Source organism: Anguilla anguilla, chromosome 19 (assembly GCF_013347855.1).
Source record: "Anguilla anguilla isolate fAngAng1 chromosome 19, fAngAng1.pri, whole genome shotgun sequence".
NCBI lineage: Eukaryota > Metazoa > Chordata > Actinopteri > Anguilliformes > Anguillidae > Anguilla > Anguilla anguilla.
Window position 1 is genome coordinate 4960793 of NC_049219.1, and position 123346 is coordinate 5084138.

The window sequence follows — 123346 nt, forward strand, 5'->3', positions numbered from 1 at the left end:
TCAATGGCTTTGTTAAATCAGATGATTGTGTCCTTCACAGATGCAGAAGCCCCTGGAAAAAGTACAAAATAGGGCAACTAAATTATTTTCCAGGAATGAAATGTACAAATTTGGAGATAAAGCTTAATATACGAAAACTATTCAGGCTTCGCAAAATGCAGTTTCAGTGTATAAAAAAATAAATGAATTGAAAAGCATCAGCAGCTTTCCAAAACATTTGTTAAACAAAAATATTAATTCCTTTTTTGTAAGTTAACCTGATGATAGATGTATACCATGGTCCTCCGCTGTGCCTTTAACATGTTATCAGCTTAGATGTAAATGTACATGTAGTTTTTCCTGTATTTTAAAATGGAAATAAAAGAATTATGGTCTCAATTTGAATCCCATTATCAAACAGAGTCACACATACAAAATAAAAGTTTTAATCCCATAGCTCAGATGGAACAAGCTTTGGCTGATTGTACAATTGGACAAATCATGAGACATGGCTTCAAAGTTTGTTCCCTGGCAATTTGTTGCAAAAAATTCAATAGAACGACAAATTCCAATTTGGTTTTATTGTTAACAACAAAAGAGGATTCTTTATGGTTCTGGGAAGCCCAAAGCCCCCTCCTACTCAGTATTAATATCTGTGCAACCCACAGACCATGCAGATACTTTATCAGTAATGAAGGAAGAATCTGTACCAACCATGCCACCTTCTAACACTGCACCACTTTCACCAACTCCACCACCTTCTAAACCTCACCAAGTGCACCACCTTCTCAATGACACTACCTGCTTAACCACACCACCTTCAGCAAGTACACCACCTTCTCAAACTGTACCATCTTCACCAACCACACCACTTTCACAACCACAAACAGGTTTTAAAGAAGGCGTTTGTATATTCGAGGAGAGCTGGTGGGTGGCGACCAGCAGGGGGCGATATGGTGCAGTGGAATTAAACAGGTATCCTACGGGAGGGAGTTTGTACATGCTGGTGGTAACTGAGGGTGGTGTGGCAGCACCGTACTAGATTTCACCGTACTTTCGGCATTTAGCAATCATGCAAAGTCCTTGTTATCTGAATTGGGAAAGAATGGTCGATGTCAAGACCAACAGACACCTTAGACCTTGAGATCATTTATATTTATACTCTCATTCTTATCCAGTTATACTGTTGGCTTAAGCCTTTCTTTGTAGAGACGTGCAGTCCGGGTGATTACACTGAAATTCCCTGCACAACTTAAGCTTCTCAGCTTCAAGAACCAGTCTGCCTTGGTACACATTTGAATACTTGCACATTTCAATCCTAAAAGATCAGAGAAGCTCTGAGCGTAACAATATGAACAAATGAAAAGAAAAGTGTTTGATTAGAAATTTGTTTTATTTCTTCAAGTGAAAAATTTATCTCATTCCCCAACCCACTCCAAGGCCTGTGACAGGACACAGAAAGGACTTTTGCTCACATCAAATCTCCATCAGAACTACAGTTCCGTGCAGTAGCAAGAAGAAATCCAAACTTCTCACACTTCTGTCAAAATTAGACATTTTTTTAAATGATCAATTAGTCACCTCTAATCAATGGAGAAAGTTTCCAGGGAAGGAAGGTTGTAGGTCATGGCACGGTAATGAGAGTTGATCCTTTAGCTTTCTTCCCTGACTGATGCTCTGAAATACACCGTTGAATCAACTGTGTATAATTGTAGTTCTAACCATTCCCCTTCCCCTTGAACGACTACAAGACTCTCCCAGAAAGCACCGCAGGGCATCTCAGGATGACACACACTGCTTTGGTAAGTATTTCGAGCCTACATATGAGACTTCATTTCAGACAAAATATGTTCACTTCTCAGCTAGTCAACAAGGGATCCTTGAAGGGTAGAATCATCAAGTGGCTTTTGATAATTAACTCTCTCTCTCTGTCCTCTCGCAGAAGCGTAAAGGTCTTTCCTTAGCGTCTAGCTTTTTGTCATCGATCGTCAGGGCAAGAGACCACAAGGCAGATGGAACGTCAGTGAGTCTGGCGGCTAACCCGGGAGAGGCCTTCGCCAAGCTCCGCACTTTGTTTCACAATCGGTCAGTCAAAAGAGTCACAAGATCATTTTTTTCAGGATGGGGGGGGGGGGGGGGGGCGAGGAGGCGTTTTTAGAAAAAGGGAAGGTGGAGGGACCTTCACTGCACGTCCCAGATCTCGCAGAGCAGGGGGGTGAACTTGTGGTCGCTGGTGCGCCAGGAGAGCAGCATCTCGGCGTGGTGGTGGTTGAGCGTGCGCAGCTCGGTCAGCCGGCCCAGGAGGCGGGCGAAGTGCTGCGGCTCGCGCGGGTGCCGCAGCCTGCAGAACTTCCGCAGGACCTCCAGCACCGCCTCCTGGAGCCGCTCCACTGCCGCCTGGTCCCGCACGTACGCCCGATCTGCACGGGGGGGGGGGGGGGGGGAGAGACACACGTTTAGGGTTTAGGCCCGGGGGGCCGCCAACTTCACGCTCGTGGGACGTGGAACATTTGAGAGAGTGCACGCGTCATTGTTTCTCAATAACATTTTGAATGCCTGGGCAGTAGGGGGTTGGCTGATTATCATACGATTATATTTGTGGTGCTCGGTAACAACATAACAAATTTGGTTTACTTCCCAGGGTGCTTTAGGTATAAGTACAGAATTGAAAATATACATTTGCTCGACAAAAACATTTCTAAATAAAAGGGCTGCTGGGAATCGAACACCAGAAGGGCCGCAGAATCCTTTATAGCACTTGCACACTTTTTTGTCAGCTGAATGTTTGATGTCCGTTTACAAACACACACTGGCCAGTTCACTTTTCGTTTTACTATAAATGGCAGTGGAGTAAGACCAAAGTAAAGCTTAAGGACCAGAGTGCGTGTGGTTCATCAACAGATGGGACATTTACCGTGTCGTGACTATTTTCATTTTCAAAAACCCATGTTTTTTGGGTGGAATGCTGGTTTAAACAGGATAGCTCTCAGCTCTGGCACCCATGAGAAACATAACAGTGGTAGGGTTACCAGATGCCTGATTTTATGGAACTGGAATATACAGTTTTCAAATTATTTGTACTGGTTGGGTTTGTGGTCATTTGTAATGAATTTTCGTGCCAACCAGCCCCCAGTCCATGATCTGTCCTGTTAGCTACACCCGTCTTCCGCATCCTCCTTCCCTAATGAGCTTCCAGCTGCAAATGTGGACCACTTCTGACAAGTTCTGAATCTGGCAACCCTAATCACTGGGACGAATTCCAGTGGTCCTGCAAACGACTGGATCTCATGAACACCACAACCACAGAACTTCTCTGTGTTACTACCAGCCTCTGAGGGGGAGGCGGGACTTCATTGCTCTGCTTCGCTGTGTTGTAATTCTCTACTGTGATTTCCAATGCAGGCTCCCTGAGGACTGAATCAGGCAGTAGGAGCCTTGGTTATGACTCAGTCATGCAGAAGATGGTGTGAAATCCCGAAACAGATCGGTCCTGGTGCCGCGTACACCTGTTTTTTTTAAGAGAAAGGGGTGGGGCTACCTGGTGACAGGATCGTGATGGCGGTCAGCAAGGCGTGCTCCTCTTGCATCATCTGCAGCTCTCCAATGCTCTTGTAGAAGTTAAACATGGGAGTGATGTACTCCTCCGATATTCCTGAAACACAAACGCAGTACCCAGATTTTCAATGCAACACAGTCGCAGAATCAATGATCGATCAGTCATTTGCCCATCCTTCTGGCGCATTCGCTCCCTAGTGCTCAGCCTTTGCTAGGTAACAGTTAATGTACAGCTGCTCCTTCAGGTCATGTGTGTCAAAATCCCCGAAAAACTTGTTTTAATTTCATCCTCTTTACAGAATCCAGGTCTCAGCCCAAATTCAAATTAACTATTAAATATTAAATATAGCTCAAAGTTATTTGTAGCTCAGGGGGTTTTGCCTGAACTGAAACTGATGCATAGCTCAAGGGAATGCTGTTGAGTATAGGAATATTAATCATCTCTGCGGCACGATTGACCGTACCGCTCTTCCGTATTCTGTCTTCCAGAACGTCCGTGTGCCCATGGGGCCGCTTCCTGGTGAACACCTGTGCCGATCGTAGGAACATGGCTTCCACCGCCGAGCCTTTCAGCAGCGCTATCTGGTCCTCGTGGTCCAAGGCCTGGAATCCTACATGCAGTTGGTGGTAGATAAGCCAGTTAATTAGTTAGCTAGAAAGCTAGCTAGAAACATATGTGCTATTCCCCCCCCCCACACCCCCTTCACAGCTTCCGCATTGGATTTGGGAGAGCATGCCCTGTTAGGACATGCCTGGAATGTTCTTGGTGAACTCCACCAGAACCTGCACGTGGCTGGTGGCCATCTCCGTCAGTAAGAGGAAATTTTCTTCTTCGCTGAACTTCTCTTGAAGCTGGAAAAAAAAAAAAAAAACAAGGTAAAAATCGCATTTTCTCCAATCACCGCAGCTGGGATTTCATACCGTGACAAACAGAAGACAACTCACAAGTTGTTTGGCCATGTCTTGGGGAATGCGATGCTTGTTGTAAGCATCTAAAATGTAGTTCAAGAGGGTGAGCTGGTCTTGACTGAATTCAACTTTTTCCTGAAACAAAAGAAACAATTTATGAAACCAGTGGCTAAACATCGTGAAAATTTTCAACCATGTCATTTATGATTATGATTATGATGATGATGATGATTATTATTATTATCAATCCATCCATCTATACCCGCTTATTTCTGGGCAGGGTCGCAGGGGGTGCTGGAGCCTATCCCAGCATGCATTTGGCGAGAGGCAGGAACACACCCTGGATCAGTCGCCAATCTATCGCAGGGCACACATACCATTCACTAACACTTTCAATTCATGCACTCATACCTAAGGGCAATTTAGAGTCTCGGAGGACCCGAAGGAAATCCACGCGGACACGGACACAGCAAACTCCACACAGAAAGGCCCAGGTCGGGAGCCTGCTTGCTGTGAGGCAACAGCACTACCCACTGCACCACAGTGCCACCCCAGTGTATTGTGATAATAATGCAATGCTAGTATAAAGAGGTCTGTTTTTAGATGTTTCTTAAAAATGGAGAGAGTCGGTGCCTTATGGATGGGGGAAGGAGTGAGCTCCAGAGTTTGGGAGCTGTACAGGAGAAAGCCTGCACACCATGGTAAATGGACTGCATTTATATAGCGCTTTTATCCAAAGCGCTTTACAATTGATGCCTCTCATTCGCCAGAGCAGTTAGAGGTTAGGGGTTAGGTGTCTTGCTCAAGGACACTTCGACATGCCCAGGGCGGGGTTTGAACCGGCAACCCTCCGACTGCCAGACAATCGGTCTTACCTCCTGAGCTATATCGCCCCTATATCACCAAGAGTGGAATGGCGGGTGGGTGGGGGGGGAGTTGTTAAAAAGCTGAACCATGGGGGGTTAGCAGAAGGGTTTCGAATTATATCCGCTATTTTACTGGCAGCCAACGCAGTGTGTACAGAATTGGAGAGATGTGATCGTATGATTTCGCGTGGCTCAGAATCCTTGCTGCTGCATTTTGGATTCATTGGAGTTTGCTGATCGATCTGACTGGAATGCCAGTGAGAACAGCGTTTCGGTAACCCAGCTGGGATGGACGGAAGTAATGGATCAGAATACTGGAGTAAAAGAGAAGGCTGAGTTTTGATGTCATGGAAATGGAAGGAGGAAGATCTGGTGATGTTAGCACCCAATGTAGCGCAGTTCCCCCCCAGTTTGGAATGGCCAATAGTCTGTCAGAGTTGAGGAGCATTTAAACTAGTAGTTCCGTTATATTTCGCAGCACTTTGCTGTTTGTTCAACTGCATTCAAGTTTGGAACTACCAACTTCTTTTGGGCCTACAATATTTTTTTCCAAACCTTTTATATTAAATACCACCTTTTCCCTCTAATCCTGATTGGTGACAAGCACTCTGCCCCACTATAATTGGCAATGGCAAACTGCCAGTTGCCACACATTTCTGCTTCTCCCCATTTGCAAAAAGAAGGTGCATAATGTCTGGGGGAACACGATGATGAGAATTTTTTACAAAGTAGTCTGAACTACAATTTTTGAGTAATTGTAGTATCACAAGTTACATTTCTCTTTAGTGTATCGACTTGCAGTTCCATTGCTTCCAGTGTAAAGTAATTGGTAGTTTGTACAGCTATGGTTCCAGAGTAGGTTCCCCAACACTGTCATTGCCATGCTATGTACTTTGCTGCCGATTCAGGAGAGTACAGACACCCAAAGTTCTCCTCTGTTAAAATGAGGAGCTTAGATGGCCTGCTTTCATCCATTATGCATTATTGTGTCCTTTTGTTTGAACACATTTGTTAATGACCTTTATGAGGTGAGTTTTGAAGGTGACAGAAAGGGAGGAGGTACCTTTTTGAGGTGAGTGGTGGAGATGACAGAAAGGGAGGTACCTTTTTGAGGTGAGTGGTGGAGGTGACAGAAAGGGAGGAGATACCTTTATGAGGTGATTGGTGGAGATGACAGAAAGGGAGATACCTTTTGAGGTGATTGGTGGAGATGACAGAAAGGGAGGAGGTACCTTTATGAGGTGATTGGTGGAGATGACAGAAAGGGAGGAGGTACCTTTGTGAGGTGATTGGTGGAGGTGACAGAAAGGGAGGTACCTTTGTGTGGTGAGTGGTGGAGGTGACAGAAAGGGAGGTAACTTTTTGAGGTGAGAGGTGGAGGTGACAGAAAGGGAGGTACCTTTGTGAGGTGAGTGGTGGAGATGACAGAAAGGGAGGTACCTTTGTGAGGTGAGTGGTGGAGGTGACAGAAAGGGAGGTAACTTTTGAGGTGAGAGGTGGAGGTGACAGAAAGGGAGGTACTTTTGTGAGGTGAGTGGTGGAGATGACAGAAAGGGAGGTACCTTTATGAGGTGATTGGTGGAGGTGACAGAAAGGGAGGAGGTACCTTTGTGAGGTGATTGGTGGAGGTGACAGAAAGGGAGGTACCTTTGTGTGGTGAGTGGTGGAGGTGACAGAAAGGGAGGTACCTTTTTGAGGTGAGAGGTGGAGGTGACAGAAAGGGAGGTACCTTTGTGAGGTGAGTGGTGGAGATGACAGAAAGGGAGGTACCTTTATGAGGTGATTGGTGGAGGTGACAGAAAGGGAGGAGGTACCTTTGTGAGGTGATTGGTGGAGGTGACAGAAAGGGAGGAGGTACCTTTGTGAGGTGAGTGGTGGAGGTGACCTGTTTAGCATCCCCTCCATCAGCCCCTTCTGCTTCCTCATCCACGGACTCTTCTGGAAATGCTTTGGTGTTCTTCCGAAGCCGCTTGGACTTGCACTGGATCTCCGTCAACAGACCTGCAGGTACGATTTTCACTTATGAGCCAAGGTGTGTGTTGAAGAAAATTCTAGAACAATTCATCCCACACTGTGGGTTGGAACACCACATCATACCAAAACACTGAAAAACAACATTCATAATTGAAAACAGCTTTCAAATGATATCCCACAAATTTTAATAGTTTGTAATAAATTCACAGATTTAGACTACACATGCTGTAAATCTGTACTTGCAGTCAACCAAATTTCACTGAAATTGGGCCAGCAATTTAAAGCATATTTATGCTTTACAAAAAACAAAGGTGGAAAACCTAAGCACTATAGACTTGACAGTCACACGAATGCCTGTGAGGAGAGGGAGCCAGTGACACTGGTTGCGTCTCAGGTGAAAGCGGAATTGTCTGAATGAAGTCGCCTTAGCAGGCATCATTTTATGCTTACTTCAGAATGAGACGTGCCTCCATGCCTTCCTGCCCTGATGTACTGCTTTTCAACGCTGCATTTTTGTCATTTGAAACGCAGCCATTGATTAAGAGACAATTAAGCTGGAGCGTTATGATCAGTAAAACGATGCAGTTTCAACTTTGACTGCTGAATGACTCACTACAGCAAGTTTGAAATCTCACGAAAGTCATCTCAGTCATTTAAAGTGAATTTTTGAATACTCTAATGTCTGGAAGTCTGCAGCACCAGTTTGTGTTTTAATGAGCTGCAGCACTGGAGTCTTCATGTCGTTGTCAGCGGGAATACCGAGTTTGGCAATATTGCATCACCCCATTTCAGATTTACAAGCACTGTGGTGAAAAGCCACACCCACAGCACTGTTGCAGGATTCCGCCCCGCTCCTCTGGCAGAAGCTGAGCGAGCAGGCCCCTGTGGACTGGTCCCCGTGTACCATGGACACGTCCTACTGTCATCAAACACACAAGCCAGTGGCCACCTTGGGCACTTCTCCTGTGAAACTGCCCAAGCTACCCAGACATGCCAACTTGTACACTTGCTGAAGAGAAGCAGCTGTGGGCTTGTTTTGTACGTGCCTGGGAAGGCTCTATTGATGCTGAATCCTCACTCACTTTGGTCGTTATAGATCCCCAATCCTCACTCACTTTGGTCATTATAGATCCCTGGCCCTCGTTCACTTTGGTCATTATAGATCCCCGGCCTTTGCTCACTTTGGTCGTTATAGATCCCCAATCCTCACTCACTTTGGTCATTATAGATCCCTGGCCCTCGTTCACTTTGGTCATTATAGATCCCCGGCCTTTGCTCACTTTGGTCGTTATAGATCCCCAATCCTCACTCACTTTGGTCATTATAGATCCCTGGCCCTCGTTCACTTTGGTCATTATAGATCCCCGGCCTTTGCTCACTTTGGTCGTTATAGATCCCCAATCCTCACTCACTTTGGTCATTATAGATCCCCGGCCCAAGCTCACTTTGGTGATTATAGATCCCCGGCCTTTGCTCACTTTGGTCATTATAGATCCCTGGACTTTGCTCACTTTGGTCATTATAGATCCCTGGCCCTCGCTCACTTTGGTCATTATAGATCCACAATCCCCACTTACTTTGGTCATTATAGATCCCTGGCCCAAGCTCACTTTGGTCATTATAGATCCCTGGCCCAAGCTCACTTTGGTCATTATAGATCCCTGGACTTTGCTCACTTTGGTCATTATAGATCCCTGGCCCTCGCTCACTTTGGTCATTATAGATCCCCGGCCCAAGCTCACTTTGGTCATTATAGATCCCTGGCCCAAGCTCACTTTGGTCATTATAGATCCCCAGCCTTTGCTCACTTTGGTCATTATAGATCCCTGGACTTTGCTCACTTTGGTCATTATAGATCCCTGGCCCAAGCTCACTTTGGTCATTATAGATCCCTGGCCCAAGCTCACTTTGGTCATTATAGATCCCTGGCCTTTGCTCACTTTGGTCATTATAGATCCCTGGCCTTTGCTCACTTTGGTCATTATAGATCCCTGGCCTTTTCTCACTTTGGTCATTATAGATCCCTGGCCTTTGCTCACTTTGGTCATTATAGATCCCTGGCCCAAGCTCACTTTGGTCATTATAGATCCCCAATCCTCACTCACTTTGGTCATTATAGATCCCCAATCCTCACTCACTTTGGTCATTATAGATCCCTGGCCCTCGTTCACTTTGGTCATTATAGATCCCCGGCCTTTGCTCACTTTGGTCATTATAGTTCCCCAATCCTCACTCACTTTGGTCATTATAGATCCCTGGCCTTTGCTCACTTTGGTCATTATAGATCCCCAATCCTCACTCACTTTGGTCATTATAGATCCCTGGCCCAAGCTCACTTTGGTGATTATAGATCCCTGGACTTTGCTCACTTTGGTCATTATAGATCCTGAGATGTTAACTGCTGTGCCCTGGTCTACATTACACAAAAACTGGCCCTCTGCATCTCCCACTTCTGATGCACAACCCCTTACATTCGCAGCCACAAACTCGGATTGACTGGGACCGTACAGAGAACTCGGTTCTCAGACCTGACCGAGCTGGGCGAATAAACAGGAGTGTTTACACCGACAGCACGAGGACGCTGGAGCGTCGCCACGCCAGGATGCGATCAGACGGTGACGCGGCACCACGCCAGGGCGCGATCACACAGTGACGCGGCACCACGCCAGGGCGCGATCAGACGGTGACGCGGCACCACGCCAGGGCGCGATCAGACGGTGACGCGGCGGCCCAGCGGCGGGACGGCCTCCACTCCCAGCGCCGGCTTTTCCCCGCTGCCTACCGCGCACCCTGTTACTCATTGACGCGCACACACGCAGACAGCACAGAGTAACCGGGGCTGTGAAGATCCACCTCTTCCCCAGCATTCCTGTATCGGTTTCTGCCCAAAATAATCGACATCACCATTTACACTTCGGGAAGGTCAACCCTACCCTACAGAGGTGCGAGCGTACCTGATAACCGCATTGGCACGGGTCTTACACCCATGTGACCTTGAGCTATCCTTGTGTTTGGCCAGTTGCGACGAACCTGTGAACCAGTGATGTGTCCGACGTGAAGGCCTCCACAGTGCAAAATACAGCACTGTGACGTGTCAGCTCTTCAGTGCCAGACCAGACGTGCGTAAACCAGCGGTGTGTGCACACGCAGACTGGCCCCGTTCCATGTGTATACAGGCAGACTGGCCCAGTCCCAGTCTGGCACCAGCGAGAGGGGACCATCGGAGCCCGCGACTGCCCTGTTTTAGTAACGCCACAGGTAACCAGGAAGTGAGATAGCCTTCTTCCTGTAGTCACGGCGGGGAACGAATGAGGTCACGGCAGGAGTAGAAGCATTGCAGAAAAGAGAAGAACTCTAGACCGCAAGCTTCCCAGCCCCCAGACCGGTAGATATGTGAGCTGGTGCTCTGATGTTGGAAAGGCTGCAGTAAAATCACAGACTGATGCCATTGTGACACTGTGGAACATTTACACCTTGGAATTTTAAACAGTTAATACTGAGTTGATGACTATCACTTAAAGCCCCCCCCCCCCCCCCAAAGAAAAACCAAAAAAAAAAACAAATCCACTACCCCAATCCCAAGTCCCTAGTCTCCATAAACAATGCAATAATATATATAACATTGTTATATATATAACACAATAACATATAAACCACTCAGGGCTGTGTAGTGGTGTGAAGGTACATTCGGAATAGATGGTGTGATGCTATTCTGAGGCCGAATATTCCATTTGAATACCATTGAATGGACTCGCTTATTAATTTGGAATGTGCATAAATTTGCAAAGGCCACTCTCACCAGAAACATTCATCATGCTGTCTCTCCCTGCATATTTATGGAAAATTATTCAACACCCCGTTGACCAATTACAATAGAGTTTTCAACTATACACCTATTTTTATAGACTAAACCAGCTGGCTGACTCACCAACTTAAATTTGTGTTTTGGCTCCCTTCCTTTGATGGCAAAACATTGTAAATTGTCTATAATATATGTGTTATTCTTAAACCTTAATTTACTCTTTGTTGCAACATTCTGATAGAATACTCACACTCTGCCAGCATTCTGATTGGATACTCACACTCTACCAGCATTCTGATTGGATACTCACTCTCTGCCAGCATTCTGATTGGATACTGACACTCTACCAGCGTTCTGATTGGATACTCACACTCTGCCAGCGTTCTGATTGGATAAACACACTCTGCCAGCATTCTGATTGGATACTCACTCTCTGCCAGCATTCTGATTGGATACTGACACTCTACCAGCATTCTGATTGGATATTCACACTCTGCCAGCGTTCTGATTGGATAAACACACTCTGCCAGCATTCTGATTGGATACTCACACTCTACCAGCATTCTGATTGGATACTCACACTCTGCCAGCATGCCCATTTCCTTGCACTTCCTGAGCCTGCACTCCTGGCACTTCCTGCGCATGTACATGTCCATCTCACAGCCCCCGCCGCTCTTGCACTTGTACACGGCGTTCTTCGTGATGCTCCTCCTGAAAAAGCCTGAGAGGGGAGGAGCCAGCAGCAACATCTTTACGAAGGAAAGACTCATATGCGCTCCAACTCAGAAACACAGACATTTCCAGACCGGGTGCTAACTGTTATTAAATGGACTCACTTTATATTGAGGGATGATTATCTAATTGCTGAAGGTGTTGAACCTAACTATTTGTGAGGAAAAGAAGAGTTCAAAGACAAAGAAAATGGCAACAAGCCAAACTGGATTTGTGTTAAAATCCGTTTAAAGGAAAATTCAGTATGAAGTGAAATACGTCACTGTGACTAAAATGGACAACAGAGACACTTCCAGAACAGTGCAAGAAAACTGCAAGGAAATATGCTGCACAAATAGTCTCGTTTATTTTTCACACATAGCTTAAGTTGCTGAGGCATTCTTTTCATTGTGTCATAGCAACCGCAGTACAATTAAGAAAACAAGGCAAAAAAACAAACGCACAAAAACATTGTTTTAAACATTTTATTAATTACATTTAATATTATTTAATATTTAAATAAACTGCTCTTGCTGAATTGATGTCCTAATAGTTGTGTACATATTTCATACTCACCGTCCAGGATGTATTCTCGGACAGAAATGGGAAGCTTGCTGATATTTTAATTTGATTTCGGCAGGTCTTTGCTTCAAGGTCAGCTCACCGAAAAACCTCAAGTCATGTGACCGTGGACCCAGCCCTTTTCAGTTTTACGAGATTGTTATCTTCCCTCCTAACGTGCCGCACATATTGCTTTGTGACTGATTCATAGCCTTTGTTCCAAGTTTCTTCTCATTCCTTGTATTGTGCACACTTAAGTGCTATTTTTAATGGTTTATGAACTTGGCTTTTGCCCTACTCTACTGGTTGAACTATGACCTTTTGTATTTTAGGTCTGCCATCACCAACAACTAGTTCATTGTCATGATACACTGTATACTGTATGTGATAAACCCAGGAATTTAAACTGTACTTGGATTAAATATTTATATCGCCTTTTTGGAAGTAGTATGCTGAGGTTTAGATGGTACCTGTTTCTTTTTTATGCTGTAATGTAAGGTTTACTGGTCTGAATGACACTCGGGTCCAGCAAATAAAGAATAGAATAAAATAAATAGAAATGAAGTGAAGAAGATAACTGCTTCAAATATATTTTTACAGATGAAAATGTCTCAGAGAAACAATAACAAAAGAAAGGGCACAGATAAACGTTTTAAGAGTACTAAACTTCTTTAACCGGAGTAAGAGTACTAAACTTCTTTGTTAACCACAGAAAGAGTACTAAACTTCTTCTTTAACCACAGTAAGAGTACTAAACTTCTTCTTTAACCACAGTAAGAGTACTAAACCTCTTCTTTAACCAGAGTAAGAGTACTAAACTTCTTCGTTAACCACAGTAAGAGTACTGAACCTCTTCTTTAACCACAGTAAGAGTACTAAACTTCTTCGTTAACCACAGTAAGAGTACTAAACTTCTTTGTTAACCACAGTCAGAGTACTAAACTTTTTCTTTTACCAGAGTAAGAGTACTAAACTTCTTCTTTTACCAGAGTAAGAGTACTAAACTACTTCTTTAACCACAGTAAGAGTACTAAACTTCTTTAACCAGAGTAAGAGTACTAAACTTCTTCTTTTACCAGAGTAAGAGTACTAAACTTCTTCTTTTACCAGAGTAAGAGTACTAAACTTCTTCTTTAACCACAGTAAGAGTACTAAACCTCTTCTTTAACCACAGTAAGAGTACTTAACTTCTTCTTTTACCAGAGTAAGAGTACTAAACTTCTTCGTTAACCACAGTAAGAGTACTAAACTTCTTCTTTAACCACAGTAAGAGTACTAAACTTCTTCTTTAACCACAGTGTTTCCATAATTTGTGCCAGTGCTGTAGCTGCACGCTAGCAGATTCCCAGAGAAAGGGGCGGATGTCTGGCTACTGGGCAGCTCGTTCAGTTAAGGCCCAATACGTGGTGCATGGATAAGCCTCATACCCTGGATATCAGGACCTGCTGAATGTGGCTGTGTTAGCTTTATCGGGTGACGTGCAATTGCCGAATGTGTTTCACAGGTTATGAGATGGGTCGGTTAGGGTTTCTCTTTCACTGCTGTCTAATAACCCTGGCTGGTTGGCTATCCACGGACCGCCTGAGAAAGCTGCATAAGACAGGTCTTCCTCCGATTTCACTCTACACCACTCTACACTGCGGTGTGAAAAGAAGCATCTGGCGCCAGCACGTGTTTAAGATGTCTGCACTTTCCCGAGTCCTCAGTGGGATTCGCAGCACAGAATGCAGCTGCAGCTGCAGACGAAAGGCCATTCCGAATAGATGTGGAAATAGGAGTGGAGATGCTTAAACACATGTTTGGCCGTCATTTGTGCAAAAATAAATGAAGTGGAATTATTCAAATAATTAAATAAATAGACAAAGTATAAATAAATAAATACATAAATAAAATATAAACGTGAGATAAATAGACGAATAAAATGTAAATGAAAACAAAATAAATACATAAATAAGTAAATATCTGAGTACCTTTGCAGCCCTCGCAGGTCAGAGCGTTGTAGTGGTAGCCCGAGGCCTTGTCTCCGCACACCACGCACAGCTCGTCCCCTTTCACCCTGCCGGGATGGGAGCCCTGCCTGGGCCTCTTGCTCACGGGTGCCGGGGCGGCCTGGAGGTCCGTGTCGTAGCCGCTCTCTGTGGGTGCTTTTCTCAGTTCATACGGCCCAGGGGCGGAGTACCAGTCCTCGCTGCATGCTGGGTAATAGCTCTGACCGGACAGGAAGGCCGGAGGGGCCATGGGTGCCTCCATGGGGGAGTACTGCATTGTGGGATAGCTGGCGAAGGGCAGGTCCTCCTGGTCCTGCAGCAGTGGGCTACTCTGATCAGCCAGCAAATCTGTCACAGACAGAAAGATAATAAATGAGGCGGGGGGGGGGTGGACAGAATGGCCTTGGTAAGAGTCCAGACAAGCGCTGGGGAAGGGCTCAGGAAGTGGGGGAAACAGCCTGCTTGTGTGTGAAAGCGAGCCTATCCGTGCTACTTCCTCTCTCTCTCGTGCGTTTCTGTGGAATTACATGCATAATACTCAAGTCCTCGCTCCATAAAATTCTTTTTGAAAATCAGAGACAGGTCATGAATGGCTATCTGTGTCTTTTGGCAACAATCAGCCAACCAGTTAATGTAACTGATTTAACTGCAAAGTTATTCTAGTTTGAATTACAATAGCGTTCATCATTCTGCATATAATCTTTCCTATGGTTGATATGGGTGTTTGATAATTTTTTTCATGAAATAAATGAAGTAATAATTTTAAATGTCTTTACTCAGGTTCCCCTTGTCTAATATTGCAGTTTGTCAAAAGATCTGATCCCGTCCAGTGAGACAAATATGCAACAACAGAGGCACTGTAACCACTGCTCTAAGGATGCCTTCACCATCAGGTCAGGTTCAGGTTCTGGTTCAGGTTCAGGTTACTTCATTTGTACCCGTAGGTAAATTTGGTTTGCAGTAGACGAGGCATCCATCTTGACACACAATTTAGAAACAGCACAGACAGTAGACAATCATAATAAAAGTACTCAAGGTTCCAATCATCACTACATCCACTGAAACTAAAAGATAAAATAAATTGAATAAATAGATAAATAAATAAATAAGATGCAAACTCTCACTGCCTGTCGCTGCGTGCGCATGCACCCTCTCCTGTGATGACAGTAGCCTCAGGAGTACCTTACTGTATTCTGGATTACAGAAAAGGGTGATTACTGTAATATTTCATCAGCTATGAAGAACTTGCACAAAAACCTGTTGTAAACCTGCAGCAACATGCTCCATTCAGCACCAACAGCAAAGTGCTATTATAATAATTCAGTAAAATTGCTGTTAAAATTAGCATAAGTGAATCACACTGAATTTAGTTACTGAAGATATATTATATTGATAATAATTTTTATTATAATGTGTGTTATTATGACAAACGCTGCAGTTATTTTTGTACATGGCCGTTTAATGCGATTAATTCAGAGTAACTGACATCTAGTGTTCCATGTTCCAAGGGGAACTCCAGCTCAAAATCCTTATTTAATGTGTTGGTCCCCACCTTACGACTAATTTCATCCATCTCAGCTTTCATGTGTGACAAATTATATTTTGACCCAAAATAAATAAAATTTTCAACACTTCACGCCAAACGATGATCTCACCCAGTTATGACACCTCACATTTCCCCAAATTACAAATTGGATTCATAAAATTTAGCGAAGCCTGGAGTTCAGGTGAAATAAAAGAGGTCACTTTTTTAACAAAGTCCTGAACATCGTAATTCTGACTTATACACAGAAAACAACAAACACCATTTCCCAGCGTACTCCAAGTCAGAAGACACCCCTGTTCTGTTCACCTACAGATATGACAAGGATGAGCTATGTCAAATTGTCTTTTGCAGATGCAGATCAAAGACTTGGTTTGACACCTGAAATACAGGTTATATCAATTACTCAGAAAGATACCTTGCCAAATTAAGGTGTTTGGATGTAATTCCTTTTAACGTGCATATATTCAAATATAGGCATCATCAATAACTATTACCAATGAAAATCATGGTAAAACAGTCTCACCCATTTATGTAATTCCTTATGCAATCAGAGTAAAAGAAAGAGTGCATGGTCTTTGTCACTTTCTGTGGTTCGAGTACATTTCCCTGCACCCATAAAGTGGTCCTGACCGAAGAGCCTTTGATCAAATTGTGTTCAAGAGAGAACAAAGTGAACGTGGGCAATTTAGCCCGTAGCAGAAGCTGTCAATCTGAGAAAGGCCACTCGCTCAACCTTGAATGAAAGTGTCTACTCAACATTCCTGTCAAATAAAGTCTAATAATTAACCACGGGTTCCTGCCAGCTACGCCACGACAAAGAACACATTTCGAATCGAAGATTTTCCTTCAAACCTCAAGGATCATAAACCGCGTGCCATTAGGCTATTATCTCAAACGGAGACGAAAACAGAACCGACCGGTTTCAGGTGAAGGTTCTGCAGTGAGCATCCGAAGAGAAACGCTCACGGTTTTAGCCACCCACTGGCTGAAAGCTGCGACCAGCTTTTTTTTTTTGAAGCTTGAAGGCGTGAAGCTGCGTAGAGGTGCTCACAGGCGTTCCTCACCGACAAAAGGTGAAGCAAAACGAAACCCGTCATCTGAAATACAAAGCTCCTCTCTGCGGACGGTCTCGAGTTTCAGCGGTGACGGCGGACCGAAACCTCGGCAGACACGAAGCAGAGGTGAGGCGAACCCGAACGCCGGGTGCGTGACTGACCTCCTGACGAGCGCTCCTGTACCACGGTCATCTCAGCCCCCCCCCGCTCGCCGGTAGATCACTCACTCCATCTGGAGCTCCTTTAAGCCGCCGAGATTTCCATTGCACATTCTCTTCGCTAACGTGGAGGAAGCTCACCTGTTACCTGGCTTACCTACTGACTTTCTCTGGAGCGCCTCGGCACCAAACCCAGCTGAGCCAAGAAGACCAAAGGTTGCTTCAATTACTTATTAACTTATATATCGCCACTTTCTTTGCTACTGGTGGCGCTTCGTATACGAACGGTTTCTGCGCTGTCAATGGTGGTTTGCATATGATCGGTTTCTGTACTACTGATGGTGCTTGTATATGACCGGTTTCTGTACTACTTGATAGTCCCAGGACTGGTGGTTTCTACACCACGGCGGGTACTATCCGCTCTGGGGGGACATGGAGGCCCAATGCACAAGATCTTTCATGTTAGCCTATCTACCCTTTTGGCCACTATCTGTATATCATATCAGTAAACAATAAAGATTACGATGTAAAAATGACCACAGGAAGGAAAAGAACATGCTAATGATGTTAAAATCTGTCTCTTTTTAACGCATCAGACTCGGTCACTGCATGGAGCTCCATCATAGGGACTCCTGCCCATCAGCCTCAGTCACTGCATGGAGCTCCATCAAAGGGACTCCTGCTCTACCAGACTCAGTCACTGCATGGAGCTCCATCATAGGGACTCCTGCCCCATCAGACTCAGTCACTGCATGGAGCTCCATCATAGGGACTCCTGCCCCATCAGACTCAGTCACTGCATGGAGCTCCATCATAAGGACTCCTGCCCCATCAGACTCAGTCACTGCATGGAGCTCCATCAAAGGGACTCCTGCCCCATCAGAGTCAGTCACTGTATGGAGCTCCATCATAGGGACTCCTGCCCCATCAGACTCACTCACTGCATGGAGCTCCATCATAGGGACTCCTGTCCTATTAGCCTCAGTCACTGCATGGATCTCCATCATAGGGACTCCTGCCCATCAGACTCAGTCACTGCATGGAGCTCCATCATAGGGACTCCTGCCCATCAGCCTCAGTCACTGCATGGAGCTCCATCAAAGGGACTCCTGCTCTACCAGACTCAGTCACTGCATGGAGCTCCATCATAGGGACTCCTGCCCCATCGGACTCAGTCACTGTTGATAATGAAGGCTTGTGTGGAAGTGTTTGATAATGAAGGCTTGTGAGGAAGTGTTTGATAATGAACGCTTGTGTGGAAGTGTTTTTGATAATGAAGGCCTGTGAGGAAGTGTTTGATAATGAAGGCTTGTGTGGAAGTGTTTGATAATGAAGGCCTATTCACCCGCCCGCCCCCACAGAACCTTACCAAAGTACGAGCTCTCGGACAAAGGGAAGCCATCGCTGTCGGGGATCTGCAGCTGTCCCGCCACGCCCACGTCGGGAACGATCCACTCGTTCATTCAGTCTCCTCCAATCAGGAACAGCGCAGAGGAAGAGACCTGCAGGCAAGGGCCGAGAACATGTCTTACAATCCAAACCCACCGCATGCCACAAACATATATTCCCATGTACTCAAATATACTGTAAAAACATTTAATAACACACTTAAATTTGAACATGTGTCATATATTCCTCATTGTGCTACTATATGTCAATATAAATGTATGACATTGAGACTAAAATAGTAATAGTTGGTATATTATGCCAAATATTTCCACTTATTGTTTAATACATTTCTCAGTACAAATGTACATTTCAAGTGACATTTTCTTTTGTAAGTAAGCCAGTGCTCTCTCTCTCTTTCTCTCTCTCTCTCTCCAGCTTACAGCGTGTGTGCTATATTTCTTTCTTTTGAGTGATGAAAGTCCTTAATGCACGAGCCTGCTCTCTTTGTGTGTACAAGTATTCTTCATCCCTACAAACTCATGTGAAATTGTAAACGTGCCCACACTGCCCCAATAACAAAACGGTTAATCTGAAAGATCAAAGTAATGCAAAGACAACCCAGAGAACTGTCAGACGTTTTCCTCCAAAGCATCTTTGGCACTCTTCAATGTAGTACAATTGGCAAGGAGCAGGACTTGTAACCATAAGGTCACAGGTTCAATTCCTGGGTAGGACACTGCTGTTGTAGCCTTGAGCTTAACCTGCACTGCTTCAATATATCCTGCAGTATAAACGGATGCAATAAATGCTAAAATGTTGTAAAATGTTGTATAGGTCACTTTGGCATTTAGCACCCACCAAATGCCTGTGATGTAATGCAGATGTACTTTATTTTCCTCCAAAGCATTTTTGGCACTCTTCAGTGTAGTACAATGGGTTAATGTCACAGGACTCTTTGGGAGAAGGAATGGAGAGAAGAAGCGGAATCTCATAATGAGTTCTTTAGATTATGAGAAATAATGTTGTTTTAAGATGCTCTCTCAAGATAAATTAATGAGATTTCTCTCCATATTTTGACTTTCCCTCATAATTATAATTCATTAAATTAAGTCAATATCATAATCTAATATATCATAATTATTTAAAAACTGCAAGAAATGTCATTACGACATAGAGTGTTCAGTCTGCTGGAAAATTCCTTTATTACCCCTAATGTATAGGACTAATTAATAAAAATACTTAATTGATATTGAGGATACAAAATGTGGCACTGGATGACCATATTTATTGTATCAGACGTAGTTTCTCAACCCTGGAAATTTTGTAATGTACTGCAATAGTTATACGCAGGTAACACACAGCTAAAGCATTAGTTTGTGTTGTGTTGATTTTAGTTTTTAACAGTTTAACTTATGGGAGCTGGGTGGGTTGTCAGGTTAAGGCACTGGATGCATATTATGGTCTGGGCTCGCAGTGTCAGTGCCTGGCTGGCTAAAAGCTGTTAGATCTACTTCCAGAACACACCTGTTTCTCAGACGTGGGGGGCAGTCAGTGGTCAGTCAGCGAAAAATGCAACTACACCCTCTGGTTCCCCCAGCCTCTGTTCAGCCCAGGTCCGATCTCTCCTGGCCCTGTGTGAATGCCCATCCCATGACGTGGGGAACGTGACATGTGTATATCCACTCTGGGAGAACAGGTTCTGCTTTCTTTCGACTGGAGGGAATACGCACATCGCAAAGTCCCTGCTGTTCAATTGACTCTTAACAAAGTTAAATCAACTCTAACAGTGTTAAATAGACCATCAGGATTGAATCAACTTTAACAGCACTTATATCAGCCCATAGGTATATGTGAACAGGCCACAGTCATCAACAACATGTTTAGGGTTCAACAGCAGACTGTGGGGTCCAGCCTTATGAGATACCAGACCATGGGGCCCATCCACACACTGGAGCAGCATCTTAACAGATACCAGACCATGGGGCCCAATCACACACTAGGACAGCATCTTAACAGATACCAGTCCATGGGGCCCATCCACACACTGGAAAAGAGCTTTAACAGATATCAGACCATGGGGCCCATCCACACACTGGAGCAGAGCCTTAACACATACAAGACCATGGGACCCATTCTCACACTGGAACAGAGCCTTAACAGATACCAGTCCATGGGGCCCATCCACACACTGGAACAGCATTTTAACAGATACCCGTCCATGGGGCCCATCCACACACTGGGACAGCATTTTAACAGATACCAGTCCATGGGGCCTATCCACACACTGGAGCAGAGCCTTAACAGATACCAGACTGTGGGGCCTATCCACACACTGGAACAGAGCCTTAACAGATACCAGACCATGGGACCCATTCTCACACTGGAACAGAGCCTTAACAGATACCAGTCCATGGGGCCCATCCACACATTGGAATGGTGCTTTAGCAGGATGAGCCACCCAGCAGCCCCTCCACTGCATTAACCCTTTAAATTGCTGGTTCTCAACAAGTGACATGCTAAGTTGACATCCCTCAAGAGTTAACCCCAGTGGTGATTTCTTGGTGATTCAATCAATCTTGAGAAGCCTTTTGTCCTGTCAGCCACTTTGATTGGCTGAGCAGGTCAGATTTTTTATTGAATATGCTCTAGATTTGTCCTACTTAATTTTGGAGATGTAGGTGGTGCAGGGAGCCAAAGTCAGTTTCATTGCCTCCCTGAAAAACCATTTGGTATTAATAGACAGTCAAAATAAGAGATCTGTTTGTTGTGGCAAACTCTACACCCCTAAGTGAAACTTTAGAAATATAGTTTATGTGGTTTCAACTGCATTTTTAGGACCGATCATAATTCACGCACAAAACCCACGGAGAGCATTCAATAGACACAGGCTGCTATAATTTTACATCCAAGAGATGCAATGTGAAACATAATGAACAATTTGCAGTGTATTAACTTCATCTCACACATCTCACAGCGTGATAAGGAAGGAATGCGGTCGTAATGGCTAAGGCTGCAGTCGAGCGCTGAGGCAGACTGTGGCACGGTGGTTAGACAGCTGGACTCTGGACCCGGGGCTGAGAGTCACACTCATAGGCAAGATACTGTAGCACCGTCCCACGGTCAGGCAGCAAACAGTCCTTCCGTGATAAGAGCCCCGTTCTTCCCTACCACTTGTCAGGCATCACAATAAAACAAATATGACCGCGCAGCAGGGCTTCGCATCCGTCGGCGACCCCAGGCCGCGACAAGGGCTTCACCTGGCCAATTCACCAAGCTGAAAAGTGCCGTGCATTTATATTCGGAGGCCTGCAAGGGACCCCCGTTTGAAAATCCGCACTCAAAAATCAAAACTCGGGAATCGAATCGCTGAGTCGAACCATTGGAAAGACCCTGCCGCGGGCAAAAATTCACTAAAGAGCAACCTGACGCGAAATATGAGATGACCTCCCGATTAGACGTAGAACCACGATCAAAATGGCGGCGGCTTGTGCAAGAGGAGCGAACGAACGAAGAGGCGAGAGCCCTGCGCTACACACGAAACACGCGCAAGCGGAGTCCTGATTCACGCACACGCGTTTGAGGTAGCCCTCAAACGTGAGCACGGGCGGTCAGATCTGTCCCGCTACCTGTTCTTGCTGCGCTCCCCTGCTCCCCCCGCTCCTCGGGTGAAGCTGGAAGTTCGTCCGCCGTTTCGAAGCTGGAAGTTCGTCCGCCGTTTCGTCCGCTCTCTGCTCCGCTGCGTCCCGCGGCCGCCGCTCGCCCCCGGAGTCCCGGCTCGTTTCGGGCAGGGCTGCCGCCGGAGCTTCTGGGTTGAGGGGTTGGGGGGGGGGGGGGGGGGGGGGGGGGGGGAGGTGGGGGGGTTGTGAGGGGATGTTACTGATTAAGCCGCCCCGTTCCTCTCCCCGGAGAGCACCAAGGCCGGACACAGCTCTCACATCCCAAATTGGGAAACTAACATCTACTCCCCCCGCACGCCCCCCCCCCCCCCCCCCCCCCCCCGTCACCGCCCACCCCTCTCGTCCTCCCAAACCCCCAAACTCTCCAGAGAGACCAGGAAAGTCTCCGAGCAAGTCAAAGGCGTGAGATCCCGTTCCGATCTCCCCTCCGTTTAAATACGGCGGGTCTCTGTTCTGAGGGCAGTGGAACCGCCTGACCGGGTTTGAACGCGGGGGAGCGAGGTCACAAAAGCAGACGGGCGAACTCGGGAGGACACCCGCGCCCCAACTGCTGAAGAGATAAGAGAGCAGAAGGAAAGGCGGTCCGTTTTCAAAATGGTGGATTTAGTAACCGGTTTTATTTTTGAAGGCATTGGAGACTTTAATACAAGGGGATTTGCCACCAAATAAGCAGATTCGTTTGGGTATATAAGGGTACACATTAGAATCCATAATGATTAATAACATGCTTACTTCACAGTATTTAGTGTAACAATAGATGGGAGTTTGAGCTATATCACTGGGTTCTGTGTTACTCACTCATCAAAATCCATCACAACTTGTTACAACTGATAACCTTCTTATAGTACAAAACATAATCATGCACTGTATTTGCACTAAAATATTTGTCACATGGTTAGGAATGCTGACAGTATTCTCACGTGACACTTAACGCATTTTTGCTTCAGGTTTAGCTGTATATCGGTGGGTCAGATGTATACTGAACATATCTAGTAAGACTGTGTTCCAAAAACTAAATGCCAAATCAGAAAAAATAAAATAAAAAACCGGTCACCATAACATGTGAATGCTCAAGTTTCAAATGAATTTTGTTATTTCAGTACAGTCATAATTTTAGTAAAATCTGCATAATTAGTAAAACATTCTAATATTTTTCAATATGTGCGAAGGCTCAAGAGGGAAGGTACTTATGGTCTCGAAACCTCCAGACCTCTAATGGTTTCTGCACATTTTTAACGTCACCACTGAAATTAATTATATTAAGATACATTTTAAAAGTTATTTAATTCACAAGGGCTGTTATTCCTGTTAAGGCTTTGTTCTAGTGCTTGGCCGGGTTCTGTGGCCTGGCATGGCCTCCAGACTGTGCCAGTGCCTACTGTAGAGCACTGTCCCATAGGGAGATGCATGATAGCACTGCCCAGGATTGGCTGGGTTTCAGGCTGAGAGCCTCTCGCTATGCCCCAGCGACCCCTGCTGGTCAGTCGGGTGCCCGCAAGCCGACCTGCGCATGAAGTGCCTTCCTCACACTCGTGTCTGTGCAGGCCGGACCTGAAGACTGCAGCGGGACCAGAAACGGTGACAGATGCCATGCACCTTGGAGGAGAGTTTATTCTTTTCTGCAGAGCTCGATAGCAGAGCTTGAGATGGTGAGCGCTGACAAATACAATTCAAGGTTTTCAAATTAGAGTGAAAAGGGGAGAATTTGCACAGAAATTTTTGAATTTGTGAATTGAATTTTGCTTCATTCCTTGAACTGAACTGAGATGGAACTTGACATAACAACACTGTTTGCTTTGCAAAATCACAACATTCAGGTCAAACTGAAAATGAAGCTGATGGAGATTGTACAGAAAACCTAACCTGCATTGGCACTCAGTGAGAAAACAGGGTGTATCATCATACAAGCCCAAACCAGCACTACCCTTCCCAACCCTACCCTAACCTCCAACCTTCACTCAGTTGTCCAACTTTCTCTTATAAACGTTTCCTAATTCTGGAAGAGGAATGCAATTTTGAGCTGATTTCAGAATTGCAAAGCGACTACCTCAAAGTTCCCGAGTGTCTTGCTATGACACTCGGGAATCTCCAGTCAGAAACCTTCTGAAGAAGGGAAGAGTTACTGGTGAGGCAGTGTGACTGATCATGCTTGTTAAAGTCCCCATGATGATGACATGAGGGGTCTTGGCTAAAACTCCCAACCTGGCTCTCTTAATCTAGCTGTCTAATTGTCTCCTGATTGGATACATGAAGGTCCTCTCATGAAGGAGAGAGCACTAGCTGAATGCTAATGCCACTGGTATATATTGTTTTCACTGTACCACTCTGGATTGCTTGACAATTGTGTTCTGAGTATTCAATAATTGTATTATTGTAACTGTAATTGTATGTAACTGTAATTGTATGACGTTTTAAGGAGACAGACAGTAGACAGGTAGGTAGGCAGGCAGATTATATGAATATATTAAAATAATATTTTTTTCTTTGCAAGAGAAGTGTGAATTAAGTGAGGTTTCCCATGTAGTTTGACAGGGGTTTAAAAACAGTTGGTTTATCATTGACCATGTGTTGCTCCATGTCCGGCACAGCTCCCAGAGCAACCCTTCTGAGTCAACACACATCGTCCTGAGATAAACAGGACCTTTGCCACACGCTGCTCCTACTGTTACACACAGTTATCATAGCCACTCTTACACACAGTTCTACTAGCCACTCTTACACACAGTTCTACTAGCCACTGTTACACACAGTTCTTGTAGGAGAATTTTGAGACTCCCCATGAGTGTGATGACACAACATCAATGTTGATCAGACTGTTTCCTCCAAACTCTCAATGCTTCATGATAAAAATTATATACACTCATATATCACATGTATAACTATATACTAATATAATCAATATGTAATCCAATAACTCTATATCAGTAGTTGCAGCAAAGCTTATGTTAACGCAAGAAACCACAGTATCCACTGTAGAAAAAAGGCAAACGCAGAAGGCTTAAGAAAAATCATACTTACTCACTAAGCAGAAAAACCTAATCAAATAATAATTCCAGCAGATAACACTAACCAAAAACTAATCATATATTACTAAAAATATAATCCAAAAAACTAACAAAACGTTATTACCCAATAGAAATATGCTAGAAAACTTAGAAAACTAATACTTTACAGTGACCCCTGTGTAACCTGAATAAAAAGATAAAGTACAGGAGGCTATAACTCTGTGAACTTGTATGTGTAATGGAAAAATACAGAAAGCAATGACGTGTATGCATAGTGAAAAAGTACAGAGTAAGGGAAAATTGGAAAAATACAGACAGCAATGACGTGGTGTATGCGTAGTGGGAAAGTACAAAGTAAGGGAAGATTGGGGTACCTGTCCACTGATGAAGATTAATTAAGAACATCAATAGATTAATTAAGAACATCAATAGAACCAAAAATCAGTTTTGGGGCACCTGTCCACTATGATAAGATTAATTATTGATACATTAAGAACATCATAAGGACCGAAAATCATTTTTGTGCCAAAAAAGTCAAGTTGACCCACGAACAGGAAAGTGAAACTCCTTACTGTGCCAGAAAAGACCAGATGGCTGATATTTCTAGAAATGTGTTAAAGGGGGGTTGTGGGCACAATTTGTGTATAAAATGTATGCAAAACTGACAATCGAGGTTCAATTCCCCTGAATTGATCCGGCTTTGTGCACCTGTGCAATAAAGTCTAAACTTTCTGAAGAGCTTGCTGCTGTTGTGTCATTTCCCTCCTGAAATTGTTTTCTACAGATTGGCGATTGGCGTGGAACTCTGTCGTTTCCTAGACACGACATTCTCATGGCCACTCTTACACACTGTTCTGCTAGCCACTCTGACACAGTTATCATAGCCACTGTTACACACAGTGATCATAGCCACTCTTACACACAGTTCTACTAGCCACTGTTCTCATAGCCACAGTTACACACAGTGATCATAGCCACTCTTACACACAGTTCTCATAGCCACGGTTACACACAGTGATCATAGCCACTCTTACACACAGTTCTCATAGCCACTGTTACACACAGTGATCATAGCCACTCTTACACACAGTTCTCATAGCCACTCTTCTCATAGCCACAGTTACACACAGTGATCATAGCCACTCTTACACACAGTCCTCATAGCCACTCTTACACACAGTGATCATAGCCACTCTTACACACAGTTCTACTAGCCACTGTTCTCATAGCCACAGTTACACACAGTGATCATAGCCACTCTTACACACAGTTCTCATAGCCACTGTTACACACAGTGATCATAGCCACTCTTACACACTGTTCTGCTAGCCACTCTGACACAGTTATCATAGCCACTGTTACACACAGTGATCATAGCCACTGTTACACACTGTTCTTATAGCCACTGTTACACACAGTGATCATAGCCACTCTGACACAGTTATCATAGCCACTGTTACACACAGTGATCATAGCCACTGTTACACACTGTTCTTATAGCCACTGTTACACACTGTTCTCATAGCCACTCTTACACACAGTTCTCATAGCCACTGTTACACACAGTGATCATAGCCACTCTTACACACTGTTCTGCTAGCCATTCTGACACAGTTATCATAGCCACTCTTACACACAGTTCTCATAGCCACTGTTACACACAGTGATCATAGCCACTCTTACACACAGTTCTCATAGCCACTGTTACACACAGTGATCATAGCCACTCTTACACACTGTTCTGCTAGCCATTCTGACACAGTTATCATAGCCACTCTTACACACAGTTCTCATAGCCACTGTTACACACAGTGATCATAGCCACTCTTACACACAGTTCTACTAGCCACTGTTCTCATAGCCACTCTTACACACAGTGATTATAGCCACTCTTACACACAGTTCTACTAGCCACTCTGACACACTGTTCTCATAGCCACTGTTACACACTGTACTGTTCTCATAGCCACTGTTACACACAGTGATCATAGCCACTCTTACACACAGTGATCATAGCCACTCTTACACACAGTTCTACTAGCCACTGTTCTCATAGCCACGGTTACACACAGTGATCATAGCTACTCTTACACACAGTTCTCATAGCCACTGTTACACACAGTGATCATAGCCACTCTTACACACAGTTCTACTAGCCACTCTGACACACTGTTCTCATAGCCACTGTTACACACTGTACTGTTCTCATAGCCACTGTTACACACAGTTCTCATAGCCACTGTTACACACAGTTCTCATAGCCACGCGCTGGGCCCCCATTGTGTGGAACAGCTCACCAGGTTGTGTAGTACACACAGAGACCCTCCAGATGTTTGAGTTCATGATGCACTGATGGGTGCTTTCTAGTCTGTAAGTAAATTATGAGCCAGGATGAGCAGAATGGCCTGTTCTCCTCATTATATATTTTTATGTTCTTGTGTTCTAGATGGGCTGAATGGCCTGTAGTCCTCATTACACATTCTTATGTACTTGTGTAGAAGGGCATATGTACTATTGTCAGTATGTATTATGTTCCTACAATCAGTATGCTTCTTTACCATCAACACACAGACCACGACTCCTAATCAGAGTCAGGACTTTGCCTTCCCAATTAGGTAAATATAAGATCAACAATCTTTTAATTTAGCAACTGAAAAGCATATGTTTTGCACTGAACTGCATTCTTATTATTAAATTGCAGGCATTGATACAGTAAAAAAAACTTCCCAAAAAAAAAAAAAAATTGTCTGGAAGTCCAGGAGAAAGGGAGAAGGGAGGATTCCCAGAGAGGTGTGGAGATTACTATATACATGCACAGAGGCCACCTGCATGTAGGCTACAGAATGAAAGTTCTAGAAACCCAATTATCAGTTGCTTACGGTGCGTTCACGCAGCAAGCAACTCGTCAGCCGAGTCACTGGAAGTCCATTCATTCTCTATGTAGCGGAGCAATACGAGCAACTGGGCAACCCATAAGTCTGAGTATAATAGCATCAGATTGATACGCTTTCAATAAATAAACTAATTTATTTTCTCTTTGCCGTTTGCATTACGGGTTCCAAGAATATACTACCCACTTGATTGCTAACTGTTTCACTTATATTTAATATTACAAGATGAACCTCAAAGAAAGGTTTCAAGGTTAAAAAAAAAGGTGATGAATTACTATAAGCAGAGCCTTGTGTATTCGCTTTATAAAATACCAACAGTGCCCAATCATGTGCCATGCAGAGCTGAGAGCATTGCAGGTTTTCATTGCAACCAATCACCATGCTGATTTCACTAATTAGTTCCCACCTCTCTGGTGGAAGGCATGTTAAGTAGCGAAATCAGCAGGTTCAGTGATTGGTTGGAATGAAAACCGCAGTTCTCTCGGTCCTCCATTGCACATGATTGGGAACCACTGCTATAGCCTACACATAATATCAGTCATGTGCAGCTACCAGGCAACTGTAGCCTAATTTAAACGTGGAGTTGGCATGTTAACAAGCGATAGCCTATGCTCATTATCGGACCCTAGCAATAAACGCTTTATTCAAAATAAAAAAAATATTTGCTTTAGAGGACACACATACTGCTAACTATATGGAATACGGATCTGTGTCCGAATCAGATTATCATTGTCGTTTCACTGCATAAAAGATTAGTTTTTTCTGAAACCTAGGTAGTAAACAAGCTGTGCATTGGAATGCATAGGCTAAAGGTAATTAATAAAGTTATGGTAGTTGTAGAAGTCCATAACTCTGTGCACTGAATGCATTTTTCACTAAAAACAAAGGGTTGCAATTACTGGTCGTGAAATTAAAAATACATTTTCAAACCCATCTACATTTCAAGGCGGAAATGCCCTAAGATGGTTAATGTAGTACCATTCATGTTATGGCAGCACGACGACTGCTTGGAGTATGATGTTTAGCTGTAGGCTTCATCGCACAATGTAAACTGTACTTTGTATGCCCATGAAAGTCTTAAGAAAAACTTAAATGCATTATAACTGTCAGAAAACCGATATATTTCTCACAAAAGGCCAAAAGTTTACATACACCTAGACTAAAAATATTCAAACTCAGTTTTTCACAACTGCACATTTCATGTTACCATACGTTTCTTTCGACAATTCAATTAGGGCATCTACTTTGCTCACATCAGAAGTAATTTTAAAACAATCGATTAGATCAGCTTTAATTCACTGTATCAGAATTCCAGTGGGTCAAAATTTTACATGCACCAAGTTGAGTGTTTTTTTAAACAGTCTGGAAGATTTCAGAAATTGATGTAATGACTTTTTAGAAGCTTCTGATTGGCCAATTGTCATAATTACGAGTTAATTGGGAGTTAATTGGCAACTGTGGCTGTATTTGAAGGCCTACATTTAGAGCCACTGCCATTTTGCCCTTGATACAATGGGAAAATCCAAGCAACTCAGCCAAGACCTCAGGGAAAAAAATTGTGGACCTCCACAAGTCCGGTTCCTCCTTAGTAGCAATTTGGTACAACTGAGAGTAACACGAGCATCTGTACAAACAATTGTATGCAAATATAAAAATCCCATAGAAAGAATCCCATAGATCCCATAGAAATGTGCGGGCTGAACTGAAAAAGTGTGTCCGAGCAAGGTGGCCCACAAACCTGAGTTACACCAGTTCTGTCGGGAGGAATGGGCAAAAATTCCAGCAAAGTATTGTGAGAAGCTTGTGGAAGGCTACCCCAAGCATTTGATTCAATTTAAGCAATTAAAAGGCAATGCCACCAAATACTAACAAAGTGTATGTAAACTTTTGACCCACTGAATATCTGATGTAGTACATAAAAGCTGAAATAAATCTGTCTCTTAGCTATTATTTCGAAATGACCTCATATGGAAATAATGTAAGTACCCTAACTGACTTAACACAGGAAATGTATGTTAACATGAAATGTGTGGGGTTGTGAAAAATTGAGTTTGAATGTCTTCAGGTGTATGTAAACGTTTGGCCTCAACTGTAGTTCTGTAGAATTTGTGTTTCATGGAGAATAGGACGTGAAAGCTGGAACATTTCCACAACGTGGTGGACAGTTGAATATTGTTATAATGTTGCCCCATCCATATACAAGAAAACATTACATAGTGTAGAGTACAAAAAAACATACAAGAGTTCATGATTACACATTTAGGTACTGTACTACATTGTGTGACAATGTTTTTGCATTATTTTTAAATCTGATATCAGTGTTTCATCTTTAACCTTCATAAGGGGCAAATTTATAGGTTCTATAATGGACAAAAAGCTTTTTTCTTTCATTTTATTGAGGTTTTTGGATCCCTAGATATCTTAGACCCTATACTGGTAAAAGATGGTAATTCCCATTTAAGAATTATCCAAAAGTGAGTTTCATTAGTCAAAACGGTACTGAAATATAGGATCATGTTATGAGCTCCAGCAATGCAAAATGTAGATATTTAGAATAGATTTGGAGACACTGAGGGACACCAGAGAACACTGCTTAATTTTTGCTTTGTAGATCTTTAGTAGTTCTGCGTATCACCCTCAGATTTGAACTACTTTTTTGCGCAAGAACATTGTCAGCAAGGTGAGGATTAATTGTAATATATTTAATTTTCCAAACCCAGCAGTTTTAACTGTTAGCACCCTCGTTTGATGTCCGGCACTCTGAATACCGAACACCAACCAAGTGTATCAACCGTTAAAACACCTCACTTGCTTTATTATTATCAAATACATGAATTGTCAATCAAATCGCCGAATTCGTTGATAGGAGGGGCAAACAGTTTGGATCAACCTTTATCAAAATGTACGACTCACAACCAGATGAAAACTAAGAAATTTATTAAGTTACAAATATTCACGTCTAATCTAAAGACGAGGTTCATCTACCTTAATACAATTAGCACAGGTTACAGACATGGACAGTCACACAAGAAATGAATGAGAGAAGATACCAAACCACAGCTTTTGTCCCAAAGTAATCCAAAAGACAAAAAACAAAAGACAGCAGAATATTCCAAAGGAACTAGAGATGAGATGTAGAATCCTAGACCAAGATGGAAGACTCTTGTTACAAGACTTCTTCCTTCCCTCAAAAACTAACTGGAAACTAAAAGAAAGCTGCATATTTTAACTAGTGGAAAAGAGGAGAGGGCAGGGGCATGGACACCCCTCTGACACACACACACTCACATGCAGGCACACACACACACTCACGCGTCGCAGATACACACATTCACACCTCAGACAGTAACCCTCAGTTCCTGCCATGTCTTATCTCCAGGCTATGCTGGCCGAGCACTTTGAAGCTTCCTATGGCTAAGAAATGGTGAATTACATATCTGTGGAGTTTTACGTACCTGCTTTATATATGTGATTTCTTAGCATTTCATTTCAAACTAAAAGAGAACAACTAAAAGTATAAATGATGTAAGTTAGTATTACAAATGGTACAGGTGTCATGCTTCATTTAAGCCATTTTCTCTATGATGCTCACATGAAGTTATAAAGCCGCAAATAGGCCATAAATACACATAAAAACTACATAAATGGGGGAAGGTGCCAGATTTAGCATCTGCATGAAGGGGTTAATTTAGCATGTGTTCTTATGCAGATTGATTTACAATAATAGCATACTGTACATCCGCTAGAAGGGCCCTGAGCTACAGGAGCACATAGGGCAGTAGAGGGGCCCCGGGCTACAGGGGCAGATGGGGCACTAGAGGGACCTGGGCTACAGGGGCAGATGGGGCACTAGAGGGGCCCCGAGCTACAGGAGCAGATAGGGCACTAGAGGGGATTGGGCTACAGGGGCAGATAGGGCACTAGAGGGGATTGGGCTACAGCAGCAGATAGGGCACTAGAGGGGCCCCGGGCTACAGGAGCAGATAGGGCAGTAGAGGGGCCCCGGGCTACAGGAGCAGATAGGGCAGTAGAGGGGCCCCGGGCTACAGGGGCAGATAGGGCAGTAGAGGGGCCTGGGCTACAGGAGCAGATAGGGCAGTAGAGGGGCCCCGGGCTACAGGGGCAGATAGGGCAGTAGAGGGGCCTGGGCTACAGGGGCAGATAGGGCAGTAGAGGGGCCTGGGCTACAGGGGCAGATAGGGCACTAGAGGGGCCCCGGGCTACAGGAGCAGATGGGGCACTAGAGGGGCCCCAGAGCTACAGGGGCAGATAGGGCAGTAGAGGGGCCCCGGGCTACAGGAGCAGATAGGGCACTAGGGGGGCCCCGGGCTACAGGAGCAGATAGGGCAGTAGAGGGGCCCCGGGCTACAGGAGCAGATAGGGCAGTAGAGGTGCCCAGAGCTACAGGAGCAGATAGGGCAGTAGAGGGGCCTGGGCTACAGGGGCAGATAGGGCAGTTGAGGGGCCCTGGGCTACAGGAGCAGATAGGGCACTAGAGGGGCCTGGGCTACAGGGGCAGATAGGGCACTAGAAGGGCCTGGGCTACAGGGGCAGATAGGGCACTAGAGGGGCCTGGGCTACAGGGGCAGATAGGGCACTAGAGGGGCCCCGAGCTACAGGGGCAGATAGGGCAGTAGAGGGGCCTGGGCTACAGGGGCAGATAGGGCAGTAGAGGGGCCCCGGGCTACAGGAGCAGATAGGGTGCTAGGGGGGCCCCGGGCTCTTCAGGGGCCTCTCCACTTTCACTGTGTGGAGATCACACTCCAACATCTCTCTGATCCACTCGTCGTCCAGCGCGCCCTCGATGAACTCATCCAACGTGATGACGGCTGAATGGAAGATGGAAACACACAAAAATCAACTTCCTATGTGTGCATATGCATACATACAGTGTAGTACATAAGTATGTAGACAGTGATACAATTGCTTTGGTTCTCCAGTACCTTGGATAAGAAATAAAATGAGGAATGTTCATTTATGTGCAGACAGTCAACTGTATTTTGAGCCCATTTACATCCATACTGGGTGAACTTTGTAGGAATTACAGCCATTTTTATACATAGTCCCGCATTTTGGGGCACCAAAAGTAACTGGACAATCGGCTGCTTTGCTGTGTCCTTGCCAGCTGTGTGTCATTGCATCATTAGTTCATGCACAAGCTGACAAAAGGTCCAGAGTTGATTCTAGGTGCGGCGTTTACATTTGGAGTCTGTTGCTGCCGTCTCTCTACTTGAGGACCAAAGAAGTGTTAATGCCACCGAAGCAGGCCACCATGAGGCTGAGAAATCAGGATAAATCAATCAGAGACATACCCAATGTTGGGTGTGTCAAAATCAACAGTTTTATGCATTGTTAGAAAGCAAGAACACTGGTGATCTTAGAAATAGCAAGCAGCCTGGTAGACCATGGAAGACCACTGCAGTGGATGAATGAAGAATACTTAAAATTGTGAAGAACAACCCCTTGGCAACTGACAAACTAATCAAGAACACTCTTCTGAATGTAAAGAGTAAAATAAAGAGAAGACTTCACCCACATAATCTCAGAGGGTTCAATATGCAAACCATTGGTAAGCCTGAAGAACAGAATGTTCAAGTTTGACCTTGCTACTAAACATGTTAAAAAACAAAACATGTTCTGGAACAAAATCTTATGGACAAATGAAACTCCTGTACCAAAGTTATGGAACAATATAAGTCTGCTCAGATCCGACTACATGCCTCAAAACTCATTGGATGGTGTTTCACCTTGCAGCAGGACAATGACCCTAAATGCACTGCTAAAGCAACTGTGGAGTTTTTCAGGGGCAAAAAAGTGGAATGCTCTTCCCTGGCAAAGTCAATCATCTGACCTGAACTCAAGTGAACATGCATTTCACTTGCTGAAGACAAGACTGCAAGCAAACCACCCCTAAAAAACAGTAGCTGAAGATGGCTGCTGTACAGGCCTGGCAGAGCATTAGCAGGGAAGATACCCAACATCTGGTTATGTCTATGGGTCACAGACTTCAGGTGGTCATTGAATGCAAATGATTTTCAACTAAGTACTCAACATGGCCACTTTATTTGAGATTATGTTAATTTGTCCAATTACTTTTGATCCCCTAAAACTGGGAAACTGTATTAAAATGGCATCAATTCCTACAATAATATGGATGTAAATATCCTAAAATTAAACCTGACAGTCTGCATTTTATTCTCATATTCATTGTTTAAATTAAAATCAAATGTGCCGGAATACAGACCCAAAACATCAAAAATTGTGTCACTGTTCAAATACTTGAGATTGCAGAATTACAGTATATATGTAATTTCACAATAGACAATCCTCAGCTATTTTTAAATCGGTCTACTTTTATTAGCTTGGTAGGTTGTCAATAAAAAGCCAATATGTTAACTTCTGTGAGGTTGCTAGGACCTATCCAAGCATCCATCACCCTAATTTAGCAGACAATCTTACGTAGACCATAAAATTAATCGTGCTAAAAGCATTTGAAAGTGAATCCCTGGCTGTGCCGCCAGTGTCCTATGTTCATACCATTTTTGTCTTTGTCCAGGCGGACGAATATCCTGTTCGTGCATTCCTCCGCTGTGAGGGGGTTGGGCTGGGTGATGGAGGCCGCCACGCTCATCTTGTACACCGCCTGCATCAAATCACACCGCAGTTACTCACCAGGAGCCACCATTTTGCGGCGAACAAGATTAGGGCTGCTAAGAGCCGCACGCTACGTGCTCGTTTTACGCCATAGTTAGCGTGCGGTTTTGAGCACGGCCTAAGCGCACTCTGTCGCCACTGGTGCCACGTTGCTCAGGACCAGGTGGGCAGCAGGTTTTCACTCTTAAGCTGCTTTCACATCATCAAAATGCTCAACACGGCGTCAAACAAGTACACTCCTATAGAGGGAGCATCGATGCCTGCCTTAGCAGCAACGGCAAGCCTAGCGTAGCACACAGCTCAAAGGAATGCCAAGTTACGGTCCTCAAATCATTTGAACTTTGACCTGGTCTGAAGCTGACCTTTCGTAGTGCATCCAGCCGCACCATACTTTCGTAGGAAGCAGGAAGAACATTTTGCGATTAACCCAAGACTTTTAGTTTCACTGAGCAAGTTCACAATTCAGCCTTTTACCGTGGACAAGCTACTACTATCACCGTTAGTTACAGTTTTCTGAACCAGCGGTTTTCCAACATAGATGACATAGATGACCACGTTTCAACAGGCATGCCATTGGTTCCCCGGCCCAACGGAACAGCGGATATTTCATAAGGGGGGGGGGGGGGTGTCAGGGTGTCGGGGACGCTACCTGCATGATCTCCAGCATCTCCGCCCGAGTAATGGTGCCGTCTTTATCTTTGTCGTACAGCTTGAAGGACCACCGCAGCTTTTCCATCGGGGAGCCCTCCACCAGCATGCTGATGGCCGTCACGTACTCCCGGAAGTCCACCACCCCGTCCTGAGAAGAGAGCGGAGGTCCCTGAGCCGCGTCCGCCTCGCTCGCCAGCCGCCAAAAACACACGTCGTGTTTCCGTGCGTGCGCGTCATATGCAAGGTGCGTCAGTCAGATCTTTTTTTTTTTGCACATTTTATACGTGCAAAGCAGCCTACATCTCAGCCCGTGACCTAGCACACAGATTGGTGGCTTGATTCCTGGTACGGCATTGTCAGCGGTACCGCTGGGCTCAGGCAGTTTTCTAAATCTCGTCAGTGAATATCCAACTGTATAAATTGTGTTTTAATAATGTAAGATGTGTGAGTTGCTTTGGGTAAGAATGTGTGCTAAATACCTAAATGTTATGTACCCAATACTGTAGCAGGTTTTTGGTATACACCTCCTCTCCTCCACCGCCACCTCCTTTCCTCCACTACCACCTCCCCTTCTCCACTGCCACCTCCTTTCCTCCACTGCCATCTTCTTTCGTCTGCTACCACCTCCTTTCCTCCACTGCCATCTTTCGTCTGCTACCACCTTCTTTCCTCCACTACCATCTTCTCTCCTCTGCTATCACCTCCTTTCCTTCACTACCATCTTCTCTCCTCTGCTATCACCTCCTTTCCTCCACTACCATCTTCTCTCCTCTGCTATCACCTCCTTTCCTCCACTACCATCTTCTCTCCTCTGCTATCACCTCCTTTCCTCCACTACCATCTTCTTTCCTCCACTACCACCTCCTCTCCTCCACTACCATCTTCTCTCCTCTGCTATCACCTCCTTTCCTCCACTACATCTTCTGTCCTCCACTACCACCTCCTCTTCTCCACTGCCACCTCCTTTCCTCAGTTAGGTAATTGCCTATAGTTCTGTGCACCAGAACTCACTCACAGTTTAGACCACAGTAAAACACTTCAAGTAGGGGAAAAAATAGTTATGAGCTCACAGTTCATCACTAAATGCATCAAAAAAAAGGCTGTTTGCACATAAGATTAGGTCAGCCTTACACCTGAAAGCATCATTTGGGTGCAACTTCGTAATGACACCTCCCCTCTTGGCTCACCTACCCACCCCGTTGTTGTCCAGGGTCCGAAATATCTGCTCGGCGTACTCAGCGGACTCCGTGCCCACCGTCCCGTCGCAGAAGTGCCTGCGGAACTCGTGGAGCGTGATCTGTCCGCTCGGACACTCGTTTATGAACTTCCTGCCGGGAGAGGAGACAGGACAGGCGCCGCCTTCAGGATTCTCAAGTTTCGAGTTTTGCATCTTTACATTGACAAATCATTGACAAAATGATCTTTAAACATCCAAGTTAATATCCTGTGATATAGTTAATTCATTGATAATTACACAAAAAAAAAACTGAAAAATATTCAGTTAAAAGTTGGAAAATTCACTTTGTGTTAACTTGTTGTTAATACTTTGTATCTTCGTATATTATTGACTTTTTGAAGTAAAACAAATCTCTTGCTGATAACAGAGACCTAAAACGGCCATATTCAGAATGAGGATATGTATAGATTTGTACAAAAGATGAGGGGAAAATTGCTATTCTCATCTCTTTATATTACATGAGACTGTGAGGTGTTTGGCAGGTGGGTTTGGAACAGTGGTAATGAGAGGACATACTGTAACATACGGCTGGATATGTACATTAATGATCCATTATTAGCACTCAGCTTGTTAGCAGGTGAGACTGGAACAGTGGTAATGGGAGGACATACTGTAGCATATGGCTGGATATGTACTTCAATGATCCATTATTAACACTCAGCCTGTCAACACAACCGCCAACCTCAGAGTCGCAATTATGTTATACTGCCATCACATGGCTGTCATTTATATCCGTACTCAAAACCACTCAGTCAGAGGCAGGCATACACACTGTACAGGTCACCAATCCATCGCAGGGGACACACATCATTCACTCACACAGTCATACCCCAAGAACAATTTAGACCTTCCAATTAGACTAATCTGTGTGTGTTTGGACTGCGGGAGGAAAGCAGATTACCCAGAGGAAAACCAAGCATACACAGGAGATGTGTCCCAATATTCTCCTCTCCTTCACTACCACCTCCTCTCCACCACTACCACCTCCTTTCCTCCACTACCATCTCCTCTCCTCCACTACCATCTTCTCTCCTCTGCTATCACCTCCTTTCCTCCACTACCATCTTCTCTCCTCTGCTATCACCTCCTCTCCTCCACTACCATCTTCTCTCCTCTGCTATCACCTCCTTTCCTCCACTACCATCTTCTCTCCTCTGCTATCACCTCCTCTCCTGCACTGACACCTCCTTTCCTCGGCTAACATCTCCTCTCCTTTGTGCCCCAGAAACCGAAACTTTGTGTCTTCCCTTGCTCCTGTGTCCCAGTATTGGTGGATAAGAGGGAAGCCCGAGGAAAGGAGGAGAGGAGTGAAAAGTAATGGGATGTGTCCGGGGGGAACATGCAAACCACAGAAAGGTCCTTGGTCAGGACCTTACATGGTACCATCTTGCTGTGAAGCAATAGCACCATTCACTGAACCACAGCACTGCCCTGGCTACTATCTACTGTTAAAGACATTGAAAGAACATACATAGAAAAGAAATGAATCTTCCTGTCTGCTCTAAACAAATAAAAAACTAAAAAGGGTTAAATCCATCTTCTTCTTTTTTCCTGGCTATAAATGTAATAGGAATAGTATTTACAACTAGGTCAGATATCAAGGGCGATTAAATTAAGATAATCAATTAGCAACCTGTAAATCCTGAGCTTAGGCTTTGTCTAATCCTTACAATGCCGAGCAGCTAAACATTTTACAGAAACAATTCAAGGTGAGTACCCAAGAGGATAAGGGTAGTGCTCCCTCCGGGAATAAACCGCTCAGCTACGAGCTGCATGAGCGGTGGCCTAACCATTATGCTACACTGCCACCTGCTGGACGTGGAGCCGCCTGAGAAACTAACGGCTCACAGTTGCAAGTGGCAATGCCTTTGTCCAGCGTAGAGGGCGAATATTGGGGATGGCTGATAGTGCCATCTAGAGTGGAGGGATACATGCACATACTGTTCTAGATGATGGTTCTAAAATCCTGGTTATGGCCAATAAGCTGTTTAAATGCACAAATGAATTATGAAAACCACAGATATTCTTGTTAAATGATCTTCAGTGCATCAAAAATTAGACCATGCATGACATTTCCTGCTAAAGTTTTGTTGGGAGATATGCTCACTTTTTCATGATATTGCGTTGTTTTCTGCTTAGTTTTTATGAACAGTCATTCTTACATTCATCTTCTCAGAAACATTTTTAAAGACAAAGCTGTAATGGTTCTCTATTTTCTCCAAAAACAGCAGTATATATATGGCTTTTATAACTGAGAGACAAAAAATGGGCTTTGCAGTCACTCAAAAATGAAATGTTTTGGGTTTACCATTACATAAACCTACCAAGTGACTTCTGACTCAAAATGCCATGTACAACAGAACCTACAGACATATATTCATTTTGAGGTCAAAATTCTGCTGTATAGCTCAAAGGAGCCTTTAAATATACATGCACACACACATACACATATACATACGTACACAAGCACGTACACATTTTACTGGTTCATTTTCATCGTGCTCTATAGTAGTATTACATGGTTATAATGATGAACAAAATGAAAAAAAGAATTTTACCTAAACCACTCATAAAGCTCCATGACGTAGGTACCCCCGCTCCTGCAGGGCAAGATTGCAGCTTGCCCCATCTTCCAGTCCATCGAATTCACCCCTTTCGCCCATTCGGCGCACAAACCAACACTATATACCAGATCCCAGGTTTATCGCGGCTAATACCACCCATCCGTAGCGCACCACATTTGAGGGATTGGGTATTAGGAGATTTAATTTGCTGGAGGGGGCCCAGGGTGTGAACCAAATGTAATTACCCAAAAGCGCTAGAGAGAGTGAAGCAGGAAAATGAAGCCTAGCACTTGTCCTTATTTTGGCCGGTAGAAACAGAAACTAGGGCGCAGTGAATCAGTCGTCCAGTTCGCCATTTTGTTTCGGAACTCCGAACAGGCTGAAAATGGTATGTGTCAGACGCAGACTGGACCCTGCATGTGATGGATGTATTGCAGCTCGACCCCTTGGTCAGCTGCAGTTGTTGTTGAAAGCTCTTTCAGTGTCCACGTGGTCTGCAACCATGACCCCTCTGGTTTCACGAGATGGTCCACAATTCCATCCATCCATCATCTGTGCACGGGGTATCGGGGCACGGTCGCGAGGTTCGGGTGAATGGCAGGCATATCTATCAAGGCCGTCAATCTATCGCAGGGTACACACACCATTCACACACCACACGCTCATACCTATGGGATCCAGTTAGCCTACCTGCATGTTTCTGGACTGCGGGAGGAAACCGGAGTACCCAGCGGAAACCCACACAGACACAGGGAGAACATGCGAGAAAGGCTCAGGCCGGATTCGAACATTGACCTTCTTGCTGTGAGGCGACAGTACTACCCACTGCACCACTGTGCCGCTTTCCAGTTCAACTAATTAAAAATGATACCTGTATCTTCTTACCGCAAAACATGGCTATTAAATAAAGAACTGAAATTAAATGGGTGTAGGACCATAGTACATGTGTCTCCTGGGAAAATTCGGTGAAATGTTATCATTAAGCCATTGGATGGAGGTTGGCATGATCATGATTTTGAGGAGCTGAATATAATAGCCTCAGTCCCCCAGAAAACATCGATATCATCTTACAGATTGCTGGACAATTACACTGCTGTCTGCAACATCTAAAATGGACAAGGTGGAATGGAAATAAGCACTGCTCTGACCTTAACTGTATGTGGTAAAATATGTGGAAGTTGATCGCAAAGAACATGAAACCCACCCTGAACAGTATCTGTGGGTTCATTCCAATGGCTTATTTTTACTCCTTGGGTTCCATCCAATCACTTATTTTATCCGCACTCGTCTCCTCGGTCCTCGCATGGCCTGGAAATCGATCAAAGTCAACCATCTTTAAGGACATTCCAGTCTGTTAAATACTCCTTGGAGCAGCGTGGAGCAAGGAGGCTCCTGCAGGACGCTTTAGCCAGGATACCCAAGTGCAGCCTTGGTGCAAGTCTTTTTTCAGAATGCGAGACGTACTGTACAAGTGACCCAGCCTCACACATCTGCCATGATTTTATAGTCACTGTTAAGAAGTGATATAGGCTGCCATGTGTCTAATATATTATAATCTTTTCCAGGCTTTGGAATCAGAGTTATCAAACTGTGAGTCATCATGGGATTTCTCTGTTTTAACCACCTTGCTCCTGGCTCCTACAAAGACCGTTTAATGGATGGCAATGTCCTTGAAGATGACGGATCTTGATCGATTTCCAGTTCACATGAAGACAGAGGATACATGAGGCTCATTCTGGTCACTTATTTTCACTCCTTGCATCTCTTCCTTGTGTGCTTTCCTCACTCCTTAGCTCCACCTAAGGACACAAAGAAAAGTTAGGAGAACGGAAGAAACAAGGCAACATATACAGTGCCTTCAGAAAGTATTCAGACCCCTTCACTTTTTCCACATTTTGTTACATTACAGCCTTATTATAAAATGGATTAAACTAATTTTTATTCTCATCAATCTACACACAATACCCCATAATGACAAAGCGAAAACAGGTTCAGGTTTTGCACATTTATTTAAAAAAAAAAAAAACTGAGCTTGATTTTAGAAAGCTTAAGGTTTGGCCTATGTGTTTTTCCTTCTTCTAATTCCTCAACCTCATAATGGGTTCCTTGACTTTCATTGGCACAAGTCTGATTCCTATGTTGACAAGCCCCAGTAACAGACTCCAAAGGCAATCAAAAGCCTAGACTCAAAATGTAGATGCTGAAAGCTCTCTTATACTTGCACTAAGGAAGCAAGTGAACACCTGACTCATCAGAAGCACCTGTGAACCTGTGAATCTATTTGTCCCAAAAATTATGGTGCCCTGAAATGGGGGGGGGGGGGGGGGTGCATGTATAAAAAGTGCTATGTGGTAAAACCAAAATGCATAGAAATACCCTTTAATAAAAGCCAAGAATCTGCACTCTAACCACATGTGAATCTTTAAAATTACAAATATAAAATTGAGGAGTCCAGAGCCGAATCAAGGAAAAATATGTCTTTGTCCCAAAGAATATGGAGCTCACTGACTATATAGCATTTGCTTTATTTGACTGATCAGACTGGCAATAAACCTGGTGCGCAGATGCCAAATTAAGGTTTACTTGTTTTTGTCATTGTTGGGCAAATATTATTTTGGAAATATTTCTTTCAACGGTCAAGGAAAATAGTTATGAAGAAAAACACATTTTCAGCGTCCAAAAATGCCAAGTTACTCACACATACAAAGCGCCAAAGCGCTCACCCTCCACCACCCCAGTATCACCTGTTGTTTGGATCTGCTTCTAGATACTGGGGGGCTTTCTGCAATTCCTCCTGTTTAGTACGGGAGATGTATAGTACTCCCAGTTAGATAGGATAGCACATGCCAGTGCGTGCACTAATACCTGAAGCAGATCCATTCAGCGCCAAACCAAAAAAATGTATTTACATATTCATGTAAATATTTTAATGCGTGAGTTGTCCTGAATGAATAGTATGTTTCTTCGTATAAATGTGTGTTTTTAAATGCGAATATATGCTGCTAGGGAAATGAAGTAGTGTATGTGTGCATGCATGTAGCCTATGTATGGCCACCTTCTTTCTTTTTGGTCACCTGGCAAACAATTCCCGCTGGAATACGGTCCTAAAACCATACTATTCATTCTTTTTTATAAAAATAAAGCCTTACACCCAAAAATTAGCCTACTTTTGGAACAGATTTTTACATGGGGAAAAGTAACTGGCCACCTACCCAACATCTCTTCCTAAATTATGGGGTTTATTATGGAGTTGTAATATGAAGCCGTTAATTTAGTCATAAGCGATGGCACAAAGACATTTTTGAAATGACACACCAGAAACGCTAATTCCAAGTTTATTTGCGACATAGTTTTGCATACAAACTTCAAATGACGGATTGAACTGCCCACACGAAATCTTTTTCTATATGTTTAATAATGGATACCATTGCCTAAAGATGGTCAACAACAGCAGTTGCTTGGTAATTCGATTTTCGTTCAGCCTACATTTATGCCGGAAATGCACGAAATGTAGGCTATATGATTGTACTATAATTATAAAAGGCCAATTAAACGAATATGTAGTCTGGCTATAATCCCAGTGGAAGCACACAATCTGAAAAGTTGAAACCGCGTGATGGCGTTTTACTACTGCACTTTCCCAAAGAGTATTCCCATCTTTCCAAAGCAATCCTGTAGGAAGCGAGGGCGGGATGTGTTGGCGGTGACGTCTCCGGTCCTTTTGAGCCCACTACCGACATGGCGTAAGAGGAAAAAAGCGAGTGAGGACGGCGTTTGTGAAAACGGAGTTATCGAAAGGAAAACCGAGAGGAGACGCTTGAAACCTTTGGATTTATGTAGTCTACGAGAAGTGTTTTGTCGGCAAGTTCTGTTAAGTTTGGTAAGTGCATTATTTTGCAGATATGAGTGCTCAGTTAACTATCAACTAGCCAACTCCTCGTTCATCACTTTTTCAGACTTCGCTTGTTTGACTTAGCCTATAAATAGCTGAAAGTTCTCCGCAACTGGATTGACGCCGTATAGACTTAGAAAACTTTTTTAACCTGCTGCTAAACTAGCTATCCGATAACTCTATAGCCCAAGGGCAGTCGAACATGGGTGGAGCAGTCTTCCTCTCGGAAATAGCTCGCAAAATATATAATTATCCTCGGCTAATAGAGAAGTTAGCAAGCAAGCCACGGCACTAGCAGCTAGCTCATTTGAGTTATAGCTAGCCTGCTCATTTGTGTCGGCCTTGCATACTCTAGTGGAGGTTTCCCCTTGCTTTCACAGTTTTAGCAACTGATTCCTAAACGAATACGCGTATGGGCTACGAACTTATCGAAATCAGGACTTCTGTGAGGAAGCTGTCCTAAGCTCTTTACGTTGCTAGTTTTTCTCTTATCAAGCCGGTGTAACGTTAGTTGAGTAAAAACTACAGGCTAATGAACTTGTGGGATACAACCGACATTATAACTTTTAACTTGAAGCTTCAGACTTGTCGGGAATGCTCGACTTCGCTTGGATATCTTACAGCAAAGCCTACAGCAAATGTCTGTTTTTCGTAGCAAAATCGCCGTCTACGTTGCAGGATTGTCCAAGTTATGCTAGAGAGAGACAAAGCGTGCGTGTTTTAAAGATCCATCCATGTGCCGACGGGGAATGAAATATGGCGCAATTGCCTAATTAAACTTTGTTTCCAACTTTTCTTTGGGCGAACATGTAGAGATGGTGCTTAGATTAATCGATTAGCCTTTAACTGCGCTGTTGAACTGCGCAGGGATGTCCAAACGTCTAGCCCACTTCCTCACTGTAAACATCTGCAATTGACCCAGTGGAGGTCTGGCTATGTGTTCAACAAAGTTATAATACGTTTATACGATATAGGCTAGGCTACTAGCTTAATAGCCAATAACTGGAGTTGTAATAATGCAAAAATAGTGTCATGCAAAATTCTGTACATGTTGGTTATTGGACCTGGTCGTTACGTCTTAGTTAGGTAATGTGATTTTACGTATTGGGCCAAGGGAGATTTTTTTTCGCTTGGGATCTTACTGTGCGAACTGGATTCGATTTATAGGTTTGTTCCTTTAGCTCATGAGAAAATAACGACGGTTAGGTTAGGCGATTTTGTATAGCCTACGTATAGGCTTACGATTAGGTTGACACTGCCCCGTGCGCTTTTTGTGGTTGTGGGGCAAGCAAGAATAGCGAAAGGCACCCATGGCGAAGAAACATCCGTGTCGCCCTGTCATAAAGGTGGAAAAGCCGTCATTATGAAAACATTGACGTCGGAAAAAGCGTTGAGTTTAATCCTTTAATGTTTACGATCACAAATGATTAGAATGCACATTATAATGCTGGTGTTACAATCACTCGTTGTAATTGAAAGCAGTGGAGTTCTAGAAAACTGACTTGGAACTTTGTAAAAGTGTTCCAAAAAACCTACTATTCAAACTCTTCAGAGGGTTTAAAAAAAACCAACGACGAAGAATGCTTAAAACTGTAGCCTTAAATTATAGTAAATTGGCAGGTAATGCTCCAGCAGCCATATATTTCAAGCGAAGAGGCCGACGGAGTCAGATGTCTATGCAGTCTATTTTTGGTTGGTAATTTACAGGTTATTTAGGCTATTGTGTACACAATCTTGAATGTCGCGTGACCTCGGGATTGACTTGGAGGTTGTTCTGTGGTTAGGTTTAGTCTAGGCCTATTGTGTGTTGTAGGCTATTATGTTAAATGTGTTAATATGACTGTACATTTAGCCGGATGTTCATGACTAAGAGCCGTCCACTTCTTAACTCATCATAGCATTCTCGGTGGGCAGCTTTTCCTGTTCTGTTAGCAAGCGGTAACTTGTCTTTGAGACATAGGTCTCATTTTCGAGGGAGTTAAGTGGCAACCGTCTTGCGTCCAACGAACTGCTGCATTTGTATAACCCTTCTCAAGTAAAATTACTAATAGAATAGCCAATTTAAATAATATATTTCTATTTAAAACGACTGCCTCTTATTAGTGAAAACTGGACACGTTTCATTGGTGTGATGAAAATATTTTGAAAAATCTATGTTCCCCACAGGGATCTATACGGGAAATCCCAGAGTTCGTTGTGTCCCTGTCGTTCAGTGGATGCCCCCAGGAAGTGCTGTGTGTTTTGATATTTTTTCTTAGTGTTAACCTTTTAATTTGGTTCGCAGACGGCTTGCATAAACAAGCACATTCTTAAAGTAATCATTCAGGAAATTATATATATATATAGCACAATTTGTTGTCGGAAATTATGATTGATTTCAATTGTCATGATTGCTTTAACAAAATATTTTTCTATTTCCGTTATAATCTGCTACTTTTCTGCCAAACTGATTCTGCGTATGTTTGGATAACTTTGTGTAATCCCAGTATATTGTTTCAAGAGCCCGTAAAGCTTAATTAAAGCCATCGAAAACAAATCCGTGAGTGTTGCTGCCATGTTCTGCTGTATATGGGTGCAAAATTCCACCGAACCTAAACCGAATGTGGTAATGGATTAATTTCTTCTTTTACCTGTAAGAAAGTCATTTATAAGCACCTTTTTGTAAACCAGTTGCAGTGACTGTACTTATGAGCAATTGGCTAATATATGTATTTGTTCCCAGAGTGGAGTGAAGGAAAATATGTCCAACGGACCCCCCCCCCCCCCCCAAAAAAAAAAAGAGGGGATAATTTGAGATGAATCCCCCTGTCTGCTGAGAATGTGGCTGAAGCCCCTGTCTCCTGTGTTTTAGTGGCCCGGTCCTCTCTCTGACACGCACAGCCAGTCATAGCTCTGTGACTGGGTGTCCCGCCGTTTGCTACAGCCAAGGTTCCCAGGCACCGAGCCCCCATCGACCCCCCCCCCCGGGCGCCCCCGGCCGGAACCCAAGTGCGTTCGTTCCGCTAGTCCAGCTCCGCTCTGGTTCCCACAGCTGGGTCCATCAGATACCTGGAGCTACCGCTGGCGCTACCCCAAGAGCCGTCTGGGAACTACAGAGTTTTCGCCATGTTTACAGCAGGGGTGTCAAACTCCAGTCCTGCAGGGTGCAGTGTCTGCTGGGATTTGTGGTTTCCTTTCAATCAGCGGTCACCGTAGGCGGTGTGTGGGCTCTTTAGCTCGTCAGTGACTCGAATCGCTTGTGCTGAAACGCATCAAAACACAGTGGACACCGCTGCTCCCCAGGACCGGAGTCTGAGGCCCGTGGTTTACACAGCTTCTCAGATTTTCTGCGTAAACTCCATCTTGGCTCCATGCTGATGTCAAGCAGGCTAAAGGAATCCTGGTCAGGCTCTTGGGAGAGATTGGGATGTATGGACAAAAGAGTGAATCCCCAATTCAGGCAGTGCTGGTGCTACATTTCCCAAATATCTTTCCACTCCACCAACATATTATGGAGTCGTTCACATTCAGAGGAGAATTCGTAATTCATGATTATCTGAAGGAGACAGTAGTTACTTGCTTTCATAAATGTGACTTTTTAAAAATAATGTTGTAATGCTGAAATCGTTTTGCAGTGTGTGGAAGATGGAGCTTATTGCAAGGCATTGATTCTTTCTTACACAGACATTTTATGATCCCTACGTGACTGTTTCTTTCCTCTCCAACTTGGAGTGCGTAGTTGTTGCGGTTGGGTCCGTCCCGGCCTGGAAATTTGGGTGGGTGCTGAGCATCATGTGCTCAGTTGCTTGCAGCTCCACTGTCCCAACGCTTTACCTGAACACAACACACGGGCGTCCCAAGGTGGCCGCATCTTAGTCTTTTTAGATTTTTTATTTATTTTTTTGGACATGTTTACGGCTAAACGCCTTGGGAGTGAGAGCTTCCGCCAGCTGGTGAGATTTTGAACGCGGCTAGAACACGGTCTTCCTGACACAGAAGCAGCTGTGAAAGTCTGTTCTGTGGGGGAAAAAAACCCAAAAAAACCATGTTATATTTGTAAGGCCGATTAGCAGTAGTCTCTCCAGAATTTTGCAGAGTTTTTTTTTTTTTAAATGCTTGTTTTTTTGCAACCCCTTTTCGAAGAAATTGTGATGAGATTTGTGGTGTTTTCTATGAGTCTTTTGTAAAATGGCAGAATCCATAAAAATTGCGAGTCAAAGGAAGAATAATATTTTGAGAAATGAAATCACTTTAGCAGAGTCCTCTTTAATTAGTTCTAATTCCTTTCCTCCCCCTTCCCTTCCGTCCCCTCTTCCGTTCCCCATTTCCTCCCTTTTGCTTTCGCGTTACGCACACCTCACTCTGAGCAAACGGTATTTTTTCCACCAGCACGCGTGTGAGCGACGCTGCCGTTGGGTAATGAGAGAGCGCTGCGTTCCCGTGGATCTCTGGAATTCCCCCGCATGCCCCCCCCCCCCCCGTGCCTCTTCCCCCGCATGCCCCCCCCACGCCTTCATGCTCTCCGCCATCGCCCGGAGAGAGAACCCCGCGCTGATGTCACAGATCCTTCCTCCCAGCATTCCTGTCGAGGTGCTCGTTCCCCCCCAGCATTCCTGTCGGTGCGCTGTGTGACCTTTCGGCCAATGGCACGCGGCCGGAGGGGAACACAGGGATCCCCTTGTTCCTCGGTCTGCTGCAGTACCGGCCCTGGCCTGTGGGGGGCGTAAGCCCGACCCACCCCATAATAAAGATGCATTATGATAATTAGGGCCCCTAATGGTGGTCGCGGGGCGCTAAGCAGCGGCTAATGTCGTTGATTGGGGCGGGCCCGACTGCACCGAGATGCTGGACATTCATAATGAAGTTAATTACAGTAGTTTGCGACTCATTCAGACTATGCTAATTAATATTTCATTAAAATCATAGTGCCACACCCACACTACTATGCACTCTTTTGTTTTTGGCGATATCTCTGAGCATGTCGTTTTTTAAAATTTTTTTTATCAGTTTTAGTTTTATGTAGGCTAAATAAGTATTTACTGAATTATATCTAACTTCTCTGTGGATATTTACCCATCGTTGTTCATTTAGGCTTTATTTACATTTTTGAATTTCAGAAAGTAATACGTTGGCTTGAAGTTGACCTGCTCTTAAGCTGAAATGGCAGCACGTCTTTCAAAATGGGGCGGGGGAGGGGGGGGAATAAATGTGGTTTGCAGAAGTTATCCGGTCTGTTCTGTCCTGCCTCGTGTCAAATGGAGCGTAATGCAGCAAGCACAAAAGATGACGAGTCAAAAAAAAACATCTCCGCATCCACGTAGAACGATAAACTGCCATTTGCGCGCGTGTCATTTTAAGAGCCTGGAGTTCGGGAAAGCAAAACAAACGGTTTAATGCTCGTGTGCGGCTTGCGGGAGCGTTAAAAAAAGGTCTCCGCGGCACCATGTGGAATTTTTCCCGGACCAGAAACAGCTGGTTTCTCTGCCAAAGGAATATTCCCCAAACAAAGCGTACAGCCCGAGTTTTCCAAATAGGCTTTCCACAGGCGGAGGTTCATTTGACCCAGATTTGTGTAACCTTGCGCGTGTGGCTTTTGCTGAATGGATCAGAGCTCAGTTTGGACCGTGTTCATTTCTGTCAAGCCGAGGTGGTTGGAATAATATCTTAAGAATTTCTTCAGTTTTCCGTAAATTAACCATATTCGTACCAAAGATGCATCATGACTATTCACCTCTGGTAGCAAGTCTTAGCATTTTTGTCTAAGCTACATGTAGGCCTATAGGTTTGCTGAAGCAACATTGAAACCTGTGTAGACTGAAGACTGTGTCATTAGGGTTTGAAACCTGTGTAGACGGTTGGTAGGCTGTGTTATTAGGGTTTAAAACCTGTGCAGATGGTCGGTAGGCTGTGTTATTAGGGTTTGAAACCTGTGCAGATGGTCAGTAGGCTGTGTTATTAGGGTTTAAAACCTGTGTAGATGGTCAGTAGGCTGTGTTATTAGGGTTTGAAACCTGTGTAGATGGTCAGTAGGCTGTGTTATTAGGGTTTGAAAACCTGTGTAGATGGTCAGTACTCTGTGTTATTAGGGTTTGAAAACCTGTGTAGATGGTCAATAGGCTGTGTTATTAGGGTTTGAAAACTTGTGTAGATGGTTAATAGGCTGTGTTATTAGGGTTTGAAACCTGTGCAGATGGTCAGTAGGCTGTGTTATTAGGGTTTGAAAACCTGTGTAGATGGTCAATAGGCTGTGTTATTAGGATTTGAAACCTGTGCAGACGGCCGGTAGGCTGTGTTATTAGGGTTTGAAACCTGTGTAGACTGAATGCTGTGTCATTAGAGTTTGAAACCTGTGTAGATGGTCAGTAGGCTGTGTTATTAGGGTTTGGAACCTGTGTAGATGGTCAGTCGGCTGTGTTATTAGAGTTTGAAAACTTGTGTAGATGGTCAGTAGGCTGTGTTATTAGGGTTTGGAACCTGTGTAGATGGTCAGTCGGCTGTGTTATTAGAGTTTGAAAACTTGTGTAGATGGTCAGTAGGCTGTGTTATTAGGGTTTGGAACCTGTGTAGATGGTCAGTAGGCTGTGTTATTAGGGTTTGAAAACCTGTGTAGATGGTCAATACGCTGTGTTATTAGGGTTTGAAACCTGTGCAGATGGTCAGTAGGCTGTGTTATTAGGGTTTGAAACCTGTGTAGACTGAATGCTGTGTCATTAGGGTTTGAAACCTGTGTAGACTGAAGGCTGTGTTGTTAGGGTTTGAAACCTGTGTAGACGGTCAGTTGGCTGTGTCACCAGGGTTTCAGTGAGTTTGGACACATTGTGTGTCACTATGGTTTTGTCATTAACAGCCTGACAGCCTTCAAACAAACTTTCCTTTATCCATTTATTTTGAGTCGTGAAGACTGACACTTGACTCGCCTGTTTCTTTATTCAAGCACAGTTGCTTACTGACACTTGACCGTGATTTATAGGCTATTCGTTTAAATTTCTCGTTACTGTGTGCAATCGTAACGTTACAAACGCATTCCCAACTCAGCGAGGCAACCTTGGACCGTGTGTCCAGGAAGCAAAGCGATGATTTGTCTGTAGCCGACCTGTTTAACATTACATTACAGGCATTTGGCAGACGCTCTTATCCAGAGCGACGTACAACAAAGTGTATAACCATAACCAGGAACAAGTATGACGAAACCCCTAGAGAGAAGAAGTTTAACATTCAAATCTGTTTTTGTGTTCTTGACATTGTAAAATGGACCGCATTTAGGCGGAACGTCAGTTTGCTGTATGTATGCTCTCGTGTAGAGCGAAATTTACTTGGCAGCTCTGAATAAGACCAATAATGATCTGTGGATTTTCTGTGAACAGGACCTTTGTTTGTCATCAGCGAAAGCGTGTGAACAGCTGGCGGACAGTTTAATTAAGAAACGGGCTCGGCGTTTGCTCGTCCGGCCTGGACGACGCTCATAATTAAATCCTAGCGCCTGTCGCTCTCTAGGTGTTTTTTGTCCTTCTGATAACCCTTATCCCGGCCCTATTATTGCGTGGGGCAGACGCGCCTCACTACGATGGTGACCTAACCTTCATTTCCGGCACAACTTTGGTCCTTTTGTGAAGCTTGTCCGTGTCCAGGTGCGTGTGAGTGTGCCTTTGAGTGCGGAGTGTCCGTGTGCAGGTGCGTGTGTGTGTGTGCGCATGAATGTGTGTGTGTTTGAGTGCGTGTGAGTGTGCGTTTGAGTGCAGATTGTGTGTGTCTCTGTGCGTGTGAGTGCGGAGTGTGCTGAGTGTGCGTGTGTGTATGAGTGCGTGTGCGTGTGCATATGAGTGCGTGCGTGTGAGTGCTGAGTGTGCGTTTGTGTATGAGTGCGTGTGAGTGTGCGTGTGTGTATGAGTGCGTGTGCATGTGTGTATGAGTGCGTGTGAGTGCAGAGTGTGCGTATTTCTAATGGCTGTAGCCAGGCAGGCTCCTGAGAGGGAGGCGGAAGGGGAGAGGAGAGTGTGACTGCAGGGTTTTCTGGGCACTGTACCAAGCACCTCTTTGTAATGGTCCTCCAGCTCTATTAAAACAAAAAGCCCCCAGTGTTCACGCTAGTGACCCTCTCACTCGGCCAGAAGTCGAGGTAAATGGCTCTATTCTTCCGGCGCCGTGTTCCCTGGTTTGAGTCTGCGCACGCCCCCCCAAGGGGTCCCCGGAAATGCTCTGCATTACTCAGACCCCCCCCCCCCCCCCTCCCCAGGACAGTGGGGTGCTCTTCTCCGCCAGTGGGAGTCTCGTCGTCCATAACCTCGATATACTCGCAGCATCGCGCGAGTCGCCTGTCCGCATTGATATGTGTATTAACGACCTTTCTCTTTGAGCGGGAGTGTCACGGTTTCCCGTTTTTTTTCGGCTGAGTTTGCGAGGAAGTAGCGAAATGAGGTCACGGCCGCCACATCGCAACTGATTTTTTTTTTCTTTCCTTTTTTTTTTTTTTTTTTTTTTTTTTTTTATTCCACACATATCTGCGCACGACTGCGAAAGTTCCTCTAAGAACGGACGCTTTGTTAGCGAAACGGGTCGTTTTCTCGGGTCACATGACCGCGAAAACGCCACGGGGAAACGAGCGCCCTGCTCTAGACGCCGGGGCCTACAAATATTCACGGCCGCCGCGGCAAACCTCCGTCGGCAACGAACCGACCGCTAAGAGAACTCTCTCTTTTAAGCCTTTTGGCCGTGAGGGGGGGTGAGGAGAGAAGCGAACGTTAACGCGTCGTTTGCATTCGTACGGGTGGAAACAAGGTCTCCCCTGTGTCCCTTGTACGGCACGCCGTTCCCCCGATTAGTTATCGCCTTGGCTGCCGTAGGCGCCTCCTGTCTGAGAAAGGGAGCTTTTACATTACATTACAGGCATTTAGCAGACGCTCTTATCCAGAGCGACTTACACAACTTTTACATAGCATTTTTACATCGTATCCATTTATACAGCTGGATATATACTGAAGAAATGCAGGTTAAGTACCTTGCTCAAGGGTACAACGGCAGTGTCCTTACCCGGGAATCGAACCTGCGACCTTTCGGCTACAAGCCCAGTTCCTTACCCACTGTGCTACACGCCGTCTGCTGCGTTGGGCGCTCGGTGTTCTTTGCACACGACTGACCAGGGTCCTGCAGTGCGAACGGCCTACCGCTCGCGCTAAAGAATAAATAAAATAAAGAAATAAATAAAAGAATAAACGGTTTTAATAAGCAATACCGGTTGCGATGGCAGTTCAGCCAGCCTGTAGTAAAATCGTCAGTGATCCGTCTGTCCTGCATAGATTTCTCTATCCGTGAATTTTTTTTCCCACATTTATTGCTTTAATGCACAATACAAATCCTGTTGTAATGATTGTTTCTGATATAGGACAACTCATTAATTGGTAGGCCTATTTTGCACACGTACTCAGGCATTTTTATCAATACCGTTCTCCATTAAACACCCAGATACAAAATAAGCTTGAAACCTTTCGCATGTAACTAGTATTTACCCTGTGCTAGAGAGCTTCCAAAGTTAAGGCAAAGGTAACTTCCTTTTCCTTTCTGAGACACTACTGCCAGTCCCTGAGGTGTGTAAGGATTACATTCCTAGGACCACTGTGTAACGCAGCATTACAATCAGAAATGAATGTTTAACTACAGAACTTTTTGTTCTCAAGAATTTACAGGCCTCACTCACCTATACTGCAGCTACAATGCATTTTTTACAGACCACAACAAACACGGTTGAAGTAATACCTGCTAGATGTTTATCAAGGGGCAAAGGGGGGAAAAACAATGCATAAGTACATTACATTACATTACAGGCATTTGGCAGACGCTCTTATCCAGAGCGATGTACAACAAAGTGTAATAACCATAACCAGGAACAAGTATGACGAAACCCCTAGAGAGAATAACCGGTCCAAGTACAGGGAACAACCGCATAGTTCAACTTGGACCCTGATGGTTAAACTGATTAACACTAACAACGAGAACGGCAACAACGCAATCTATGGAAAAATAAAAATAAATTAAAATACAAGTAGTCGTTAAGACAGGCGCATCAACTAAGTCACCTATGAAACAGCTGCCTAGTTACAACCCTAAGTTTAGTCATTTACAGGGGGGAAGGGAGGGATGGGGAGAGGTGCAGCCTGAAGAGGTGGGTCTTCAGTCGTCGTTTGAAAGCATAGTTAAGTGCTCAACAATAGTATAGTGGTAGAGACGTGTCGGGACACAACAGCAGCATTATTTACGTGAAAATAGGACCGATCGTCATGAATTCTGAAAAGCAGGAGAGAAGTGGAGCATAAATGACTGATTAATAGAATGAGATGTACACTACATGGCCAAAAGTAGGCTATGTGGACACCTGGCATCCAACATGTCATCCAAAATTATGGGCAATAATACAGAGTTGGTCCACCCTCGCTTGCATTTGACCATCCAGTTGATCCCAAAGGTGTTGGATGTGGTTGAGGTCAGGACTCTGCTGGCCAGTCTAGTTCTTCCACGTTGTTCTCGACAAAACTATTTATACAGGGACCTCGCTGTGTGCCCGGGGGCGTTGTCATGCTGAAACAAGAACGGGCCTTCCTCCAGACTGTTGGGGAAGCACAGAATCGTCTGGAATGTGATTGTACGCTCTAGCATTAAGATTTGCATGTACTGGAACTAAGGGGGCCTAGCCCAAACCAACCCCAGACCAAGGAGCGTCCAGATACTTTTGGTCATATAGTGTATTTTAGTCAGCGGTGAATACACCGGGACTTGGCGTGAACCCGTGACTCCATAATAACCCCGTTTGGGGGTTGCTTTGAGCGTCTCCACGTCCCCACTCATCTTCTGTAACCACGGCTGCCTTATGGTGAACTTAACTTAGGCCCACTTGCCAATTAGTTTTTCAATTTTTCTTAGTGCATTTTAGTGAAGATTTACTTACGTCATCGGTGTTATGTAGGTCAAGTATTAACCTTTAAATGATTGATTTAAAAAAAATAATAATTGCTTGTCACAATATGTCTGTGTCGTAAAAGACAAAAGACCTGTGGGCTGTGTATGAGATGGTGCATTTAATCTATGGCCCTGACTAATTAATGCAAATGATGTGCTAATGACTTTAGCAAAATAACTTGTTGTATATTGGATGTACTGTGTGCAGAACATGTTGTATATTGGATGTACTGTGTGCGGAACATGTTGTAGCTATATTGGGTGGATTGTGTGCGGAACATGTTGTATATTGGGTGGATTGTGTGTGGAACATGTTGTATGTTCGATTGACTCTGATTGACGGGAGTTTAATTATAATTATTAAAATGTAGCGTGGCCATACACACCCCCTCCCCCCGTATATTCTCCAGTTACGCAGAAGTGGAGCATGCTGCAGTGTACTGTGCATGTGTGGACTTGGACAGAAGCGTATGATTTACACATAGCCTACATTTCAGTAGCTGAAAGTGGCAGTGATTTGTGCATATTTGTAAGCACTGCAGTGCCGCCAAATTTGTTTTTGTTTTTTTTTTTTTACACCGCCAAATATGCACTGTGTGTGGGGAGCTGTGGCTGAGGAAGCTGGGCCCTGCTGATTATAGTCTGGAAAGCCTGGTTATGTGTGGAATGGCAGTCTGCAGGGCCCCCCCTAGCCTGAGCAACCCCCCGCCCTCCCCTCCTCACTGCCCTTATTCACTGCTAGTCTGTGCCCCCCCCCCCCCCCCCCCCGACCCTCACTGTCCTTATTCACTGCTAGTCTGTGCCCCCCCCCACCCTCACTGTCCTTATTCACTGCTAGTCTGTGCCCCCCCCCCCCCACCCTCACTGTCCTTATTCACTGCTAGCCTGAGCATCCCCCCCCCCCTACTCGTCTCCTCCAGCACTGCAGGCTTCCTGCTCTCGAACCCTGCATTTTTACAAGTCTTATCAAGGCTTTGTTGTTAATCTAGTAGATGTGGGTGAACGAACTGTTTTCAAGGCCATTTTAGCACAAAGAATGGCTTGCCATTAGATAAAAAATTATTTAACTTAGGGTGTCACTTGGAAGCACAGACGCAGGCTCTTCTTGTGTATGTTTGAGGATAAACATGACCCCACTCTAAATGGTTTGTTATGATGAAATGTGGCTTGCAGACAAATCACACAAAAGGCTGAACTCCTGGCTCTTTCTGGAGCTTCCTCAGCAGCTTTGTGCTGAAGTCCCAGGCTGGGCCTCGCCTCCTCCTGGGCCTCGCCTCCTTCTTTAACCCTCACCTCCTTCTGGGCCTCGCCTCCTTCTTTAACCCTCGCCTCCTCCTGGGCCTCGCCTCCTTCTTGAACCCTCTCTTTCTCCTGGGCCTCGCCTCCTTCTGGACCTCGCCTCTGTCTTTAACCCTCGCCTCCTCCTAGGCCTCACCTCCTTCTTTAACCCTCACCTCCTCCTGGGCCTTGCCTCCTTCTTTAACCCTCGCCTCCTCCTGGGCCTCGCCTCCTAAAAACATTAGGCAGGATCACTTGAAGGGAGAAACAAAATTGGAATGAGCTCAGTTTGAAAAATTGATCTGTTGGGCTGAATGACCTGTTGTCGTCTTTATGCTTTGTTATGTTATGCGTTACATAACAAAGCATAGGACGGAGTGTAGCACAGTGGGTAAGGAACTAGACTTGTAACCGAAAGGTCGCAGGTTCGATTCCCGGGTAGGACACTGCCGTTGTACCATTGCTTCAGTATATATCCAGCTGTATAAATGGACACAATGTAAAATGCTATGTAAAAAAGTTGTGTAAGTCGCTCTGGATAAGAGCGTCTGTTAAATGCCTGTAATGTAATGTAATGTTATGTTATAAAGCTAACAATAGCCCGAAGGTATGTCAATACAGCGATGAAAAAAAACATTGCTCACTGAATAGTACAATAAACAGGGGATGTCTGTGGCATTATACCATGTCATATATCAATAACTGTGACTGAATATGGAATAAATATATAAAATAAAGTATAAAATATATAAAAGATGCCCTTTCATGGTTCAGTGGTCACTTATTGTCTTTAACAATGCCTTTGAGAAATAAACTTGCGAATAGAAAGCAGGAGTAGGTATTTGCAATGGGCATTTTATAACTGTGTAACTCCTTTCAGTTTATTCTGATTTGATTTGTTTTTTATTTCAACGTGTGAGAGCTCCGCGTAATTGCCTTAGTGGCTGCTTCAGCACTGCGTTGTGCATTCAACTGTCACATTACGCAGTGATCTACAAGCACTCATTGACACGTAGTCGGTTTTGCCTACTCATCGGCATGGCAATAGCAAATTTCCTGTGGAGGGGGCCGGAGACGAACGGAGGCCTTCTTGTCTGTTTTTTGACAGTAGGCTCTGCCATTGCAAGATTACAGGCATTTTTTAAGCAGACGCTCTTATCCAGAGCGACTTACATTGTATCCAATTATACAGCTGGATAGGGCTATATACTGGAGCAGTGCATGTTAAGCACCTTGCTCAAGGGTACAACGGCAGTGTCCTACCGGGGAATCGAACCTGCGAACTTTAGGTTACAAGACCAACTCCTTAGCCATTATACTACACTGCCGTCCATGTGGCTTTTAAAATGTATTTCTAACCATACCTCATTTACCTACATTAGCCCATGAGTGTTCAGCTTGAGCAGGTTATTGCAAAGGAATGCATTTTTGGCATTGTTTTGTGTAGCGCCTACAGGCCGAAGCAAATTTAGCGGAGTAGACACGGTCTGTGGGCGGCAAAATCCAGCTCCCATCCCGACAGCCGCCAATCATCATCAATATCTGATACTCACGTAATTCCTCCCAGGCCTACTGCTCATGCGTGGTTCTGACACGAAAGACAAACACTACGTCAGTTTTGTAAAACAAATGTAATTGACCTTTTTTTTTTTTGTACTTTTTCTTAAAGCTTTCTGTATCTTTCTCAGCTTTTAGGACGGTGCAGAGCTGTCACACGGTACACCGCCCGCTGTCTGCTAAAGTCCCTCTGTCTTGCCGATGTCGTGTTTTTGAGCGAGCTCTTCTTGTGATCCCAGGGTTCCCCTCTGCCGGCTTCGAAGATGATGTCAGACGCCAGCGACATGCTGGCGGCCGCCCTGGAGCAAATGGACGGGATCATCGCAGGTAACGGGGCTCCGTCCGCGTCTGCAGGTGCTAACAGCCCCTCCCAGGTTTCTCAGGGGGGAAAACAGCTAGCCTAAATCCAGACATGCTAGCCATTTAATAAATGGCTATCATTGGCTTGTTGGGATGTCTATCATGCGAATGGGCTTTTGGCCTTTTTTGTATGCTGTTATGGTTGGGTTATAGGGTTAGTCAAATGGACCCTGGGCAGGGTTCCGCTTCTGTGCATAAGGTTTGGGTTACAGGGTTGGGTAGACTGACCTGGGCCTCGTTCGGTTTCTCTGCATGAGGGCTGGAGTTGGGTTATAGGATTGGGTGCTCGGACCCTGGGCCTGATTCTGTTTCTCTGCATAATGGCTTAGGTTGGGTTATAGAGTTGGGTAGTCTGACCTGGGCCTGATTTTGTTTCTCTGCATAATGGCTTGGGTTGGGTTATAGAGTTGGGTAGTCTGACCTGGGCCTGGTTCTGTCTCTATGCATAAGGGATTGTGTTGGGTTATTGGGTTGGGTATTGTTACGGCCGGCTCGAAGGACCACAACAAACAAAGTCAAATGCACCAAAAACAGACAGAAACTGATCTAAAAACATAAACCCAGACATTTATCAGAATAAATAACAAACTAATCACAAACTAAACAAAGGAAAACCCACAAAGTTCAAACAAAACGATCTTCACAAAAACTACAAACTCAAAACCACAAATCAAGCCACAAACCACACACACTGACCCTCGGCCTGATTCTGATTCTGTGCAATGAGGGCTGGAGTTGGGTTATAGGGTTGGGTAGACTGACCTGGGCCTGTTTCTGATTCACTGCATAATGGCTGTGGTTTGGTTCTAGAGTTGGGTAGACTGACCTGGGCCTGGTTCTATCTCTGTGCATCAGGGCTGGGCATGGTTTATAAGGTTGGGTAGTCTGATGCTGGGTCAGCTGTGGTTGGCAGGAAGCACTCTGTGTCTTTTTTTTTTGCCTCAGGCCCCAGCTCTTGTGTTGATAGTCTGAGTCTGGCTTGGTTTTTAAGGGTTTGTTCTGAAGAGAAAGGTTCCTGTTGGATGTGGGGCATGCTCAATGCATTGCTCTGCTTTTCAACAAAATGTGTCTTGCTTCAGGCTCCCATAGTTCACTACACGTTCTTTGATGTCTGTGATGTGTCGGTTAAAAGGGAATTGTAGTGCAATGCCAGATAGGATGACCTGTTCTGCTTTGCGGGACAGAGTTATAAAGACATTACACATAAAGCTTATGAACATTAATAATTAAGCTATGTCTGGTACATATTCACCACCACGATGTTTGTAAGAAACAGTATGCACATTTAATAAAGCAGTTCGATATTTTCCTTCAAACGCTTGATTGTTTGTAGTTCTTTCTCATTCTTAAAAACGCTTCTGTCTTTTCTTAAACTCTGAAATTAGCAACTTACAAAATGTGCACTCTGAGGAATGAGTGTGTGCAGAGACTGGGTTGTGTTTAAAATAAGTCCTATTCTTTTTGCGTTGGGTAATTATAGAGCTGACCTTTTGAGCAGAGACAAGACTATCGGATCCCGTGATATATATTCTCAGTCTGGTCCTCTTTTACCACGTGACCTCGGCGGTGGCCTTGCAGTCTCTGCTCGGCACGGAACAAGTCTGCCTCGGGAAAGGCGCCGTCAGTCCCAGCTTTGACAGACGGGTCATTATTTTAAACGGCTGATCATTTTACCGAGGCTATATCCTTTTCGTCGCTTTTAAACGGACCTTTTCCGATGACGTCCAAGCCTGCGGGTTCCTTCAGAATCTCGTGGACTGCGTAATTAGTACACGCACTTTAGCCTTTCGTAATCGAACGCGATTCGCGGCCGACGCAGACGGCGTCGGGTTCGGCGTTGCCGGCGACGGCCATTTTGTCCGCCCGTGCCTCTCGCGCCGCCTCCCTTCAGAGCCGCAGCAGACGTCCTTTAAAGTGTGCGGTTTTACTGGGGAGCGCGGACTGAAAGGGCGGACATTTTGGCTCAAAGTTAGAGCGCGGAGAAACGAGCCTTTCGGCTCACCTGCGTTTGGCTCTCGCCCGCAAAACCAAATGGGGCGGAGACTGGACCTGAGCGCCCCGTGGGCCTCTGCGACAGGACCTGCAGAGCTGGACCGCGCCCTGCGGCCGCACGGACTCCCTGACCCGAGAATTCACCTTCAGATCATTTCCATCCTTAGTCTGCGGAGAGAACTCCTGAAAACCCTGTAGTAGTTAATAGATAGATGACCTTTATATGCACAGGGCAGTCCTATTGAGACCAGGGTCTCTCTCACAAGGTTACCCTGATTACGGCATTGCGCAGTTACGTAAATATGCAGTAAAGCAGTTCCAAATATGGACAATAGTACAGTTTAACAGAACACAGGTTATTCAGTTGAAACGTGCAAGATAAGGATAAAATGTGTTTGATAAGGGTTCTAAATTGCCCCGGAGAAACCAGAGCGGAGAGCTGAATATGTTTTTGCTGCTCATTCCATGCATTTGGTGCAGAGAAACTAAAAAAAGTCCTTTCCTTATATGAATCCCTCATATGAATCCCTTAAATGAATCCCTTATAGGAATCCCTTATATGAATCCCTCAAAAAACCAAATCTGCCCTTTGTCTGCTTTTGCTGAGCCTTATTAGATTATCTGTGGTGTGATTATTAGGGAACTGTGCTTGTAATTCATAGGTTGTGTATTTGATTCCTCGAGGTACTTAGCTGGAATTATCCGGCTGTGTAAATGGATTGTGTTTGAGTAAACGTAAGCTGGGTGAGTAGCTCTGGATAAGAGCATTTCCTAATGCTGGCGTGTAATCTAATGCCGGTTCAGGATCCGAGTGTTTCCTCGTGTGCATTTGACCGGCCGACATTTTGGCTCAAACGTGTGCTTGGCCCGCTGCCCGCAGGCTCCAAGGCGCTGGAGTACTCCAACGGGCTGTTCGACTGCCAGTCCCCCACGTCGCCGTTCATGGGCGGCCTGCGCGCGCTGCACCTGGTGGAGGACCTGCGGGGGGCGCTGGAGCTGATGGACCCGGAGGAGCGGGACACGCTGCGCTGCCAGATCCCGGACTCGACCGCCGAGAGCCTGAGCGAGTGGCTGCAGGGACACCTGGTACGCCCCACACCGCCGCGTACACCCCCTACTGCACTACACTACCCTTACACCCTGTACAGTACACCCCCTACTGCACTACACTACCCTTACACCCTGTACAGTACACCCCCTACTGCACTACACTACCCTTACACCCTGTACAGTACACCCCCTACTGCACTGCGCTACCCTTACACCCTGTACAGTACACCCCCTACTGCACTGTGCCATCTTACACCCTGTACAGTACACCCCCTACTGCACTGTGCTACCCTTACACCCTGTACAGTACACCCCCTACTGCACTGCGCTACCCTTACACCCTGTACAGTACACCCCCTACTGCACTACACTACCCTTACACCCTGTACAGTACACCCCCTACTGCACTACACTACCCTTACACCCTGTACAGTACACCCTCTACTGCACTGTGCCATCTTACACCCTGTACAGTACACCCCCTACTGCACTGTGGTACCCTTACACCCTGTACAGTACACCCTCTACTGCACTGCACTACCCTTACACCCTGTACAGTACACCCCCTACTGCACTGTGCCATCTTACACCCTGCTCAGTTGACCTCCTACACACTGAGCTTACTCACACCCTGCTCAGTAGACCTCCTACACACTGAGCTTACTCACAATGAGCAGTACACTCCCTACACACTGAGCTTACTCACAATGAACAGTACAGCCTCTACTACTGTGCATTATGTCACTCATTGCATTACATTACATTACAGGCATTTAGCAGACGCTCTTATCCAGAGTGACTTACACAACATTTTACATAGCATTTTCATTGCATACATTTACAGTTGAAGCCAAAAGTTTACATACACCTGGGCTAAAGACATTCAAACTCAATTTTTCACAACTCTACACGTTACCATACATTTCCTGTGGTAAGTCAATTAGGGTACCTACTTTATTTCTATAAGAGGCCATTTCAAAATAATAGTTAAGAGACGATTTATTTAAGCTTTTATGTACTATATCAGATTTTCAGTGGATCAAAAGTTTACATACACTTTGTTAGTATATGGTGGCATTGCCTTTTAATTTCTTAAATTGAATTAAAACGCTTGGGGTAGCCTTCCAGAAGCTTCTCACAATACTTTGCCGGAATTTTTGCCCATCCCTCCTGACGGAACTGGTGTGACTCAGGTTTGTAGGCCTCCTTGCTCGGACACACTTTTTCAGTTCAGTCCGCACATTTTCTATGAGGTTCAGGTCAGGGCTTTGTGATGGCCACTCCAACACTTTCACTTTGTTGTCTTTATTAAGCCATTTTGTTACAGCTTTGATGGTGTGCTTAGGATCATTATCCTGCTGACAAGGTCATAGTGTGATTTACGGTAACAAGACAAGCGTGAGGTTATAAATGTGGTGTAAAAAGCAAGGCTTTACTCTACCTGGCTCAAAAAATGTGCCTTGAAGTGATACGCCATTATTCATTTTTATTTGTAATACTTAAAAATAATATTTCTAATGCACTGTTTGTGTGTGCTTTCGAACCTGAGCTCATGGCGTTTCGACAGGTGAAATGCGCCCTTTTCGGTCGAGCCGGTACGTCCCTACGCGCGAAGACGGAACGTAGCACAGTGGGTAGGGAACTGGGCTCGTAACCGAAAGGTTGCAGGTTCGATTCCCGGGTAAGGACACTGCCGTTGTACCCTTGAGCAAAGGTACTTAACCGAAATTGCTTCAGTATATATCCAGCTGTATAAATGGATACAATGTAAAATGCTATGTAAAAAAGTTGTGTAAGTCGCTCTGGATAAGAGCGTCTGCTAAATGCCTGTAATGTAATGTAATGTAATGTACACGCGGCAGCGGCTCGGTTTCAAGAGTAGAGTCGGGTTTTTCTCCCCTTCGGCAGCCCGCAGCCCCATTTCTCCTTCGTGCGTTTGACGTTCAGTCGCTCTTTCGGGAGGGAAAAGCCTTTCCTCCTTTGTGTTCCCCCCGCTGAGGGCTCGAGGGCCCCGACGTGCATTTTAATAGCAGACTTAAGAGCGGAGGAGAAGACGTCTGAAGACGAGCGTTTTTCTGTCGAGAGGAAAGACGGAAAGTGCCCCCCCGAAGCGCAGAAGGACCTTTCCGGAAAGTTCAGCCCACTCTCGCTCGCAGGAAGAGAAAAGGCTCCCCGCCGCTTTGCACATAAGCCATTTTGCAACATTTCGGACATTGGGATTTGGTATTCATTTTAGTTCAGCACATTTTAGCTACAATGACGCATTTTTTTTTTTTTTTTTATCGTGGAAAATGTTTGGTCTTGCAGTGCTTTAAGACATGATAAAGTATTGTCGATTTGTACTTGCTACTGGAAAAGAAAATTCTCAGTTTGGAATGATTTTCAGAAATGAACTTCACTTCTTTTCATGCTTCATGAAAAGAGTAAGACCATTGAAAATTCGCAGGAAACGCAAATGGTAGCCTCACGTCTGTTGAAGACACTCTTGACTATTCTTGTTTTCCAAAGCATGCCGTTTTTATCCCAAGTACCCCTAATAAGATACGAAGTGCCCTATATCGACCTGTCCTGTGGGCACAGAGTGCCCTATATAGACCAGCCCTGTGGGCACAGAGTGCCCTATATCGACCTGTCCTGTGGGCACAGAGTGCCCTATATAGACCAGCCCTGTGGGCACAGAGTGCCCTATATCGACCTGCCCTGTGGGCACAGAGTGCCCTATATAGACCAGCCCTGTGGGCACAGAGTGCCCTATATAGACCAGCCCTGTGGGCACAGAGTGCCCTATATCGACCTGTCCTGTGGGCACAGAGTGCCCTATATAGACCAGCCCTGTGGGCACAGAGTGCCCTATATCGACCTGTCCTGTGGGCACAGAGTGCCCTATATAGACCAGCCCTGTGGGCACAGAGTGCCCTATATCGACCTGCCCTGTGGGCACAGAGTGCTCTATATAGACCAGCCCTGTGGGCACAGAGTGCTCTATATAGACCAGCCCTGTGGGCACAGAGTGCTCTATATAGACCAGCCCTGTGGGCACAGAGTGCTCTATATAGACCAGCCCTGTGGGCACAGAGTGCTCTATATAGACCAGCCCTGTGGGCACAGAGTGCTCTATATAGACCAGCCCTGGAAATTTGTTTTATGCCTCGTGCTCTTTTGGAAAGTCATCGTTTTTTTTTCCTCTTGAAATTGTGATTTCAGACGAACGGACACATCTCCATGGGCGGGGACATATACCAGGAGAGACTGTCACGACTGGAGAGCGACAAGGAGTCGCTGGTTTTGCAGGTCTGTGCCACGTTCATCAGCTGAACGGGGGTTTTTACTCTAGTTTGTTTCTTCCTTTGCTTGTGGGCCTCTTGTGTAATGCTGTGGCTCCTGAAACCACTGCCCAAGGCCCACTGAGCTGAAACACGTGACTAAAGTCACAATCTCAATCTCAATTAAATGATCCACTGACACCTTTCCCCAACATCCAGCTAAGCTGCAGTGCAGTGTTTTCTTTTCACACTAATGCATGTAAATCCTCATCATGTAGTATGGCTGTATGGCACAAAGCTATACACTACAGTGACTGCATTACACAGTTGTGAAGAAATTGAGTTTGTTTAGTTTATAAAATAACGATAATCTGTGTATGTAGTAGGAGTACATGGGGAAGTGTGAGCACCTTACCTTTGCTGAGGAACCTACAGGTGCTCCTCCACAGACCCCAGCGGTTGCCGGACCTCAATTTGGGAGCCTGTGGCAGTAACGGGACGCTCTTGTCTCGGTACCCGTCCTGTAGGTGAGCGTGCTGACGGACCAGGTGGAGGCGCAGGGGGAAAAGATCCGGGACCTGGATCTGTGCCTTGAGGAACACCGTGAGAAGCTGAACGCAACAGAGGACATGCTGCAGCAGGTAGGCCTGCCCAGGGTACTGCTGGTGCAGTCATGTTGGCGGTAAGACTGTCATGTTTTCAATGCATCCCAAAGCAAAGGGGCCCCAACAAGACCTAGTGTATCCATACCAAAATGTCAGTTTGACCTTTTTTACATTTAGTTTTGTATTGTTGCTCTAGGGTCAAACCCCCCAAAGTATTTTTAGGTTTTACGGTAATGCTTTGTGTCAAAACCAGGGGAATCCTTTTTTTTCAACCCGTCAAAGATTAAAAGGTCTTAATATTTGTTCTATTCATTAAACAGTTTTTTTAAATAAGTTTGCGAACAGGTTTTCAGAACTACATGACCATGAGCATTTTTACATTCATGAGCATATTTACAACGAACTGAAGGAGAAAAATGATTTAGCCTAATGTGAAGTCTCGATATCTGTCTGCTGCGTCTCCTTTCAAATGGTGCCCCCGGCTTCCAGGAGCTGCTGAGCCGGACGTCGCTGGAGACGCAGAAGCTGGAGCTGATGACCGAAGTGTCCAACCTGAAGCTGAAGCTGACCGCCGTGGAGAAGGACCGGCTGGACTACGACGGGCGCCATAGGGACAGTGAGGTACGGGCATCTCCTGCTGAAAGTTACTAAGGGACAGTGAGGTACAGGGTCTCCCACTAAAAGTTACTAAGGGACAGTGAGGTACAGGGTCTCCCACTAAAAGTTACTAAGGGACAGTGAGGTACGGGGTCTCCCACTAAAAGTTACTAAGGGACAGTGAGGTACAGGGTCTCCCACTAAAAGTTACTAAGGGACCGTGAGGTACAGGGTCTCCCGCTGAAAGTTACTAAGGGACAGTGAGGTACGGGGTCTCCCACTAAAAGTTACTAAGGGACAGTGAGGTACGGGGTCTCCCACTAAAAGTTACTAAGGGACAGTGAGGTACAGGGTCTCCCACTAAAAGTCACTAAGGGACAACCCTCCGTTTTGGAAAAATTTGAGAATAGTGTAGCAAATGCCTGCCTTTCAACCTCTGCCCTTCACACCATGTCATTATGTGTTTGTACATTCGTAGTGTCTTCATCTGTGTAGAATATCTGTCCATCAGGATTGTGAGACTAGCCAGACTTAGTTCTGAGACTAGCCAGACTAGGTTCTGAGACTAGCCAGACTAGGTTCTGAGACTAGCCAGGCTGGGATGTGGGACTAGCCAGGCTGGGATGTGGGACTAGCCTGATTGGGTTCTGAGACTAGCCAGACTTGTGTTCTGAGTCTAGCCAGACTGGGTTCATAGACTAGCCAGACTTGGTTCTGAGACTAGCCAGATTGGGTTCTGAGACTAGCCAGACTTGGTTCTGAGACTAGCCAGACTGGGTTCTGAGACTAGCCAGACTTGGTTGTGGGACTAGCCAGACTGGGATCTGAGACTAGCCAGACTGGGTCCTGAGACTAGCCAGACTGGGATCTGAGACTAGCCAGACTGGGTTCTGAGACTAGCCAGACTGGGATCTGAGACTAGCCAAACTGGGTTCATAGACTAGCCAGACTTGGTTGTGGGACTAGCCAGACTGGGTTCTGAGACATAGCCTCTGCCGTTATTTAAAGCAGGCAGGAGATATGGCTGACATCTGCTACTGTCACTCGGTGCAACCTCGCTCGTCCCTCCATAGTGGGTTTGACAGAGCTCATGTGTTTGTTTCACAGATGAAGTCCTGAGGAGAGAATGCAGGCTTTGTTTTCTGGGCTGTGTTTTTGCAGCGATACTGCTCAGCACTAGCAGCCCCCCCCCCCTCCCCTCCCCTCCAGAGAGCTGCTGAGCACTACCCTGACACCCCCCCCCCCCTCCCCCACCACCACCAGGACAGCTGCCAAAACTTTGTCCAGCAAATTTTGTTCCGGTGAAGTTGTGCAAATTGACGGTGCCACGGCAAAAAAAAAACAATGCGTGCAGTATCTGTCGGGTAGTAGGACTGAGCCATCGATGGCAAAGTGACAGAATCCGCCCTCGGTTCTGCTCCCCCCAATCTCTCCCTATCCTCTTTCCCTCTCTCCTAACCCCCCCCCCCATCTCAATGTGCTGACCAGGGCTTCCTGCCCCATGAGCAGAGGGCGGTTCTGGAGACGGAGCTTTCTCTCTTCCGGGACAGGATGCGTCAGTTCGGGGACCAGGAGGTGAACAGAATTTGAGGAATGCCGTTTTCCGCTTGACTCGATACACACCCTGCATGAGCCCTCCCCCGTATGACCAGGGATGTGCGTTTTATTTTTTTCAGATTTTTCCTTATTACTCAGGAGTGACTGGTTTTCAGAGCGAAAATGTTTCAGGCGCAGGTGGCTTTGGGTATGCCGCAGGCACCCGCATGAAGAGTTTTTTACCCTGTTAGCAGGAGAGAGTGCTCAGCTCGAAAAGCCAAATGCTTGTGTCCCCAGAGACCTATATGCTCTGGACGTCAGTACTTTCGGATTCATTGGGAACGGTCGATGAAAATCGCTCCGTGGATGCATAACTGTGCTTCCTGTCAAAAGGAACGGTTTGCTTTTCTCAGCATTAGTTTCCTGTAATTTGCTGTTTACTTTTGTGCCGTGGGGTCATTTCTGTCCGATTTAGTTTGGGGCAAAAGTGCTGGATCCGGGGATAGGTAACCCTGGTCCTGGAGTGCCATAGATGCTTGGTTTTTTTTTTTTCCTCCCTCCAAACCCCAAATTGTAATTCTGATCGGGGCAGTGTAGCGTAATGGTCAGGGGTTTATAGGTTAGAGTTCGGTTAGGGTTGGGGTTAGTGAACTTTGCTTGTAACCCAAAGGTTGCAGGACTCTGCTGTAACCTTGAGCAAGGTACCTGAATGGCTTCAGTAAACATTGCCCTGAATGTAACGTTCTGTGTGCTGATTGTTTGTGATGGGATGATAGGCTGGCCCGTGACGTGGAGATTCTGGGTAGGCCGGTTCTCAGTGTAATAGCTTTTCCTGGCCCGGATGGAACCCTGTTGAAAGTCTTGTTCAACCGTCGTGTCTGAAGAGAGACTGAGAGCACTGAAGCGCGTGGTGGTAGAGCATGAGCATTGCAGCAGTGTGGCTTGTGGCCACATCCACAGAACCGCATTCCCCATCTGCCCGAGCCTTCTGCTGATCTGAACGCCTGTTGAAACGTCTCTGCTAAGCATTCTAGGTGACGTAGTTCTTCTCTCCCCCAGGGATTGATCCAGGAGATCAATGAGCTGAGGTACAGGGTGTCCGAGATGGAGACCGAAAGAGTGCATTATGAGAAGAAGCTGAAGTCCACCAAGGTGAGTCTTCATTGCCCGAGGGCCTCATCCATATAGCTTCTCCGTTAGTTAGCTGAAGCAGCTGTGGCATTTGTCGCCTTGTGTGATCATCTTGTGCGATTAGACTGTACCAGCTCTGTTCCCCCTAGAAAGTTTGCACACGATAGTTTAGTCTAGGGGTGGGCAGACCTTGTTCTGGAGTGCCAGAAACGTTCCTGGTTTTCACTCCAGCCAAGCGTACGATAATGGCATTATTATGTTTGATGACTGCGAGTTGGAGGGACTCAGGGTATCCCTATTCAGCCTCTAAATGTTTAGGCTTGGACTCTCCTCGTCCGTCAAACTTGACTTGGATGGAAAAGCACTGTCAACATTACCAGGATCCAGAACCAGGCCTGCCTGCCCCTGGCTTGGTCTTCAGTCATATCCTCTTTTTGGGAGAGGGGGGGGGGTGGATCCATTCGTGGAGGGCTGGTTTTTGCTTCCATAAATTACCCCTCAATTGATTCAGTTGATTCATTAGCTCCATGCACTGTAGTAATTTGCCTGTAGATTAGACTATGATGAACATTTTATGCAGGGACACAGTTATTAGCTGTGAATCACAATGGTCAATAAATGTAGGTAAAAGGGGCAGGTCTTACACATGTGTTGGCTGATAAAATAATCAAAGCAGTAGTTTGCATGAGATCCAGCCAGGTATACCCCCCACCCCTCCCCCTACAACTGCTCTATGTGATCACTTGAAATGATCGTTTCTGTCCTTCTTTCAGAACTGTTCCTTTTCTCACTTTTCTTTTCTCTCTTCTCTTCCCTCTTTCCTGGCTCGCCTCTTCGCCGTCTAGCCGCTCATGGCCAAACTGTCGAGTCTGAAAATCAGAGTGGGGCAGATGCAGTTTGAGAAACAGGAGAGTGAGAGCACTATCCTGACTCTGAAGGTATGAGAGTGGGGCAGATGCAGTTTGAGAAACAGGAGAGTGAGAGCACTATCCTGACTCTGAAGGTATGAGAGTGGGGCAGATGCAGTTTGAGAAACAGGAGAGTGAGAGCACTATCCTGACTCTGAAGGTATGAGAGTGGGGCAGATGCAGTTTGAGAAACAGGAGAGTGAGAGCACTATCCTGACTCTGAAGGTATGAGAGTGGGGCAGATGCAGTTTGAGAAACAGGAGAGTGAGAGCACTATCCTGACTCTGAAGGTATGAGAGTGGGGCAGATGCAGTTTGAGAAACAGGAGAGTGAGAGCACTATCCTGACCCTGAAGGTATGAGAGTAGGGCAGATGCAGTTTGAGAAACAGGAGAGTGAGAGAGCACTATCCTGACTCTGAAGGTATGGGAGTGGGGCAGATGCAGTAAACAGGAGAGTGAGAGCACTATCCTGACTCTGAAGGTATGGGAGTGGGGCAGACGCAGTAAACAGGAGAGTGAGAGCACTATCCTGACTCTGAAGGTATGAGAGTGGGGCAGATGCAGTTTGAGAAACAGGAGAGTGAGGGCACTATCCTGACTCTGAAGGTATGAGAGTGGGGCAGGTGCAGTTTGAGAAACAGGAGAGTGAGAGCACTATCCTGACTCTGAAGGTATGAGAGTGGGGCAGATGCAGTAAACAGGAGAGTGAGAGCACTATCCTGACTCTGAAGGTATGAGAGTGGGGCAGATGCAGTAAACAGGAGAGTGAGAGCACTATCCTGACCCTGAAGATGTGCTCAGCTCCACCGCACAGCTTCTCTCTCCTCTAATCCCAATCCCCATCCCACCCTCTTACGGTGGTCGTCCGCCTCGTTCTTTGCTGCGTGCAAATTCATGCAAACGGGATGCGGCGTCAGTGATCAGCGGATTCATTTCTGCGCTTTGCCTTTGCCTTTGCCGCGGTTGTGTTTGCCAAGAAAACGTCTGTTGTGATTTAGAACCCAGATTCACTTCCACCATTCGTGCCGCTTGCGTGTTACCTCACGGGAAAGATTTGTGCTGGTCAGTGCAGTTAGTCACTTTTACATGTCTTGTTTTGAATGCCGTTCGATGCAGTGAGATGGAGGCGTTTCAAGAACTTGGCCTGAGGAAACCTCTTTACATTACATTACATTACATTACAGGCATTTAGCAGACGCTCTTATCCAGAGCGACTTACACAACTTTTACATAGCATTTTTACATTGTATCCATTTATACAGCTGGATATATACTGAAGCAATTTCGGTTAAGTACCTTGCTCAAGGGTACAACGGCAGTGTGCTACCCGGGAATCGAACCTGCGACCTTTCGGTTACAAGTCTAGTTCCCTACCCACTGTGCTACACTCCGTCTGTGACCCGGTCAAACCAGTTCAAAATTCACATGCATTAGATACGCCACTTAAAGTACCACTTATAGGGTTTGTTCAGTGTTCCTTAGTTATCATCTTGCTACCCCTCCTTTAACAAGTGATTTTTCACCTTTTGATTTTGTCTTGTTCCAGAAACGGCCACGGCTGTCGGTTCCTATGTTTGTTTTGCGAAATGACAGCTACCTAACTGCGTAAACAAACGTTGTTTCAGCCCTGCAGTGCACTGGGTTCAGGTTGAATTGTCTGACGGTTTCGTAAAAAGAACAGCTGTTACTGCATTTTTGCCACATGACGCAGTACCCACCGAAAAAAAAACCCATCTGCAGAGCCTGCTCTCGTGGTTTGTTGGAAAGTACCCTCAGATAAAGGGCATGCGTTGGAATACATCGTAAATGTGTGAACTTGCACGTAATGAGAAATAAATTTCGCAGTAAACAATAAGTAAGTTTAAAAGAAAAGAAAGAAAATTGCTGACTCTGAGACTGGCGGATGTACGCTTCTTACTGTACAGTTGAGCGTCGCGATAACTTGGCGGTGCGTTTTGTTTGAATGTTTTGTAGCGTACTTAGTTCCTCCGAGCCCGTTTCGTGGTCACGCCGGGCCAGCGGCGTTCTCACTGGCGTTACTCTGTGCAGCAGCAGCAACGCCGGCTGGTAAGAGCAGCTCTGTACTCGGGAATAAAAATGAGATCTGCGTTTGATTTCGCTGCTTCAAGCCCGTTTTATATTCTAGGACAAAAAAAAAATCAGAGATACGTGATTTTTCCTGATTAGTCAATAAATACAGATTTTTTCAGAACCTGATTTTTTTTTTTTTTTTTTGCTGCCACTAGAACTTGGCGAAGATTCTCTCTTCTGTCGGAGTGCTTAAGCTCTTGTGTGTGCTTACAATTCCCCTGCCTCTGCTTGAGCTAATTAGGGTGTGGAGAAATCCCCCATTACACGCGAGAAATCATGTCTGGACACGTTAAGGCCGAGGCAGTGGGAGCGAATGGGAGACCAGCGGTCTGAGCCAAGCACAGTGTCATATTTTGGAAGGGCTGGGTTGGTCAGGTCACTGTTCTGTTAACAGGAGGAGTAGGTATGAGTGTTCTGTGAGCAGGAGGAGCAGGTATGAGTATTCTGTGAGCAGGAGGTGCAGGTATGAGTGTTCTGTGAGAAGGAGGTGCAGGTATGAGTGTTCTGTGAGCAGGAGGTGCAGGTGTGAGTGTTCTGTGAGAAGGAGGAGCAGGTGTGAGTGTTCTGTTAGCAGGAGGTGCAGGTATGAGTGTTCTGTGAGCAGGAGGAGCAGGTATGAGTGTTCTGTGAGAAGGAGGTGCAGGTGTGAGTGTTCTGTGAGCAGGAGGAGCAGGTATGAGTGTTCTGTGAGCAGGAGGTGCAGGTGTGAGTTCTGTGAGAAGGAGGTGCAGGTGTGAGTGTTCTGTGAGCAGGAGGTGCAGGTATGAGTGTTCTGTGAGCAGGAGGAGCAGGTGTGAGTGTTCTGTGAGCAGGAGGAGCAGGTATGAGTGTTCTGTGAGAAGGAGGTGCAGGTGTGAGTGTTCTGTGAGCAGGAGGAGCAGGTATGAGTGTTCTGTGAGCAGGAGGTGCAGGTGTGAGTTCTGTGAGAAGGAGGTGCAGGTGTGAGTGTTCTGTGAGCAGGAGGTGCAGGTATGAGTGTTCTGTGAGCAGGAGGAGCAGGTGTGAGTGTTCTGTGAGCAGGAGGAGCAGGTATGAGTGTTCCGTGAGCAGGAGGAGCAGGTATGAGTGTTCTGTGAACAGGAGGTACAGGTGTGAGTGTTCTGTGAGCAGGAGGTGCAGGTATGAGTGTTCTGTGAGCAGGAGGAGCAGGTGTGAGTGTTCTGTGAGCAGGAGGTGCAGGTATGAATGGGAGTTCTGTCAGCCGGAGTAGCTGGCTAAAAAAGGAGCAGGGCTGACCACCTCCTCTCCCCGCAGGAGGAGCTGGGCACGCTGAAGAGGCAGCTGGAGGGTCGGGACGGCGAGCTGAAGATGCTGCAGGAGGAGACGTACCTGAGGGGCGGCACGCCAGGAGGCGCAGACGGCATGGAGAGAGGTAGGGGAGCAGGGAGCGGTCACGGGCCGCCTCCTTACCATCCCTTAACTTCACCTCCGGAAATGCTCTGTTCCCCACAAATGGGGAACTGTGTGTCTGGCGAGTTGAGCAACCACCTGGCGCAGCCTGAACGTACATGGGCATAAACGTGGCCACCCGTGCACCCACGGTAGCCGTGACACCCGCGGTAGCCATGACAACCGCGGTAGCCGTGACGCCCGCGTGCCGTCCAGTGAGCGCACCTGCAGTGGAGCGGGGTGGAGGAATAGCCCGAATGGAGCAGTGAAAGTCTGTGGGATCGATTATTATTTCCTTTTCACGAGCTGCTTTTAATGCTCAGCCTGTGTTCAAATGCCCGCATCAGCTAAACATAGCGCTGTACTTAATAGTGTTCTCAATGATTTGGCTCAGTCAAAACATGAAACCATGGAATTTGCACTTTTAATGCCATGTCGAGTCATTTGTATTTTTTGAAGTCTTTCTTTGTAATCTGCTGCAAAGCTGCATAGCCTTCATATGAGCTTGCTGTCAAATTGCAAAATGAAAAAGTTCATTTCTTTTTCAAAAGTTCCGGACACACCAGTGTTGTTTTTGGCCACTCGTTTGGAGTAAGCTGACGATGTAGCAGTGGAACTTTAATCTGTGAAAACAACTGAGAAATAAGATGAGGATCGTTTCCTGTTTTGGACAGTGACATCATACGGTGCTCAGTCTGAGGTCATATTGAGCATTGCTTTACGATTTGGACACTAAAACTTTCAAACCAAAAAAATTCTGTATAAGGCTGGTTTCTCTCAGCAGTGTTGTAAAGGCTGTGCTCTTAAAAGCTTTATCAGAAATAGATATGGCTTTGTTCTGATGTTAAAAATATGGCACTCCCTTAATTTATTTGGGCACGGCACTTTAGTTTTAACAATATTTCACTTGTAAAAATAATTTTTTGCAAGCAAGCTGTACTGACAATGATAAGTTATATATATATATATATATATAATTGAACATAACTTCATATCTTTTTCTAATTAGTTTTGCTTTAGCAGTCATTACAGCCATTCCTATACAGCGCAATCTGAAGTGAACATCCGACTTATCTGTTCCCTTCATCGTGGTTCTAACAAATTCAGTTATTTTTTGAAAAGCTACGAGCGCATTGTGCGGAAATGGTTTGTGAGGGAACGAGGCAGAGGTGTGGATTAACCTTCTGTCCGTGGGAGAGCTGGAAGGTCTGGACGGAGTGTAGCACAGTGGGTAAGGAACTGGGCTTGTAACCGAAAGGTCGCAGGTTCGATTCCCGGGTAAGGACACTGCCGTTGTACCCTTGAGCAAGGTACTTAACCTGCATTGCTTCAGTATATATCCAGCTGTATAAATGGATACAATGTAAAATGCTATGTAAAAAGTTGTGTAAGTCGCTCTGGATAAGAGCGTCTGCTAAATGCCTCTAATGTAATGTAATGTCTGAGGATCGGGGTCTGTCGGGCCACACAGGACCTACATTTGCTTTATATGAAAGGGCCGTGGTCAAGGGTGGGATTATCACTAATCGTCGTAATCCCAGATTACGGAAATGCGGGAATTTTTTTAATTGACGCGTTTCAAGCAGGGCGAGCAGGACAGCCCTCTGTAGCCTTTGAGGTTTTTGGCGGGAATGATCACGCTCAAGCATTTAGCCACCAGCACTGCGGAAGTGTGGCCGGTGAGGTCTCAGGGTGTGTTGGGTCAGAGTTGGGTCCGGCAAAGGCCAGTGAGGTCTCAGGGTGTGTTGGGTCAGAGTTGGGTCCGGCAAAGGCCAGTGAGGTCTCAGGGTGTTGGGTAGGAGTTGGGTCCAGCAAAGGCCAGTGAGGTCTCAGGGTGTTGGGTAGGAGTTGGGTCCAGCAAAGGCCAGTGAGGTCTCAGGGTGTGTTGGGTCAGAGTTGGGTCCAGCAAAGGCCAGTGAGGTCTCAGGGTGTTGGGTAGGAGTTGGGTCCAGCAAAGGCTCTGCTAGATGGAGCTACAGTGAGCTGTCCATCGCTGGTGCATTTGGACCAATCAGAACAACTCAATGTCTTGCACCAAAACTTAGTCGTTGGTCCACATTGGTCTGTGTGTGATAGCCCCTCCCATTTTGGGTTTCCTGGTGCCTCACTCTGGTCCTGGGGACTTTGCTCTATGTAGTCCGGTGACTGTAAAAAATTCCATTCTGACTTTTGTAGCCATGTCCAAAATAATGTGCTAATGTGATTGATGCTCTATGAACAACCTGATTAATGTTTCATGCACTGTTGCATTGTGCAAAACTATATGACCCTACTACCAAAGACACTCAACCAGCTGTCATATTACTGCAAATGGACAACCAGACCCCAGGCAACACTTTATCACACATCTGTTTCCACGGCATCTTAAGCGTATGTGTTTTTCCAGCGTCTTAAATTTGTCTGTTTGATGATTGTGTGTTGCCCGGTCTCCCGCAGAGGAAGCGTCTAAGAGGACTCTCAGAGAGAAACGTAAGGGTGGTTTCATTCACTTTTTCATCCTGAAGACTTTTTTTTTTTTTTTTTCTTTTTAATCTTTGCATATTTCTGCCACAGCTTCCGCAGGTGTTTGCATGCACGGGCAAAGGCCCATTCCTTACTCAGAGGGGGGGGAGAGCTGGCCCGTCGCTTCCGTGCAGAGAAACGTGCTTCATTAGAGAAAACGTTCAGATTTTTAAAGCTGTGAAACTCTCTCTGCTAAAGGGCATCAGGGCATCTTCTAAACACCAGTGTGATCCCAGTTCCAGAAGGTTCTTAGATGATGAGTGATTGGAGGAGAGGGAGCGAGTGTGATTGGAGGAGAAGGGAGAGAGTGATTGGAGGAGAGGGGGAGAGAGATTGGAGGAGAAGGGAGAGAGTGATTGGAGGAGAGGGGGAGAGAGTACCGAAAACTGAATCTTTCATCTGTATCTGAAGTGATGATGGACACTGGGATACAATTCCTTGTCCTCCTGTCATTAAAGAACAGTACTACACTGAGTGTGGGCGTGGCAGGTCCCATGATGCAATGCGATGTCGCTCAGGCTTATCGTTCCAGGACAGGAAACAGATGCCTGATAGGATGTTGTATCTGGCTTGACTTAAAAGTTAACAAAGGTCTTAAAAGGTTTTAGCTTGTGTGACTGAAGTGGTGCTCAGATCAGTAAATGATAAATAAAATGATACTGGGGATCATTCTTTTGTGATGTTTTGGCAGTGTTGCCGTGGCAACGCTGTCATGCCAACGTAGTGATGACGTCCAGCTGGCAGAACCTTGACCCTCAGCGCTCTCACTGGGCATGAGCTCCACGTGCCATACCCTGCTCCTGCTGAGGCCCCTCCCCTTTTTGCTGAGGCCACTCCCCTTTCCACTGCCACCACTACACCTGCCTGCTGAGGCCACTCCCCTTTCCACTGCCACCACTACACCTGCCTGCTGAGGCCCCTCCCCTTTCTACTGCAACCTCTCGTAAAATGGACAGGTCCAACCCAACTTGGGCCATAAAATGTGTGGATTTGACCCAACTGAGGCCCTTAAAATGTGCGGGTTTGACCCAGCTGAGGCGCCTAAAGTACGCCAGGTGCAATTCTGTGAAATGAAACACCAGCCCATTTTGGGGAAGGCGTGCGTGCGGTCACCTGGCGCTCCACTGAACCTCGCTCCCCTGCTTTCAGATCTGGAAGTGCTGCGGATGAAGAAGGCGGTGGAGTCCTTAATGGCGGCGAACGAGGAGAAGGTGAGCGCATCACCAAGATATCAGGCTCCAGACATCGCAACATTCCACAATTTGTGTACGATTTGGAAAAACATACACAAATTAAAGCTACGTTCAGATATATTTTTTTGATATGCATATATTTCCATTAAATATATTTGCAGTGTGAAATGTATTTAACTGAGGCTGCACGCACCAGTTCTGGTCCATCCTCATATTGGGCTCCAGTGAAGGGTGTTAGCCGTAGACGCTAGGGCAGCCTGTGTTTGTAGCTTGCGATTTTGGCAGGTTAAATTATTGGGCTCCTGAATTAAGATGGCCGTTTGGCACGGATGTTGAAACGGGTCAGCGCTTTTTCGCGGGTTAAGGGTTTTTTTTTTTGTTTTTTTTTTGTTTTTTTTATGGTGTTCGCGCCCGCGTGACACGCTGCTTGTTTTTTTCCCCCACACCTGCAGGATCACAAGATCGAGGAGCTGCGGGCCGCGCTGGGACGCTACCGCAAGGTTCAGGACATGGTGATGTCGGTGCAAGGCAAGAAAGGTGGGGCTGGCGCTCTATCTCCCCCTGTGCTCAGTCGAGGTACTGCGGCCCGTGGAGGCTGTATCTTGAAGTGCACTCCTCCAGTGCAGCAGTGGCCGCGTAAAGCGCCAAAGTACAAAAGGTGCAGCGGATAACGGCAGTGCCTGTTTGAGGAGGGTGCAGGCTTGTGAAAAACTGGTCCAATAAAAGGAAGCTGGAGCAGAGTCAGTTTTGAACGGTCTGGAGGGTTGCTGGTGGCTCTTGAAAGGTCTGGAGGGTTGCTGGTGGCTCTTGAAAGGTCTGGAGGGTTGCTTGTGGCTCTCGAAAGGTCTGGATGGTTGCTTGTGGCTCTTGAAAGGTCTGGATGGTTGCTTATGGCTCTTGAAAGGTCTGGATGGTTGCTTGTGGCTCTTGAATGGTCTGGAGGATTGCTTGTGGCTCTCGAAAGGTCTGGATGGTTGCTTGTGGCTCTTGAAAGGTCTGGAGGGTTGCTTGTGGCTCTTGAAAGGTCTGGAGGGTTGCTTGTGGCTTTCGGCTCACTTGTAAATTAAAATTTAAATGTAAATTTATTTGTGTTCCTGGTCCAGGACAACCGAAGGACCGGGACAGCGAGGAGAGCCACAGCGAGGATTCGGCGTCGGCGCGGACGGCCGATTCCGGCACCGCGGGTTTGGAGACGGCCCCTCTAGCCGGCCTGGAGGGGGCAACAGGGGAGGTCGCCGATGAGGTACAGTCCCGAAAGGGGTTGCTCACCCTCCAAGAGCACATCGAATTAAAACATTTATTTACACAGCATCTTACTGAGAATATCAGTTACCCTTTAACCTAACCCTATCCCCAGACTAAAGCCCCACAAAGCAAACCCGAGGTGTCCGTGGCAAGGAAAAATACCCAAACTAGTATACAGGAAAAAAATCTAGTCTGAATTCATGGTACCCATCCTCCTCTTGCCAACTGAAGGCTTGGGTCCATAGTGACCAATATAATCAACTAATCCATAAAAACAATGCATTTTGATACAAAACTTAACAGTTTGACGCAGTATTCCCTGTTATTTCTGTTATATTCTGACCTGCAGCTCATGGCTTTGGCCCAAGGCTCCGCTGCCGTGCCGAACTTTGACCCAACCGCGGTGGGAGAGCCAGAGCCGGGAGCAACTGTCAGGTGAGGCCGCCATCGCCACTCTGTCATACAGGCCGCGGTACCTTACCGCGGCGCTACTAGCCTTCTTTTTTTTTTTTACCGTGCGGAGTAACCTTTTTTTGATGTTCCGAAGTTGGACAATACAGAGATTTTTTTATTTCATGTGAATCGAGGACTCCCGATGTCAGCGATTGTTTGTTTGTTTGTTTGTTTGTTTGTTTATCTATCTTCCTTTTCTTTTTTTCCTCTGGCCCCTCTCTATATCAGACACTGTTGACTTAACCCTTGGCCCTTCCCTGCTTTGACAGCATTCCCGGTTTTCCTTGTCGATGGAGTGTGTGTAATTCAACGCTCGCTTTTTTTGTATCGGTGATAAGTAGCTTTGCAGGCTATCATTCTGAAGCTTGAGGTAGCTAGCGCAAATTGCTAACTTCAGGTTTCGTGCAAGTTTGGTTGGCCAAGATAAGTCAGCAGACAGGCTGACACCCAAGGTGTGAGGTCTTTTTTTGATCTGGTCTAGGACGAGGTTTCAGGACGTAAATAAAATTGTGGGGGCAGGGGAAAACCGCCAGATAAAACCTCGGCGTGCCCCAAGAAGCTGGGGTTATTGCTCAGCTGACTGTCGGGTCACAACCCCGATAAGGGTCTGCACATATATTATTATTACAGGCATTTAGCAGACGCTCTTATCCAGAGCAACTTACACAACTTTTCACATCGGGTTTACACTGCATCCATTTATACAGCTGGATATATACCGGAGCAATGCAGGTTAAGTACCTTGCTCAAGGGTACAACAGCAGTGTCCTACCCATGAATCGAACCTGCGACCTTTAGGTTACAACTCCTCAGCCATTATACTACCCTGCCGCCTGTATATGCCAGCAGGTGGGTAGCAGAATCCTGGTAGCGCCCAACTCTTTTCTTTTTGTCCGGCAGCGACGCGGGCAGCCGGGACGCGCCCGCGCTCCTGGAGTCGCCGGGCAGCGGGTGGCGGTGAGTACGCGACCCGTCGGCGTCGCTTCCGGGAGCTTTTTTCCGGAAGCTTCCCTCGCCCTCCCTCGGCTGCCGTCCGTAGGGGAGAGCCGTGACCGCTCCCGAAATTTGTCGTTCCAGGGACACGGACCTCCCCAAGACAGGGAGCCTGGACGACCTGATCGCTGGCAATGGCGAGAAGGTAAGGTCGTGCGCGGCACACGGGGGTCACTGCTCTGGGCGGGTCGCTGCTCCCCCGGGCGGGTCGCTGCTCCCCCGGGCGGGTCGCTGCTCCTCCGGGCGGGTCGCTGCTCCTTGCGGGTCACTCTGGCTCCTTCTGGAGGGATGCTCTTTCCACTTTTCGGTTATTTCTGTGTTTCGTGTGTTCTTGCATCCTGTATCGACGAGAGCTCCACAGATACACAAGTAACTATTTCAGAGCCCCAGTCTAATAGTTTAGCACCAGTACCCATTCATATTCCTGTAGGTGCCTTCTTGTTTTTTTTTGAGGCATTCTGCACTCAATTTTGCAGTCGGCGTGCACCAAACATTTATTAAATCATCTTTGGTTTGGTGGCTTTCATTTTATGGTGCAGTTACTTATCTGTGATCTCGTAATGGGGACCTGCGAGATCCGAAACACAGATCTGTCTTTCGTCCCCGAGTATCTGCTGCCGTGGGACGTCTTTAACTGTGAGAACTCCTCAATGCCGCCTGACCTTGCTGACCTGCTCTTGCTTGGGGCCCCTGCTAGCCATACCTGGAATTTGGCGCGAAATTTAGAGAAGCGTGCTCGAGAATGGTCGAACGATCAGGAGCTGTCAGCTCGGCGTTCCTTCCGTCTGTCAGAGTCTTATTAAACTCACTGGAGAAATTGACACAACCTGCCAAACTGTGGATCGTAAATTCTTTGTCACCTGAATCAGTGAATCCTGAATTCTGAAGTTCTCATACTGTGGTCTTTTGCGCTTGTAGAAGTTCTCATAGTCTGATCTTTTACGGTTGTAGAGGTTCTTATACTGTGGTCTTGTGCAGTTGTAGAAGTTCTCATAGTCTGGTCTTGTGCGGTTGTAAAGGTTCTCATACTGTGGTCTTTTGCGGGTGTAGACGGTGGTGGCGGTTCACCAGACGCCTGCAGAGGTGAGCCTTTTCCTTCCTCTCTCCTCCCTGCTGTCCTCCGTGGTCTTGGCGAGCCTTCGCCTTCTCTGACACTCCCACCTTCTCTCTCCATTTTCCTCTCTGGGGCTGTCCTTTTCCTCTTAAGATGGCCGAAAACCTCTTCCTGCTAATAAAGGTTAGCACCATGCTTGCTGAATGTGTATGTGCGTGCGTGAGATGACGATGCATTCCTGCTGGATTGAGAAGCACACACATAAGTTTACTCAATACAGTCCTGTTGCCTCTTCAGCCTGCTTGTTTTTATTTTTGCATGCGTACGACGCACAGTAGTAGCCTGCAGCCCTGCTTGTGTATGTGTATGTGTGTGAGTGTGTGAGTGTGTGAGTGTGAGTGTGAGTGTGTGTGTGTGAGTGTGAGTGTGTGTGTGAGTGTGAGAGTGTGTGTGTGTGTGTGTGTGTGTGTGTGTGTGTGTGTGTAAGTGCATCTCTGGCTGTATGCTGCTTTCATTCGGAGTGTAGCAACACACAACTCTGCTCAGCCGCTTTGAGGGAAAAGCCCTGGGTGTGACTAAAATAATAATAATAATAATGAACTTTATTTATATAGCACCTTTCATATCATAAAATGCAGCTCAAAGTGCTTTACAAGAGAAGCAAACAATAGAAATCGGTACCACAGGTATTAAGATAAGATAAAAATAGAAAATAGAAATAAAATGAATGATAATGGCAGAAATGACATAAATTAAAAATAAATAAATAATAAAGAAAAAAAAAAACAAATTAGAAAGAAAATGAAAAGACCGTTTTTTTACCTGAGAGGCAGGAGTTGGTGGAAATCCTATATGTCTAAAGGCGGTACATAATGAGTTGCAGGCTCCTGATAGTGTTTTTCTGATCGAGACCAGATCATAAGAAAAACGTTAGGTAGTAACGTCACAGCTCGCAAGGTGAAAGGTACCATTCCGAGCCAATCCGACATTATTACGGGCTCCCGATAGTTTCTGGGCGCAATCGGCTTAAATTCGTCAGGTGCGAGAGGTCACGCGAGCCGATTGGGTTTTAATTCCCGTCGGCCAATCAGGAGGTGGCTCCGCATGTGACGCTTTGCACCACTGTGCCTTGTCGACCGAAACGTCACCTGACCCGGCCGGGAGCTCGTGTGGTCTACGCCAGGGTTCGAATTACGGGGGGGATTGGGGTGGTCTGACCCCCCCCAAAAGAGGTAAAAACAACAGGTCGGGGGGTTCAAAACATTTATATATCCTTCTTACCTGTAAGCGTAAATATTACAATATGTTTCCCATCAGTGGCGTCACTAGGGTTGGTGTCTAGCGACGCCACTGTTGTGACCTATTGTTTTTACCTCTTTTTGGGGGGGGGGGGGGTCCAAGTCTTAATTAGGGGGGTCAGACCTCCCCCCAATCCCCCCCCCCCCCCCCCCCCCCCCGTAATTCGAACCCTGGTCTAAGCTATCATCCGACCGGTTGTCGCAATCTGAACCTCGTTGAGTGGGAGAGGGCGTCCGACCTCCCGACGTCGTAACCCGTGAACACCCGCCCTACACCCGTGAACACCCGCCCTATACCCGTGTACACCCGCCCTAAGCCAGAGGCAGACAGGATTGGGGCGTGTCATATATACGCACATCGGGGGGCTGTAGCGCTCTGACAGCCAATAGCAGTAGAGAACATTTAAGCAATACAGCCAATTACCAGTGGCCCTAGAGATGTTTAGCGTCTGAGGGTCAGTGGATCTCAGTATATCGTTCTTTTGGATTTTGCTGAACGACATGGGTTAACCAGCTATTGCAGTGCATCCATTGTCTTTCAAACTGCCTTCATTCCATTCATTACATTCAGTCAGGCTTCATTTCCATCCAGTGTTGCTGGGCTATAGAAGAGATTTCTGAAGCGTTTTGTGGATAAATCCAGCTGGATGATTCTGAGCCTCAGACCGACTTGCAGTATTGAGCTGTCCCATCAGCGCCCCCCGCAGGCAAATCTAGGCACAGCAACATGCCGTATTTAAATTTAACACCCAGTTAAGGGCTCGATGAATTCTGCGATTTAAACAAAACGATCAGGTCGTTTATTTATAGGGTATGTTTTACACGTAGAATTAAATCAGTTTTTTTAAGCAATGAACTCTGGCGCAAACCTGCATTACACCAATCCCATCCCAACGCTTGCAGAAATTCTAACCAAAAAACCTCGGCTAGCACGGTCTTTTAGCCTGACAGCACTTACCTTATTGCAGCCATTTTTAATTACATTACATTACATTACAGGCATTTAGCATTTATGCTTTTACATAGCATTTCACATTGTATCCATTTATACAGCTGGATATATACTGAAGCAATTTCTGTTAAGTACCTTGCTCAAGGGTACAACGGAAGTGTCCTTACCCGGGAATCGAACCTGCGACCTTTCGGTTACAAGCCCAGTTCCTTACCCACTGTGCTACACTCCGTCCTTGCATGTTTGCATTTAGTTTATGAAGCTAAATGACCATAAAGGGTGCCTCCGTCTCATTTCACATTTTTCTCTCCGGTCCGGTTCGCTTGTTTCAGGCTGCACCTCCTCGTTCAGCTTTTCTGTGCTGTCTTCGGGTCTTTGCGTTTGGGAGTTAACTCACACTTTCTCCCCCCCCCCCCCCCCCCCCCAGAACAAGGCGTGCGAGGAGCTCAGTAAGATCAGCACGCTCCCCCCCAGGTCCCCCCCGGCCGCCGCCGCCGGCTCCGGCTCCGGAGACGACAGCTTCGGCAGCAGGAAGGCCCGCTCCTCCTTCGGCCGCGGCTTCTTCAAGATCCGCGGGGGCAAGAGGACCGCCAGCGCCCCCAACCTGGGTGAGATGCGCCCCGCGGGGTGTGAGTGTGTGTGAGTGTCAGTGTCAGTGTCAGTGTCAGTGTCAGTGTCAGTGTGAGTGTGAGTGTGAGTGTCAGAGTCAGAGTGTATCCTACCCTTTATGCCCTCCCTCCCACCTAGGCGCATCATACACCCAAAACTTTTGAGGGGGCACAAACTCAAATAAAATATACAATAATTTTTGTATTGGGGGCATTATTAGCCTTGAGAGAGGGAGAGTGAGAGAAACCTGAAGTGGTGTAAGGAAAGGGTCTTAGGCTCACCCGTACACTAGACAGTATTTTTAGTGATTTCTTAGTCTTGAACTGTAAAATCTCTGGTGATAATCCAACATTTGTTCCCACTCTGGTCTCGTCTTTGGTCTAATATTTTTTTTTGCAGAATCTTAAAATGTATAAAATATTCTGAGGTATTTGTGTCACGGTTGTACAATTCTTACAGGGTAATTTATTATGCAACACTATGGAGGAAGAAAAAATCTTAATCATTTTGACTTTAGCTTCGTATTTTTGCACACCATTCTTTTGGTCATGAAAATAGAACGTGTAAGCCTACTTTATACTGAAAACTTACAGCTACATACGGTGAGGGAAAGTAGGTGCACTTTAGCAATGTAATATCCCAGCCAAATCAGCTGAAAGGAAAAGGGAAGCACCCTGTACTCGCATCGTGGACTGCTTCGTCGTGAAGGACCCCAGGGCGAGTTAAACAGCACCGAGCCATGCTTAAGCTTAGCGAACGTTAGCTAGTTTAATCTCTTTACCTTGTGAGGGCCTGCAGGGACGGATGGTGACCTCTAAGATGGACGCGACTCTTCTGCCACTTTTTGTCAGCGCGTTTTCCAACCCGGACAGGCTCTTCGTCTTCTTCGACAACCCCCCTTTTTTTAGACGTCTAAAATCCGCTGCCATTTTCCGTCTCCTTTCTGTACGCTAACCCGCGCCGCGCGCAACCGAGCCGCTAGCCAGCCGGGCGCACCGCACGCGGAAGCAGCTCGCCTCTCTCGCCCAGTCGCGGGAGGAGCGTTGCCGGGGCGACGCGGAACGGAATGCCGAATGGCTAGAATACCGCAGCTTCTGTAATTATCGCAAGTTGGAAACCGGGACGTTTTTTTAAGTGCGGTTACAATAGCGAAACCGGTTATTCACGGTGTCCCTACCCGTGATTTATGACTGATTAGTGCTAAAGGTGAGAGTGGGCTACGCCAGACTTTAGTTATCGAGACGTCTTCTGATGTGCGGGAGGCCTTAGGTGCCTGGATGTCTGTCTGCATTCTGTCTGCATTCTTCTCGAAAGCCTTCATTATCCCTTGTTTCACCGGCTCGGTCCTCTCTGACTCAATGGCAGTGACAGAAAAAAAGCCAAGCGCAGCATCAGCACCCCGGTCTAGTCTCTAAAAAGCCCTGTCCTGACACATTAGCTGGCTAGCTGCCAGACCTATCGAATATTAGTTGACTAGTAATAATGCAAAGGTGCTAATAATTAGCTAGCTAACAACTAATGCGCGACTTTTACAGTCATTGGACATCGAACCAGACCTGGGTCAAATACGTATTTGTTTTGGATTCAAATACTTTTCTGTGCTCTATTGATCTTTCCGGGTGTAATTGAGCCTGCCAATATGACCAGAAGGCGGGGTTTGTACTTTTTGAGAGCATTTCATTGGTTCCAATACACCAGGCAAGATCAGTAAAGTGTAGAAAAGTATTTTAATTCAAACAAAATCACGATGGATCTACAGTATGTGGCTCATTGAATAACGTTGACAGTTAGCAGTGTCCTGTGGGTGGTTAGTGACGTTCTCTGTGATTGGTAGCTGTTTCCTGTGGGTGGTTAATAATGTGCTCTATGATTGGTAGCTGTTTCCTGTGGGTGGTTAATAATGTGCTCTGTGACTGGTAGCTGTTTCCTGTGGGTGGTTAGTAACGTGCTCTGTGACTGGTAGCTGTTTCCTATGGGTGGTTAGTAATGTGCTCTGTGATTGGTAGCTGTTTCCTGTGGGTGGTTAGTAATGTGCTCTGTGACTGGTCGCAGTGTCCTGTGGGTGGTTAGTAATGTACTCTGTGACTGGTCGCAGTGTCCTGTGGATGGTGGTTAATGACGTGCTTTGTGACTGATGGAGCTCCGCTGTGTTGTCGGTTCTCTCGTCCTGATTTTACGGCCCGTGCCATGTCTGTGCCCCTGTTTACATGGTAACCTTTGACCTTTAACCTTTGCACTCTGCCCTGTCCCTCCCATACCCGCTGTGTGCGCGCCACGCGTGAAGACCGCGGCCGGAGTGCGAGTGCGCCCATGCTAGGTACAGTATGCCCCCCCCCCCCCCCCCCCCACCAGCAGGGGGCGCCTGCAGGATGGCCACTCCAGAAAAATGGCAACAACTTGCAGCGCCCTGAAAAAGTACTTTCCCCCTTCCTGATTTCCTCTATTATTGCATCTTACCGAATGGTTTCATGGTCTTTAGACAAAACGTAATAATAGACAAAGGGACCCTGAGTAAACGCAAAACACATTTTTTAAAATCATTTTGTCTATTCAATGAAAAAAGTCACACCCATTTCACCCATGTGAAGAATTTCCCTCTTAAACTTAATAACTGGTTAAAGAATGGTTTCCTAGCATGAGCTGCTCGCTTCAGGTCCTGCCACAGCATCTCTACTCAGGACTTTGACTAGGCCACTCCAAAACTTTAATTTTTTTATATCAGCCATTTAGATGTGGACTTCTTTTGTGCTTTGGATCTTTTTTTTCCCGCATAACCCTGTCTTAATTTAGCTTCAGCTCACGGACAGATGACCGGACATTCTCCTTAAGAACGTTCTGGTACGGAGTAGAGTTCATGGTTCCTTCAATAATGGCCAGTCATCCTGGTCCAGAGGCAGTAAAGCATCCCCACACCATCACATGAGCACCCTCCATGTGTGACTGTTGGTGTGATGTTCTTGCTGTGAAATGCTGCATTTGTTTCATGCCAGACATAATCGAACTTGTGTTGTCCATAAAAGTTCTACTTTTGACTCATCTGTCCATAGAACATTATCCCAAAAGGCTTGGGGATCATCCAGGTTCTTTCTGCACATGTAAGACAAACACTGAGGTTGGTCTTGGTTAGCAGTGTTCAGTGTAGGAAGATTCACCACTGTTCCAAGTGTTCTCCATTTGGAGATAATGGTTCTCTCTGTGGTTTGAGTCCCAAAGCTTTTGAAATGGCTTTGTAAACCTTTCCAGACTGATTTATTTCAGTAACTCTTTTTCTCATGCCTCCTGGAATTTTGTTTGATCGTGGCAAAGTGTGCTTGTAGAAACTTTGTGGTGGCTACTTCACTCTGATGGTAAGGTTCAATATGAGTGAGGTTTAGATTCAACAGAGCTGGCTGCAATCACGCCTGGCTGTGTTCAATATGCTGCATCTAATTATCACTTAAATTTGGTTAATTGGTTGATTGTGTAACTCTTTGAAGGGGCAATTACTTTTTCACATGGGTGATATGGGTGTTTAACTTTTCATTAAATAAATGAAATTTTAAACCCTTGTTTTGTGTTAACTTCGTTTCCCTTTGTTGAATATTGGGTTTCATCTAAAGATCTGAAACCATTCAGTGTGATATATGCAGTAGCAGTGGAAATCAGGAAGGGGGCAAATACTTCTTCATCGGTCTGTAGCTAATGCATCTACCCCCATCCCATGCGGATTGCGCTTTTAACCTCCCCCCTCCCCCTTGGAAATGAAAACTGACACCTGCTGTACGGTTGGAGAAAGGAGACTCGTTCACAGTGCAATTGGGGCCTTTGGTTTTTGGGTTTGGTTTTGTGCTGTAGGACACGTTTTGGATGCTTCTTCTATGATTGTTTTTACAGCCCCCCCCCGGCCCCCCCATGTGGTGAAATATGCTCCTGTGTGTCTGAGTAGCTCTGTGATATATCCCTTTAGTTCCACCTCTGAGGTATTGGGGCTGCTCGGTGGCTCGTTCTGTTAAGGCGCTGCTCTAAGGTGCGTAAATGGGCCCTGTATGAGAATGGACTGCTTACATCCATAGGCTAATTCAGTCTGCACCAGAGCGTCTGCTAAATGCTCGCAGTGTTAAAATACAAAACCAATGGAAGTGGAGTTTGCAGCATGGAGAGCTGATGCTTAATGCAGTTGGGGAAACAGGAAGAGGAAGTGGCTGTATTGTAGAACCTGCAGTGTTTTGGGTGCCCCGCTCAGCTGCTCTGTAATGAGTCTCCTTTCTCCTTTGTCAGGACCCCTTCAGGTAAACCCTGTCTTTTTGGTGGCGGTTGCTTGTGATGAACCAGCCAGCCAGCGCAGACCATGACTCACCATCACTGGTCATGCGCAGCTGCCTGCGCAGACCATGACTCAGCATCACCGGTCATGCGCAGACCATGACTCAGCATCATTAGTCATGCGCAGCTTGCCCAGCGTGGAAACTGTGGACCCAGCGCGGGGAAGTCCCCAAAGTTTAACAGTCACACCTGTGCACCTGCACAGGTGACTGTGGAACTGCCCGATGAAAAAATCTCCCTCCTGTTTTGTCGTCAGTTGGAGCTAGCTGGAGTAGATTGGGAGTGGGTGCGAGCATGTCTGCCTGCCGTTGTGTGCTCTGCCTTCCATTTTAAAGCACGCTCCCCTGCACCCTTTACCCTATCCCTTAGGTCGCATCCCTGATTGTGTTGTGGATCAATTCATGATTAATCAGTGATAGGGCACATCCCTGATTGCGTTGTGGATCAATTCATGATTAATCAGTGATAAGTCGCATCCTTGATTGCATTGTGGATGATTTCATGATTAATCAGTGATAGGGCACATCCCTGATTGCATTGTGGATCATTTCATGATTAATCAGTGATAGGGCACATCCCTGATTGCAATGTGGATCAATTCATGATTAGTCAGTGATAGGGCACATCCCTGATTGCATTGTGGATGATTTCATGATTAATCAGTGATACGGCACATCCCTGAGTGCATTGTGGATCAATTCATGATTAATCAGTGATACGGCACATCCCTGATTGCATTGTGGATCAATTCATGATTAATCAGTGATAAGTCACATCCCTGATTGCGTTGTGGATCAATTCATAATTAATCAGTGATAGGGCACATCCCTGATTGCGTTGTGGTTCATTTCATGATTAATCAGTGATACGGCACATCCCTGAGTGCATTGTGGATCAATTCATGATTAATCAGTGATACGGCACATCCCTGATTGCATTGTGGATCAATTCATGATTAATCAGTGATAAGTCACATCCCTGATTGCGTTGTGGATCAATTCATAATTAATCAGTGATAGGGCACATCCCTGATTGCGTTGTGGTTCATTTCATGATTAATCAGTGATAGGGCACATCCCTGATTGCATTATGGATCAATTCATGATTAATCAGTGATAGGGCACCTCCCTGATTGCATTGTGGATCAATTCATGATTAATCAGTGATAAGTCACATCCCTGATTGCGTTGTGGATCAATTCATAATTAATCAGTGATAGGGCACCTCCCTGATTGCATTGTGGTTCAATTCATGATTATTCAGTGATAGGGCACATCCCTGATTGCATTGTGGATCAGTTCATGATCAGTCAGTGATAGGGCACATCCCTGATTGCATTGTGGTTCAATTCATGATTATTCAGTGATAAGTCACACCCCTGATTGCATTGTGGATCAGTTCATGATCAGTCAGTGATAGGGCACATCCCTGATTGCATTGTGGATCATTTCATGATTAATCAGTGATAAGGCACATCCCTGATTGCATTGTGGATCATTACATGATTAATCAGTGATAGGGCACATCCCTGATTGCGTTGTGGATCAGTTCATGATTAATCAGTGATAGGGCACATCCCTGATTGCATTGTGGATCAGTTCATGATTAATCAGTGATAGGGCACATCCCTGATTGCATTGTGGATTATTTCATGATTAATCAGTGATAAGTCGCATCCCTGATTGCATTGTGGATCAATTCATGATTAATCAGTGATAGGGCACATCCCTGATTGCGTTGTGGATCAATTCATGATCAGTCAGTGATAGGGCACATCCCTGATTGCATTGTGGATCAGTTCATGATTAATCAGTGATAGGGCACATCCCTGATTGCATTGTGGATCAATTCATGATCAGTCAGTGATAGGGCACATCCCTGATTGCATTGTGGATCAGTTCATGATTAGTCAGCGATAGGGCACATCCCTGATTGCATTGTGGATCAATTCATGATTAGTCAGTGATAGGGCACATCCCTGATTGCATTGTGGATCAATTCATGCTTAACTCTTCCCCTTCATTGCTCATTTGCTCAGTGCTGGGTTGTCCCCCAGCCAAACACACCCGGCTGGGTCACCCCTTCAACAAATAGGTTTACAGTTCAACAGTCAGTACACTGAGCAGACCCAAATTTAAAAGGAACATTTACCCAATCCTGCCATTTTTGTTGATCCATTTTATTGAAGGCAATGGGGAGATACCTCCAAGCTAGAAGCTGTCACAAAAAAAAATCATATCAAATGCATTCCACAAGCCTAACTGCTTTTGAAACTGCCCTTTAGAGAAAAAGATTGAGACATGACTGACAGTGTTAGGATCAGGGGTTACAGTCACACACGCTGTCAGTGTTAGGATCAGGGGTTGCAGTCACACACATGCTGTCAGCGTTAGGATCAGGGGTTACAGTCACACACGCTCACAGTGTTGCGATCAGGAGTTACAGTCACACACACAGCGTTAGGATCAGGGGTTACAGTCACACACACACACAGTGTTAGGATCAGGGGTTATAGTCAGACACTGTCAGTGTTAGGATCAGGGGTTGCAGTCACACACACAATGTCAGTGCTAGGATCAGGGGTTACAGTCACACACACTCACAGTGTTAGGATCAGGGGTTACAGTCACACACACACAGTGTTAGGATCAGGGGTTACAGTCACACACACTCACAGTGTTAGGATCAGGGGTTACAGTCACACACACACAGTGTTAGGATCAGGGGTTACAGTCACACACACTCACAGTGTTAGGATCAGGGGTTACAGTCACACACACACTCACAGTGCTAGGATCAGGGGTTACAGTCACACACACACTCAGTGTTAGGATCAGGGGCTACAGTCACACACGCTGTCAGTGTTAGGATCAGGGGTTACAGTCACACACACTCACAGTGTAAGGATCAGGGGTTACAGTCACACACATTCACAGCGTTAGGATCAGGAGTTACAGTCACACACACACAGTGTTAGGATCAGGGGTTACAGTCACACACACGCTCACAGTGTTGGGATCAGGAGTTACAGTCACACACACGCTCAGTGTTGGGATCAGGGGTTACAGTCACACACACGCTCAGTGTTGGGATCAGGGGTTACAGTCACACGCTCAGTGTTAGGATCAGGGGTTACAGTCACACACTGACAGTGCTAGGATCAGGGGTTGCATGTGTCCGCAAGAAAACTCTAGAAAACATACCAAATATTTTCCTAAAAGACATTTCTTTTGCATTTTTATCACAAGTTTTGTACGGTGTGCGTTTCCACGGCCACCGCGGCACGAGCAGTTTTAGCGGAATTCCGCGCGCGCTACCACGGCAACCAGCGCCGAGCGTGGCTGAATCCAGGCGGTCAGAGGGTCTTACCGGCTCCTTGCAGCCAATCACGGTCACCCGCCCTTCGACCGCCGGCGGATCGCGACGGCCCGCGTGCTCGCAGTTCCTGTTGCATTGTGGGGGGTTTTTGCGTGGGACTGACGGCTCTGGTGTCTGTGCAGCGGAGACCGAGAGGGAGGGAACGGACCACCTGGATTTGGCCGGGCTCCCCCAGCGCTCGGCGGACAGCGACAGCACCCACACCCTGCCCTCCTCCCCGGAGGGGAAGAAGAAGTCCAGAGGAATCAAGAAGTTCTTTGGGAAGTGAGTGAGCGTTTGTGTTTGTGTTTGTGGTGTGTCCTCCCCCGTTTCCTCCCCGCGTTCGATTCAGTGAAACCCGCAAGGCCTTTTCACCTTGAAGTTACTTTGATCGTTAAGCTCGCTTTTTTATGCAGTAAAAAAAAATGCAATAATAAAATTAAATTTAAAAAATTGTTATTAAAAATTTCATGTCCTCACCGCGGAGACCCGGTAGCCGGCTTGGTCAGACGTTCCTACGAACACGATTGGCTGCGTTCGCGGGTGGGAAGCCGGTGAGGGTATGAGTCCTGGTCGTTGCATTAGCGACTCCTACCGGTGGGTTGGGGCGCCTCTTCAGTAGGGAGGGGGTTATGGGGGAGATGGCGTGAACCTCCGCACGCGTTACGCTCTCCCAGTGAAACTCCTCGCCGTCAGGTGAAAAGAAGCGGCTGGAGACTCCACATGTATCGGAGGAGGCATGTGGCAGTCTACACCCTCCCCAGACTCAACAGAAGGATAGTGCATCGACCAGGACCATGATACACATGGGGAATTGGTATAACGACTAAATTTGGGAGAAAATGGGAGGAAAAATGGCAAAAAAATGAATACAAAAATTGCATGTCCTGCTCTTCTGTCTACACCATGACTGTGTTTGGCTAAATTAGCCTAATTTAGCCGTTGACTGAAAGGAAACGCCAAAATCTGTGGACCCTGCGGCCCTCCAGGACCGGTGTTCGCCACCCCCGCAAGCCGCTATTAATGAGAGAGCCTGATAATTAATATTAATATTTTTGTGAAAAAAGATTGCCTGTATCTCATTGTTGTACGTTTTCCCAGTCTTGCGCCATCAATAGCAAATACCTTTGTTTTGTGTTGCAAATCCTGCTAATGTATAAATGCTGTGTACTACATCCTAAAATCTGGCCAATTGACACAGTTTGTTTTTTTTTTTTAAATCGCTAGGCTGAAGAGAAGCCAGTCTACTACGTTTAACCCCGACGAAGACATGTCGGAGACGGAGTTCAAGAGGGGCGGAGTCCGAGCCACCGCCGGCCCCCGGCTCGGCTGGTCACGTGACCTGCAACGCGGAAACAAGTAAGAGAGGAGAGCCGTTCCCCCAGGTCTGGCGAGCAGCTTCCTGTCTGGGGGGCCCAATTAGAGGAAGTAACTTTAGTGGTCTTCAAAAGTAAAAAGAGTTCAAAAATAAACCCCTTTAGCTAACGGGGAAGGGCAAGGACTACACTATTTTATCGCAAAACGTCTGCTAGCCAGAAAGCATTTCTGTACATTACGACCAATTTTGGAGGCATGGTAAATGGTAAATGGACTGCATTTATATAGCGCTTTTATCCAAAGTGCTTTACAATTGATGCCTCTCATTCACCAGAGCAGTTAGGGGTTAGGTGTCTTGCTCAAGGACACCTCGACACGCCCAGGGCGGGGTTTGAACCGGCAACCCTCCGACTGCCAGACAATCGGTCTTACCTCCTGAGCTATGTCGTCCCACGAGGAGGCATCGCTCCTCGTGGATCGTGAGGGATAAGAGACGAGTGACTCCGCACGTTTGAGACGTGTTTGGCCCCGCTGGCAGCGGGGGGGCTGCTCCTGAGCTAACCGCAGCTTCCTGTGCGCAGCGAGCTGGACACGCCCTTCGCCAGGTGGACGAGGGAGCAGGTGTGCGGCTGGCTGCAGGAGCAGGGCCTGGGCGTGCACGTGGGCCTGGCCAAGCAGTGGATCGCGTCCGGCCAGACGCTCCTGCAGGCCTCGCAGCAGGACCTGGAGAAGGTGAGGCTCCCGGCCCGGCGTCTGTGTGTGTGTGTGTGTGTGTGTGTGTGTGTGTGTACCTGCAGGAGCTGGGTATTAATGTGTGTGTGTGTACCTGCAGGAGCTGGGTATTAATGTGTGTGTGTGTGTGTGTGTGTGTACCTGCAGGAGCTGGGTATTAATGTGTGTGTGTGTGTGTGTGTGTGTGTGCAGGAGCTGGGTATTAATGTGTGTGTGCCTGCAGGAGCTGGGTATTAATGTGTGTGTGTGTGTACCTGCAGGAGCTGGGTATTAATGTGTGTGTGTGTGTGTGTGTGTGTGTGTGTGTGTACCTGCAGGAGCTGGGTATTAATGTGTGTGTGTGTGTGTGTGTGTGTGTGTGTGTGTACCTGCAGGAGCTGGGTATTAATGTGTGTGTGTGTGTGTGTGTACCTGCAGGAGCTGGGTATTAATGTGTGTGTGTGTGTGTGTGTGTATGTACCTGCAGGAGCTGGGTATTAATGTGTGTGTGTGTGTGTGTACCTGCAGGAGCTGGGTATTAAACACCCCCTGCACAGGAAGAAGCTTCAGCTCGCTTTGCAGGCGCTCGGCTCTGAAGAGGACGACAACAAAGGAAAACTCGACTACACCTGGGTGACCAGTAAGTGTGCGCCAGCTAGCCTGTCTACACCTGGGTGACCAGTAAGTGTGCGCCAGCTAGCCTGTCTACACCTGGGTGACCAGTAAGTGTGCGCCAGCTAGCCTGTCCTGTACTACACCTGGGTGACCAGTAAGTGTGCGCCAGCTAGCCTGTCCTGCACTACACCTGGGTGACCAGTAAGTGTGCGCCAGCTAGCCTGTCCTGCACTACACCTGGGTGACCAGTAAGTGTGCGCCAGCTAGCCTGTCCTGCACTACACCTGGGTGACCAGTAAGTGTGCGCCAGCTAGCCTGTCCTACACTACACCTGGGTGACCAGTAAGTGTGCGCCAGCTAGCCTGTCCTGCACTACACCTGGGTGACCAGTAAGTGTGCGCCAGCTAGCCTGTCCTTCACTACACCTGGGTGACCAGTAAGTGTGCGCCAGCTAGCCTGTCCTGCACTACACCTGGGTGACCAGTAAGTGTGCGCCAGCTAGCCTGTCCTGCACTACACCTGGGTGACCAGTAAGTGTGCGCCAGCTAGCCTGTCCTACACTACACCTGGGTGACCAGTAAGTGTGCGCCAGCTAGCCTGTCCTGCACTACACCTGGGTGACCAGTAAGTGCGCGCCAGCTAGCCTGTCTTACACTACACCTGGGTGACCAGTAAGTGTGAGCCAGCTAGCCTGTCCTGTTCTACGCCTGGGTGACCAGTAAGTGTGCGCCAGCTGGCCTGTCTACACCTGAGTGACCAGTAAGTGTGCGCCAGCTAGCCTGTCCTACACTACACCTGGGTGACCAGTAAGTGTGCGCCAGCTAGCCTGTCCTGCACTACGCCTGGGTGACCATTAAGTGTGAGCCAGCTAGCATGTCCTGCACTACACCTGACACCTGGGTGACCAGTAAGTTTCAGTTTCAATTTCAAGGTGCTTTATTGGCATGGCATGGCATGGCATGGCGTGTCACCAAAGCAAGAGTTACAAAGAACAGTAATAACAAAAATAGATTAACTAAAAATAATAACAAAATGAAAAACTATACAACCTGTAAACTAATATACACTCATTATGCACATGTATGCCATAAACAGTAACATTAATATACTGCCGTGTTTCTCTCTCTCTCTCTCTCTCTGTCAGGATGGCTGGATGACATCGGTTTGCCGCAGTATAAGACCCAGTTTGATGAGGGGCGGGTGGACGGGCGCATGCTGCACTACATGACTGTGGTGAGTTGCCCCTCTGCAGCGGGATTAGTAACGTTGCGCGGGGATTAGTAACATTGCAGCGGGATTAGTAGTCATGTCAGTGAATTTCCCCCCTCTAAGTCGTGTCAGTGAGTTTCCCCTCTAAGTCATGTCAGTGATTTTCCCCTCTCTAAGTCATGTCAGTGATTTTCCCCTCTCTAAGTCCTGTCAGTGAATTTCCCCTCTCTAAGTCCTGTCAGTGAATTTCCCCTCTCTAAGTCATGTCAGTGAATTTCCCTCTCTAAGTCGTGTCAGTGAGTTTCCCCTCTCTAAGTCGTGTCAGTGAGTTTCCCCTCTCTAAGTCATGTCAGTGAGTTTCCCCTCTCTAAGTCGTGTCAGTGAGTTTCCCCTCTCTAAGTCGTGTCAGTGAGTTTCCCTCTCTAAGTCATGTCAGTGAGTTTCCCCTCTCTAAGTCGTCAGTGAGTTTGCCTTTTTAATTCTTGTCTCGCTGTCCTCAGGATGACCTGCTGTCCCTGAAAGTGGGCAGCGTTCTGCACCACCTGAGCATCAAGAGAGCCATCCAGGTCCTGCGCCTCAACAACTACGAGCCCAACTGCCTGCGCCGCCGCCCCTCCGATGAGGTCAGAGTCGGGGAGCCAATCCTGGTGTCGTGGGGGGGGGGGGGGGGGCCGGGGGCGGGGTTAGCCTAGGGCCTGCTGAGCTTCAGAAGACCCGCAGGATGAGCCCGCTCTCACCGGGCAACGTTTGACGATCGATTGGTGCTGTCTGTGCCTCGTCGCGGCCTCCGCTATCACTTAAGGATAGCGTGTGCTTTTGTGTGCGCTCTCCCGAATCAAGGAAGGAGGCTGCGCTGAGAGGAGGGATGTGAGCACGGTTGGGCATTCCAAATTGGGAGAAAAATGTGAGGGGGGGAATGCATAAATATAAAGAAATATTCAAATGCATACATGTAAAGTTGAAATGTGCGATCCGCGGACATAATCGATAAAAGCAGGAAATGAAGCTCCCTTCTTCTTTCTCCGCAGAACCATGTGACCCCGGCGGAGATCTCTCAGTGGACCAATCACAGAGTGATGGAGTGGCTGCGGTCCGTGGACCTGGCGGAGTACGCGCCCAACCTGAGGGGCAGCGGCGTGCACGGCGGCCTGATGGTGAGAGAGACCTCCTTCCACAGGAGAGACCTGCTCCTCTCTCCACAGGAGAGACCTGCTCATCTCTCCACAGGAGAAACTGCTCATCTTTCCACTGGAGAGACCTCCTCTCTCCACAGGAAAGACCTGCACCCTCTCTCCACTGGAGAAACCTGCTCATCTCTCCACAGGAGAGACTTGCTCATTTCAAACCTGCGTTCCACAGGAGAGAGCTGATTAATTATTTTAATTGGGCTTTTCAACAAAGAGTTCTAGATCAGCTTTTTTATCAGAATGTTTTTAATTTAGCTTTTTAACAGAGTTCTAGATGAGCTTTTTTTATCACAATGTTTTTAATTTAGCTTTTCAACAGAGTTCTAGATGAGCTTTTTTATCAGAATGATTTTAATTTAGCTTTTTAACAGAGTTCTAGATGAGCTTTTTTATCAGAATGATTTTAATTTAGCTTTTTAACAGAGTTCTAGATGAGCTTTTTTTATCACAATGTTTTTAATTTAGCTTTTCAACAGAGTTCTAGATGAGCTTTTTTATCAGAATGATTTTAATTTGGCTTTTCAACAGAGTTCTAGATGAGCTTTTTTTATCAGAATGTTTTTAATTTAGCTTTTTAACAGAGCTCTAGATGAGCTTTTTTTATCAGAATGATTTTAATTTGGCTTTTTAACGGAGTTCTAGATGAGCTTTTTTTATCAGAATGATTTTAATTTGGCTTTTTAACAGAGTTCTAGATGAGCTTTTTTATCAGAATGATTTTAAGTTAGCTTTTTAACAGAGTTCTAGATGAGTTTTTTTATCACAATGTTTTTAATTTAGCTTTTTAACAGAGTTCTAGATGAGCTTTTTTATCAGAATGATTTTAATTTGGCTTTTCAACAGAGTTCTAGATGAGCTTTTTTATCACAATGTTTTTTATTTAGCTTTTTAACAGAGTTCTAGATGAGCTTTTTTATCACAATGTTTTTAATTTAGAATTTTAACAGAGTTCCAGATGAGCATTTTTATCACAATGTTTTTAATTTAGCTTTTTAACAGAGTTCTAGATGAGCTTTTTTATCACAATGTTTTTAATTTAGCTTTTTAACAGAGTTCTAGATGAGCTTTTTTTATCAGAATGATTTTAATTTGGCTTTTTAACGGAGTTCTAGATGAGCTTTTTTATCACAATGATTTTAAATACGAGGGCGACATAGCTCAGGAGGTAAGACCGATTGTCTGGCAGTCGGAGGGTTGCCGGTTCAAACCCCGCCCTGGGTGTGTCGAAGTGTCCTTGAGCAAGACACCTAACCCCTAACTGCTCTGGTGAATGAGAGGCATCAATTGTAAAGCGCTTAGGATAAAAGCGCTATATAAATGCAGTCCATTTAATTTGGCTTTTCAGCAGCGTGATCTTGTTGATGGTTATAGCAGCAAGGTCGGGTTCACCGTGGCGACGGGGGGGGAGAGAGACGGGGGTCGGCTTTTTCTCTTTTTAACGGCCCTCGCCCGCCCCCCGGCAGGTGCTGGAGCCGCGGTTCAACGTGGAGACGATGGCGGTGCTGCTGAACATCCCGTCGAGCAAGACGCTGCTGCGGCGCCACCTGGCCACGCACTTCCACCTGCTGGTGGGCGACGAGGCGCAGCGGCTGAAGCAGGAGCAGCTGGAGGGCCCCGACTACGCCCCGCTCACCGCCACCGCCCGGGTCAAGGTGGGTGGGGGAGAGAGAGAGAGAGAGCGGCGCCCCCTACGGGCAGGCCCCCCCCCCCCGGTTAACCCGGCAGGGGGGACCGAGTCCTCTTCACGTCGCTGTCGCGCCGCTGAAATATGTTTTGTGTGTGTGTGTGTGTGTGTGTGTGCGTGTGTCTGCGTGTGTGTGTGTGTGTGTGTGTGTGTGTGTGTGTGTGTGTCTGTGCGTGTGTGTGTGTGTGTGTGTGTGTGTATGTGTGTTTGTGTGTGTGTTTTCCAGCCAAGGAAACTGTCGTTCGGCAGTTTTGGCAGCCTGCGCAAGAGGAAACAGGAGGACAGCGAAGAGTACGTGTGCCCCATGGACGTGGAGATGCCCAAGGGCAAGAGCTTCCAGAGTGGCCACAGGGGCGTGGACCTGTATGACGACGACCTGGACCGGCTCGAGGAGGTAAGGGCCCCTGGGAGCCTTGCCAGCCACGTATTCATCCACTTATTCACCTGTACCGGCCTCATACTCATCCCCTTATCATTCCCCTGTACCGGCCTCCTACTCATCCCCTTATCATTCCCCTGTACCGGCCTCATACTCATCCCCTTATCATTCCCCTGTACCGGCCTCATACTCATCCCCTTATCATTAACCTGTACCCGCCTCATACTCATCCCCTTATCATTACCCTGTACCGGCCTCATACTCATCCCCTTATCGTTAACCTGTACCGGCCTCATACTCATCCCCTTATCGTTAACCTGTACCGGCCTCATACTCATCCCCTTATCATTAACCTGTACCGGCCTCATACTCATCCCCTTATCATTAACCTGTACCGGCCTCATACTCATCCCCTTATCATTAACCTGTACCGGCCTCATACTCATCCCCTTATCATTAACCTGTACCAGCCTCATACTCATCCCCTTATCATTAACCTGTACCAGCCTCATACTCATCCCCTTATCATTAACCTGTACCAGCCTCATACTGATGCTCTTATTCCCCTGTACCGGCCTCATACTCATCCCCTTATCATTAACCTGTATCGGCCTCATACTCATCCCCTTATCATTAACCTGTATCGGCCTCATACTCATCCCCTTATCATTAACCTGTACCAGCCTCATACTCATTCCCTTATCATTAACCTGTACCAGCCTCATACTCATCCCCTTATCATTAACCTGTACCAGCCTCATACTCATCCCCTTATCATTAACCTGTACCAGCCTCATACTGATGCTCTTATTCCCCTGTACCAGCCTCATACTCATCCCCTTATCATTAACCTGTACCCGCCTCATACTCATCCCCTTATCATTAACCTGTACCCGCCTCATACTGATGCTCTTATTCCCCTGTACCAGCCTCATACTCATCCCCTTATCATTACCCTGTACCAGCCTCATACTCATCCCCGTATCATTAACCTGTACCAGCCTCATACTCATCCCCTTATCATTAACCTGTACCCGCCTCATACTGATGCTCTTATTCCCCTGTACCAGCCTCATACTCATCCCCTTATCATTACCCTGTACCAGCCTCATACTCATCCCCGTATCATTAACCTGTACCAGCCTCATACTCATCCCCTTATCATTCAGCTATACCAGCCTCATACTCATCCCCTTATTCACCTGTACCAGCTGCATAGTCATCCCCTTATCATTCCCCTGTATCAACCTCATACTCATCCCCTTATCATTCCCCAGTATCAACCTCATACTCATCCCCTTACCATTAACCTGTACCAGCCTCATACTCATCCCCTTATCATTAACCTGTACCAGCCTCATACTCATCCCCTTATCATTAACCTGTACCAGCCTCATACTCATCCCCTTATTCACCTGTACTGGCCTCATACTAATCCTATTGTCTGTTGATATTAGGAAGGCAGGTTTAGCACCTATTTGAGCTGATCTGAATGTTCACCACACACCCTCTGCCTGTCTCTGGTTATTTTTGTGATATTTTAGTGTTTTTCACCACCTGGTCTGCCGGCCTCTGGTTGTTTTTGTGATATTTGAATGTGTTTCTCCTCCTGCAGATGGAGGATTCTGAAGGGACTGTGAGGCAAATTGGCGCCTTCTCCGAGGGAATCAACAACCTGACGGTAGGTTTCACGCCCCCCCCCCACCCCCCTAACCCCCACCCCCCTGACTCCCACCCCCACATCCCCCACCCCTATCCAAACTGCCAACATCGAGTCTGACTGATGGGCCCCAGGTCAGAAGCCACCGTGCAAATTCCTGAGACCTGCCGTGTGGTGGAGCTGTAGTCAGCAATTCGCCTGCTTGAGCCAATCAAACGTGTTTGATCTCCTAAGCAAATCCCAGCGATTGGTCCAAATCGATCAGTTCGCTGAGGGTGTGTTACCCCACCCGCTTCCAGTTTTGTGACTGGAAAAAACGGCCTCTCCAACCACTGTCTGAACACGCAATCACAAAGCGTTACACATAACTTGAGTTTCATGAATGGGGCGACATAGCTCAGGAGGTAAGACCGATTGTCTGGCAGTCGGAGGGTTGCCGGTTCAAACCCCGCCCTGGGCATGTGGAAGTGTCCTTGAGCAAGACACCTAACCCTTAACCCCTAACTGCTCTGGCGAATGAGAGGCATCAATTGTAAAGCGCTTTGGATAAAAGTGCTATATAAATGCAGTCCATTTACTATGAATCAATTCGGAAATCCTCATTCGTCCTCGTTGTGACCGTGTGTGTGAGTGATGACCTGAGTTTTTACGGTCCTTCGTTTCCGGACTTGACCGAGTTGAAACGGAAACGCTCTGATCTCTCGGTTCCCAGAGCATGCTGAAGGAGGACGAGTTTTTCAGAGAGGCGTCCGCCGGCTCGCCCGGCTCCGGCGCCATGGACGACGACTCCAACGTCTGAGGTTCTCGGGCCATCGCCACGGCGCCGGCCCCGCCCACCACCTTCGCCTTCGCCTTCACCGTTGCCAGAGCCAGGGCCAGGGCCGCACGCCCCCCCCGAGCGCCATCTTTGGTATCGGCTCACTTCAGCCGCCAATCACAAAGCCAATCTCGCCTGTGAACATGCTAGCTTACGCTGGTCACGATCGTGTATTACAGCGTGCGACTGGTGCCATTACACTGACACAATGTACGCCACAATCACATTGTCAAGGTCATTTTTGAAACCTGCTTTGAAAAATTCACCGCGCGCATTCGGACGGTGATATTGCCCCTTTTCGTGAGCTGTAATACGCTGTCGTGGCTGCCAGTGACAGGTCCACATCATGATAGGTCAGTTACGTAGGCTTTATGGTGAACGGTTCAAGTTGAAGGGGTTACCTTGCATTTTTAACGGTTTAAAAAAAAGATCCTTCGTATCTCGGTTGTTTTTTTTTTTTTTTGCATTTCAGTTTGTTTTCACCACACACTACATGGAAAAAAGCCGTTGGCCTTGTCAGTGGTGACAACACGATGTATTCTGGCCTTTAAGAGGACGTGAAGCTTTTCCGTGCATTCTGGCTCCACTCCAGTTGAGTGTTCCACTCACTGTTTACACTGTGTAAACAGCTGAACTTGCCTGAAACCTGTTCACATTGATATGCAATTGCTGAAAGGATACCGTGTTGGAGAGATCCAAGTTTGCCAACCAGCTGGTTACTGGATATATTGGATTTGTCTACAGTATGTGCCTTTGTGCCTATTTTTTGTTTAATTTAGGACAACAACAGGACGTGGGGCACCACGCTTACATGGTGTACATTCTCAAAGCCCGATCGGAGCTGTTTTTGGGGAACGTGGGGTGGTCGTCGATGGCCAATCTGTTTTTTTTTAAACGGGACCCGATCGTATCTCGTTGTAGCCCACGCCGGTGGCGGTAACGTGGGAGGGAAAGCGGTTGGCGGCTTTGCTTGGAAGCCAGCACAGCCATTCCCTGTCCCACAGCCCCATCTTATTTGCCAAAGGAAACGCGCATTTTATATATTGACCTGTTTCTGAGATTCGATGAGTGGACTCGAACCCCGCCCCCCCTGCCCCCCTCCACGGCCAGACCACGGTGCCAACGCACTCCTTGCCTTCCCGCAGAAATAGCCACCTGGAAAAGGGCTCCAGGTGATCTTTCTTCCTGATTTCTGAAGTGGCTAAAGCCCCCCACTCCAGATCCTTGTTAGGCTCTCCTCCACTCCTAGCGTTCATCTGTGCATGTTTTTGTTCACCCAAGTCATTAACTCACATGTATTTAATTCAGCTACTTCAGTGTCCTTGCATGTTATTTAAACCAGTTGTCATTTTTTGCAATGATCATTGTGTAGAGACCTGCTAAAGACATCATTATTATTATTATTATTATTATTATTACTATTATTATTATTATTATTATTATACATATCTGTAACAGGCTAGCATACAGCAGATTTTATTGGGATTTTGTATGTTTTAAAGTGAAAAAGGAAAGAAGTAAGAGAGATGCACAAATTAATACTTCTATGCAGTCCTTGTTATCCCATACCTGTAAAGCAATTATGTATTGTGTAACTTCTGCATTTTAAAAGTGTCAATAAAATTTCAACTCAGTTGTGTGTATTTGAATATTGCAAGAGAATGCTGTGATTATGAACCAGTTAATTTCATTTTTGACGTCACATGTTCGCCTCTGATTGGCTGTGGCATGTCACATTGGGTATAATCATGGTAAAGGAATCCATCCATAATATGACAAGTTAAATTAATCTATGCCATTGATTCCAGCTTTTGGAAGGGCTGCCACCACTAATTGATGAATGTTTTTGTCAAAGTTCTGGTCACTATGGTGACCGCATACTTCACTTCTCACGCCCTTCGTTTTTGTCGTTATGGCAGTTAAGAGAGCGGCACACTTGATGTCTTGTTGTAAAGAAAAATAAAAACAAGAAATATATTCGATGCAATGCAAGGCATTTAATTGCAGTGTATTAAGCATTGAGACATCTGGGTTCCTTTTTCTACTAAAACATCAGTTGTGCCAAAGAATTATGAAGGCTACAGGATTTGTCGAAGGGATACTCCCAAAAGCAGTCACTTGTAGCTATTTGAACTGTTACTAACAATAAATTCCACGGGAAAGTTGAACATTTCTTATCTAGGACTGCTGAACAGATACAATGGGGTTCCAGCAGCTTCGCTGGAGTCTATTCCTTGGCGTGTTCCAGGCAAACCAAATCGCTCAAGATGTTCGACGTGCTCGTGCTTTTTCGAAATTTTCACACGTCGTGGACAAAGCCAGCTTACGCGATTTGAGAACCACCCAACCATGGGCATTAATTACATTACATTACATTACATTACAAGCATTTAGCAGACGCTCTTATCCAGAGCGACTTACACAACTTTTACATAGCATTTTACATTGTATCCATTTATACAGCTGGATATATACTGAAGCAATTCCGGTTAAGTACCTTGCTCAAGGGTACAACGGCAGTGTCCTTACCCGGGAATCGAACCTGCGACCTTTCGGTTACAAGCCCAGTTCCTTACCCACTGTGCTACACTCCGTCCCACTAGATTACGTAACATGGCTGCAGGGGTTGGCTCCCGTTCAGCCACAGGAGCAATTAGCGAGGTCGGGCGCCGGCGTTGGCACCGTGCGTTCCGCCAAACCCGTTTTCGTCCGTCAGGCCGCCAGATAGCGAAGCGCGACTCGTCGCTCCAGAGAACGCGTTTTCCCACCGCTCCAGAGTCCCGACGGCGGCGTGCTTTACACCGCTCCAGCCGACGCTTGGCATTGCGCCTGGCGATCTTCACAGGCTTGTGTTGTGTGTGGCCGCGCGGCCATGGAAACCCATTTCACGAAGGTCCCGACGAAGAGCTCTCGTGCTGACGTAGCTTCGAAGAGGCGGTCCTGGGACTCTGTAGCGAGCGTTGCAGCCCGAGGACGAGAATTTTTACACGCTACGCGCTTCAGCACTCGGCGGTCTCGTTCTGTGAGCTTGTGCGGCCTACCGCTTCTCAGCTGAGCTGTTGTTGCTCCTAGACGTTTACACTTTACAATAACAGCGCTTACTGTTGACTGGGGCAGCTCTAGCAGAGCAGAAATTTGACAAACTGACTTAATGGAAAGGTGACATCCTAATACATCCTAATGACATCCTAGGGGCGACATAGCTCAGGAGGTAAGACCGATTGTCTGGCAGTCGGCGGGTTGCCGGTTCAAACCCCGCCCTGGGCATGTCGAAGTGTCCTTGAGCAAGACACCTAACCCCTAACCCCTAACTGCTCTGGCGAATGAGAGGCATCAATTGTAAAGCGCTTTGGATAAAAGCGCTATATAAATGCAGTCCATTTACCATTTACCATTAATACAGTGCCATGTTGAAAGTCACCGTGCTCTTCAGCGCAACCCCTTCTACTGCCAATGTGTCTCCATGGAGATTGCGTGGCTGTATGCTTGATTTCATGCACCTGTTTACAATGGGTGTGGCTGAAGTAGTCAACTCCACTGATTAGGAGTGTCCACACACTCACACACACACACTGAGCTGCATGATGTTTGAGAAATATTTTCTTCTTGTTTTGGCTCTGTACTCCACAATTTCAGATTTGTAACAATTCACAAGTGCACACCCTCAGCATTCTCACACTTCGGTTTCAATATATTTACCAGATCTACACTAACACACCAGTGTACATATCCAGTGTAAGTCATTGTACAGATGGTGGAAATGTATTTTAAACCTTAAAATTGCCTTGAATTACCAACTGGCCAAAATAGGACAGGCAAATCGTTAGCCAAATTAATTTTTTTTTTTACTATTTTTTATAACCCATAAGTTGATACCAACAGCACTGAAAATGTTATTAACTGAAATTGCAAACATGAGCCATATTGAAATGATCTCAGGTAAAACATTCTGAAATGTGAAATACAAACCGTGTTTTACAGAAAATAAATTTACAAAGCATCGTACTTTTTATTACATTTGCGTTTATTTAGAATCCTTATGCTTTATCAAACCACAGATGGATGAACATTTCAGTAATCAAACTTTTTTTTGAGAATACAAGCTGTAACTTCAATCAAATGCAGACATTGCAAACGTTTACGAATGGGGAACATCAGTACTGTGGTCAATTCAAATTAGTGGTACAATTAGCATCGCTTACTGATGAGCAAAAGGGACTGGCATCAGTGTCCAGCTGCAGTTAAAGGAATTTAATGCTTTGGTAGAACTTTCTGAATTTTCCAAGATTTCCACTGGATGTAAGGGACTGATTTCCCCCTCAGGAATGTAGGCTTGCATCAATTGCATTCCAGAAGCACATTTTGCCCGTCTCAAAAAAAAAAAAAAAAAAAAAAACTTTTTTAAACAAAATGCCTGGGTGCAGCTGAAAACTTTACTACCATGTATGGAACGCTACTGTATTGAGCATCAAGGCCAGAATCTAATGTTTAAAGTCAGCCCAGCGTTTCACTTCTGCCATTACAAACACGCACGCAGCGCATGCATTGGCTGACCAAGCCTGCCTTTTGCTCCAAATCACACGTCCGGCCAATCGGAGCAAACGGCGAACGCGCGAGTCTCCAGCTGAGAAGTTGCGCGGGTCGAACCCGCCTCCTCCCAGCTGCGCGGCGCGTGATTGGTACTTAAAGCGGTCACGTCGGGTCGCCCGAATCACACGGCCGTTCCCGCGTCTCCCGATTACTGCGCTCGCAAAAAAAAAATCAGTCCTCCTACACGGTGAAATTTCGTCGCCGAGGCAACAGCGGCTGGCGCGTCTCCACGGGCGCAGGTAAAGGCGTTCAACCGGCTGATGTGGATCGGTTGCCGTGGGGATGAGCCCTGCCCAAGCTGCTTCAAAGACTTAAGGAATGGGGAGGACGTGAGAGCAGCCCAAATCAGGATAAGAAGGCACAGTGTATTTGGATCAGAGATCCCCAATGAAAACATGCGGCTGCTTTAGTCTTTTCTGTGTCTGCTTATGCTTGCTCTTGAGCCCCCGATACTGTAATGGAGAAAAACGCACCGCTAAAACCCCACATATCCTGTTAGCCGCTCCTCGCGCTTCTTTTGAACTCCGGTTCCGACAGCCGCTCGTATCCAGACTCAAGACTGGCGCTAATTAGCACTCATTTTCACCCTCGAACTCTCCAACTGTCGCGTTGCGTTACCGCCATTTAGCCAGACACTCACTCTCCGGAGCGACTTGCGCCACTTTCTTATTTTAAGAGTCGACGCGCTGCTTGTCCGCGCAGCTAAATCTCGTCTCTTCCTTCCGACTCAAGACTAAATCCTCCGGGCCTCAGGGTTGCCTGACGTTTCGGCACAACTGACCAACGCCTTGGCGGGCCGCCATATTGAACCTGACGCCGAGAAACGATGCTTTTCTAGTTTTGCAGCACCGCGTTTGTCAGCTGTGACAAAGGATAAGGGCACTCCCCTCTGCATGCTCAATGTGCACTTAAATATAGCGTAAGCACGTAAATTATAATGGCACTCCCCCCCCCCCCTGCCTGCTCAATGTGCACTTAAGTATAACACGCGTTGCCACCTACAGCAGTTCTAGACTTGGATCAGTGGTTGCTTTGTGACCAGGTTTTATCACTTGCTCACATTAATGAATTATATCAGGAGAATAGAAAAAAAAAAAATCATCAATACAACAACTGCAGCCTCCCCACACTGTTCTAAAAAAAAAAAAAATTTTTAAAGAAAAAAAACCCCAAACATCTTCATTAAAGCGTGATGCAAATTAGATGAGAGAGAAAACGAGCCTCTCGAATCAGTAATGTGGTGAACAGCCCCGACAAAATTTTCCTGTGCAGATGAGCGCCTGGTCATAAGCAGCTGACCAATCGGAATAGAAGGTCACCAAGCTGAAACCTCTAGCATCACCACAGCCAAATTATATATATATATATATATATATATATATATATACACACACACACACACACACACATACATATAATTATGGTAGCTCCATAGTAACCACTAAATGTACAACTAAGAAAGTAAGTTATACAGTAACTAACCATCTGCATGGCTGTGTTGCAGTACAGGTTGGGTGACATTAAATTCATGTTTTAATGTTGACTGACGTTCATGCTTGTGCCTAACTTGTGTGTCAAAAGCGGCTTAGTCTAGTGAATCCATGCATAAAGTAAAGCTGCATTGTGGATAGTCAGATACTGTATGTTGAAATATGAAGCGGTATACATTTGGTTATAGAGAATCCTTAAAACGGGACTCAAGCTCGAGTCTGGTGTATCAGTGTAGGACGTGCCAGCATAATCATTCAATTAAGTGACTCGGATCTCGGTCTTCATGTGGTTAGGCCCTGTCCATACACGGATTCTGGATCAGAGTAGTTATCATTCAGAAAAAAAATAGTTGGGGCTAGGATGAGTGTGGAGCAGCTGGATTGCGGTCAGTTATCTTCATGATTGGATTTCCCAAACTTGGTCCTAAAGATTTAGTGTGCTGGTTTATCTTGGTCAGTTTATTGATCCACGAAAAATAGTTAAAGGTAACTCTGTCATTTTGACGAAAACTTATTTTGAGAGAACCAGGGTTAAGCTTACCGCCGCTTTCTTTGAATGTGAACTTTTCATTTTCAGAATTAATTTGCGTCTCAGTGACGAGGCTCCCAAACTTGTGTATATGTGAACACGCCAAACAAACTCAGACCCCCTCAGAAAGGACCCAAACTCAGACCCCTCTGAAAGGCCCCAACCTCAGACCCCTCTGAAAGGCCCCAAACTCAGGCCCCTCAGAAAGGCCCCAAACTCCGACCACCTCAGGAGATGGTCTCAGCACGGTTCTTCTGCAGGTTCTCTTCAGTTCTAAAGGAGTTACGTCAGCAAGTGGTCTGAGATCTAATCGGTGCCTACAGCAAGCGGGCCAGAAAGAACGTCCTCCGTGCAGTACAGAGACGGCCAATGGGGATACGCGAGGTTGCGCAGTGCTCCGCCCCTTTTACAGCTGGCCGGCACGCACGCATGCTGATCCCGATCCACAGTCCGCGCTGATCAGCCGATCAGCCGCCGGCATCGCCACTGCTGCTCAAATACCACTGCTGCTCATCATGCGCTTCACACAGACAATCCACAACAGATCAACAAAATCAACTGAAAAGACAGACGGTCCACGAGGATCAAAATCATACGATTTCAAAACTCAAGCTTTAAGACGATCACAAAGGCCACTCTGTGTTAGACATTTCTAATTAGATCAACAACAAAAAAAATTATTGCAACCAAGTCCTTGACTCCAGTATCAAAGACTGGTAATGGATTTTCCACTTCACCGATTGGCCCTAGATGGTCCGTGTAACAGATTGGGGCCAATCAAAGCCAAGCGCTGTTTAATAAGGAATATACAAACTTCTGCACCCAGACACAACAAAAGCTTGCCGAGGAGGGGGCGGGGTTAGAAGATGAACCTCCTGTCGGGGGCGTGGCCCACTTTATCCAGGTTGGGGTTGCAGGCGAACTGGATCATGGGAGGCGGGCCGCACATGAGGACGAGGGCGTGGTCCCCCGGGGGCGGGAGGTGGTCCCGCACCATGTCCTCGCTGATGAATCCTTGGCTGTACGGCCAATCTGGGACAGAGATTTTTAAAAAAAATTTTAAAAAAAGTTTTTATTAAATCATAAGGAACCTTCTGAACAATGCACGAGCAGTGTCCTCAGACAGCGGCATTCTTAAATAAAGTTAATTCAAAATTCACTGGCCCTGGTTGCATATGATTGGATGAGTATTAACCAATCGCGGCTGGCTTTTCATATAAACCTACGTGAATATTTAATCTGCCATGCTCTTTCTTCTCAGAATAACCAAAAAGGAAAGAAAGAATGCTGTATTCTAAAGTATCACCGTCACCCCATCCTTTTACATTACATTACACATATATATAGCACATGCTCTGCAGAAGAGCATGTGCTATATATATTATAGAGCGTGATAACAGCATTGCATTCAGAGTTAAATGAGCAAGTGTCAGTTCTGCCAAGCCACACGTTTTTATTCAGTCTCTATAACTGGAGAAATGTCATATCTGAAAATATTATTATTAAAATGTTTTTACCATATTTTAGAAAATTTTATTTTACAGGAAATACAAAATCAAGTAATTTTCTCCATTCACCATTGCTTGTCAGTTTTATATCTTGCTAATCTTTCCAAACACCACAAAAGTGCTAAATGCAAGTTAATCTGTACTCCCCCCCCACCCTTCCCCCTGCAGGAGAGGGACTCTGTACTGCCCCCTACTGCAGGAGAGGGACTCTGTACTGCCCCCTACTGCAGGAGAGGGACTCTGTACTGCAGGAGGGGGGTTCTGTACTGCCCCCTGCAGGCAGCTGTAGGGTCTAGGCTAACTGAGGGTCACATGGGAGGAGCCTTACCTGCAGGCGCCCGGTCCACGGTAAACCACAGCTTGAAGCGGGACGGGTGATTGGCCAAAATCTCCTCCAGCTCAGGACGGAGAAGAATGTCCTTATCAGTCTGCAGATGAAAATGGAGGGGGGGGGGGGGGGGTTTCCAATCTGAATTTTTCATTTTGTAATATTATTGCAACTCTTTGCCTTTCTAAAAAATCAACTGTACATGCTGTAGATACATAATATCACTTCCTTTATTCTGAATATAAATAATAAAAATAAATCGTAGTTTGCCCCCCCCCCCTTTAAATACAAAAGCACTAATTAAAGAAAGCAAATACAAATTCACATTGTCAGATTAATTTTTATTGCTTAACCTGAACATCAAAATTCTAATAAATGACTCGGCGTGAATAAAGTTTTACTGCATAAAACTGCCAACAACGGCACACAATAGCATAATTTGGCAGCCACGAATTTGCGACACAAACTGTCAGCGGTTTTCAAATTGCTCTCATTTAAGATATATTTCATATTTCGTGGACCAATTTTTCCATAAATGTCCAATCATAACAAGCCCACAGCACCGAACAGATTTTTTACACCGACGTCGGAAAAATCAGCACTCTAGGAGGTGGGCAACACCTGTAGGGCTGGTGTGTGTGCGCAGGTGCTTGTTACCGCCCATTACCCTGGCTAAATGACCTAGCTGGGGCGATATAGCTCAGGAGGTAAGACCGATTGTCTGGCAGTCGGAGGGTTGCCGGTTCAAACCCCGCCCTGGGCACGTCGAAGTGTCCTTGAGCAAGACACCTAACCTCTAACTGCTCTGGCGAATGAGAGGCATCAATTGTAAAGCGCTTTGGATAAAAGCGCTATATAAATGCAGTCCATTTACCATTTACCATATACACAAGCACCGGATCACTCGCAATTAAACATTTCATGGAGGGTTATAAAAAAACCACCTTTGGCCGTTATTTATTCGCTTGAAGAAGTGTAACTAAAGTGTCAGATGGCGTAACTGTTAGGGCTGGTGAAGATACAGCCCTCTGCTCTAGAAGAAGCTAAAAAGGGCAAGTGGTGATTTCATAACTGCAAATATTTAAAAAAAAGATCCTGATGGTGTACTGCTTTTATAAAAATATAAAATGGGCAACGGTTTTCCCAATGGAGGGGTCGCTCCAGGGAAAGTGATCAAACAGATTTTCACTGCTGTTAAACTCAGAAGAGGGTCGTGTTTGACCCTGAGAACAGCACAAAGGCTGAACGGGGATATTAAGCACTGAAATCTGTGACCTAAGAGGCAAGTTCCTGGGGTTAGATCTAAGAGGCGAGTTCCTGGGGTTAGATCTAAGAGGCGAGTTCCTGGGGTTAGATCTAAGAGGAGAGTTCCTGGGGTTAGACTTAAGAGGAGAGTTCCTGGGGAAAGAACCCGCAAGGTGTGCCTACCTGGTTGGCAAAGAGCAAATAGCACACTGTCTGGTCCTTGGGATCCTTCATCACTGCCTTAATGATCTGCAGCATGGGAGTGATCCCTGCACACACAGACATCCAATCACATCCCTGCTCAAAGCACAGCCAATCAGAGCTGATGACATACATCGCTGCTGACTGATCTCCTATTTGAAGCACAGCCAAACCCTAGATTCTTGCCCCCGGGCAGCAAGCGGCTTGCATCAGGCACATTCCCGAGCCTCTGTGCTCTCTCGTGCCAGCCCTTTCTTCACAGTCAGGGTCAGCTGCAGTGCGCTCAGCCGGAGTCAAAACCCTCCCTCACGCCGCCCAGTTTAGGAACCCAGCTCAGTCCTGGGGGCAGGTTTAGGTTGGAGACTCACCCGTCCCGCCCGCGATCATGCCCACGTGTTTCGCGGTCTTGATCACCGGCTCCGACTTCTTGTCCGGTTTAACGGCAAACTTTCCTGTTGAGAAAGGCGGTCTTAGGCACACAGCGGTCAGCGTCGGGACCGGTTAACGGTCAGGCCATCGGCCAGGAAGACCGCTTTTGAACGTCTTCTGAAGTTCCAAAAGAAACGAACGGCCGAGTTTTAGAATGACTGCCAAGGGCTCCTGAGTCACAGGCAAGGCAGATCCACCAGAAGCCCCCTACACCCAGCTGCACTCTGGTACCGCCTGTACTGAGTTCTGGGCCCAGAAGCCCCCTATACCCAACGGCACTCTGGTACCGCCTGTACTGAGTTCTGGGCCCGGAAGCCCCCTATACCCAACGGCACTGATACCGCCTGTACTGAGTTCTGGGCCCAGAAGCCCCCTATACCCAGCTGCACTCTGGTACCGCCCGTACTGAGTTCTGGGCTAACGTGCTGCCCACTCTGAAGCTTACCATTGCCCTCATAGATGAGCAGTCCGCTCGGTCCGCGGAAATCGATGGTATCGCCAATACGCAAGCCTTCCAAGTACTGGGACATCTTTCCACCCTCAGGGAACTTGGGGTTAACATTTTTGTAATAAATCTTCCACAAAAAAAAAAAAAAAAAAAACATTAGTTATATTTCAAACATTTCTTTTTTCCCCCAAAAAGGACTTCCTGAAAAGTTAAAGAAACCAGCATTAACCAGTTTGAGTGATGGTCAGACGAAATGAATAAAGTTCGCAAGAGCCACATTCAAGCCGCGTTCTTTACCTTGACCACCAGGTCTACAAATCCCTTGTCATCGTCACTGGACACAGGTGTGTAGGGCCTGACCACCAGGTTCCCATCTACCTTGGCGGACAGGTAAATGTGTTGACCTATAAACAGAACCAGCATCACAAGTCATCGGGCTTGCAAAATACCTCCATAAAAATCAACAGTGCAAGAATATCATCCTTTCTGGAATGTTCCTGACCCTTTCTGGAATGTTCCTGGAAGCGGTGTCCATTCAGATGGAACACTGCTTTCAAAAGAACATGCGGGAGTTATGATACCGACTTTTCAAGGACTGAGAATTTCAAGATCAAGAAGTTTCTATTTCAAGCCACCTCTGAACTCAGGATGAATGCAGTTGGCCACAAAAGGGCGCAGTCTCAACGAAACAAAGTCAGCGTCTCACTTCAGCCTCGAACGCTCAGGTGAGAAGGCACACTTGCGTTGCTGGATCGCCAACTTCTCAAACGCCATAAGTGGAGCGCTGACAAGGGGGCCGCTGAAACAAAGTAACCGCCTCACTAACGCCACTCTGGGATTGGCCAGCCAATCGCCTGCCGCCATTTCCCTTTGACAAACCAGTCCAGCATTTGTCAGTTGGCATTTGCGGTGGTTAAACCAGCCTGGCCAGTTCAGCTGCCCCTTCAGGGTCCCTCATTGCAGAGGAGTCGTCCGTCTTTGAGGGGTTTTGAGATTGAAGACCGACGGGATATTCGGATCCTGATTGGCAGTCTGTTTTTCTGTCAAACGCTTCAGGCAGACGAAAGTTTTTGACGAAATAAAGATCCTTTTTAACTGCCTCTCTGACAGACAGATGCATACGGCCTGCGGACAGGTTTTCCCAGTCGTATTATGCGAGGCAATAGGGTGTTTGGCCAATCAAAACGATGCACAGAATTCAAACGAAAGAGCCTTTTATTTGCTCATTTACTGTGCCGAATAGAAACTTTAAAAAAAGCATTAACACCGCATTATGCGTATATCTGAAGGTTTGGCTAAACTGAAAATAATTCTTAGAAACTGAGGGCCATTTTCACAGACACAGATTAAGCCTAGTCCCGGAATTAAAATTAACTCAATTTAGTCCAGAACTAAACTAAGGTGTGACCGTAAAGCCAGCCCCAAGTGTTTAGTACCCAATTGCGGAGTATTTAACAGCTTTCGAATGGGAACAATACCATCCTATGGTTTTTAAAATCACTAATCACATCTGGGATGATCCTACGTGTGTGATAGATTGGCGGCCTGTCCAGGGTGTATTCCTGTCTCTCGCCCGATGCACACTGGGATAGCCTCCAGCACCCCCCCCACGACTGAGCAGGAATAAGCGGGTATAGATAATAGATGGATGGATGGATAATCCTGCATCTGAGATGCCCTCCCCTGTGTAAATGGGGTACAGTTGAAGCAGAGGGGGGCATAGGTTGCTTTGAAAGGTCGCGGACGAAATAGTAAATGGCTAAAGACTGAGGTGTGGAGAGACTTAGTGGTGTAAAAATGTACTTAAAACCGTGTGGTTGTCTTGGAGGGAGGAGCTACTGGGCGGACTCACCAATGGGCAGCCCCAGGACGTGGTCCGGAGAGGGGAGGGCAAATCGGAACTTCCTGGTGTCATGGCTGACGATCTGCCGGGGGCCCAAAAAAACACGTCACTTCCTGCAGCTCGTCCTCGGAACGAAACCGGCATCTTCGCCACGCAGCTTCTTCTTTTTACACCCCAAATCCGTTACGCTCCCCTAACAGCACACATTTATACCCGTTAACGGCTCTCACTTCCTCAGAAACCTAACGGGAGGTCATGTGACGAAACTCTCATCTGCAGCCTGGTGGTGCGCCTGGCTTAAGAGAGAGACCAGGAAACGCCCAGAGCAGTCACAGGACCAAGACCCAGGGCCTGACCCCATTAAAGGAAAAGAGCAACCAACGTTCTTAAACTTGTCTCTCATAACATCTGGATTGTCCACTTTAAGGAAGTAAATTACCACCAATGTTTTTATTAGAATGCCAAATGTGAGTCATTTGTGTAGATAATGACTTTTGAAGTCATTTTGACGATGTAAAACGCAACACTGTGACTCAGTGGTAGCACGTGTGTGCATTAGCAGACAATAGGCTCACTATAACGATGCGAGAGCTGATGTCTGGTAATGTCCCATGAGTTGTAGCGGAAGTTATGCTTGTGTCGTTATCGTGTCAGGTTGGGAGGGTGACCAGCACGCCCCTCTGCTGCCTCCCCCTTGCCATTACCACCACTCCCCTTCAAAATACGGGAATGACAGAATTTGAATTAGCCCTCAATTTCACGTGTTCCAGTTAATATCTTATGATTGTGTCACTGTCCTGTTCAGTTGGTGGGTGGCATAAAAAAAGTTAATTTTTGAACATATTCCTCAAGAGTAAAAAATAATATTTTTTCAATTACATTAATATCTTGGTGTCACAGGGTTAAAGGAAAATGTTGATCATCGATCAGCATATTTTTACACTGAATGATTTTTAAAAAAAATTTTATTGCCCATTTGTAATATTGATGGTGGTAAATGGACAACAACTTTTTTGTATAGAGCAAGCCCATTTGATCCCCTAAGTAAATGTCACAGAGTACATATTTAAAACAAAAGAAGAATCTTCCAGTACCTCTTTGTCGATTAGACGCAAGGCATACTTTATATTGGGGTCCTGAAGCGTAAGTGCAGGTTTCTTTGAGAAAAGGCCAAATATTAGGCTGATAATGCCATCAATCCAGCTTCGAATCAGCTGTAAAATAAGCAAAAAAGCACATTAATAATAATGAAGACAATGATGACAGAGTTGATGTAGCAGCATTGTATTTAAACTTTCAATAAACTTTTAATCCAAAAGGCTCAGATAGACTTGAGCATGTGCAGTCAAGTGAACACAGCTTGAGCAAGCACGATGTGACCGTCCTGACACTTCAGTAACCTGGCTGTGTGGGCAGGTGTGGCCAAAGATTAACCATGACAAGCAAAGCTGCAAACTTGCCCCCAAAAACGTGGTTGTAGGATATTCAACGCGCAAAACGTTCTTTTCACTTTCCCCGATGTTCAATCTATTGAACAAAGTTCACCCTGAACTGTGGACTGCGCTTTGTGGGCGTGTGTCAGATCGGCAACGTTGGCTAGACTCGGCTGGCAGTGGGACAGAACCTGCTTATAACAGCATACAATCTTGTCCGAAAAGAAATAAGATTGGACACCCCGCTAAGACACCTGATTCTACCCATCACTGCCTCGCCAGAAGAATGTGATCAGTTAATTCGTTGAATCAGGTGTCGCACTGCTGGGCCAACACAAAAACATGCACCCACAAGGACCCTTTCTGGGTAAGACTGGACACCCCTGGCTAATAAAGTAGGCTATTTAGCCAATTTGTCGCCATACACTTGTAGTCGTGGTAAACGCAACATAATAAACACCCGAATTTGAATTCACTACAGCAAGATAACTTCCCAAAGAAATGTCAAATCTCCTTCGTAAAATTGCCTGAGGAAACGCGGTGCTGTACGATGCTAGTGTTATATAGCCCATTATCGCGTGCATTTATCGGAATATTTCCTTAACACATAAACAGCAATAACAGGGTTTGTTTAGCTGTGAGTAAAATCTCACTTGTGTCAAGTTTGGGGGGGGGGGGGGGCATCTACTCCCATTCAAAACGGTGACGTTCGGCCTAACGTTCGCGCGACTTAGCATTGTGCTCTTTGCACAGACATGTACGCTCGATGACGATGGCCCTCAGTGCACAGAAGCTACTGTATTTTTTTCTCTGATCATTATGCAGCAAATATTTTCGTCCCCCACTTCCTCTCTCGGATCACTATCTGACGGCAGTGCGGTAAACTGTTAATAACATAAATGACTGTCCGACCAAATTAGGAAACGCAGTGCCTACAACAGTAGCTGAAGGAAAATGCGTTCATGGTCCAAACCAATGAAACTGAACGTCAGCCCACTTCCAACGAATACGTTGACAACTTGCCAACGAGCTACCGTGCTAGCTAGATATAGGCTACATGTCAACGTTAGTTTGTTGCAACGCTTGCAGAGCAACGTTTTACAGTGTATCTTTTAGTTTAGTCCGATTCCGAAACCACTTATGAGTTACAGTCAAAGTATCATCATTCTTGCACAAGTTGAAAATGATATTCTGAAGAAGAAAAAACTTTCCCCTTGACCACAATCCAATGATGCTTTTAAGTAAGGAAGTGTATTCTCATAATATGCCAAATTACGCATCGAGCTAACACGCTTATAAAGTACAACCAACGTAGTCCTCGTTAAACTTTCCAGTCGATCGTGCTGTCGCATTGCATTGTCAGACAACTGAAAAACAGTCAGCATACTAGGTAGCACATGTACTCACGCCACAAATGTAAGCGATCATCTTTGATTTCTGAACTTTTTCCCCAAGCACTTGTGCCAGTTCCCTCTGGTACAAAAATGCGTCTCACCCCGATCCTTGATCGACCCCACCACAGCACTGTCGACCCCACCTACAATACATGGCACGGTCCTCTGCCCCGCCCTAAAATCTTCAGAGAACGAAACGGGACCGCCTTCCCATTGAAACACGGCCTATCCCGTCATAGAAAGCGACGACTGCGCAAACGCGCACGCCTACGTTTTAAAAGACGAGGGGCGTCATACGCTTTTCTAATAATTTTATTGGATAATTATTTTTGATTGACATCTCAACCTAACGAAATGTTAAGGCCTGTGAGTTCGAGTCAATGCTGTGAATCCATTGTAAAATTATGACAAAAATTATGGAATAACCACACTTAGAGGATGTTCACCCAGCTTTTTTACTTCGTAGCAAATAAACAATCACAGATATGACACAAAACAATTTTTGTTTAATAGCTGAACATTCTGGCTTCGTGAAACATACCTCAAACAAATTAAATTAAATTATTTTAATTAATGGCACATTTTTTTCCGGATCAAGTAGAGGAAAAAATTATGGAATCACTCAATGTTGAGGAAAAATAACGGAATCACCTTGTAATTTGCATTTCTAAAGAAAATATAAATGCAACACTTTTATTTTTGCAGCCATTTTTTATGCGTTTAAATAATACCTCAATGATTTGTTCTATGTGCACAAAGATCTTATTTCTCTCAAATATTGCCAACAAATGTGTTTATATCACTGTTAGCTAGCATTTCTCCTTTGTCAAGATAGTCCATCTCCTGCACAGGTGTGGTATATCAAGATGCTGATTAAAAGCCATGATCACTACACAGGTATTCCTTATGATGGGGTCAATAAAAGGCCACCCATAAAATGCTGAGTTTTGTTGTTCAACACTATGTCACAGATGCCTCAAGAGATAAGAGATCATGAAATCGGCGTGCTGACTGCAGGAATGTCTTGTAGAGCTGTTGACAGAGTAATGGGTGTTCATTTCTCCACCGTAAGCCACCTCCAGCGTCGTTTCTGGGATTTTGGAAGTTCGTCCAACAGGCCTCACAACCGCAGACCACGTGTAATCACGCCAGCCCAGGACCGCCACATCCAACTTCTTCGCCTGCGGGATCGTCTGAGGCCAGCCACACGGACAGCTGATGAAACAGCTGGTTTACACAACCGTAGAATTTCTGCACAAACTGTCAGAAATCGCCTCGGGGAAGCTCATCTGCATGCTCGACGTCCTCACCGGGGTCTTGATTTGTCTGCAGTTCGGCGTCACAATCGACGTGAGTGGGCAAGAGCTCACCTTCAATGGCCGCTGGCACGCTGGAGAATGGTCCTCTTCACTGACGAATCACAGTTTCAGCTGTACAGGGCAGATGGCAGGCAGCGTGTATGGCGTCGAGTGGGTGAGCGGTTTGCTGATGTCAACGTTGTGAACAGAGTGGCCCATGGTGATGGTGAGGTGTTGGTATGGGCAGGCATATCCTATGGGCAGAGAACTCAAGTGCATTTTATCCATGACAATTTGAATGCACAAAGATATCATGATGAGATCCTGAGGCCCATTGCTGTGCCACCACTACCACCTTTAGGAGCCTCCAACTCCTTTACCTGTTCCTTTGTTGTTGTCTTGGGGTTCAGTTGAACCTTTCGGACAAAAGTTCGTTTAGCCCTGGGAGTTAGATGCTTGTGGTACCTTCAGTTGTTTGGAAATTGCTCCAAAGGAGGAATCGGACATTTTGAAATAAATATGGAGTTGTAGTTGTTTTGACTGTTATTGAGGTAATGAGTAATGGACTTTCTGAATGTACTTGACCAACTACCGTGTTTCACAAATCTAGCCCTAGCTGATCACCAGCTACCAACTACCACGTTCCATGCGAGCCGTATTTTCTAGCATGGAAACTGGATGCCCTTAAGCTTGGGTGCTTCACGAATATGGGGCTGTGTCTGTAAGATGGGTCTCCTTACTTCCTGGAAAAACTACACTCCAGTAGATAACACAACATGTGTAATTGAAGACACCCATAATAATAGTCTCAGATGTGTTTGCACAACAGAAATAAATCAGTGTTCTGTGGAGGCCCATCATTATATAATTAAAATCTTTCAAAGCCAATATTGTTTCAGAAACAACAATGCACCTTCATTAGCATAACTGAAAATGTGTATTTCTGTATGGCAGGTCATAAGTTATGTTATAAATAGCTAGTTTCTGAATGTGATCAGGGTCCCCGAAGTCAAAATAAAGAGGTCCTGCTACACCAGAGATGCCACACTTTGTCTTGTATTTGTGTTCTGTCATTCTCTGTGGTATACTGGGATAGCAATGGCATAGGAATGGTTTGTTGCTCAAGTCTTTTGGGAACATCCCGGATCAGATTTGGTTCTATCTCCGGGTGAAACAGGTGCAACTCCAGCACCAGCTCCTCTTCAGAGTTCCAGTCGTGTTCACATCAGAAAACGTAAACGGTAATTGTAAGGGTTTTTTAAAAATACATTGTTTAAGTACAAGTAGGCCTGCCATTAGCAGAAGCTATTTTCTGCTCATGCTGAAACCAAAAGGTAAAAATGCCCTTAAATGAAAGTTGAGAATATGCACCATTTCACCACATGCAAATTGTTTGATTACAAATCTAAAATTATAGAGTACAATGCCATATAATTTTTTTTTTTTTTAAAGTCTTTGTCCCAAAAAAATTCTTGCTGTATATACCGACCGGTGACAGTGTTTTCCTTAGTGCCGGTATAAGAGAGCATTCAGCGTCTAGTTTTGATTCTTGCCTTTTGATTGCCTTTGGAGTCTGTTATTAGTGTTTGTCAGCATGAAGACCAGAGTTGTGCCAGTGAAAGTCAAGGAACCCATTTTGAGGCTGAGAAATAAGAAGAAAAAAACACAGAGACCTAGGCCAAACCTTAGGCTAACCAAAATGAACTGTTTGGAACGTCATGCTCCTGTCCTCAGATGGAAATGCTGTTCCTCCTAGAACAAAATGGCCTTGGAAGCGTAATGCCACATTGTACCCGCAGAGGTCACTAGTGGGCCTCCAAAAAGCAACAGTGTCCTTATTGCATGAAATACTTTCAACAGGCCTCCAAAATTGTGAAACATTCCCTGGTTTAGGGAAAGGTGCCTCACCCAAAGAATGTTTAAGTAAACAGACAGTTTGAAACTCATGCAAGACTAATAGTGACCCCCTTTTGAAACCTAGATTCTGTTCACTTTTATTTTATTTTTTAAAGTTCAAAGTTGCACTGACCTGACATATCTCAAAAGGCTATAGTTCAATAATTTGATGGTATTTGGAAGAAAAAAAGCACTGAAACAAATGTCACTGCAAATCCACAGTGCAACTGACACTCGGGGGGCAGTGGGTTTCTAAATAATATTTAGAAACCCAATAGCAGAGAAATGCCTCTTCTATTGGGTTTCTAAATATTATTGAAGATGGTAATTTGCATAGGCCATTGAACTTTGATACAGCATCACTAGCAAGAAGGGGGGAAGATGACTTGTTATGGCAGCATGGTGCTCTGGGAGAAGTATGCAAGCTCTGATGTCTTTTTTCAAACCAATGTATTCTTGCTCTTTTGGGCCCTTTTTGCAAAATGTCTCCATGGAGACAATAATTTTACTGCAGCTCAACTAGATTGTGTTCATGGATCAGAACCTTTCATGCACCAAAGTCCTGCATGCTTTTACAACAGGGAAGTAAGTCGTGCTGACAGTGAGGAAGTGAGGTGGGCGAGCAGAGCTTCATCTCGCTGGGAACTGAGGTCGTGTTGTAACCGTTACCCAGGGCGTGTTCCTTAAAGCCTAAGCCCTTGGGCGCAGTCATTTATCGGGATGAACTGAGGGCTGAGGCAGGGTGGCAATCCGATATCCCCCCCCCCCCCCCCTCTACCGTTTGGGTTTCCCCTCTCGCGTCCGACCAGTTATATTAACCAGCGAGGTCCCAGCGAAAGGACCATTGCTGAATGGCTAGCTGGAGCAGGGGGTGTAAGGTGCCTGTACTTCCAAAAGAAGAGGGGGTAGGAAAAGAAACGGCAGCCCCCCCCCCCCCCCCCCCCCCCGATTCTACGTCCAAAAAATGACGCTAGCTCCCATCTCTTAGGTTAAGAAGAGATGGCGTCAGACAGGACGTGTCAGAAAACAGGTGCTACAGCCTTATACTGCTCAGTATGCACACACACTCGCACACACACACACACACACACACTCACACACACACACTCGCACTCGCACTCTCACATGCACACACACACACACTCACACACACACACACTCGCACTCGTACTCGCACCCGCACTCTCACATGCACACACACGCACACACACGCACACACACACACACTCGCGCACACACACACTCACACTCGCACACAAACACACTCGCACTCGCACTCGTACTCGCACTCGCACTCTCACATGCACACACACGCACACACACACACACACACACACACACACACACACTCGTGCTTAGCAGGCACAAAAGGCCCGATTACCAGGCCTTTATGGTGCGGGCAGCCTGTGAGACTCAGAGGCTCGGCCGGCATGCTCTAACTCGCACCGCTCTGTGGGTCTTTCAGAAGTTGTTATGGAACCCGTGAAAATTTGACACGGTCCACAACCCATGAAAGAACCTTTCTTTATTTTCCCTTTTCTAAAAAAGCAGCTGCAGCCATTCCGTTCTCTTTACGCGCGGAGAGAAGACGCAGTTCACAAACACACGCTCACAACAAACGTTCAGACGCTCATACGCACGCGAAATCATGCAACCCGCGCGGGACTCAACACAAACCGACTGACAACACACACACACACAGCCACAAATTGACACTCACATGCAATGCGTACAAGCACATACACAAACACACAAACACACAGGCACACAGGCACACAAATGTGCAGGCAAACACGTGCATGCACACACACACACACACACACTTTCCATTCCTGGCTATGAGGTCTTTCCACATTTTCTTTCACTTGGCAGCTCGCATTAATGGCACACAGCAGCTCCCATTCAGGGTGGGTCTGCAGGACAATGGAAGCACAGCTGAGGCAAAGATGTCCCCTGCGGGCACCCATGAACCCCTCTCCACACAGGGAGCTCACCCATGAACCCCTCTCCACACAGGGAGCTCACCCATGAACCCCTGTCCACACAGGAAGCTCACCCATGAACCCCTCTCCACACAGGAAGGTCAGAGACAGGATTGTATCAAGGTACAGATCTGGGGAAGGGCACAAAACATTTCTGCAGCATTGAGGGTCCCAAAGAACACAGTGGTCTCCATCATTCTTAAATGGAAGAAGATTGGAGCCACTAGGACTCTTCCTAGGGCTGACCGCCCGGCCAAACTGAGAAATCAGGGGGGGAAAGGGCCTTGGTCAGGGAGGTGAGAACCCGATAGCCACTCTGACAGAGCTCCTGAGTTCTTCTGTGGAGATAGGGGAACCTTCCAGAAGGACAACCATCTCTGCAGCACTCCACCAATCAGGCCTTTGTGGTAGAGTGGCCAGACGGAAGCCACTCCTCAGTAAAAGGCACATGACCGCTTGGACTCTCAGACCATGAGAATCAAGATTCTCTGCTCTGATGAAACCAAGATTGAACTCTTTGGCCACAATACCAAAGGAGGAAATGCCATCTGGAGGAAACCAGGCACCACTCATCACCTGGCCAATACCATCCCCATGGTGGTGGCAGCATCATGCTGTGGGGATGTTTTTCAGCGGCAGGAACTGGGAGACTAGTCAGAATCGAGGCAAAGATGAACGGAGCTGTCCAGCAACGCTGCCCATCCAACCTGACAGAGCTTGAGAGGATCTGCAGAGAAGAATGGGAGAAATACCCCAAATACAGGTGTGCCAAGCTTGTAGCGTCATCCCCAAGAAAACTCAGGGCTGTAATCGCTGCCAAAGGTGCGGGTTACCCCCCCCACCATAATGACCCCAGCTGAAGGGTTTACACCCCCCCCACCCCCCGTGATGACCCCAGCTGGAGGGTTTATCCCCCCCCGTGCACTTTTTCCGTCATTAGCTGTCAGGTCCCCCAGGTATTTCACACTAAAGAATGCAACCCAAGACCAAACAAGCCGCATTGGGCTCCTGAGTGAGTGAGAAAGAGAGGCTCATGGGAGGCATGACCTGTTCATGCACATGGGCCGGCCATATGCAGCAAACACACGCAACATATTCAAGGGTAAAGACACATTTTTTTCCACAAAGCCAACTTTTTCATAAAAAGCATGAAAACTTCAAGCACATGAAGGTTGTTAAACAATCCAGGTGGAGTAGCAGATGATAAAATTGCCACGGGTGCAACTCCGTAAAGTTGGGTTTCATTTTTTTGTTTGTTTGTTTTGATGTTAGCAGGATTACAAGAAACAGTTCTGATTGAGGTGTTACACGCTAATTCGTAGACTCAGTTTGCTAGTGCACATTTGACGCTGACCCTTTGTTTTTCTTTTGGGGAAAATGCTACGCTTGCTAATGTAGATTTACAATGGAAATGGTGCTCCTTCCCTGTAGCCAGGCCGCTGAGAACACTGGCCCCCGGGTCCAGCTGCGCTAACTGTTTTAACAGCTGCTGCTGCTTCGCTGTGTGCTTTACTGGCCTCCGTATCCCATTTCCCCCAGGCAGAGGGTCATTTCACCCCGCCCCGCCGGTTCCATCAGGAGAGGGTCTCAGTAAAATTGTTTAATCTTATTTTCAATTTGAAAGATTTGAGCCCACAACCTGAGAACATTGTGCTCAGGACTGTAAAAATGTACTATAATATAATATAATATAAATGTAATATAAAATATAATAATGCAATATAAAAATGTATATGTATGTTTATAATAAATACTTTAAATTTAATCCATTTGTTCATTTAATTCTCCAATGTCTAGGCTAATCAAAAACAACACGGAAACTGACATAATATCTGAGGAACCCGGAAAGTGAAGTGAAAGTGAGTGTATGTATCCATTTTTTAACTACCACGGTCATTTTGATATATACTTAGATTAACATTATAATTGTCCTGAATACATTACATTACATTACAGGCATTTGGCAGACACTCTTATCCAGAGCGACGTACAATAAAGTGCATAACCAAAACCAGGAACAAGCGTGTTGAAAACCCTAGAGGGAAGTACAGTTCCAAGTGCAGGGAACGACCACATAGTTCAACTTGGACCCTGTAGGTTAATCTGATTAACACAACAAAAAACAGCAACAAAGCAGTCTATGCAAATAAAACAAGCAATAGTTACTCAACTAAGTCAACTACGATAAACAGCTTACCTAGCTACAACCCTAAGATTACATTGAATATATGTATCAGCTACAATAAATGTTTGCATAGGCTACTAATCTTGATTTGTCACCAATGAATTAATCAGCAACAAGAAAATTTAAGGTGACAAAGTAAAGAAGCTGAAGGACGAAGTAAACACAGTCTGTAATTCATTAGAAACGTATCTGAATAAATGCAGACTTCATTGCCATTTATTTCTTGTCTTGGTAAATTATGTTTTTTAAAAATCATAATTACAACAGAAATGAACGTTTCATCCAAGAAAAGTTAACAGTTAACAAAGACCGGTTGGCCCGCAGTGATTTTGTTATTGGACTTAAGTCCAGTGATGTGGTTATTGCTTTGGAATAGCAGTAATTCATTTGATCAGATTCAATTTTACCCTGAAGCAACATACTGAGTGACCCCAAAAGCCAGCCATGCCCCACATATGTGCCCCATATTCTTGATCTGATATCGATTTTCTCCAAGCATGACCCAATTTTTCCTACGAAGGCATTCATGGAATGCGATACAGAACCTGTTTTTTTTTTTTATGAATGTTCCAATCCACACTTCAGTGTAAAAAAAATCACTTGCCAAATTTGAAACCAAGAAATTCTGAACGTTGTTTGTTTGCACTGCTTTCGTCAGATGCACGTGTAAATTTCCCTCACCAGTGCGGAAGACTGCATTTAAAAGCACATCACAGCGTTAAGTAGACTCGTTTCATCTTTAAAAAAATATGAAAATGGACCACCAGTTTGAGAGATTTCTTAGTGAATCGCTGTTTTGATTAAAATGTGAAAATACAAATGTGGAAACCACCAACGTGCTTGCAGGAACCAAAAGATAATTTCTCAATAATTATGAGAAGCATGCATCGTAACCATGACAGATTCTTTACCTAACACCTGCCGCTTCATGTGTTGCTCCAGCAAGCGCATGGCTTGCTCTTCTGCGGGCCACAGACCTCATTTGGAGTGTGGAGCACTTTCTGCCGCCGCTCCCCACCCGCAGCCGCACACGTGCGCGGGGTCTCCCGCGTCACCGTGACGACAGGCCCCTGTCCTCGAAGGTGCCAGAGCCCGGGAATATTCGGAGGGAGTGGCCTAGTTTAAATGTGCAGAGTTAAAGGCAGGCCTGTGTCTGCTGTGTAACGTTAATGTATGTCAGCGTGCATGTAAGCCACTCCCAGACTCTCAGTTTAAACGCCTGTGCATCAGCACTGCAAATGCTGCATGTGTGCAAGTATAAG

At 46.0% G+C, this 123346-nt stretch overlaps 4 protein-coding genes across 16 annotated transcripts; 1 reads left to right on the plus strand and 3 right to left on the minus strand.

The window, feature by feature from the left end:
* Positions 1 to 1353: 1353 nt before the first annotated feature.
* Positions 1354 to 22308, minus strand: nr1h4 (nuclear receptor subfamily 1, group H, member 4). 2 transcript variants are annotated; one of them, XM_035401265.1, is made up of 10 exons: positions 22120 to 22308; positions 18474 to 18606; positions 14328 to 14693; positions 11666 to 11806; positions 7168 to 7310; positions 4480 to 4578; positions 4287 to 4386; positions 3999 to 4145; positions 3518 to 3631; positions 1354 to 2399 (listed from the first exon to the last, which is right to left on the minus strand). In XM_035401265.1, the coding sequence occupies exons 2-10, from the start codon at positions 18565 to 18567 to the stop codon at positions 2161 to 2163; spliced, it is 1443 nt and encodes a 480-aa protein (XP_035257156.1). In that variant the 5' UTR covers positions 18568 to 18606; positions 22120 to 22308; the 3' UTR covers positions 1354 to 2160. The 2 variants fall into 2 exon arrangements, with proteins under 2 accessions (XP_035257156.1, XP_035257157.1); XM_035401266.1 differs by lacking the exons at positions 18474 to 18606; positions 22120 to 22308 and adding an exon at positions 17108 to 17276.
* Positions 22309 to 32761: 10453 nt separating this feature from the next.
* Positions 32762 to 40463, minus strand: si:ch211-245j22.3 (uncharacterized protein LOC563798 homolog). Its single transcript, XM_035401323.1, has 5 exons — positions 40377 to 40463; positions 36567 to 36699; positions 35370 to 35519; positions 34604 to 34709; positions 32762 to 32895 (listed from the first exon to the last, which is right to left on the minus strand). The coding sequence occupies exons 3-5, from the start codon at positions 35475 to 35477 to the stop codon at positions 32771 to 32773; spliced, it is 339 nt and encodes a 112-aa protein (XP_035257214.1). The 5' UTR covers positions 35478 to 35519; positions 36567 to 36699; positions 40377 to 40463; the 3' UTR covers positions 32762 to 32770.
* A 2379-nt stretch (positions 40464 to 42842) lies between these two features.
* On the plus strand, positions 42843 to 100925 carry LOC118219040 (liprin-beta-1-like). Of its 12 annotated transcripts, none has more exons than XM_035401840.1 (31): positions 42843 to 43052; positions 57065 to 57152; positions 60058 to 60263; positions 63432 to 63518; positions 64018 to 64131; positions 64585 to 64716; positions 66181 to 66267; positions 67288 to 67380; positions 68205 to 68297; positions 71614 to 71731; positions 74185 to 74217; positions 75400 to 75461; positions 75896 to 75971; positions 76547 to 76686; positions 77038 to 77123; positions 78042 to 78098; positions 78219 to 78279; positions 79185 to 79217; positions 81866 to 82046; positions 84332 to 84364; positions 89850 to 89991; positions 90934 to 91065; positions 91605 to 91755; positions 92263 to 92374; positions 93494 to 93582; positions 94059 to 94181; positions 94587 to 94712; positions 96209 to 96397; positions 96656 to 96823; positions 98424 to 98489; positions 99181 to 100925. In XM_035401840.1, exons 2-31 carry the CDS (start codon positions 57089 to 57091, stop codon positions 99265 to 99267), a joined length of 3141 nt encoding a protein of 1046 aa, XP_035257731.1. In that variant the 5' UTR covers positions 42843 to 43052; positions 57065 to 57088; the 3' UTR covers positions 99268 to 100925. The 12 variants fall into 12 exon arrangements, with proteins under 12 accessions (XP_035257731.1, XP_035257730.1, XP_035257734.1 ...); XM_035401839.1 differs by having other exon boundaries at positions 42844 to 43052; positions 75896 to 75980; XM_035401843.1 differs by lacking the exon at positions 79185 to 79217 and having other exon boundaries at positions 42844 to 43052; positions 75896 to 75980.
* A 4019-nt stretch (positions 100926 to 104944) lies between these two features.
* Positions 104945 to 114888, minus strand: LOC118219124 (NADH-cytochrome b5 reductase 3). Its single transcript, XM_035402039.1, has 9 exons — positions 114737 to 114888; positions 112991 to 113110; positions 111906 to 111978; positions 110351 to 110457; positions 110051 to 110180; positions 109545 to 109628; positions 109159 to 109244; positions 107731 to 107830; positions 104945 to 106926 (listed from the first exon to the last, which is right to left on the minus strand). The coding sequence occupies exons 1-9, from the start codon at positions 114755 to 114757 to the stop codon at positions 106754 to 106756; spliced, it is 894 nt and encodes a 297-aa protein (XP_035257930.1). The 5' UTR covers positions 114758 to 114888; the 3' UTR covers positions 104945 to 106753.
* Positions 114889 to 123346: the final 8458 nt, after the last annotated feature.

Excerpts from the sequence above, each read along its gene's own strand:
- nr1h4 (XM_035401265.1), bottom strand. The coding sequence starts at position 18,567 with ATGAACGAGTGGATCGTTCCCGACGTGGGCGTGGCGGGACAGCTGCAG. Across the intron at positions 11,807-14,327 it reads GACCTGCGAGGGCTGCAAAG|GCTTTTTCAGGAGGAGCATC; the intron begins GTACTCAGATAT and ends CTCCCCTCTCAG. Across the intron at positions 2,400-3,517 it reads CATCACGATCCTGTCACCAG|ATCGGGCGTACGTGCGGGAC; the intron begins GTAGCCCCACCC and ends CCCCCCGTGCAG.
- si:ch211-245j22.3 (XM_035401323.1), bottom strand. The coding sequence starts at position 35,477 with ATGCTGGTGGAGGGCTCCCCGATGGAAAAGCTGCGGTGGTCCTTCAAG. Across the intron at positions 34,710-35,369 it reads AGATGCTGGAGATCATGCAG|GCGGTGTACAAGATGAGCGT; the intron begins GTAGCGTCCCCG and ends GATTTGATGCAG. Across the intron at positions 32,896-34,603 it reads CCTGGACAAAGACAAAAATG|CCGTCATCACGTTGGATGAG; the intron begins GTATGAACATAG and ends TCTTCCATTCAG.
- LOC118219040 (XM_035401839.1), top strand. The coding sequence starts at position 57,089 with ATGATGTCAGACGCCAGCGACATGCTGGCGGCCGCCCTGGAGCAAATG. Across the intron at positions 75,462-75,895 it reads TGGCGGCGAACGAGGAGAAG|GATCACAAGATCGAGGAGCT; the intron begins GTGAGCGCATCA and ends CCACACCTGCAG. Across the intron at positions 78,099-78,218 it reads TCGCCGGGCAGCGGGTGGCG|GGACACGGACCTCCCCAAGA; the intron begins GTGAGTACGCGA and ends TTGTCGTTCCAG.
- LOC118219124 (XM_035402039.1), bottom strand. The coding sequence starts at position 114,757 with ATGATCGCTTACATTTGTGGC. Across the intron at positions 110,181-110,350 it reads TTGTAGACCTGGTGGTCAAG|ATTTATTACAAAAATGTTAA; the intron begins GTAAAGAACGCG and ends TTTTTGTGGAAG. Across the intron at positions 106,927-107,730 it reads CGTGGACCGGGCGCCTGCAG|ATTGGCCGTACAGCCAAGGA; the intron begins GTAAGGCTCCTC and ends TCTCTGTCCCAG.